This window comes from Hyperolius riggenbachi, chromosome 11 (assembly GCF_040937935.1).
Source record: "Hyperolius riggenbachi isolate aHypRig1 chromosome 11, aHypRig1.pri, whole genome shotgun sequence".
NCBI classification, from domain to species: Eukaryota; Metazoa; Chordata; class Amphibia; order Anura; family Hyperoliidae; genus Hyperolius; species Hyperolius riggenbachi.
This window is the reverse complement of record NC_090656.1, coordinates 105,634,727-105,778,905: the sequence shown is the minus strand read 5'-3', so window position 1 is coordinate 105,778,905 and position 144,179 is coordinate 105,634,727. Positions and strand designations below refer to the sequence as shown.

At 45.5% G+C, this 144,179-nt stretch overlaps 1 protein-coding gene across 4 annotated transcripts; it reads right to left on the bottom strand.

The window, feature by feature from the left end:
- Positions 1-30,977: 30,977 nt before the first annotated feature.
- Positions 30,978-114,464, bottom strand: LOC137538150 (PRKC apoptosis WT1 regulator protein-like). Of its 4 annotated transcripts, XM_068260174.1 has the most exons (8): positions 114,356-114,464; positions 98,100-98,150; positions 96,974-97,381; positions 88,629-88,700; positions 80,457-80,491; positions 67,589-67,667; positions 61,778-61,882; positions 30,978-32,431 (listed from the first exon to the last, which is right to left on the bottom strand). In XM_068260174.1, exons 3-8 carry the CDS (start codon positions 97,370-97,372, stop codon positions 32,345-32,347), a joined length of 777 nt encoding a protein of 258 aa, XP_068116275.1. In that variant the 5' UTR covers positions 97,373-97,381; positions 98,100-98,150; positions 114,356-114,464; the 3' UTR covers positions 30,978-32,344. The 4 variants fall into 4 exon arrangements, with proteins under 4 accessions (XP_068116275.1, XP_068116274.1, XP_068116277.1 ...); XM_068260173.1 differs by lacking the exon at positions 98,100-98,150; XM_068260176.1 differs by lacking the exon at positions 98,100-98,150 and having other exon boundaries at positions 96,974-97,424; positions 114,356-114,447.
- Positions 114,465-144,179: the final 29,715 nt, after the last annotated feature.

Here is a 144,179-nt window from a genome sequence, read left to right as displayed (position 1 = left end):
TCAATATGGGTGCAGAGCAAAACAATTTTTTCAAGTGAGAAAAAGCTGCCACAGCCTCAGGAGACCAGTGGTTGGTATCTGCCCCTTTTTTGTGAGACTGGTAAGAGGGGCAATTATCGTGGAGTATCCCTTTATGAACCTCCTATAGTAATTCGCAAAACCTAAAAATCTTTGCAAGGGCTTCAACCCCACTGGCTGTGGCCATTCCAGGACAGCTGTGACCTTGGCAGGATCCATTGACAGGCCTGAGGTGGAGATCACATACCCTAAAAATGTGACAGTGGTCACCTCGAAAATACATTTCTCCACCTTGGCATACAGCATATTTTGCCTCAATTTGTCCAACACAAATTTAACGTGGACCCTGTGCTCAGGGAGGTTGTTGGAATAGATTAGTATATCGTCAAGGTATACTAGTACAAATCTACCCAACACCTCCCTGAATACCTCGTTGATTAATTCTTGAAAGACGGCTGGCGCATTGCACAACCCGAAGGGCATCACTAAGTACTCGTAATGCCCGTCGGGAGTGTTGAAGGCCGTCTTCCATTCATCACCCTTTCTAATGCGGACCAGGTTGTATGCACCCCTCAGATCTAATTTTGAAAAGATCTTAGCGTTCGTGACTTGCGTAAATAAATCATCTATCAATGGTAACGGATAACGATTCTTCACCGTGATTTTATTCAGGCCACGGTAGTCGATGCATGGTCGCAGCCCTCCGTCTTTTTTCTTAACAAAAAAGAAACCGGCCCCTGCAGGCGACCGGGAGGGGCGAATGAACCCTTTGGCTAAATTGTCACGAATGTACTCCTGCATCGCTATTTTCTCTGGTCCAGACAAATTATACAAGTGACCCCTAGGGGGCATACAACCGGCACGGAGATCGATGGGGCAATCGAAAGGGCGATGAGGAGGTAACTTGTCAGCAGCCTTGGGACAGAATACATCCGAGAACTCGGAGTATTGCTCGGGAACCCCCTCCACATGCAACTTGGTCTGACCTAAAGTCACCTTCCCTAGACACTGTTGGGAACAGAAGTCTGACCAACTAGTTAATTGTCCTGTAGCCCAATTAATCTGTGGCGAATGGAGCTGCAGCCAGGGCATTCCTAAAACAATTGTGGAGGTGGTCATGTGTAATACAAAGAAACTTAGACTTTCATTATGCAGAACCCCAATAGTGACTTCCACCTCTGGTGTCTGAGACAGCGGACGGTCCCTTTGCAGCGGGGAGTCGTCCACAGCAGTAACCTGGATAGGTGGTTTTACTGAGGTGAGCGGAATGCCCAACTTTTCTGCAAACTCTGAACTCATAAAGTTAGCCGCGGAGCCTGAATCAACAAAGGCTTCTGTGGCTTCAGATTTGTCCCCCCATGTAATCATACAGGGAAGGAGCAAACGTTTTTCGTTTAAGGGTATGAGCCGGGCACCTAGGGTGCTACCCCCTACCACTCCTAAACGGTAGCATCTTCCCGGCTTGTTAGGGCAGTTTTGTACTATATGCCCCCCTTCAGCACAGTACAGACACAGCTGTTCGGTCATTCTCCGTCTTCGCTCTACCTGGGTCAATTTTGACCGAGCAATCTGTATTGGCTCGGATGGAGGCAAGACGGGAGAAGGTGCAATAGTAGGAGGTGGAGTCACTGGGACCGTAGTGTAAGATACCCCTCTGACACGGGAACTACCCCTGGTCTGTTTTTGGTAGCGCAGCCTGCGGTCGATTCGGATGGCCGCTGAGATGGCCTCATCGACTGTTCTGGGCTCGGGCTGGCTTAACATCAAATCAGAGACCTCATCGGACAGCCCTGACAAGAAACGATCTAATAGGGCATAAGTGTCCCACCTGGCCGTAACTGACCACCTCCTAAACTCGGCCGCGTAATCTTCGACCGGACCTTCGCCTTGACGCAAAAGCTTGAGCTTCCGCTCAGAAGTCGAAGCAAGGTCCGAATTGTCATAAATTACTGCCATAGCGTTAAAGAATTCCTCTACAGAGGTAAGAGCTTTGTCTCCGGCGGGCAGGCTATATGCCCAAGACTGGGAGTCGCCGGACAACAAAGTCTTTATAAACGTGACCCTCTGGGTCTCAGTACCCGAAGATTGGGGTCTCAACTCAAAATAGGACAATACTCTACTCCTAAAATTCCGGAAGTCAGATCTGTGGCCGGAAAAGCTTTCAGGTACAGGCATACGTATGTCAGAGCTAGGAGAGGATCGCACATGATCCACTGATGTCTGGAGGATTTGTACAGACCCTGATAGGGCATCAATAAGAGTCATGTGGGTGCCCAGTACTTGATTGATGTTGTCCACCGAAGTGGCAAGTACACCCAGACAATCAGTGTTTGCGTCCATTTTGTATTTGGTCTGGCGTTCTGTAACGATCGGTGGGCGCAGAGAGCATCTGATTACCGGTGATCTGCAGTATCACCGGAAATACAGATATATACCAGATTATAAGTGATCTGCAGTCTCACCGATAATCCGATATACAAACTAACCTCTGTTCACCTGAGTAGAGTGTAGTGTTTGGTGTAACTGTAACACTTAAGAGGACAAGGCCTCAATGCAGCAAGGAGTACTGCACAGATTCCTTCCGCAGACCTGAGCTCTCCAAGACGGGAGGAGTCAGACTGACAGTAGGAAGGTATATCTGAAAGTGACCCTCAGGAGGAAGGATCGCTAACAGAGCGAGGAACCGCCTCTAACGGTAAGGTCGGTTCTCGAGGTCGGACAAGCCAGGTCGTAAACACACAGACAGATAAAGTACAAGATCAGCAGACAAAGGCAGAGTCAAAGTACAGGCAGGGTTCGGCAACGGGGTATCAGATATATCGGGGTACAAAATCAGGAGGCAGAAACAGAGTCTAGGAGCGAGCCGGGGTTCGGCAACAGAGTATCAGAAATAACGAGGTACAAGATCAGAGTTCAGAAGGGTAGTCAAGGCAGGCAAAAGTCATAACAGATAATCACAATCAAACTAGTACTTTAGCTATCAACAGAAACTAGCTAAGTGTAGGATTACAGCTCCAGCTGGTCCCGGCACACTTGCGGATCTGACTACGGATCTGGGTGCTCCCACGTGTGTGATCGCACGCCAGACAAAGAGCAAGTGAACAACCAGCAGTATATATACTCTAGGACCTTTCCAGGACCTCCCTAATTGCTGGTCCAATGGGAGCAGTGGAATTTGTCAGCTGACCCAGCTGGTCAGCCGACTCCCTTCTAACAGCTATTTAAACTCTGCCTCTGTGCTCGCGCGCGTGTAAGTCTGAATCTTGGTGGACTATCAGTCCCAGCCACACCAGTACTGTCTTGCAATGTATCCAGTGAACTGAGTGCGGGAGCCGCCTCCAATGCGGATTCCGCCGCTCTGCCTAAGCGGCATGCGGCATTTTTTCCGCGTTGTGATGCCATGCTGGACGCGGAAACAGCCGCCTCGCCTTGAGAGACAGCGGCTTTTCCGCGTTTCATCACACTTAGATATTCAGAAAACTTTGGAAAACAACTGACCTTGAAGGCCAAATTTAAACAGCTTGAAAATAAACCAGTCAAATGCTGCTGCTGGTCACTTTTTAAGCTGTAAAAAATCTGCATAAAACTTTGCTTCAACTCAGAGATATTTACAGCTCATTGACCATCAAGAGAGCCTACACAGCCTCAAAGTATATTTGAATTGTATGCAGACTTATATACCTTGGAAATCAGATGCAGTAACTGCTGATGTTTCCAATTCCAAGCTTCATACATTTGCATATAATAAATATAAACTTTGCATCAACTGAAAATTATCAACATCACATTGACCATCTCTTATTAACAATATAGGGTTAAATCTGAACTGAAAATAAACTGATGAGATACAATTGTGTCAATCCTCCTACTTCAAAAAATGCCTTTTTAGAATTCCCCCAGTTTTACTTTTGTGTTTAAAAGAAAAAAGTAAGATTCATGTTTTATATCAGCTGAATAGCACAGTCTTTCTTGCAGTCTGACACAGTACAATGCCACAATCTATAAACAATTGACCTATATTATCTATGCAGGAGATTTAATTAGTTATCAGTGAGTATAGTCTGACTAGGTTCGACTAGAGCGAAAATGTCATTTGCCTACCTGAATGTTTAGCCCTTTATGTGAGGGAAAGAAAGGGAAAAAAAAAGAAAGAAAAAATGGCACTGTACTACACGTTTATATCATCATGTCCCGCCAGTTCAGGTAATCTTTCAATTATTAAGCGCAAACAGGCTAAAACTGCCTGTGCAGGCTCCAAAGTTGTGGTGTACCTAAAGGGAACCTGAACTGAGAGGAATAGAGAAGCTACCATCTTCATTTGCTAATAATTCTCTGGGTAGGGAGGGAGGCAGGGCCACATGCCAGAAGTTGGTTGATTTGAGGTCTTCGGGACGGAGCACTCTCTCCTTGGCCACGGCACTCCCGCCCCCCCCCCCCCCCCGCTCCCCCGCCTCCCTGCACGCTATGAGAGACACACAGTCTCTCAGTGCAGCGTCGTGACCTATAGGTCACGCAAGTGAAAGTGAGCCATTGCGGCCCACAGGAGCGGCACAGAGCGGCGGTTTTTGCGGCTAACTTATCCGCTCAGCCCTGCGGTTCAGGTAGCCTACTTTTTCTTTTATCCCACTTCAGGGTCTCTTTAAGATTGTAAGGAATACAATTAATAAAGATTATATATATATATATATTAAAAAAAAATATATAAATATATATATATATATATATATATATATATATCATTAGTGTTGTTTATTATGTAATGTGCTTCAGGAGACCTACATAGGCTATTGTGTCCAATACTACAGTATGTACTATTGTACTATGATTATTTTCTTATGGTTGTAACAAGGAATCTGACAGCGTGGTACAAGTGATGTATTTACAAGCCTGCCACTTTTATTCACTACTCAATTTGGAACTGACACAGGCAAACAAAAATATTGGAGAGCTTTCATGTTTTTCTGAATGATATGCGTCAGCCGGAGCACACAAGAGAACTTACCATTGCCAGTTACTTTATTTTCCAAGTCAAAGATTCACAGACATAGGGAGTGGTGGGGTTTGAGTTGGCACACCTAAGGTAAGCCAACTCAGTATGAGAACCATTTATAAAACACACAAAAGTATTGTGAGAACCAGTTACAGTATGTTCTTGCAATAAGGCCTCCTCTGCTGAATGAACCATTGTCAGAGAAGATTTGTAATCCAGACTCCCCTTTAGATTCAGCCATTACTTATAAGGTAATTCCTGCTAAGAGTCAGTATCAATATTTGGATGTCTCCAGTGGACTCTGACTCTCCACGCTGTCCTGAACCTGAGATCATGCAGTTTTAGGCTGACTCAATTGTGCATGCCCAATAAAAAGGTGCTAGGGAAATTTGGGCGTCAGGCAATTGCTGATAGTTAGAGATGCCCTGAACGGTTCGACCGTAAGCTTATTTGCGCGAACATCGCTGGTTCACATTCGCGTGGAAACGTGAACTTTTTGGTGAGTTCGACCTGTCCCTATACTACATCATTAGGCTCAACTTTGACCCTCTACATCACAGTCAGCAGACACATGGTAGCCAATCAGGCTACACTCCCTCCTGGAACCCCCCATTATATAAGGCAGCTGCGTCTGCCTTTTTCCTCACTCGGTGTGGCTGCAGTAATTAGAGAAGGGAGAGTTTGCTGCAGAGACATAGGGAAAGCTTAGTTAGTCTAAAGTTAGGCTTGTTAGCTTGCTCCATGCTGGTACTTATTGCTAAAAAGCACCCCAAAACAGCTCTTTTGAGAGCTAATGTTTTTCCTTCTTTTTTTATTTTTTTATGGCCCACTGACACTTGCATATACAGGGTTGTCAGTCAGTCGCAGCTGGCCCTTGGTAATTCCTATACTGTGCAAGGCCCAGCACATTCAGTGACTACCTTTTTACTGCACGTGTGTGACAGCTGCACATTTGTAATACCAGTCCGACCGTGCATACCTGTTCACGGGACATGTGTGTGTGGCAGGCAGCTGCATATTGTATTGATACCAGTCACTGCATACCTGTTCAGTGCACCTGCGTGACAGCACGCAGTGTTATATTATATAGCAGTCACTGCATACCTGTTCACGGTACCTGTGTGTGTGACAGCTGCACATTTGTAATATTAGTCACTGCATACCTGTTCACTGCACCTGTGTGATGGCACATATTAGTCAAGTCAGTGCATACTTTTTACTTCATCCCCCCAATATGGGCAAAACAGGCAGAGGCAGGCCACCCGGCAGGTCTGTTCGAGGTCATGCTGTCGTGATTTCGTGCGGCCCTGGACGAAAGTACAGTGTTCAGAAGGCACGTGCCATCAACCCGCAAGATTGTCAGGACGTAGTTGACTATTTAACACAGAACACCTCATCTTCCTCAGCTTCCGCACAGAACCGTGACATATCTTCCTCCTCCTGCTCTGATTCTGGCACCCCACTTAACACTCAGTCGGCCGCCACCACCAAAGTGCCATCATCCCAGGACTCATCGGTGTGGAATTTTTTGTGTGTGTCTGGCTCAGATGAGAGCAATGCCATCTGTACTCTCTGGCACCAAAAATTGAGTCGTGGAAAGACCAAGACCCGCGTAGGGACAACTTCCTTACTAAGGCACATGATGACAAAGCACAAACTGCAATGGGATGACCACCTGAGGAAAGTGGAAGATACCAGGCTGCAATTATTTCTCAAAAAAGATGATACCCAAACTGTACCGTGATGTTGAAAGGCAAGTGGTGTCATCTCTGGCACACAGGGTTGGGTCAAGGGTCCATCTGACCACGTGGTCTGCAAAGCCCGGTCAGGCCTGCCCGAAGACTAAGTCAGTCCCCACACACAGCATCTCTGCCTGCACGCCGTGTGACTGTCTGCCCCAAGTCGGTCCCCAGTCCCCACACAGCATCTCTGCCTGCAGGCCGCTTGACTGCCTTCTCAGCCATCACCAACAGGGTCCACCAGGACTCCAGGTGGATTCCTGAATTTTTAAGGCTGCTGCTAGCAGCGGCTGCTATAATAATTTTTCTGGTGTGTGTACATGCCTGCCTAATTTTTCTGGCTGCACTGCGGCTACAACAACAAAACAAAAGGCATGTACATGTGTCAATTCCCCTTCATGATCGTTACCTTGCTGCGGTGAAGGGGCAATGACCGCCGGCTATATGAAAGTGTTGAGGGGCACACCCAAGATAATAAGGTCGTTGCGTCATTGTGGACAGACCAAATTCGATCAGCTGGACAGTCACTGTTGTTCTATCATTGAGCTACCACAGCCCGGCGACCATATGGGCTTAAAAATCGCCATGGCCTGCACTCTCGCAATGGTGCGCACCAGAGTCCAGCACGGCCGTCACTACACAAACAGCTGTTTGCGGTGCGTTACACTGTGAATTTGGTGTGTCAGTGTGAAGCAGTACACTAATTACACTCCCTGATTGATGTATACACATGCAAGATGTTTTAAAGCACTTTAGGCCTTCAATTTAGCATTGCAATGTGATTTCTGCCCTTAAAACACTGCTGTGCGTCAAATGCAGATTTTTCCCCGGGACTTTTGGCATGTATCCCACTCATCCATGCCCCCCTCCAGGTGTTAGACCCCTTGAAACATCTTCTCCACCACTTTTGTGGCCAGCATAATTGTTTGTAGTTTTCAAAGTTCGCATCCCCATTGAAGTCTATTGCGGTTCGCGCAAACCCGAACTTTTGCGGAAGTTCACGTTCGAGGTTCGCAAACCTAAAATCGGAGGTTCGAGCCATCACTACTGACAGTAGAATATAGGTAACTTTTACAGATATTCTACTATTTAGGGGTTGATTCACTATAACAAATAGTGGGCCATATGCAATTCACCTTTTCTCCTGAGTTTTCTCCGAGGTGATATTTTTAAATGTTTCAACAAAATGCCTTTTAAACCACCAGCAAGCAAGAAAATACTTAAAATAATTTTGATAACACTTTTTCACAACTTTTTGGTACTTTTTCAGTTGCAAAGTGCTGAAAAAGTATTTTAAATAGAAGATGAAAAATTAGCTCCAAGGAGAAAACTCAGGAGTTAAAGTTAATTGCATATGGGCCAGTGTGCCTTATCAGAGTTAACATGCCTTATCAGCGTCGATGTGCCTTATCAGAGTTAACATGTCTTATCAGAGTTAACATGCCTTATCATCAGAGTAGCATGCTACTCTGATAAGGCATGTTAACCCTGATAAGACACATTAACACTGACAAGGTACGTTGTGAATCAACCCCAATATTCGTTAGTAAAATATTGGTAAATATTACCGATATTTCAACTACAGCTAAACCTAACACTTCTCTCACACAGCACCTACTGATATGAAGGAGGCACTCAAGCGGCGTTTTAAACTTGCATTTATCAATAAGTGATCAAATACTCAACATGTTTCAGGGTAACTCTGTTCTTCAGGTGTACCCTACTCCTTCTATTGCCTAATCCCTACCCCCTCACCCTCCCTTTCCCAGCACCTAAACTTAAACCCCCTTCCTAACACTTAACCTTCACCCCCATCCACGTACCCCTCCCATACGTGTACATATCAAAAAGGTGCCCGGTAAAAAGGGCGCGAGAGATATAGCCGCTAGTAGAATATCGGAAAAATTGCAATGTTCTACTACTTAGTTACAAAAGTAAATTATTGGTAATCTTTATTGATATTTTACTAACCTAACTTACCTCTCTCTACCGATGCATCACCTTAAGACCTCCTGGTGGTGCCTGACCTTAACCCCCTGGTGCCTAACCTTAAAGTGAACCTCCAGACTAAAAATCTACTCAACAGCACTGAAAAGGCTTGGTGTTTCTTTAACAGTTTCACAGCATCAGAACCTTGTTTTTCTTACCCAAGCCACATTTTTAGCTGCACAGAAGCTAAGCTCCGCCCCATCAAAGAAATCTGCCTGATGCTGTGCAAAGCATGATGGAATTTCTGATGTTGCTGTTCTGGTTGCTTAGCGCACGCAGCTGGGAGTGGTGAACAGGACACAGGACAGTTGGAACTGTGTCTCATGGAAGGCCTGAGCGACATAATGGAGCAAGGGCCTCTTGGGACTTTGTGGCCACACAAAATACAGGTTATGATATTGCTTGTGCATTTGCATTTGCATAGGCTCTTATACACTTGGTTTTCTGTGGTACTGCTCTTTCCCTCTTTTCTTTCAGGGGCCGGCTGGTGATATCTGAGGCTGCCAGGTATCTGGGCAAGAGCACCTAGAGATAATCCTGATTGGCAGCTGTCAGAAGGAGTGGGGTTATCGGCAGCCAATGATCTTTGAGCTCCTGTCACAGCTCAGTGTATGCTGTCATTCTCTCCTCAGTGTCTGTCAGGACAAGCTGCTATCCCCCTCCCACCCTCCCTCTTCTCGGATTTTGGACTGTCGTAGGCTATTGCCTTTATTGGCGGTAAAAGTTGCCCACGGTGGTGGGCGGGCTAAGTACTTTAGAAGTTGTTCGACTATGATGTGTGTTTGGATATGCTTAACTTTGGATTATTTATGGTTTTTTTCAGTTTTAATAAAGTTAAGGTTGAATTAATATTTAAAGTATTTCATTGAATAAAAGTATCGAACAACTTTAATTTGAAAACCGCAATAAACAACGCCTTGCGGCCAATTTTTATCCACTAAGGTTGTGTGTTTAGTTTTATATTTCATAATTTTTATTTTGGGTATGTGCCTCTTAAGTCCCATGCTCCCTGTCACCTCCTTACAACCAAAACATATCTGCCCCATGAAATCACAAATATTTGCCTGTTCTTTTAAAACAGGGTGGGTAAGAGATTATATTACCTATCTATTTTAATAATCATAACTAATGTAACTTAATGACAGTATGCTTGTTTAGGCTGAAGTTCCTTTTTTTAACCCCCCCCCCCCCCCCGGTGGTGCTTAACCCTAACTCCCTGGCATCTAACCTTAACCTCCCAATGGTGCGTGCCTAACCTTAGCCCCTAAGGATCCCCACACACACAGACACACACACACACACACACACTCCTAATACTAAAGACCTTTACTTCCTAGCCCTAACGATATTTGTGCCACCACAGGCGGCAAATGTTAGAAGCTATAAAGGGTAAATAGCAATAAATGGCTAAATAGCAGCTTATAGCCATGAATTGTAACTATGGCAGCGCCATTTTTAACCTGCCTCCGGCGTTCTTTCTACCTGCTTCGTCCTGCCCTGTCTTTACTGTTAGGTACCCCCTTATTTTCTCCATATACACTTTCTCAATTGGCAAGCTTATCTCCTCCCTGGGCTTCAAATACCACCTTTATGCCGATGACACTCAGATTTACCTCCATACCCCCGATCTCTCATCCACCACCATAAACAAGGTCTCCTCGTGTCTCTCAACAATTTCCTCCTGGATGTCTGCTAGGTTCCTGAAGCTTAACCTAGACAAAACTGAGCTCCTGATCTTTCCACCCCATGCTGCTACACCCCTCCCTGATTTCCACCTCACAATCAACAACACAACCATTCGCCCTACCTCCCAGGCCCATTGTCTGGGTGTCACCTTGGACTCTGACCTCTCCTTCATCTCACACATCCAAAACATCACCAGAGCCCAGTGGCGGCGCCAGGGGGGTGCTTGGGGGTGCTCAAGCACCCCCTAAATTTGTCCAAGCACCCCCATAGCACCCCCTGGCGTGAACTGACTTCAGGCGTCTAAGAGACGCCGAGTCAGTTCACAGCAGCAGCCCGGAGCAGCAGGCAGTGCTACGGTAAGATGGCCGCCCGAAGCCCTGCTCTGCAGACTTGGAGTTTCCCGTAGCCCTGCTCGCCGGATGCAGGCTGCTGCAGGAAGGAAAAGGATCGTGGGAGCTGAGCTACGCGCCACAAGGAGGTCGGAAGAGGGGGAGGTCGGAACAGGAGGTCTTCTGACTAGGTGAGTAAATGGGTTTTTTTTTTCTTTTTCAGGTGGTGCTGCTGATTGGGGTCAGATCTGATAAGGATTGTGCATATTGGGGTCATATCTGATAACAGTTGTGCATATTGGGGTCATATCTGATAACGGTTGTGCATATTGGGGTCATATCTGATAACGGTTGTGCATATTGGGGTCATATCTGATAACGGTTGTGCATATTGGGGTCATATCTGATAACGATTGTGCATATTGGGGTCATATCTGATAACGGTTGTGCATATTAAGGTCATATCTGATAATGGTTGTGCATATTGGGGTCATATCTGATAACGATCGTGCATATTGGGGTCATATCTGATAACGATTGTGCATATTGGGGTCATATCTGATAACGATTGTGCATATTGGGGTCATATCTGATAACGATTGTGCATATTGGGGTCATATCTGATAACGATTGTGCATATTGGGGTCATTGGACGTGTTTTTTGTTCAAATCTGCTCACATTATGTGTATTTTCTTGAGAAAACATGCACAATTATGTGAATTTTCTGGGGAAAGGGTCACCAAAACTTGGGCCCTCTGTCTTTACGTTGCACTTTTAAAGGGAACCCGAGGTGAGAATAATATTAAGACTGCCATATTTATCTCCTTTTAATTAATACCAGCTGCCTGGCTGCCGTGTTGGTCCTCTGCCTCCAATTCTTTCAACCATAGACCCTGAACAAGCATGCAGCAGGTCAGGGGTTTCTGACAATATTGTCAGAACTGACAAGATCAGCTGCATGCTTGTTTCTGGTGTAATTCAGTTCAATACTGCAGCCAATAGATCAGCAGGGCTGCCAAGCAACTAGAATTGTTTAAAAGGAAATAAATATGCCAGCCACCATATCACTCTCACCCTGGGTTCACTTTAAATTACAGTTAGCCCCGCCCTCATCCGGTCATGACCACACCCATTTTTTGCCGCGGCGCGCTCCCCCGGAAATTGGTCCAGCACCTGCATAGCACCCCCTAAAAAAAATTCCTGGAGCCGCCACTGCCAGAGCCTGCAAATTTCCACCTCCGTAATATCTCCAAGATCCGCCCCTTCTTAACCCCGGACACGACCAAACTGCTCATCCATGCCCTCATCATCAACCGCCTTGATTACTGTAACTCCCTCCTTTCTGGCCTCCCCTTGAAATGTACTGCCCCCCTGCAATCAGTGATGAACGCGGCTGCAAGACTCATCCATTCTTCGCACTGCTCCGCATCCACATCTCCCCTTTGTCAATCCCTGCACTGGCTCCCTATCCATTTCAGGATAACTTTCAAGATTCTATGCCTGGCGTATAAATCTGTGCACAAAACCTGCCCTACCTACATCTCGGAGCTTGTTCACAGGTATACACCAGGTCGCCCCCCCCCTCCGATCCTCCAACGACCTTCGCCTCACCACCCCACGCATCTCCCACTCCCATGCACGCCTGCAGGATTTCTCAAGAGCCGCCCCCACCCTCTGGAACGTCCTTCCACCACCCATCAGACTTGCTCCCTCTTCCTACACATTCAAGCAAGCCCTCAAAACCCACCTCTTTATGATGGCCTACCCACCTCCTACCACACAGTAACTCTCTACTGAATATTTCACAGCACCACCTAGTGTTTCAACCCCACCCTTTAGATTGTAAGCCTCTGGAAGAGTCCTCTATTCCCTAGTGTAATCTACAGGATCATGTGCTCCTGTCCTATGACAGCCTGTACTTGTATTACTGGGCCTACCTAACCAGCCCATATCGCATGATCATGTATTTTGTACAATTTGCATGTATAGCTTTGCTCTATGTTGTATAACCTTGTTATGTCTGTCATCCTTGTATCATTGTATATATTTATTGTCCAGCGCTGCGTAATATGTTGGCGCTTTATAAATACAATAAATAATAATAATAATACACGTCTTATAGACATAAGCAATCAATATGTACTTGATATCAATCATTTCCCACCTTGCCACATTGCCCCACTCGATATTTGCTCAGATCTCTGTAGAGATCTCATCTAATATCCCGCTCCCCCATTGCAGCTGCAAGCCTTATAGGCCACGCATACACTGTCCAATGTCTTTATTAGATTAGACATGAGATTCTATATAAATATCACATGTACTAGAAAGAGTATAATAACTTACCATTCCCATTAAACATTTTATTAAAACAATGATCGGATTGCCTGTTTTTTGTACTAGTTCTACTGGTCAGGTCATGGGGAGGGGGGAAGGGACATGGGTGGCTAAAGTATACAAACAATGCTGTAATTTGCACTGCATATTGTGTACCTCTTACCAGTTCACAATGGCAAAGGGGTTGACTCAAAAAAATAAATCTTGTCTTGAATGACCATATTGTGCTTACACATACTGACCCATTCATCACCAATTATCTGTGTTGAGCCACTTTTCACACCATTCACCAGTCACAGTGATTAATATTCTCATTCAGTTAAACAGTACAAAGACCAAAGCGCTTGGGGCCAGGCACAGTAATTAGAAACCATAGCAATCAGTTTCTTAACAGGAAGACTCACACTACGTTTTTCCTGTTCTGTACTTATTGTTTGAATAATGCCATGTGCCTCAGCTATGACTACATGGACGCAATGGCTTCAATTCACTAAGCATCACTGCATGAGGTAAAGCAGAAAACCGCTAATCAATTCACAAATATTACAGCATTGTAAGGATCGGTGTCAGCACACAGAGAGAATCTGATTATTGGTGATCTGCAGTATCACCAAGAATACAGATCTACAGTATACCTGATTATGGATGATCTGCAGAATCACCAATAATACAGATATAGCACTAACCTCTGGACACCTTTATAGTATGAGTGTTTGGTGTAACAGTATGACTTTGAGTAATCCACCTGATGAGCAGGTGGCCTTGGCAGTACAGGAGGTACTGCTATAGAGAGTACAGCAACCCCCCCAGCAGCCTGAGACTCTCCAAGGGGTGGAGTCAGGCTGAAGGTAGAAGGAGCCTGAGCGTGAGTGACACCTGAAAGGTGGATGTCACTAGCAGGTCTGGTCTTGGTGGGAGGTCCGTGGTCTCTACACCCTGTAACTAGTCTGATGTATAATACAATGATAACACAAGTTCCCTAGTCTGGGTGTGAAGTCCGTGGTCTCTACACTCTGGAACTAGTCTGATGTATAAAAGAATGATAACACAAGTTCCCTAGTCTGGGTGTGAGGTCCGTGGTCTCTACACCCTGGAACTAGTCTGATGTATAATAGAATGATAACACAAGTTCCCTAGTCTGGGTGTGAGGTCCGTGGTCTCTACGCTCTGGAACTAGTCTGATGTATAACAGAATGATAACACAAGTTCCCTAGTCTGGGTGTGAGGTCCGTGGTCTCTACACCCTGGAACTAGTCTGATGTATAACAGAATGATAACACAGATGATACACAGTATTCCTAGTCTGGGGTGTGAGGTCCGTGGTCTCTACACCCTGGAACTGGTCTAAGGAATAACACAGATGATACACAGTATTCCTAGTCTGGGGTGTGAGGTCCGTGGTCTCTACACCCTGGAACTGGTCTAAAGTATAACAGAATAATAATAACAGAGGTAATCTGGCTCAGTGTGAATTCCCAATTCCTTCTGGTTCTAACACACTGTTGGATCTGACTAAGGTCTGAGTGCTTCCACATAAGTGTTCGCAATGGCAGACAACCAGCAACTGGCAAGCAAGCTGAATATATATATATATAGTTGCAGGACTCTGCCGCCCCGCCCGAGCCACTCAGCCAATCAGGAGTCCAGCAGGAATCAGCTGATCGTCCTGACCAGCTGATACATCTCCTGCTAGTATAAAGGTCTGACTTCAGTCACGCGCGCGCGTAGCTCCTCAGCCTGTGTGAACTAACAGACTCAGCCAGACCAGATGCACGCTGCTGCGTGCAAACCGCCGCGCCTGACGCGGAACCAGCCGCCTTGCTGTCAGTACATGCGGCGGCTTTTCCGCGTTCTGCCAAGCTACCAGACGCACCCTTCCGCGTGCAGACCGCCGTGTTGGACACGGAATCAGCCGCCCTGCTGTCAGTACACGCGGCGGCTTTTCCGCGTTCTCTCACAAGCATACGGTAAAACCAAGTGAGAGGTTTGGCATTCATCTATAGCCTGGAGCTGTCGATAACTAACAAACACCCGTTGGGTAAAGTTATAAAAAGTACAGCTAAGTCCCCGGTCTCCGGCACCAGCAAGGATGGCTTAATGCCAGATCCATATGCTTACCGGCCGGAATAGCACAAAACCTCCTCCCCCCCCCCCCCCCCCCCCGAAATACTTACCGAGGCTCCAGCGATGGCTAGCAGTCTCCCTCTATCTCCCCGCGGGCTCGGAGCTGCTTTCCCAGTGCACGCAAGCCGGTCCGGAGTGTCAGCTGACCCGCATCAGGTCATGTCATACTAAGATGCCAGAAGCCGCTAGGAGCCCGCGGGGAGATTTGCTAGCCATCACTGGAGGCTCGGTGATTATTTCAAAGCCTGCCAGCACCCACAGAGAGCCCCCCAAAAGAGGTCTCAGTTATCCCTCGGCATGGCGGTTAGTTGAGACTTCCAGGTTGGCTAAATTCCAGATGAAGTGGACTTTGCTGTATTGTTATGTAGTAATGTGGCCGTGGCTGGATGGTGTAATGGTTAAAGGGAATTGAACTGAGTAAAATTATTTAAAATAAACACATGACGTAGCTGCAAATGAATATTACACATTTACCTCACCGTCAGATCCTCTCAGAAGCTCACCATCAGGGCCGGCCTTTGACCTGAGCGACCGGTGCGATCGCTCAGGGCGCCGGCTTCCAGGGGGCGCTTCTGTCCCCTGGCCGAATGTTTTAATGTGGATGCTCCCGCTCCGCCCCATGGTGCCGCTGCTGGGAGTGATGGGGGGGGCAAACATGTCCGCGCGCCGTGATGGAGGGGGGAGCCGCAGCGCGAGGAGGGCAGCCCGACCTCTCCCTCCCTTCCTCTCCGGGCCACCCTCTGTGCTCCCCCCTCCGATGCAGACTGCAGCAGAGATAACTCACCTCCCTGGTTCCGATCGCCGGCGCCTCTCACTTGCCGCTGGTATCTTCTACATAGTTACTGATGCACACTAAACTTCCTGCTTAACAGTAACTATGTAGAAGAGAGTAGAAGAGAGGCCGGCGCCTCTCACTTGCCGCTGGTATCTTCTACATAGTTACTGATGCACACTAAACTTCCTGCTTAACAGGAAGTTTAGTGTGTATCAGTAACTATGTAGAAGAGAGTAGACCAGCGGCTAGTGAGAGGCGCCGGCGATCGGAACCAGGGAGGTGAGTTATCTCTGCTGCAGTCTGCATCGGAGGGGGGAGCACAGAGGGTGGCCCGGAGAGGAAGGGAGGGAGAGGTCGGGCTGCCCTCCCCGCGGCTCCCCCCTCCACTATGAGGGGGGGGGGGAACCTACCTACCTACCTACCCTATACTGGGGCAGCTACCTATCTAGCCAATACTGGGGGCACCTACCTATCTAACCTATACTGGGGGGCAGCTACCTATCTAACCTATACTGGGGGTCGGCTACCTATCTAACCTATCCTGGGGGGCACCTACCTAATCTAACCTATACTGGGGGGCACCTACCTAATCTAACCTATACTGGGGGGCAGCTACCTATCTAACCTATCCTGGGGGGCACCTACCTAATCTAACCTATACTGGGGGGCACCTACCTAATCTAACCTATACTGGGGGGGAAGCTACCTATCTAACCTATCCTGGGGGACACCTACCTAATCTAACCTATAATGGGGGGCAGCTACCTATCTAACCTATACTGGGGGCGGCTACCTATCTAGCCAATACTGGGGCACCTACCTATACTAGGGGGCAGCTACCTATCTAACCTATACTGGGGGCGGCTACCTATCTAGCCAATACTGGGGGCACCTACCTATACTGGGTGGCAGCTACCTATCTAACCTATACTGGGGGCACCTACCTATCTAACCTATACTGGGGGCACCTACCTATCTAACCTATACTGGGGGCACCTACCTATCTAACCTATACTGGGGGCAGCTACCTATCTAACCTATACTGGGGGCAGCTACCTATCTAACCTATACTGGGGGGCAGCTACCTATCTAATCTATACTGGGGGGCTCCTACCTATCTAACCTATACTGGGGGCACCTACCTATCTAACCTTTACTGGGGGCAGCTACCTAACTAATCTATACTGGGGGCATCTACCTATCTAATCTATACTGAGGCAGCTACCTATCTAACCTATACTGGGGGCAGCTACCTATCTAACCTATACTGGGGGCAGCTACCTATCTAACCTATACTGGGGGGCAGCTACCTATCTAATCTATACTGGGGGGCTCCTACCTATCTAACCTATACTGGGGGCACCTACCTATCTAACCTATACTGGGGGCAGCTACCTAACTAATCTATACTGGGGGCAGCTACCTATCTAACCTATATTGCAGGTACCTACCTATCTAACCTGTACTGGGGGCACCTACCTATCTACCTACACACTACTAAGCCCCCCCCCCATTAGTGTATGTGTGTGGTGCACTCACACGCGAAGAGGATGAAGGGGGGGGGCACCAAAATCTGGTTACGCTCAGGGCGCTGTGAAACCTAAGGCCGGCCCTGCTCACCATTTTCTTCTTATAGTGATCCCTCCCAGGTCTGACAAGATTTTGTCAGAACTGAAATATACCAGTTGCTTTCAGTTATATGTCAGCAGCTGTCAGTTACAACTGAATGTGCAAGTTAATGTCCATGTTTCCCTATGGCTCAAGTGGGAGATATTACAGTTTAACGGTGTGCTGACCAGGAAGCTGTTATGGGGTAATGACCATTTTCAAAATGGAGGACAGAGAATTCCATTTATCACAGGGAACAAATAAGACGCAGGAGAGGAGAAGGAGATTGATGAGTAGACTACACAGGATGTAAATATGATGTGTTTATGTTTATTTTGACTTTTAATTTTCAGTGCAGGTTCTCTTTAAGGGCTCTGCCTCTGACACAGGAGACCAGGGTTCGAATCTCTGCTCTGCCTGTTCAGTAAGCCAGCACCTATTCAGTAGGAGACCTTAGACAAGTCTCCCTAACACTGCTACTGCCTATAGAGCGCGTCCTAGTGGCTGCAGCTCTGGCGCTTTGAGTCCGCCAGGAGAAAAGCGCAATATAAATGTTATTTGTCTTGTAATTAAAAATAGTTAATAAGATGCTAATACAAATTGTATGTTCATTTTTTGTACCTTGGAATTGCACCTTGCTTGTCAGGATAATAAAAAAAATTAGTTGTATCATACCTGGCTTCCACATTCCCTGCACTACTGAATAAAAATCCTGCATGAGTCCCTAAAACACCAAATGAAATACTGCATGAGGCTGGACTCCCACTTGTAATTGCAAAATTTCTCTCAAAACACTGAGATTGATTTTACAACTTCCAGAATGATTTAGAAGAAAGCCATTTTGGGCTTCACTGTCCTTTATTAAAGGGAACCTGAGGTGAGAGTGATATGGAGGCGGCCATATTTATTTCTTTGTAAACAAACAACACCAGTTGCCTGGCAATCCTACTGATCTTGTTTCTCTAATACTTTCAGTCATAGACCCTGAACAAGCATATGCAGATCAGGGACTCAGGTTTTACTAGTTTAGCCACATGCTTGTTCCAGGGTTTTGACCCAGGCACTGTACACCAGAAGATTAGCAGGACTCCCAGGCAACTGGCATTGTTTACAAGGAAATAAATATGGCATCTTCTATATCACTCTCACCTCAGGTTCCCTTTAAATCGCTCCAATAATCGCACAGGACCCGCAATTGCAAAGAAACCTCAGGTGTGTGTGCAAGGTTTTAGCAGGATAACATTAGCAGTTGAGTAGCCACTGGAAACAGGAACTATAAGTAAAAATGCAGAGGGACTCACAAAATCAAATAACCTTTAGTGATTCCTAAAAACACACACACACACACACACACACACACACACACACACACACACACACACACACACACACACACACACACACACACACACACACACACACACACACACACACATACACACATACATACACACACACATACATACACACACACACACACACACACACACACACACACACACACACACACACACACACACACACACACACACACACACATATTATGCAATGTTTATGTTGCCAACTAAGATAGCCTGGAATTGACTACTCTGGTTTGCAAAATAGGCCTTTCACATCCCTGCTAATACTGTATTTCGAGATTAGAAAGATGTACACTTTAAGACATGCCCCTGCCACACCCCCAACCACATCCCTCATCATGCATACAACAAAGAAATTATGCGCAAGGCCTTGTTCACATCAGGGATGTTTCTGTGCAATACTGTGCGCATTGCCCTGTGCATTCTGTAAGTTATTGATTTTCCCATGTAATTAAATGTGCCTGGTTCACATCTATGCGTTGGGCTGAGCAGCGTTACAAAAACATAGTGTTGCATGCATTTCTGTGTGTTAAACTGTAAAGCGTACATCAATACAAGTAAATGGGTGTTCTTTTTTAGCGCATGCAAGCGCGTAGAAGCACATGTGGTTTTTACCCCTAATTGGAAAAAAAAATACATTTACATATGAAAAGAAAGCTTTATTGACAACTGCTACTGCTACATTAAGAAAAACAAGCTTAAAGAAAGCGCAGCGCAACGCACTGAAGCACGCACTAAAGCGGGCACAAGTGCATGCATTTTTTTAACATGCGTTTTTACACGTTTCTTAGCGCACCTAGTGTGAACAAGGCCTAAAAGATGTAGTTTTACCATTTCAACCACACATTTTTTTTTATCATTAATAATTTTCCTTCATTTTAACATTTAAAAATATAAAAATATATCAATTTAAATGATGGGAATAAAGTTTAGAGTCAATTACACACATTTTTTTCGAGAGAGACAGGGCCGTAAGAAACAACTTTATTACATTACCTCACTGTTAACATTCCAATGCATCCCACTAACACACAAACTACACATTTTATGATTTTGTATTTCTCTTGAAAAGATTTATACATGTTAAAGAGTACCAAGGTTGCAAAACATAAAACATGTAGTGTTTTATTAATACAAATCATACCTCTTGTTCGCCCCTATTCTTTTCGATAGTAAGCAAGCACATAAGGGCAGTGCTCTCTCACCCCTTTGTGTCTTGAAATTTGTTATACATTTTATTCATCATGGTACTTTTGTCACTGTAACTACCAATTCTGTATTTGTACCAATTCTGTATTTTGTATATTGGTGAATACCATTGTCTGTATTATTATGTACCCCATGTTTCTTTCCTAATTTGTACAGGGCCACAGAATATGTCATTTTTCTGAAACACCTAAACGTCAATGTTCTTCCAATAGTGTGGTGCCCAAAACTCTAAACATCATTTCTAGATGTGGCCTCACAGGTGATGTACTGTATACAGAAGAAGAAGATTAGCACATCATGCCTTTATTTCCTGTATTACTATATGCATCTCAGAATGTTGTGTGCCTTAGCTGCTGCTGCTTGGCATTGAACAATGTTGCTTAGCTATCAATCAGTATGCCTTTCTCTAAAGGCCTGTTCCCACTATCTTAAAAAAAAAAACTTCAGTTGGCGGTACTAAACAAAACAGATCCCTTTACATCAATCCAGGGGCGTAGCAATAGCCATAGCTCCCATAGCAGCTGCTACGGGGCCATGCAGCTTAGGGGGCCCAAGTGGCATTTAACGTATATTCACCATGAACATTCTTGTGTTTCTCCACCCTCCAGCCCAAGAAAATTCCCAACATAAATTTGATCGTACTTTTTTCACCAACTTTTAGGTTATTTTTCTATTGTTAATTGCTGAAAATGTAGTTTACAGAGAAGATGGAAATTATCTCCTAGGAGATAACTCAGGTGAAAAACATAATTGCATATGAGCCTCTGACTTTTTGTCTCAGTGCCCATGAACCATGTGCAGTTTTGATTGCATGAGAATGTAAATTGCCCAATTAATTCATATCCATAGGGAAGGGGCAGGTGGCATTGCTTGAGAGTGCCTACATCTGAGAGCCCCATGAAGGTTTTACTATAGGGCCTGATGATCTCTAGCTACTCCACTGCATCAGTCTGATTGAAACAGATCCATTTGGTCTGTTCTGCCAAATGGACCGCAAATATAGGGATTCTGTGATAATTCCAGATTGACGCATCCATTGTATTAACCAAACGGTAAAGGGAACATGGATGAAAAAGTGTTGCCCAATGTAAAAGCTGATGGATCAGTCTTTGCTTGCATAAGTTTTTGATCCGTGCAGTGTGAACTGGCTCTTGGTCTGATGACCCCAGCCAGCTGTATCCCATGTAGTCTATATTTAGTCTATATGGTGCTACGTGTATGCCACTGGTTTGTTCAATATGCATAACCTTACATTTGTCAACATTAAATTCCATCTGGCATGTGTCTGTCCATATTACCATATTGTCAATATCATTCCTTAGTATGTTTCCATTCTGCTGAGTGTTGGTAATTGGACACAATTTTGTATTATCTGTAATTGTGCCATTACTTTGTGATCTATTAGATCATTAACAGATGCATTGAAAATAACTGGACTCATTACTGAGCCTTCCGGGACTCCACTGCTAACAGTATTCCATCTTAAGTATGATACAGTTGCTAATGCTCTGCTTTCTGTAACTTAGCCAGTTCTGTATGCATGTACCCACATTTCATCTAGTTCCTGCACCCTCAGCTTCTGCACCACGTTGTTGTGCTGAACTATGTCAAAGGACTTTCCAAAGTCCAAGGGCACTATGTCAAAGGACTTTCCAAAGTCCAAGGGCAGGGTCTTCTCGGACAAGTTGAGCCGAAGTCTCCAGTCCAACAACTCACGGGAGGTATGGAAAGGCCTGAGGGCAGCTACGAACCTTAAGCCCCCACCCCAGCAAGCAGCCCCCAGCACTAAACTGGCCGATGAACTCAACGAGTTTTATTGCAGGTTCGAAAAGCCACCCAAGCTGCCTGGCACGACAGCGACCAAGAACAATGGGGCGCACTCCCCTCTATCTGTCCCGGGAGTTGGCGGTGATGCTCCGACCGCAGTTAGTGTGGAGGATGTACTACGGCACCTACGCAAGCTTGACCCTAGGAAAGCTTCGGGCCCGGATGGGGTAACGTCAATCTGCCTGAGGACGTGTGCAAGCCAGTTGGCCCCTGTCCTCACCTCCATATACAACAGATCCCTTATGGAGGGCAAGGTCCCCTCCTGCTTCAAGAGGTCCACGATTATCCCAGTCCCCAAGAAGTCGGGTAACACAGACCTCAACAATTACAGACCAGGGGCCCTAACCCCCACCATCATGAAGATCTTTGAGCGGCTGGTCCTTGCCTCCCTGAACCACTCCACTAACGCCCTCTTTGACTCACATCAATTCGCATACAGGGCAAACCGGTCGGTAGAGGACGCCATCAACATCAGCCTGGAGTACATTACGGAGCACCTCGACAGGCCAAATGCCTATGCCAGGCTACTGTTCTTGGATTTCAGTTCTGCCTTCAATACCATCTGCCCTGAAATCCTGCTGGCCAACCTCGCACAGTTGGGAGTAGCCCTCCCCCCCCCCTCTGCAGGTGGATCGGGGACTTCCTGTCCAACAGAACGCAGAGGGTCAAGCTAGGCAATTGCTTCTCCAAGGTGAGAACTACCAACATAGGTGCTCCGCAAGGGCGTGTCCTGTCCCCGCTCCTGTTCTCCCTGTACACCAACAGCTGCATCTCAACTGACGACTCTGTTAAGGTCATCAAGTTTGCGGATGACACCACAATCATTGGTCTCATCAGCGGTAACAGTGAGGACGCCTACCGAGGCGAGATAGACAGGATCTGCAACTGGTGTACAGATAACAACTTAGTCCTCAATGCAGCAAAGACAGTGGAACTGGTCGTGGACTTCAGGAGACGCCCCCCCCCACTCCACCCAATTCTCATAAAGGATATCGAAGTCTCCAGGGTCCCCTGAGTTCGGTTCCTCGGCACAACCATCACTAAGGACCTAAAATGGGGGAAGAACAACACCATAACCCAGAAAAAGGCACAGCAGAGGTTATTCTTCCTGCGCCAACTGAAAAAATGTGGCATCCCACGCGAGTTGCTCAGGAGCTTTTACACTGCCACCGTGGAGTCCATTCCTTGCACCTCCCTCATCGTCTGGTACGCAGGGGCATCTGCTAGCGATAAGTACAAACTCCACAGAGTAATCAGTACTGCAGAAAAGATCATCGGACTACCATTGCCACCCCTCGATCTCCTCCACATGGCCAGGATGAGGACGAGGGCCACCAAGATCTCGACCGACCCCTCCCATTCGGGCAGTCGGTTCTTCAGGCTCCTTCCACTGGGCCGCCGCTACAGGGCTGTCCCCACCAGAACCACCAGACGCTGGAATACCTTCTTCCCCCAAGCGGTACTCCAACTGAACTCGAACCCCACATGACAACTTGTGCCTTTCCCCTTGCATATAACCCCGGTTTGACTGAATGCAGCCCACTATGTACATGTCTATGTTCATGTTCATGTTTATGTAGCCTACCCTACACCGTATGCACGTAGTTCTTATGTATGTTTGTATGTACAAATGCCATGCCATGTGCTCCAAAAACAATTCCGGGTATGTCTCTGGCATACTTGGCGAATAAAGCTGATTCTGATTCTGACTACTTTCCAAAGTTCTTCCAAAGTCCTTATCAAAGTTAACACGCCTTATCAGAGTAGCATAGCGAGCGCTACAAACTCGCATGGGCTCAGGGCAGGGCGAGTGGAGTTGCCAATTAGCAGGCATAAGTTCGTAGTGCTCGCTATACTACTCTGATAAGGCGTTATAACTTTGATAAGGCATGTTATCTCTGATAAGACATGCTATTTGCCTTAGTGAATCAAGCCCTAAGTCTGCTACGTCTAAAAGATTAGTATGTTGGTCAGATTGACACTTTTCATGAAGCACTTCTCCAGTGAGTGAAAGTGGATTGGGCCTTTCATAGAAATAATATTTGTGCTGCATACATTTTACATTTTCTTATCCAACAAATATGCAGAAGTTTAAAAACCACCTCTCTAACCAGCTGGACAACTCACCTACTTGAATGAGTCTGTACGTAACAATAGAACAGCTTTATTACAGCTTCAGTGACAATAGTGGTATCTTTAAACATACAGTAAAGGAAATCTAGAGTTAAAGCTAATGTGAAGTGAATATTAAAAAAAAAAGATACCTATGGAGAAGGAAGACTCTGGGTCCTATAGAGCCTTCCCGTTCCTCTCATGGCTCCGTTGTTCCAGTGGTGTCACCCCTCCAAGAGCTTTTTCGACCAATTGTGGGAATACAGCTCTGAGTATCCTCTGAAGGCTTTGGCAGCCCGAGTGCTCCCAAAGAGGGCCCGCTCTGTACTGCACATGCGTGGGTATGCTCTGGCATGAACTTGTGCATGTGCAGTATGGAGTTGCATGTCTTCCGGAGCGCTTTCCTAAGCCTACCATGGAGGCAGATCTTAATGAGGGCTACAGCGCTAGAAGCAGGGGACCATGATGAGAGGAACGGGAAGGCTCAATTAGATCCAGAGCTTCCCCTCTGAATAAGTATCTGTTTTTTTTATCTTAATCTCACTTTAAGTTTAACAATTGCTTTAAGCTGCTTATTATTGTTATAGGTTGTGTGGAATAATCCATTTAAAGTCCCTCCATGGTACTCAGCATATTCAGTAGCAACAATGCTGTTTTGGTCAATATTTTATAGAATATTTTAAGCAAGATAAAACTAGCATTTCAAGGATTCATTGGATCTTTTTATTGAAAAGGTCTTGTATTCCTCCTTCCATGGCTGACACTGAAAAAACCTGTTCTATACCACATTGAAGTGCATGTCTACATCACTTAACTGCTACTGAAAGGACAATAAACCAGCCTATTAGAAACAAAATACATTTTAGAAATTCTTCTTATGCTATCATTATTTTATGACATTTAACAAATACATTCTGGCATTGGATTACAGTGCCACCATGAGGCCAAGATTAGCACTGCCTCTGCAACACTGCTTGATTTACCGAATACTTTATCATTTTATTTTCAGGCAAACTTTGCTGCAGAGGGAATGTTCATAAAGTCAAGTACATACACTGGATAATAGCTGGTCATTGCAAAGCACAATCGACTATTATATAGAGTGTGCAAGTGATAGCAGTACAGCCATGCAATCTCTGTGTGTTCTGCCCTGTACAGAAGTGAAGAACTGAGACAATGCACTGCAAAGCAATACTGTATAGCAGTATTTGTGCTTGAAATATCCGCCTCCTGACTGACTACTATTCTATTGAGCTGAACGGAGAGACCTATACAGAAGCTGGCTAGAACATCACACGAAAACATTGTATCAGCAAGTAAACAGTGAAAACAGCAAACAAAACTGAATGAATGAAAACTAGAATTGTAAACTATTTAAGTCACTCGCCACCACTTCTTCCTCCACCTCCTCATCTATCCTTGCTCTACACCTATTTCTTGTGTCATAGCATCCCTAAAACTAGGGGCGGGACTGAGCCAAAACTGAAACAGATAGGTCACATGACCTCATATTAAAGAATATATATATATATATATATATATATATATATATATATATATATATATATATATATATACTGAGTGGCCAAAAAATTTGAGAACCCCTTATTTGAAAGTAAACCAGTCCAGCAGTGAAGCAGAGTGACTTAAAGGTAAGGTTCAGGCAGCAAAAAAATAAATATCCAAATCCACTTACCTGGAGCATCCTCCAGCCCGTGGCAGCCAGGCTGTGCCCTCGGCGCCGCTCCGCAGGCTCCCGGTGGTCTCCGGTGGCGAGCCTGACCTGGCCAGGGCGGCTGCCAGGTCGGGCTTCTTCTGCGCTCCACAATGCATGTCAGTGGTGTGCGCTGATGTCATCCGACGTCCTCCGGGCTGTACTGCGCAAGCCCAGTAGTTCTGTGCCTGAGCAGTACAGCCCAAAAGACGTTGGATGACGTCAACGCACACCAATGACACGCATTGTGGAGCGCAGAAGAAGCCCGGCCTGGCCAGGTCGGACTCGCCACCGGAGACCACCGGGAGCCTGCGAAGCGGTGCCGAGGGCACAGCCTGGCTGCCACGGGCTGGAGGAAGCCCCAGGTAGGTGGATTTGCATATTTATTTTTTTTAAGCGCTGCCTGAACCTTCCCTTTAATGCGGAATTGTTTATAAAGGGAACGTTCAGTTTTTGGATGACGTAGCTGCCATGAAAGTAAAAGTCCAAATGGGTAAGACAAAAGATTTAACCACTTACCCACCCCCGGGATGAGTAACTACGTCCCTGCAAGTGCCCATAACTTATTAACCCCTGACTTCCCACACTCCCCATAGTTAGTACTTTTTTTCTTTTTTTTTTTAATTCCCCCAAAAAATACATAGCAATAGTTACATTAGGGACTGAACTTTTTTAATATGCATGTCAAGAGGGTATATTACTATTACTTTATAAATTATGGGCTATGGGCTTGCAATTAGGGATGGACGCAAAATGGAAAAAAAAATGCACCTTTATTTTCAAATGAAATATTGGCGCCATACATTGTACTAGGGAAAAATTTTAAATATTGCAATAACCAGGATAAATGGGCAAATAAAATGTGTGGGTTTTAATTATGGAAGAATGTATTATTTGAAAACTATAATGGGCAAAAACAAATAATGAATTTTTCCATATTTTTCTTCTTTTTCCTGATAAAACACTTTAGGCTACTTTTCCACCAATATGTTGCGTTTTAGGGGACGTTATGGTCGCATAACGTGCCCCTAACGCGACGCATGGTGGTGTTGAAGTTGGACATCAGATTGAGCTGCGTTATGCAGCTCTCAAAGCAGCCGCTCCAGGTTAGTGATAGGAAGTCCGGATTAGGATCATTTGAATCAGCTCATTGAAAAGATCCGGATCTTTGAACCGAATCATTTGAATCATTTTACTAGGGGAGCAGACTGGGTGATATGACTAGCAGGACAGGACTTTCCCTGCACTGTACATTCTGTATGTTCCTGTTTCTTCCAGACAGACATCCACTGTGAACCGAATCTTTCATTGTGATGATCCGGATGATTCGACTTACAAAAAAGATCCGGATCAAATGAACGATTTGTTCATGATCCGGGCAACACTATAGTCCCACCATGAGTCACCACAGTGCAGTGAATATTAATTAGACATGTGGCTGGCCACGGAGGAGGAGGGGAGACCTCCTCCTCCAACATTACTGAGCATGTGCAGTCTAACGTGGCTTAGCCCAGTATAATGTACATCATGCAGCACTTTGTTTAAACGTGCTGCGTTACTATGTAACGCAACGTGTGCACTGTGAACAGCACATTGATTTTTCAGTGCTGTGAGTTAGGCTGTGTTACTGGCTGCTGTAATGTGGGACTTTAACGTCCCACTGTGAAACCAGCCTTAGATTAAAATAATTCTTAGCAAACAGTACTCCCCAAAGAAAGTCTAATTGGTGGCAAAAAAACAAGATATAGATTGTTTCATTGTGATAAGTAAAAATAAAGTTATAAGCAAATTAATGGAAGGAGCGCTGACAGGTGAAAATTGCTCGAGGTGAAGTGATTAAACAGAAACTTTACCTAAAAGGGGTAAAGTTGCCATGGCAACCATCGCTATAGCAACTAAGTGGTCACCATGGCAACCGTCACACAGCAACAAAGTGGTCGCCATGGCAACCAAGTGGTTGCTATGGCAACCTTTTCCTTAGCAACAAGTGGTCGCCATGGCAACCGGCGCCATAGCAACAAAGTGGTCATCATGGCAACTAAGTGGTCACCATGGCAACCGTTGTCATACCAACCAAGTAGTCGCCATGGCAACCTTTGCCTTAGCAACAAGTGGTCGCCATGGCAACCTGCGCCATAGCAACAAAGTGGTCATCATGGCAACTGTCGCCATGGCAACTAAGTGGTCGCCATGGCAACCGTTGTCATACCAACCAAGTGGTCACCATGGCAACCAAGTGGTCACCCTGGCAACCATTACCATAGCAACCAAGTAGTGCCCATGGCAACCAAGTGGTCATCATGGCAACCGTCACCACAGCAAGTGGGCACCATGGCAACCATCGCCATACTAAGTGGCTGTCATGTCAACTGTCACCATAGCAACCAAGTGGTCAGCATAGCAACTGTCACCATGGCAACCAAAGGTAACAGCATCTTGTTGAGTCCATGCCAAGAAGAATATCAACTGTAATCAGAGCTAAAGGTAGACCAACTCGATATTAGTGGGTGTCTCTAATTTTTAGATATTCCAAGGATAACTTTTAAAAACCTACTGAGAAGTTATTAGCCAAGATATTAACACCTATGTTAGACATGTACATGTACAGCAGGACAATACTGCTACACAGACAAAGTGCTGTATAGCCAAAAGTCCCTGGTGCTTAGATGTATCTTAAAGGGAATTAATGGTTTTATGTATATATACAGTGCACATGAAAAGTATTCGCAGCACATCACTTTTTCCACATTTTGTTATGTTACAGACAAAGCCTTATTCCAAAATGGATTAAATTCATGTTTTTTCATTCGAATTCTACACATATCACCCCCTAATGACAACGTGAAAAAGTTTACTTAAGGTTTTGTCAAATTTATTAAAAATAAAAAAAACGAGAAATCACATGTGCATAAGTATTCACTGCCTATGCTCAATACTTTGTTGATGCTCATTTGACATTAATTACAGCCTCGAGTCTTTTTGAACATGAAGCTACAAGCTTTGCACACCTATCCTTTGCCAGTTTCGCCCATTCTCTCGTTGCAGCACCTCTCAAGCTTCATCTGGTTGTATTGGAATGCATTGGTGCAAGGCCATTTTAAGATCTCTCCAGAGATGTTCAATTGGATTCAAGTCTAGGCTCTGGCTGGGCCACTCAAGGACATTCACATAGTTGTCCTGAAGCCACTCCTTTGATATCTTGGCTGTGTGATAATTGCTAAAGCGTTGGCATTTTTTGGCGCCCATTTTACCAGCCTCAACAACTGCCATGTTAGAATAACAGCTATATCCGATGCCCATTTCACAGATCGCTATTTTTACATGTACTAGTGGCTGCAGGTCATTGCTGCTGAACAAACAGTTACCAACACTCTGCAGTCACATAACAAGCGGTGCAGGTAAATATATATATATATATATATATATATATATATACATATACTGTATATATATATATATATATATATATATATATATATATATATATATATATATATATATATATATATATATATACACAGTGGGTAGCAAAAGTATTCGGCCCCCTTGAAGTTTTCCACATTTTGTCACATTACTGCCACAAACATTCATCAATTTTATTGGAATTCCACGTGAAAGACCAATACAAAATGGTGTACATGTGGGAAGTGGATCGAAAATCATACATAATTCCGAACATTTTTTACAAATAAATAACTGCAAAGTGGGGTGTGCGTAATTATTCGGTCCCCTGAGTTAATACTTTGTAGAACCACCTTTTGCTGCAATTACAGCTGCCAGTCTTTTAGGGTATGTCTCTACCAGCTTTACACATCTAGAGACTGAAATCTTTGCTCATTCTTCTTTGCAAAACAGCTCCAGCTCAGTCAGATTAGATGGACAGCGTTTGTGAACAGAAGTTTTCAGATCTTGCCACAGATTCTCAATTGGATTTAGATATGGACTTTGACTGGGCCATTCTAACACATAGATATGTTTTGTTTTAAACCATTCCATTGTTGCCCTGGCTTTATGTTTAGGGTCGTTGTCCTGCTGGAAGGTGAACCACCGCCCCAGTCTCAAGTCTTTTGCAGTCTCCAAGAGGTTTTCTTTCAAGTTTGCCCTGTATTTGGCTCCATCCATCTTCCCATCAACTCTGACCAGCTTCCCTGTCCTTGCTGAAGAGATGCACACCCTGAGCATGATGCTGCCACCACCATATTTGACAGTGGGGATGGTGTGTTCAGAGTGATGTGCAGTGTTAGTTTTCTGCCACACATAGCGTTTTGCATTTTTGCCAAAAAGTTCAATTTTGGTCTCATCTGACCAGAGCACCTTCTTCCACATGGTTGCTGTGTCCCCCATATGGCTTGTGGCAAACTGCAAACGGGACTTCTTATGCTTTCTGTTAACAATGCCTTTCTTCTTGCCACTCTTCCATAAAGGCCAACTTTGTACAGTGCATGACTAATAGTTGTCCTATGGACAGAGTCTCCCACCTGAGCTGTAGATCTCTGCAGATCGTCCAGAGTCACCATGGGCCTCTTGACTGCATTTCTGATCAGCGCTCTCCTTGTTCGGCCTGTGAGTTTAGGTGGACGGCCTTGTCTTGGTAGGTTTACAGTTGTGCCATACTCCTTCCATTTCTGAATGATCGCTTGAACAGTGCTCCGTGGGATGTTCAAGGCTTTGGAAATCTTTTTGTAGCCTAAGCCTGCTTTCAATTTCTCAATAAATTGATCCCTGACCTGTCTTGGACCTGTCTTGTGTGTTCTTTGGACTTCACTGTGTTGTTGCTCCCAATATTCTCTTAGACAACCTCTGAGGCCCTCACAGAGCAGCTGTATTTGTACTGACATTAGATTACACACAGGTGCACTCTATTTAGTCATTACCACTCATCAGGCAATGTCTATAGGCAACTGGCTGCACTCAGATCAAAGGGGGCCGAATAATTATGCACACACCACTTTGCAGTTATTTATTTGTAAAAAAATGTTTGGAATTATGTATGATTTTTGTTCTACTTCTCATGTGTACACCACTTTGTATTGGTCTTTCATGTGAAATTCCAATAAAATTGATTCATGTTTGTGGCATTAATATGACAAAATGTGGAAAACTTCAAGGGGGCCGAATACTTTTGCAACCCACTGTATATATATATATATATATATATATATATATATATATATATATATACAGTACACAGGTAGTCCCCGACTTACGAACGCCCGACTTACCAATAACCAGCAGATATGAACGGCATGGATTCTGTGTTTCCATGGGAACAAGAAAAAAAAAATTCAAATCGGACTTATAGTTTTTGAGGAAATCGATTTTAAAAGATTCAAAGAAAAAATGGCTTTTAAACTTGTATAAGCAGTTACAGAGGGCAGATGTGACACAGAGGGGGACACTGGAGGCACAGGGGGCACAGAGGAGGTACAGGGAACAGAGATAGCACATTGTTCCGACTTAACAACAGATTCAGGTTAAGAACGAACCTACAGTCCCTATCTCGTTCTGTAACCGAGGACTACCTGTATATACTTTTTTAAAATTAGAAACCTACACAATATTACAAATAGATATCTTAGTTATTTGTGTCAGTCCATGTGTATTGTGACCCTATTCTCACTTTGTGAGCCAACTTTATCTTTACAGCACAGCAGCAAAATAAGGGATTTCTAGTACTTCCAATGTTTGCCAGTCATACCAGCAGGTGGTGCTCTAAATAAATTTACTTTATTATGTTTAATATTTTCCTGATAAAAATAATTTGTTTTACCTTAATATCTACTTTTTTCGACTAAACCTAATAAATTATTCTCTATACATTCCCTTTAAAGTTCTTCATTCTGTTATGTCAAATACTATAAGCAGGTACAGATGTGAATGCGAGTTAATGTTCAAGTAGACATGTCAGTGAATTCCAAATACACAGTACATGCCTCTGTGTCACACTATAGAGCAGGTGCTGAAGCAGAAATATATAGACCATAGTCCCATCATTAAAATGGGAAGTCAGTCTGTGGTATTGCTGACAAAAGGGCTCCAAATGTAATGCTCTATATTGAATAGGGATGGTCAATGAGATGCAAATAATTATGAGTTGATGCAGGGTTATGCAAATTTTACCTCAGCAGGACTTGATTGGATCATGTTCAAGCTGCATACATTTGCACACAACATTTGCATAATTCTGCATCAACTGGAAATTATTTACATCTCATTGATCATCCCTAGTTCTCAAATGGGAGCTTTATAGCCCATGTTAGCAATTGCACCTTAATATAAAGAAGGTGGACTAAGCAGCGTTTTAGAAAATTCATCAGCTTTGTCTATCCTCCCAATTCTTCTCTGAACCTATTTAAGCCAGGAATCTCCTGGTCTGTCCAGTGCTTAGCTCATTTACCCTACAATCTGAATCACTTCTCATCACATACATCAGCTCATTACAGTCCTGTCCAGGTTGTCGTAAGGGTTGGATGAGCAGCTCTTTCTTTCTCTTCACCACCTAACTTGGAGGTCCAGAATGTAGTCTTAGCTGCTTAGCTGGCCCATCATCTTGAGCAGCCTTTGGTTCTCTTCCTTCAGCTTCTTGTTCTCATCCTCAGTTCTCTTAATTTTCTGTGATGAGAATAGTCAAAGCTTAGAAACTATAACAAACACAAGAATCACAAGAATCACATACTTTCCTCTACATACTGGAGCTGCCTTACTTTGGGAGGACCTAGCTAGCAACAAGGGGGCCGGGAGAGGAGCAGGAAGGATCTATAGGACCCAGAGCCTTCCCTCTCCTTAGGTAAGTGTCTGTTTTTATTTTTTATTTTTTATGACTTTGATGATGTGATCATCACAGTGTTTTTAGATGCCCTACACTCAGGGCCGGATTACCGACCAGGCAACAAAAGCAGTTGCTTGGGGCCCCATTCAGAGTCAAAGGGGCCCCATCAGCACATAAACCAGCCCTCGCCATCCTGTCAGCGGTGGCTGGATGGTATAATGGTTAAAGGGACTCCGAGCAGTGCTGTAACTATGGAAAGATGCATATCATTTTAAAGCTCTCTTTCTCCTCTTTCCAATGATATATAAATGGCCACCCTATGCCTTTTAGTTTTCGCTATTTTCGCGATCGAAATCGTGGCCACAGGACAACTTTTCTCCCAAGTCGGCAGCTCGATTTAGCACAATGCAATGAAATATAAGGAACCCAGGGGGATATAATTACAAACATCATGCTGGTAGGCGTGAGGATGTAATTAATTAGTTGTGGGTATGCTTAAAGGCATACCCACAGGCACTGCTCGGAGTTCTGCCTCTGACACAGGAGACCAGGGTTCAAATCTCGTCTCTGCCTGTTCAGTAAGCCAGCACCTATTCAGTAGGAGACCTTAGGCAAGTCTCTCTAACACTGATACTGCCTATAGGGCGCGTCCTAGTGGCTGCAGGCTGCTTTGAGTCCGCCAGGAGAAAAGCACGATATAAATGTTATTTGTCTTGTCTTGTCAAATGATGCCGTGCGCTGCTGATTGTCTTTAGAGCCAGGCTCTCCTCCTAGGTCCCCCTCCTGCTACTGTGCACTCTGCCGCTGCCCACTCCACCCTCCCTTCCCACAGAAAACCACAGCTGCAGCAAGAATGATAGCAGCAGATGGCAAACGCTCACTCACCTATCCATGATCCAAGGAGATCCCGTCATCTGAAACCCATCTGTCTCTTCTACAGTGCAGCCGCTCGCTCTGAACTTCCTGATTCTCAGATCAGATAGGAAGTAGTAATAGTAGTAGTAACAGAGCGGCAGCACTCTAGAGGAGACAGATGGGCTTCGGATGACGGGACCTCTATTGCTTGGATCGCAATAGGTGAAAGTGAGTCATCTGGTGCTGTCATTCTCCCCCGCTGCGGCTGCCTTCTCTGCTGGACTATCGTATTCACTGGGATGGAGGCTGCATGGTGACTGTCTAGTTTGGGAGGAAATCGGTTGTTTGGTGGCGGGGGTGGTTATGTAATTCTGTCTGGGGAACGGCTTCCGGTTTGGCGGTGTCTAGAGCTTTCTGCTATTGCCAGGCTGGAGATGCAGGGGGAAAGTGCTGCTGCTGTGATATCTGGAGCCCTCTTCACAGGGGTGCCCCAGCCCCTGAGTGCAAATGTCCCAGCCATTCATCTCTCACTCTGCATTTTGCCGCTGCTATTCCCTGCATTGTGGACCCACAGAGTAAAGCGGGCTGTTGCCCATAGCAACCAGTAGCTCGGCTGCCCCGGAGTGTGTGGCATGCTGCTGTGCAGCTGCATCTTCTGATTCTATTACGACATGATGGGGGGCCCAAATCAGTTACTTTGCTTAGGGCCCCATTTAGCCTTAATCCGGCTCTGCCTACACTTCATGCATGGTACTTATTTGGAACACAAAGGCAGATACCACCTCAAACCTATCAAAATAGGCCTTTCATTATTGTTTGCAAACTGATTATACTACAATAAATGAACCCTACATTGCATGGCAGCTGTCCAAAATATGAATTTGAGATGGTGATGATTGTATTTTGACCAAAATGATCCTAAAACGCTACAAAAATTTGATTTAGATTGAATTTCTGACTGTTGCATTGAAGTTTGGTCCAACTTCTATGCAAAGATCCCAAACATGCTATTCTAACTAATTTTGCTATAGACATTGATGGACATAAATGGAACATATTACAAAAAAAGTTTTTGAAAAAGTCATAGATAGCCATGTGCTCCCAGATATCAGAATTAAATAGCTGTGTGCTCATAGATACCTCATAGATACCTAAATCAGGTAGCCCCAGGTACCATAATTCGGTGGATGTATTCCCCAGATATCAGAATTAGGTACCCTGGTGTACCCCTTGATGCTAAAATATATAGTAGCCATGTTCCCCCAGATATCACAATTAAATAGCTGTGTGCTTTCAGATACCTGAATTAAAGTAAACCTGAAGTTAATCTAAACCAAGAGAAAATATACTTACCTAGGTAGAGGGAAGCCTCTGGAGCTTTTGAAGGCATCCTGTGTCCTCTTTGCCCCTACTGCCGCTGCTCAGAATGTTCTTGAAGATTGAGTCCGTGCTTCTCTTCATGCACAGGCTGGCTGTGCTGCACCGCACAAATATGGCCATTCCTGTGCAGGCACAGTACAGCCAGGCTTGTGCATTAGGAGGAGCAGGGGCAGTTCCTGGATTTTTTATTGAGGGTGTTATGTAGATACTGGATACTGATGAGCACGACTTTCGCATAGATGTAATTTCGCATTGAAATTTGTAATTAAGATGTGTAATTGTAATGCGTAATTTTGTGAAAAAGCATAATTTATTTTGTTTGTAATTATAATTATTTGTAATTTTGCGTAATTTGCACATAATTTTTTGCGGAATTCAGTGGTGAAAAGCAAAGCCCCAATACATGCTATTGTCACCAAAATTGCTACATATGCTAAGGAAAATAGTGGGTACAAGTTTGAGAAAATCGATTTTAAAAATGCAATGGAAAAATGTTTTAAAACAGTTTAAAAACCATTTTCCCTTTACATATTTAAAATCGATTTTTTCAAAAATTCAAGGTATTTTGAAAAAATATTTTTTTGAGTTGTACCCTCTATTCTCCTTACAGTGAACCTCCAGACTAAAAATCTACTCAGCACCACTGAAAAGGCTTGGTGTTTCTTTAACAGTTTCACAGCATCAGAACTTTGTTTTTCTCACCCAAGCCTCATTTTTAGCTGCACAGAAGCTAAGCTCCGCCCCATCAAAAAATCTGCCCAGGCATTTTTCCCTGATGCTGTGAAAAGCATGATGGGATTTCTGATGTTGCTGTTCTCCTGCTGTTTTGGCGCAAATTAGTGTTTTTACATTTTGAATTTGAGATTTGAAGCCTAGTGCGCGCAGCAGGAAGGGGTGATCAGGACAGTTGGAACTGTGTCTCATGCTCCCTGTCACCTCCTTACAGCCAAAAAGATGGCTGCCCCATGAAATCACAAACATTTGCCTATACTTTCTTTTAAACCAGGGTGGGTAAGGGATTATATTATCTATCTACTTTAATTAACATAACTAATGTAACTTCATGACAGTATGCTTGTTTAGGTGAAGTTCCTCTTTAACCACTTGAGGACCGCAGTGTTTTTTTTACAAATATGTATTTCTTTATTTTTTTAATAAATATGCCTGTTTTTTTTTTTAACCCTCCCTCCCCCCGTCAGCCTATCACAGCGATCGGCTGTGATAGGCTTCAGACTATCACAGTGGATCTCTTCTGTGTCCCCATGTATAGCATTTTGGTGACAATAGCATGTATGGGGGCTTTTCTATTCACCACTAAAGTGCACACAAAATTACATGAAAATTATGCAAAATTACAAATAATTACATGAAGTCAATTGAATTTACAAATCACAATTATGTATGGGTGTAATTGTGAAAATGTATGCACAATTTCATGTAATTGTAATTAGCTGATTACAATCATCATTAGTGCTGAATCCAGTTCTGGGGTAGCTGTCAACCTGCGGCACGCCGCAGCAAAAAATGTGCGTGTCTATGCACTGGAAAGTGGGCATGGTAATGATGGGTCATGGGCAAGCCAAATGTACATGAACTGAGCAGCAGCCTGTGTAATTCCCAGACAGCAGACATCAACTGCACTATGTAGCCACCCCACCCCCAGTATAGGTAGACAGATGTCCCATAAGTATAAGACTCTTCCCTAGGATTGGTGGCCAGATGTGCCCCCAGTATAGGTAGGTAGCGAGCTATAGGTGCCCCAGTATAGGTAGTCAGGTATAGGTGCCCCAGTATAGGTAGTCAGGTATAGGTGCCCCCATTATAGGTAGCCAGGTAGTGCATGTACTTACTTCCTGCTTCCTTGCTTTCCATCTTTAATAACAGCAACCCCGGGGGTTCGCTCACGGCAATAGTGGGGGCCAGGAGGACGTGGGAAGCCTCTGCAGGATTCAGAAGCTCCCTTCTTCTTAGTCAAGTATCATTTTTTATTTTATTTTTGCCTTGGCTACACTTTAATAAGCAGTGTGCCTCTCAGATATCAGAATTTTTAAGCCAATTGCCCCTAGATATTAGAACTAGAGATGGCTCGAACTGTTCGCCAGCGAACTTCCGGGGGTTCGCGATCGCGGAGAACCGCAAACTTTTGCGGAAGTTCGGTTCGCCCCTGTAGTGCATCATTAGGGTCAACTTTGACCCTCTACATTACAGTCAGCAGGCACATTGTAGCCAATCAGGCTACACTCCGTCCTGGAGCCCCACTCCCCTTATAAAAGGCAGGCAGCGTCAGGCATTGAACTCACTCGTGTGCCTGCAGTAATTAGAGAAGGGAGAGCTGCTGCAGAATCACATAGGGACAGCTTAGTTAGGCTCTTGTAGGCTTGTTAGCTTGCTCCTTGTTGATTCTTATTGCTAAAAAGCACACCTCATCTGCTCTTTTGAGAGCTAATGTTATACTTGTGATCTTTTTTTTTTTCTTTTTTTTTGTGGCCCACTTGCATTATATACAGCCCTGTCAGTCAGTCGCAGCTTGCCTTTGGCACCTTAATTCCTACTGTGCCATTGCCAGGCCCAGCACATTCAGTGACTACCTGTGTGTGTGTGACATGCAGCTGCACATTTGTAATCCCAATCACTGCACCTGTTCACTGTTTAGTGCACCTACCTACCTATACCTACGTGAGCGCACGCATTGTTAATACTACCAGTCATTGCACCTGTCATTGCAGTTTGTGTGTGTGTGTGACAGGCAGCTGCACATTTGTAATCCCAATCACTGCACCTTTTCACTGTTCAGTGAACCTACCTACCTATACCTACGTGAGCGCACACATTGTTAATACCACCAGTCATTGCACCTATTCAGGGTACCTGTGTGTGTGTGTGTGTGTGTGTGTGTGAGACAGGCAGCTGCACATTTGCAATACCAGTCACTGCAACCTGTTCACTGCACCTGTGTAACCGCACATTGTTGTACCAGTAGTCACTGCATACCTGTTCACTGCAACTGTGTAACCGTACATTGCATTAGTCAAGTCAGTGCATACCTTTCACTTCATCCTCCCCAATATGGACAAAACAAAAGGCAGAACCAGAGGCAGGCCACCTGACAGGTCTGTTCGAGGTCGCGCTGTTGTGATTTAGTGCGGCCTTTGACCAAAGTACAGTGTTCAGAAGAAGGCACGTGCCATCAACCCCCAATATTATCAGGACGTAGTTGACTATTTAACACAGAACACCTCATCTTTCTCAGCTTCCGCACGAAAGCGTGACATATCTTCCTCCTCCTGCTCTGATTCTGGCACCCCACTTAACACTCAGTTGGCCGCCTCCACCAAAGTGCCATCACCCCAGGGCTCAGCGTTGTGGACATTTTTTTGTGTGTCTGCCTCAGATGACAGCAATGCCATCTGTACTCTCTGCCACCAAAAATTGAGCCATGCAAAGACCAAGACCCGTGTAGGGACAACTACCTTACGAAGGCACATGATTACAAAGCACAAACTGCGATGGGATGACCACCTGAGGAGAAGCAGCACACAAAAGCAAAGCCACGCACCACAGTGGAAGATACCAGGCTGCAATTTTTTCTCAAAAAATATGATACCTAAACTGCACCGTGATGTTGAAAGGCAAGTGTTGAGTGGTGACATCCCTGGCACACAGCGTCGGGTCAAGGGTCCATCTGACCACGGATGCCTGGTCTGCAAAGCACGCTCAGGCCTGCCCGACCAGGACTAAGTCAGTCCCTACACACAGCATCTCTGCCTGCATGCCGTGTGACTGCCTGCCCCAAGACTAAGTCGCTCCCCACTCGGCATCTCTGCCTGCAGGCCACTTGACTGCATTCTCCGCCACCACCAACAGGGTCCACCAGGACTCCAGGCGGATTACTGATTTTTTAAGGACGCTGCTAGCAGCGGCCGCTATAATAATTTTTCTGGTGCGTGTACTTGCCTGCCTAATTTTTCTGGCTGCACTGCGGCTGCAACAACAAAACAAAAGGCATGTACATGTGTCAATTTCCCTTTGTAATCGTTACCTTGCCGCGGTGAAGGGGCTTGCATATCACAATGAAGCAATGACGGACGGCTAAATGAGTGTCTCAAGGAGTGGCACACCAAAGATAATAAGGTCGTTGCTTCATTGTGGACCGATCAAATTCGATCAGCTGGACGATCACTGTTGTTCTGTCATTGAGCTACCTCAGCCTGGCGACCATATGGGCTTGAAAATCGCTATCGCCTGCACTCTCGCCATGGTGCGCACCAGTCCAGCACGGCCATCACAACACAAACAGCTGTTTGCAGTGCGTTACACAGTGAGTTTGGTGTGTCAGTGTGAAGCAGTACTCTAATTACACTCCCTGATTGAAGTATACACATGCAAGATGTTTTGAAGCACTTTAGGTCTCCAATTTAGCATGCAATGTGATTTATGCCCTTAAAACGCTGCTTTGCGTCAAATCCAGATTTTTTTTCCTCGGGACTTTTGGCGTCTGTTATAATTTAAGTAGGCCTCAGTTATTTGGCCTGAATTTTAAGTAAAAGGCTTGTTCGCAGAGTATACCTTTAAATAGAGGTTTTCGTGATGCAGGCAAAAGCATCTCAGTGTCTGCTTGAAGCAGATGATACAAGCAGATACTGAGAACATGTTCCTGAAGGAAGGCCACAGGCCTACACTGCCCTAGACAAATGGACTACGGGAACAATCAACATGGGCCATATTTATAAAACAACATTCCTGCAACTAGGGCAAAATATCTTATGTAATATTAATCGAGTAGGTGGGTATTATGACACCACGAGGGGTCTAAGCCAATAGTCGGGTCTGGGGGATGGCTAAGATGAGGTCACATTTAACTCTTTCCTAGTCAGTATTAAAGGGCCGGATGGGCCGACGGAGCGCATTCTTATTCCTACTTTCATGCTCTCTATATGCTGACTGGAACCCCTAATTATTTCCTTTCTTTATGTAATCTGATATAATGTATGCTGTACATAGTTAGTCTAGATGTAACATAGGATAGACATAAGAAGACCTGATTATCTTCAGCAGGAAGGTAATTACGCAGCTGTAACGCAAGGCAAGAATCTGCTTGGCTAAGATATGACGAACTGTATCTGTATATCTGTTTTCTGAATAAATAACTTGTACATTGAAGAAGCCTGAGAACGGTCTATCTCCAATAATGCTTGCTGTGTGAGAGTCAAGTTATCTCACAGTCTGTGAGGTGCAACTCTACGAAGTTGCTGGTGTCGAAGCAAATAGGTGATTTATAACAGTGGTGCCGTTAAACCCTTCACTGTCTAGCAAAACAGGCAGACAGGGGCCAGGGGCCAAAGTTTTCACGACATTCCACAGCGAAACAAGTGGAGTAGACGTGGACTGGAAAGCTTATCAAGCTGATAAGTGGTGTGCGTGAGCCAGCACACGGGCTGCAGTTCGAGGAAATCAGAGGCGAAACTCTTGGACGTTAAAATTAAGCTGCAGGTGCACATGCAGTTAAAAGCCTAAACAGGATCGCAGGTGGCTTAGAGCGCTCTGAGGCCGGCTGGCAGCTGCCACGGGAGAAACTGATCCACTGAGGGGGGAGAAGGGGCCCCCTCAGCAGCTCCAGGTGTGTCCTATCAGAAGTTTTGTGGGGAATTTGCTACGGCTGATCGAATTGGCAAGCGAATAGAAGTCCGGAACAAGGCAAGTGTGGTTTACGTTGTTATATTGCATTATTTTTATTGTATTTGGAGTTGTACAAGATGTTGATAATGCATTCTGTGTTATGTGCAGCTGTTATGTTAGGTTGGAGGCTGCGTACTTCCTCCCCCTCTTGTGAGTGGTGGGAAGGGGGGGGGGGGGGTAAGGTGGGTTGCAGCTCCGGTGTAAAGCGTACATAGTGCTGTCTTCAGAGTTTATGTGCTTTAATGTGCAGGATTTCTTATGATTTAATGTTCCTGTGTTGCATGTTACGGCTTACATAGTGGATATATATATATATATGTTTGTCTGTTCATGGGCATGTCTCTTTTCGCTGGACAGATGTTAACTGTGTTATCTGCTGTTTTGTTTTTGTTTGTTTGTATTTCTCTCTCGTTTTAGTTTCTCAGAGAAGGTCTGCTACTGTCTGCGTAGGGTGTTAGGAGAGCTTGGAGTGATGCCAGTGGTGTTTCAGTCTACAAGTAGTGGATGGGGGAGTTAGAGAGAGAGAGAGAGGCTGGTAGAGAGAGCCTAGGGAAAAGCAAGCTGGTTCCAGTTAGTGCTAAATGTTAAATGTTTTTTTTTTTAATGTCTGCATAAGTTTATGTTGTTTTCAAGGATCGTGGAGTGTGTTCGGCCAGCTACGGCTGATGGAAGTTCGTCTCAGAATAGGTTTGTAACTGGGATGGTATCGGTTAAGGTGTTATTTAGAGTTATTATACAGCACGCTCTAGTAGTTCTGAATTATGTCTGAGATAAGCGGAATGCTGATTTTCTGCAATGTGTAATTATGCTATATGTAACTAGGCATAAAATGTTTGTTCTGTTTGATTTTTTTCTTCCTAATGTGTATAGGATTAAGAGGGTGCTATGGGAGATTGCATAGCAGCCATCTTAGCTGGCAGTCCAGGACTCAAAATGGTGGCATTGGGGAGGGCCAGCCCCCATGAGTCATGGCAGGGGGGGAGGAGGGGCTGGGGGATCCACATCACGTCAGGCTGTGCTCACGGCAACGGGCAGAGCAGCTGAGAGGAAGGGATGGTAGAGATAATGAGACACTCTACTGAGTATCTCGGATCCCGGAGTATTTCCCCACAGCCTGGATCCAGGGAAAGGAATGCCAGAATATGTGCACCAAGCAGGTGCTGTGAGACTAGCATGGTCACGGATAGGAACTGTTTCCCAGCTAGGGGCATGGAGACACGTAGAAGTCAGCTATTTCCCAGGGAGTGATTTGCAAGCGCAGCGCAGATCAGGGAAGTATCTGTACTGGGTTGCTTATAGGATTATTCCTTTAAGTGAGGCACCTTAACGGGTGGTGCAGCATGAGTTCCCAATAGAGTAAAAGGGGGGACAGTGCATCAGGGGGTGCCGGAGTTGGAAAAAAAGGGAGTTGACCAATCCAGGTATCCGTCGCTGCGGCTGCAGAGCGGTAACGTTTTTTCCGGTTTTTGTCGTGAACAGGGCCAGAGCTTGACGAAGAGGTCAATGCTGGGCTGGGGCTGTTTGTGCGTTTTCTCATCCACTGATTGGTCAAATAATTTTTTTTACCAACTCCTACCAAGTGTAGCACAAAGAACTGGCTGCAGTTCATGGGGCAATTATAAAGATGAAGGAATTGCCATTCACAGAGTGACAGTGTATCAGTACAGGTTTGCCATATGACTACCTACCAAGTGTGCATTCAGGGATCTGCATACAGGCATTTGACGCTGGAATGCTTAGCCCTGCACCCTGTGTAGTTTAAGTGCAAAGTGCTCCTTCCTACAGGGAGGCAGCCATTTTTTTGTAGTCTGGGGGTAGTAGCACGGCAAACAGTGCTCAGAGGGTACAACACACAGGACTTCTAGCAGAGCTGGTATCGCAATGAAGTTCTAGGTAAGTAAATGCGAAAATGAGCAAGAGCATTGCAGGCTCACCTGCAAAGCAGCAACAGGTGTGTGGCATCCGTACTCTGTGCATACGACGGCCGCGTATGTACAGAAGGAAATGCAGTTTAGTTAGGAGGGGGGCAGATGAGAGGGAATATCCTGCATGCTGGTGCCCCCTGCTGGCCATATAGCCATTGTCTATATGCAACTGAAACCCTCTCCAACGACTGGCTGAATTTGCTCAGCCTCTGCTTAATTGATTACTGCAGACTAGGTGTAATGTGTGTGTGCACTTCTTATTGGCTTATAAGCAGCCTGCAGGCTTTATATAAGCAGCAGAGAACTGTTTGGGAAGTGAGTATTTCCCTTTGTGTGTTTGGTAAGTTTCAGAGCAGTTGGGGACAGGCTCCTGGGGGTGGCAGCTCCAGGGCTTGGTTGCCCTCACATATGGTGTTGCATGCTGGTTCTGGGGCCCCGGGCAGTGAGAGTTCCTGGGGCCCCAGGCTCGCTTGTGCACCATTGTTTTTAATTTTAATGACACATTCAAGGTACATTTTCATAATTGTTCCGATAAGGTGGATCTTTCAAGGGGAACATATTGTGTGAGTGGAGATCCCATATGGATCGAGTCATCCAAGTTTGATGACGTTATTCCTCAAATTGTTAAGAGAACTCTAAAGTTCAAAGTTTCACGAGAAGTTCCCATCCTGAAAGATAACACGACATGGGACCAATGGGAACAGGTTTTGACCCAAGACGACCACACTTTGTTACAACGGTTAAACAAACAGGTCACTAAGTTAGAGGTAAGATTTCACCATGATACAGGTGATCTTAACGGGGTAGAACACAAATATAAGCAGGTGAGTTCCAGTTTGACCTGGTGGAAAAGGTTTCCGGCGATGTTCTAGGGACACTCGGACGGGGCCTCTGCAGTTCAAAATTTCTTCCTACACTCACTGGTCGTTGTGACGGGGATGACAACTTTGGGCATCATTATCCAGGTGAGGTTGGGTGTTAAATTACGCAAAACAAATTAACCTGGTCAAGAGATTGGTGCCTCATAAACAATCTCATGAACCAATATTTCCAAATTACGGGATATACAGGGTTACGGGTATAGGTGTAGCAGTACCTACGATGGGGCTGATTGTATAAAGGTGTTCTTTTAGAAGGCACCTGGCACTGCTCCATTGTGTAACAAACAAACGAGTTTCACTTTTCTGTGATCATGCAAGTTTGTGAGTGATACGCAAGTGACGCAAATGCTTAGAATGTGGTATAGAGGGACTTAGAAGTAGGACCTCCCCAGAGAGCCTAGTTACAGGAAGACCAAGAGGTCTTGCCCTCTCTCCCAGGGATAACCGCCTAGAGCAGAGAAGTTGTGTGAGCACGATCCACGAAAAGTGAAACATACAGAAAAGAAACCAGGTACTGCTGGATTCAGAAGCTGGGTTCAGAAGCTGGGATCTGCGGAGCAAGCCATTTTAGAGGGGATTGTTATAATTTAAGTAGGTCTGAGTTATTTGGCCTGAGTTTTAAGTAAAAGGCTTGTTCGCAGAGTATACCTTTAAATAGAGGTTTTCGTGATGCAGGCAAAAGCAACTCAGTGTCTGCTTGAAGCAGATGATACAAGCAGATACTGAGAACATGTTCCTGAATTAAGGCCACAGGCCTACACTGCCCCAGACAAATGGACTACGGGAACAATCAACATGGGCCATATTTATAAAACAACATTCCTGCAACTAGGGCAAAATATCTTATGTAATATTAATCGAGTAGGTGGGTATTATGACACCACGAGAGGTCTAAGCCAATAGTCGGGTCTGGGGAATGGCTAAGATGAGGTCACATTTAACTCTTTCCTAGTCAGTATTAAAGGGTCTGGATGGGCCGACGGAGCGCATTATTATTTCTACTTTCATGCTCTCTATATGCTGACTGGAACCCCTAATTATTTCCTTTCTTTATGTAATCTGATATAATGTATGCTGTACATAGTTAGTCTAGATGTAACGTAGGATAGACATAAGAAGACCTGATTATCTTCAGCAGGAAGGTAATCACGCAGCTGTAACGCAAGGCAAGAATCGGCTTGGCTAAGATATGATGAACTGTATCTGTATATCTGTTTCCTGAATAAATAACTTGTACATTGAAGAAGCCTGAGAACGGTCTATCTCCAATAATGCTTGCTGTGTGAGAGTCAAGTTATCTCACAGTCTGTGAGGTGCAACTCTACGAAGTTGCTGGTGTCGAAGCAAATAGGTGATTTATAACAGCGTCTATCCCACTCATCCATGCAAAAACTCAGATGTTAGACCCCTTGAAACATCTTTTCCATCACTTTTGTGGCCAGCATAAATGTTTCTAGTTTTCAAAGTTCGCCTCCCCATTGAAGTCTATTGGGGTTCGCAAAAGTTCGCAAGTTTAGAGATGGCCTGAACCTCTAAATTGGAGGTTCGGGCCATCTCAAATTAAAATTAGGAAAATAATGAGGGGCGTGGCCTGAACCTAATGGCGTGAGGACGTGCTGCGAGAGAGCTCCCGTCCGCTGGTATCCTGAATCCCACATCTACTGCAGCTAACTATCTCATCTCCACTCACCACACACTCAGCAAGCCTCCGTGTTATACCCGGGGATCAACATGGCTACTCCTCGCCCGTCAGAAGCACTCCAAAAGCTTCAAAAGTTCCGCCACGAGGATCAAGATGGCGCCGACTCGGCCTCGCAGCCGGCTTCGGATGACGACTCCGTCACCTCCGCCAGGCAAAAACGCCCAACACTAACTCAAGTGCTGAAAGCTATTACAGCCTGCCAATCAAGCCTTTCTCAAATTACCTCCACTCTCGATGAAGTAAAGACGGACGTCTCCTTCCTCCGGCAGGACCTCCGTAACCTAAAAAGTAAGGTATCGGATGCTGAAGCTAGAATCAGCTCTCTAGAGGACTCCGTCAGACCGCTTCATATAGAAATGGGCAAATCCCAGAAAGGCCTGAAAACAGTCATAGACCGGCAAGAGGACCAAGAAAACCGGCAACGCCGCTCGAACATACGTATTGTGGGCCCCCCCCCGAGAAGGCAGAGGGAAGCGACCCCGAGAAATTCACGGAAACTCTCCTAACATCCATCTTCGGCGTGGACACCTTTTCTAAAGCCTTCATCGTGGAGCGGGCCCACAGAATATCTCCTAAGACCCCTCCACCGGGGGCTCCTCCGCGCACATTCATATTTAAACTCTTGAACTACCGTGACAGGGATGCCGTCCTGAGAGCTGCCAGGGCCAAAGAGTCGATTGCCTACGAGAACACCGTGATATCTTTCTACCCGGACTTCTCCTTGGAAGTCCAGAAGCAACGCGCCAAGTTTGCCACGGCTAAAAGGAAGCTGAGAGACGTCCAACTTTCCTACGCCATGCTTTACCCTGCAAAACTCCGGATCGCGGATAATGGTAAAGTACACTTCTTTACCGAGCCTGAAGACATAATCCGCTGGCTTGAAAACCGCCCTAAGAACGCGGGTTCAGCTTCATTGGAATAACGAGGTACTGTAAACTTTTATTGGTTTTTACACCTGATCCCCACTTGGGAATAAGCTAGCCCATATCCCCCTTTTACACATCCAGACCCTGCGTACATATTCCCCATTGGTTTCCCCCGTCACAACAGGTAGCCATGTTTTCTTCTCTGCTGCGTCACTACCCTTTGCTACTTTCTGAAAATGGATTCTACAGACACCTGGAGGGTAACAACCCCTGCCCGGGGAACCCCCTGAACTTAACTACACATCATGTCGGGTACATGGGTCTCCGACTCGTACCAGCACCCAGTAACTGGAGGTTGTTTGAACTATCTCTACGTCTACACTATACCGTGAATTAATACATCGCCACTACAGGAGTCTGTCATCAGATTTGTATGCAGGACTGGAACCCATTATCCTCTCTCCATGCTTATGGGTAATTTTGATGCCGGAGACTCACTATTACATACTTAGACCCGGATACCCTTATATGGCTACCTCTAATCTGTACGCTACTGTCTTTAAATGATGCACGTAATCCGCCTACATCTCTACCTCTATAAAGTGTGTTAAAGAAGAAACCCTGTATCATAATGTGGTGTAACTTGTGCTAATACCCTCTGTTCTCTTATTTCGCTTTTATAAAAGTTACCCTGGCTGCAGTTACATAATTTGGTCGGGACTCACCTGCAGTGTTCCGCCACAACCCCGCATTATTAAGAATCCGTGCACCTTAGTGCTAACTATTTTGACCTAAGTGTAAATAAACGTGTCTGACTAGCCGTTAGGCTCCAGCTCGTTTATCCCATACCGTTGTACTGTTGGGTATAAGGTTCCACATGTCGGTTGCTGTGGAACAGGGTGTTTTGTTGGGAATGGCAGCCACGTTGGCAGCTTAGTTATGTTAAATGCATCAACCTCACTTGTGTTTACAATTTACAGTACTCCATACACTTGGTCTCATACATCCTTCCAACCTACCTATGTACTTCTTCTCTCTCTCTGAACTATAAATGGCGACCAACGATAGAAGTGTTAAAATAATATGCTGGAATACACGTGGTCTCAATGATCACATCAAACGTTCTTTGGTTATGAACTTCATGAGGAAACAGAGACCAGATATACTGGCACTCCTTGAAACCCACATTACAGGCAATAAGACTAAAGCCCTTGAGAGGGGATGGGTGGGTAAAGCTTTCCACTCATCATTTTCCCAATACTCTCGTGGAGTCTCCTTATTGATCAGCCGCACCCTCCCATTTCTTCCTCTGAAGGTAAGGACGGATCAGTACGGAAGATTTATCTTTGTCCATGGTCTCTTGGACAATAAACTTATAAACCTGTTGGCTTTCTACATCCCTCCTCCGTACTCATCTGTCTTGCTCAGGGAGGGAATACAGTTTATAGCTAAACTCCCTACATGTCCGAATATCTGGATGGGAGACTTTAACTCTTTATGTGACCCTGCCATAGATAAATTTCCTCCCGCCCCTTCAAAGAAAACCCCGTTTGCTAATTTGCTCTCTGAAATTGCACTGCATGACGTATGGAGATACTTTCACCCATCCGCTAGACAATTTACATGCTTCTCTGCCTCATATAACGTTTTATCCAGACTCGACTACTTTTTAGTTTCAGCTAATGTACTCCCTCTAGTGGGCTCCACGGGCACACTACCAAGAATCACCTCTGACCACTCTCCAATTTATATTCTCATCCAGTGGTATGATACCCCCAAATATTTCCTATGGAAATGTAACCCCTTTTGGTTGTCGTTGTTTACCTCGGAGGAATGGCTAATTGACAAACTACAAACTTTTTTTTTCATTCATAGAGACACTGAAAACTACTCCCTTACCTGGGACAGCTTCAAGGCTCACTTGAGAGGTCTCTTGATCAGTGCAGTTTCCCATCTTAAAAAAGAAACTAATGCAACTATATCCTTACTCCAAAGCCAAATCCCAATCCTTGAACAAAACTATCTGGCGGATTCCTCCGGGGTGAACTATGATGCATGGAAAGGAGCGCAAGCTCGGTTAACAGATATCCTCACAGAGAAAGTCCGGGCAAAAAATTTCTTCTATAAACAATCATTCTATGAACAGGGTGAAAAAACGGGTACAATACTTGCCAGGATGGCCCGGGATAGGAGCTCCTTGAGCTCTATCCCGACCATTAGGGATTCCGCTGGCATTCTCCTTACTGGTTCTTCTAAAATAAATAATAGATTTGCTGAATATTTCAAAGATTTATACTCCGCAAAATCCCTCTTCAACCAGAACGAAGCAGAGATTTTCTTGTCAGAAATCGACCTCCCCAGACTTACTCCAGAACACAGGGAAATGCTTGAGGGCCCTATTACACTTGAAGATATAGAAACCGCCATTCACTCACTCCCTAATGGCAAAGCCTCAGGACTAGACGGCCTCCCAGGCGAAATCTATAAAAGATTCGCCGAAATCATAGCTCCACGCCTACTCCAAACCTTTGAATATGCATTCAAAGAAGGTATACTCCCTACTTCCATGAGGACAGCTTTAATTATCTTACTAGCCAAACCAGGCAAAGATGCTACTCTTTGTGACTCATATAGACCCATCTCTCTGTTACCACAAGATGTTAAAATCTTAGCAAAAATCCTGGCTAACAGGTTAAATCAGGTAATACTTACCCTTATTCACAATGATCAGACAGGCTTTATGCCGGGGAAAAAGACCTCTTTAAATATCAGACGACTATTTGCAAACCTACAGGCATCCCACATAAACAAAGGTCAAAGAGTGGTGGTGTCCCTGGATGCCGCCAAGGCATTCGATGCTGTTGAATGGCCCTTTCTTCTTGCTACATTGGCACGTTTTGGCTTTGGGGACAACTTTATCAAATGGGTTCGTATTCTGTATAACCAGCCACTGGCCCAAGTCTGCTCTAACTCCACCTTCTCCGCTCCCTTCTTAATAAACAGAGGAACTAGACAGGGCTGTCCTCTATCCCCACTGTTATACGCCTTATCAGCCGAGCCACTGGCTTGCAAAATTAGAACTGACCCTAGAATCAAAGGCCTACGTATAGGCAGTATTGAGGAGAAAATAAGCCAGTATGCCGACGACACCATTCTCTTTCTAGCTGACCCTAATGAATCTCTGCAAACTGCGTTTGACCTAATAAGTGAGATGGGTTGTTATTCAGGGCTTTCCGTGAACTGGAGTAAGTCTGCTATCCTGGGCTTGGATAATCCTCAAGTTTCGGCTTCCCCCCTGCCCTGCCCGCTGCAAATTGTCACATCATTTACTTATCTAGGGGTGATTGTAACAGTAGACCCTCAATTATACTACCAAAACAATATTGCTCCTCTTCTGTCCCTGACCCAGTCTAAAATATCAGCCTGGACTAGACTCCCACTCTCGGTAGCTGGGCGTGTCAACCTAATAAAGATGGTCCTATTCCCCAAAATTCTGTACATAATTCACAATTCTCCAATTTATATCCTTATGTCTTTTTTTTTAAAAAACTTAGGTCACTGTTCCTCTCCCTGGTCTGGGGTAGGTCTAGAGCCAGGCTGAGATACAACATCCTGCATTGCCCGACCTCCTCTGGAGGTCTGGCACTTCCAGACCCATACCTCTATTACATTGCCTCCCACTTGGAACATATTGCTTATTGGTTTGTTTCTAACTCTCTACAACCTCCCGATCCATTAGGCTTTTCACCTACCTCCATCTCCAATAATTTACCCTTTGCCCTACTAAAAGATAACCTCACTGCTAACTCTCCCAATAATACAATACTTATTCAGGCTTCCAGGGTATGGCAGGCGGCGAATAAAATTATCCCCTCCCTCAATAGAGAATTCCATACCCCCCTCTGGCACAATCCTCAGTTACCTGAACTATACCATTTAGACAACACTAACCTCTGGTCTACCAAAGGTATCCAATACTTAGGTCAAATTCTCCACAACACCAATTTCATTCCTTATCAAACCCTCCAAGAACACTTTGATCTTCCCCCCATATGCAAATATATGTACATACAACTTCAACATGCCATCAAAGCGCAATTTCCTTCTGGCCTGCCCTCAACCAATATCTCCCTGATCATGGAAACTCTCAAAGATGGCCCTATGAAACACCATATAGGCATAGTATATTCCCTGTTATTGGAGTACCGCTCTGCCCACACAATAAAAGAAGCCTTGTCCAAGTGGACCCGAATCGGGGTTCAACTGGACGAGGAGGAATGGGAAGACTGCCTCTCTACTCCTAAACAGGTCTCTCCATGTGTTAATGAGCGTCTCACACAAATTTATACCCTACACCAAAGTTACCTAACTCCCTCCCAACTTATAAAATTCTCCCCCTCTGCATCAGCGTTCTGCCCTAAATGCCAAGCCTTAAACCCATTTTTCCTCCACCTTATCTGGCAATGCCCACCCATCGCAGACTTCTGGAAACAAGTTACGGATTTCCTGCACGATTTAATGGGGTCCCCAGTAGACCCAGACATCAAAACTTGTATACTTAATCTCCTACATGAAGATACACCGAAATTTGATAAAATTTTGATTATGGAATCCTTATTTGCGGCCAAACAATGTATCACCTTCAGGTGGCTATCCCCAACCCTCCCTACATTGGAAGCCTGGAAATCCAGAGTCCGCAAACACTTACCTTTTAAAAAATTGGTATACTCCCATAGAAAATGCCCCAATAAATTCCACCAAGTTTGGGACAAATGGTTGAACTCTTGACCTCACACCTCTATGTTTACACAAAACCTGTCGTGTCTTTAGGATATAGGTTACTCTAGGTAATGTTAGATGTAATGTTTTTCTTCTTTTTTTTTGAATTGGATTTGGTCTTTGTCGCCTTGACCTACTCTAACCCAATGTGAAGACCACCTACGTTGTACACTGTATAATATTTCTCTTTTTTGATTGCCAATACCTAAGCTGTATAAATTCTCCCTTTTCTGTACATTTGTATCTGAATTTTATATTGTACCAACTTTTTCTATCAATAAACATCTTTGGTTGATGAAAAAAAAATTAGGAAAATAATGGAGATAATGGTGACACCTTGAATAACAATTGAGTCGGTCTAGTAGAGCTTACTTGTAAAAACACCTTCTGGCTGGTCTTTGAATTCAGACTGTACAACACAAACTTTACAGGGCAAAAAACTAAAAAAAAAAATTAAGCAATGTTTCAATGTGAATTATGCCAAAGGAAAAAAGAGTTTTTAAAATGAATTGCAGTAACTGATATAACTTGAGTGATACTTTTATGAAATTCTTTGTGGAATTTTTCATTTAGGCTGGATTCCCACTCGACCAAAGCGTTGTGGTGCGATGCGCCGCCCCCATCGTATCGCACCGCAACACCCCAAAAAATACCATTAATATGACCCTATGGCAGAGTGTGCTGACAGGTTCATATGCATAACACCACCAACCAGCATGCTCCTACCATGCCTCCCGCAGGCCCTTCGCTGACCCTCCCTCAGTGACTTCCATGCAGGACAGGAAGAATGTCACTGGGATTCCTGTGTTCCCCTTTGTATTTGCGTATTTCGGCACATGTGCGCAGCTCTACCACTGCCGAAGTATTTCAAATTTCTTCATCTCCCATTGACTTTCATGCATTCTGCTGCATCGGCACGGAAGTCACATGGTAAGGTGCTGTTGACACATGGTAAGGTGCTGTTGACACATGGTAAGGTGCAGCACGTCGGGAACGTCCGTCGCAATGCAACGCAACGGGGTAATTGTACAAGGCTTTCATTAGGGCTCATAGATTCCTCCACAATTTAAAATCAGCTGCATAGGGCAGTCACATAGCTCAGTAAATCACAGATATGTGCTAGTTTGCCATCACACTGAGCAGTTTAGAAACAGTGACCTTGATTCCGAAGGTAAGCTGTGGAGTTTATTCTACAGCCAGCACCCAGGCAGCTCACTTCTATATATGGCATGGGCTGTTCAGGATGCCTGTTCTGGCATGGGGCCTGGGCGCTACTCTTGCCTAACAGGATATCCTTCACGTTGGCAGCAGGCCCAGAATTCCATCACCTCCTCACACTGTAGATAAGCCCTCTGATGTTGGGTTTACCTACTACGATAAACAATATTCAAATGAATCACTCATTTAAATTTAGCAACCTTGAACCAGTCCTGTTGTTGACATCATTTCAAACATCCTTTAGATGTGGTTTGAGAACTTGAGTGCCTGCTCTAAATTCCCAACATATACTGTATCAGATGATTATCAGTAGTCATTTCTCACATACATCATACTTTCCATGTCTACCTGACATCTAATGCCAGTAACTGGGTTTAGGTGGGTGTGAAGTAAGCCCTGCGTGGTTTAAGGTGTACTAGTCTGTTTATTCAAGTGTGACATCATCACACATAAACATGGACAGACTTCAAAGGCCTGAAACTTTATTTATAATGGGACTGTACGTTTAGAACCTTGTATGAAATAAGAACATTTGTTTAAAGCAAACCAGTACCAGCATTTAGCTTATTAAATGTATGTTCAGGTAATAAAGACCTGATGTCGTCTTTTCTGTGGCCTGTAGAATTTGTAGTTTTGATTGGTGTACATGAGCACAGGAAATGTGTCTCCTGCATTTAGCTTCCTTAAAGGACAACTGTAACAAGAGGCATATGGAGGCTGCCATATTTATTTCCTTTTAAGCAATACCCGTTGCCTGGCAGCCCTGCTGTTCCTCTACTTCTAATACTTTCAGCCATAGACCCTGAACAAGCATGCAGCAGATCAGGTGTTTCTGACATTATTGTCAGATCTGACTGGATTAGCTACATCCTTGTTTCTGGTGTGATTCAGACACTACTGCAGCCAACTAGATCAGCAGGACAGCCAGGCAACTGGTATTGTTTAGAAGGTAATAAATATGGCAGCCTCCATATCCCTCTTGTTACATTTGTCCTTTAAGTCTTAAAGCACACCTGAAGTGAGAGGGATATGGAGGCTGCCATATTTATTTCATTTTAAACAATGCCATACTGATGTATTTAGCGGCAGTAGAGTCTGAATAACAGCAGAAAAAAAGCATGCAGCTTATCTGGTTAGATCTGACAATAATGTCAGAAACACCTGATCTGCTACATGCTTGTTCAGGGACTATGGCTAAAAGTATAAGAGGCAGAGGATCAGCAGGATAGCCAGGCAACTGGTATTGTTTAACAGGAAATAAATATGGCAGCCTCCATATCCCTCTAGTTACAATTGTCCTTTAAACACACATGCAGTGTGTATTGCCGTGTGTACTATGACCTCATCCCGATCACTAAGGTGACATTGCTGTGCATAAACCATGTACAGACATGCTTCTCAAATATAGCCAATTTATTGTGCTGTTAAATGGAGCATGGGGGAGGGACAATGTGGTGTTGTAATATCACTCTCTGCTGCCCATTATATTTTCCTACTATGTCATCATGTTTTCGTACATCTGCTTGAAGAGAACCTGAACTGAAAATAAAAAGTCAAAATAACCATACACAGGTCATACTTACCTATTGTGTAGTCTACTCCTCAATCTCTTTCTCCTCTCCTGCGTCCCATTTGTCCACTGTGATCAATGGAATTCTCCATCATCAATTTTCAAAAATGGCCTTTACCTCTCAAGAGCTTCCTGGTCAGCACAGTGTTAAGCTGTAATATCACCCACTTGAGCCGTAGGGAAACATGGACATTACCTTACACATTCAGTTGTAACTGACAGCTGCTGATATATAACTGACAGCAACTAGTATATTTCAGTTCTGACAAAATATTGTCAGAACTGGAAGGGATCGCTGTAAGAAGAAAATGGTGAGCATGTGTTTATTTTAAAATAATTTTACTTGCTTCAGGTTCCCTTTAAAGCCAAAAGCAAAGACGTTTTGTCATCCCCCATCGACCTCCTCGGTTTCTGAACTGCGAATGCCTCATTCTGTGCTTTTTCTGTATCTCTGCACACACTAAATGGAATGTCCACTTACGACCTCATAGCCTCTATCTCCTCCTAGGTAATCCAAAGCAGAACAATCAGAATGCACCTAGAATACTCAGCCTGTTCTCTAATAAGCTCTTGCACTGCCTTATGTACCATATACTCACAGCAACAGAATGAAACTATGGGAGAGAGACTCCTCCAATCGGCATCTGCTACTCATGATTGATAAGAAGAAAAGATCAATTACAGCACAGGATGGAAAAATCCTGTCCAATTGGGAACAGAGTTACATTAGTGGCAGGCAAGTGCAATGTCATCTCTGCTGCCCAAGCTGCACATGCTCGGAGTCATTACAGACGACATTTCCAAGTGGCCCCCTGTCATAGCTCACTCCCTCTATTGCCCAGCATGTCACTCTCTGCACACGTCACATGTAGTCATCACTTGACGCAGGAAGAGATGCCGGCCACTAGAGGAAGCAAACTATGACAGGGGGAAGCCTTGCTGGAGCCCAGCCTGAGCAGGTGAGATAACTCAGCACTGCGGACACTGCACCCTTGTTCTGCATTGTATATACTGAGGCTTGGGGTGCACAGGACAGTGCTGGCCACTAGGACATGGGGAAGGGGGGCTGCCCAGCCAGCTCTGTACACATAGCACCTGTAGGCTCAAGGCTACAGTTAGAGATGTAGTGAACATCAGCTTTTGCTTACCGCAAATGTTCATGAACCGGCCTTTTCACAGCGGGCTCCAATGACTTAAATGGCAGGCGAATGGTCGCCGACTTTAGTGGCAAATAGCAAAGCCCCTGTACGTGAACTGGACAAGGGCTCCGGGGGTAGAGGGAGGCTTCACAGCCCCCCCATACCATGGATCATGCGGGCTGGAGTAGCCTGGTATAGCTCAAGGTGCAAATACCCACGTGGCCTTTGCTCTGCGTTCTGGCTATACCAGCCTGCATGAGGGACAGGGGGTTAAAGAGGCTGGTATAGCTCAAGGTGTAAATACCCACGTGGCCTTGGCTCTGTGTTCTGGCTATACTAGCCTGCATGGGGGCCAGCGGGTTAAAGAGGCTGGTATAGCTCAAGGTGCAAATACCCACGCGGCCAGGGCACACATACAGTGGCTTGCAAAAGTATTCGGCCCCCTTGAAGTTTTCCACATTTTGTCACATTACTGCCACAAACATGAATCAATTTTATTGGAATTCCATGTGCTAGAACAATAGAAAGTGGTGTACATGTTACGGCCAGAACCCGAAGTGTGGCCACTTCGCGTTCTGGCCAGCCACTTCGGGTTCTGGCCGGCCAATGTGCGAAGTGGCCGCAGCGCATATGTTTATGCCGTCTCGCTGCGGCCAAATTTATGACAACCTTGCTTAATTTAATTAAATATAGCCGGCGGCAATGTAATATATGAAGCCGCCGGTTTTCGCACTGCCTCTCTCCTCCCCCGCCTCTCTCCTCTCCCCACCTCCCATACAATAAGTAGCAGCCGGCGGGGACACGCGTGTCCCCGAGAGTCGTTCGTCGCGACAGGGGAATCCTGCCGTTCCTGCAGAGCAGGTGCTGGCAGAAGCAATGTCTGCAGCCTCCCCGCTCTGCTGCCCCTGCCGCGACGAACAACTCTCCGGCTGCATGTCCCCGCCGGCTGCTACTTATTGTATGGGAGGCGGGGAGAGGAGAGAGGCGGGGGGAGGAGAGAGGCAGTGCGACAGCCGGCGGCTTCATCTGTTACATTGCCGCCGGCTATATTTAATTAAATTAAGCAAGGCCAATGTTAGAAATGTTAAGTTTTACGCCGTCTCGCTGCGGCCAAATTTATGACAACCTTGCTTAATTTAATTAAATATAGCCGGCGGCAATGTAACAGATGAAGCCGCCGGCTATATTTAATTAAATTAAGCAAGGTTGTCATAAATTTGGCCGCAGCGAGACGGCGTAAAACTTAACATTTCTAACATTGGCCGCTGCGCTGCGGCCACTTCGCACATTGGCCGGCCAGAACCCAAAGTGGCTGGCCAGAACGCGAAGTGGCCACACTACAGGTTCTGGCCGTAACATACACATGAGAAGTGGAATGAAAATCATACATGATTCAAAACATTTTTTACAAATAAACAGGCCCGGCCCTAGACCATTTGCCGCCTGAGGCAAACTTTAAAGAAATTCCCCGTCCTCCGCTCCCCTCCAGCTTGTTACATAGTTACATAGTTATTTTGGTTGAAAAAAGACATACGTCCATCGAGTTCAACCAGTATAAAGTACAACACCAGCCTGCTCCCTCACATATCCCTGTTGATCCAGAGGAAGGCGAAAAAACCCTTACAAGGCATGGTCCAATTAGCCCCTAAAGGGAAAAATTCCTTCCCGACTCCAGATGGCAATCAGATAAAATCCCTGGATCAACATCATTAGGCATTACCTAGCAATTGTAGCCATGGATGTCTTTCAACGCAAGGAAAGCATCTAAGCCCCCTTTAAATGCAGATATAGAGTTTGCCATAACGACTTCCTGTGGCAATGCATTCCACATCTTAATCACTCTAACTGTAAAGAACCCTTTTCTAAATAAATGGCTAAAACGTTTTTCCTCCATGCGCAGATCATGTGCTCTAGTCCTTTGAGAAGGCCTAGGGACAAAAAGCTCATCCGCCAAGGTATTATATTGCCCTCTGATGTATTTATACATGTTAATTAGATCCCCTCTAAGGCGTCTTTTCTCTAGACTAAATAAACCCAGTTTATCTAACCTTTCTCGATAAGTGAGACCTTCCATCCCACGCATCAATTTTGTTGCTCGTCTCTGCACCTGCTCTAAAACTGCAATATCTTTTTTGTAATGTAGTGCCCAGAACTGAATTCCATATTCCAGATGTGGCCTTACTAGAGAGTTAAACAAGGGCAATATTATGCTAGCATCTCGAGTTTTTATTTCCCTTTTAATGCATCCCAAAATTTTGTTAGCTTTAGCTGCAGCTGCTTGGCATTGAGTACGATTATTTAACTTGTTGTCAATGAGTACTCCTAAGTCCTTCTCCAAGTTTGATGTCCCCAACTGTATCCCATTTATTTTGTATGGTGCTAGACCATTAGTACGTCCAAAATGCATGACCTTACATTTGTCAACATTGAATTTCATCTGCCATGTATGTGCCCATATAGCCATCCTATCCAGATCCTGTTGCAATATGACACTATCTTCCTGAGAGTTGATGATTCTGCACAATTTTGTATCATCTGCAAAAATAGCAACATTGCTCACTACTGCATCTACTAGGTCATTAATAAATAAATTGAAGAGCACTGGACCCAGAACAGACCCCTGTGGGACCCCACTGCTAACAGTCTCCCATTTTGAGTACGATCCATTGACCACAACTCTTTGTTTTCTGTCCATTAGCCAGTTCCCTATCCATGAACACAGACTCTTCCCCAGTCCTTGCATCCTCAACTTTTGCACCAGACTTTTGTGGGGAACAGTGTCGAAGGCCTTTGCAAAGTCCAAGTATATCACATCTACAGCATTCCCAATATCCATATTAGCATTCACTACCTCATAAAAGCTGAGCATGTTAGTCAAACAGGACCTGTCTTTAGTAAACCCATGTTGATGCTGAGAAATAAGATTATTTTCTACTATGAAGTCATGTATAGTATCTCTTAGTAACCCCTCAAATAGTTTGCATACAACTGATGTTAAACTTACAGGTCTATAATTTCCTGGATCAGATTTTTTGCCCTTCTTAAATAATGGGAAAACGTGGGCTGTACGCCAATCCACTGGGACTCTGCCAGTTGCAAGAGAGTCACAAAAGATAAGATAAAGGGGTTTATCTATAACTGAACTTAATTCCCTTAGGACCCGAGGATGCATGCCATTCGGGCCAGGTGCCTTGTCTATTTTTAATTTATTTAGTCTTGCCTTCACTTCTTCCTGCGTTAAGTATTTAATATTACAGTTAGAAGATTGAGACTCTTCCGCCTCTGTAGTTTGCAACAGTGCTGTTTCTTTTGTGAAGACAGAAGCAAAGAAAGCATTTAATAACTCTGCCTTACCTTGGTCATCCACCATTGAGTTCCCATCCTCATCCTTTAGGAGTCCTATACAGTCAACCTTTCTTTTTTTAGAGTTAATGTACTTGTAAAACTTTTTTGGGTTAGATTTGATATCCTTAGCGATTTGTTTTTCAGCTTCAATCTTTGCCTGCCTAATTTCTTTTTTACAATTTTTATTGCACTCCTTATAATTGCTTAGTGCAGCCTCGGTCCCCTCCTGTTTTAAGACCTTATAGGCATTCTTTTCCTCTTCATTTTATCTTTAACCTTTCTATTCATCCATAGAGGCCTTTTTTTATTCCTAGACATTTTGTTTCCATATGGGATATACATACTACAGTATTGATTGAGTATAAGTTTAAAAGCTTGCCATTTCCCTTCAGTGTCTTCCCCTTGTAGTACATTATCCCAGTTCACCAAACTTAGTGCCTGCCTAATTTGAGTGAACTTTGCTTTTCTAAAATTCATAGTTTTAGTGGTCCCGCTGCCCCGTGGCCTATCAGTCACCAGATCAAACGTTATCATGTTGTGATCACTATTTCCCAAATGTTCTTGAACCTGCACATTTGATACATTATCTGGTCTATTAGAAATGATCAGATCCAGTAACGCATTCCCCCTAGTTGGTTCAGTTACCATTTGAGTCAAGTAATTTTCCTGTAGTGCTGCCAGAAATCTGCTGCTTTTACCAGAATGGGTAGCCTCAATACTCCAGTCAATGTCTGGAAAGTTGAAGTCGCCCATAATTATGACCTCATTTTTACCTGCAGCTTTTTCAATCTGCTGTAGTAATCGCAGTTCTGCAGTTTCATTAATAAGAGGTGGCCTGTAGCATACCCCAATAAGCAATTGGCAACTTTTATTTCCACCATGAATATTTACCCAAACGGACTCCACGTCGCTGGCTGCAGCTATAAGAGGCAACAGGCGGGGATCACTCGCCTCTTCCTCGTTCCAGCATGCACTCCACTGATGTCACTTCCTGCTACGCCGCACGAAATGACGTCAGTGGAGCGCACGCTGGAACGAGGAAGAGGTGAGCAATCCCCGCCCGTTGCCTCTTATAGCTGCAGCCAGCGACGTAACAAGCTGGAGGGGAGCGGAGGACGGGGGACCCAGGCGAGGGAGGGGGAGGTCCGACCCCCCTCCCCGCCGCTAGGCCCAATACCCCCTTCCTGACCGCGGCCCTCCACACCCACGGACGGACGGGTGCCGCCCCCCCAGAAGTGCTGCCTGAGGCAAACGTTTCACCCTGCCTCATGGGCGGGCCGGCCCTGCTAATAAATAACTGCAAAGTTGGATGTGCGTAATTATTCAGCCCCCTGAGTCAATACTTTGTAGAACCACCTTTTGCTGCAAATACAGCTGCCAGTCTTTCAGGGTATGTCTCTACCAGCTTTGCACATCTAGAGACTGAAATCCTTGCCCATTCTTCTTTGCAAAACAGCTCCAGCTCAGTCAGATTAGATGGACAGCGTTTGGGAACAGCAGTTTTCAGATCTTGCCACAGATTTTCGATTGGATTTAGATCTGGACTTTGACTGGGCCATTCTAACACATGGATATGTTTTGTTTTAAACCATTCTATTGTTGCCATGGCTTTATGTTTAGGGTCGTTGTCCTGCTGGAAGGTGAACCTCTGCCCCAGTCTCAAGTCTTTTGCAGACTCCAAAAGGTTTTCTTCCAAGATTGCCCTGTATTTGGCTCCATCCATCTTCCCATCAACTCTGACCAGCTTCCCTGTCCCTGCTGAAGAGAAGCACCCCCAGAGCATGATGCTGCCACCACCATATTTGACAGTGGGGATGGTGTGTTCAGAGTGATGTGCAGTGTTAGTTTTCCACAACACATAGCATTTTGCATTTTGGCCAAAAAGTTTCGTTTTGGTCTCATCTGACCAGAGTACCTTCTTCCACATGTTTGCTGTGTCCCTCACATGGCTTGTGGCAAATTGCAAACGGGACTTCTTATGCTTTTCTGTTAAAAATGGCTATCTTCTTGCCACTGTTCCATAAAGGCCAATTTTGTGCAGTGCACGACTAATAGTTGTCCTATGGACAGATTCCCCCACCTGAGCTGTAGATCTCTGCAGTTCATCCAGGGTCACCATGGGCCTTTTGACTGCATTTCTGATCAGCGCTCTCCTTGTTCGTCCTGTGAGTTTAGGTGGGCGGCCCTGTCTTGGTAGGTTTACAGTTGTGCCATACTCCTTCCATTTCTGAGTGATCGCTTGAACAGTTCTCCGTGAGATGTTCAAGGCTTTGGAAATCTTTTTGTAGCCTAAGCCTGCTTTAAATTTCTCAATAACTTTATCCCTGACCTGGCTGGTGTGTTCTTTGGACTTCATGGTGTCGTTGCTCCCAATATTCTCTTAGACAACCTCTGAGGTCATCACAGAGCAGCTGTATTTGTACTGACATTAGATTACACACAGGTGCACTCAATTTAGTCATTAGCACTCATCAGGCAATGTCTATAAGTAACTGACTGCACTCAGACCAATGGGGGCTGAATAATTACGCACACACATCTTTGCAGTTAATGATTTTTAAAAAATGTTTGGAATCATATATGATTTTCGTTCCACTTCTCACGTGTACACCACTTTGTATTGGTCTTTCAGGTGGAATTCCAATAAAATTGATTCATGTTTGTGGCAGTAATGCGGCAAAATGTGGAAAACTTCAAGGGGGCTGAATACTTTTGCAAGCCACTGTATAAATATATATATATATATATATATATATATATATATATATAATACATTTATAGACATGTTAATGCATTATCTGTCATTTTACCACAGTAACTTTGCTCCTTTTTTCTCTAACTTTAAAGTGTACCTGAGAAGTGATGAAGAGCAACTCGGACAGTCTTTCGGGGACAATTGCGGGTGACAGGCGCCGCCCAGGGAGATGGGAGGGACAAGCAGCCTTAACGGGGCTTAAGGAAGCCGCAGGTAAGTATGGAACCTGAGACGCTTCTCGTCTCAGGTTCACTTTAACTTCAATTTTCCCAAAAACTATAAGGTCTTTTTGAAAATATTTTTCCTCTTGTTGCACTATCCTCCTTAAAGGACAAGTGCAAGGGAAAATAGAAATCGGGATATACTTACCCAGGGCTTCCTCCAGCCCGTCAGCCGATATGTCTCTTGCTGCAGCTTCGCGTCAACTTTTCTTTCCAAACTTAAAGGAGACTCTGTAACAAAAAAAAGTTTCCCTGGGGGGTACTCACCTTGGGAGGGGGAAGCCTCAGGTTCCAAATGAGGCTTCACACTCCCCTGTAGCTGCAGGCAGTCCAGTGCTGGCTCCCCGAAGTGTCCCGGAATCCTCCCTAGACAATGCTGACAAGAGCTAATTTATTTACTTTTTCTGGCTCCAGCGGGGGCGCTGCTATGGGAAACCGTACGTAGATAGGCGGAAATACCCGATCTCTGTCGGGTCCGTTGTACTACACAAGTGCAGGAGACTTGCACCTGCGCAGTAGAGCGGGCTGACAGCGATCGGGTATTTCCGCCTATCTCCGTGCGGAGAGCGGACACCGCACCTGCGCTGGAGCCGGGGAAGTAAATGTTTACATGCCCGCTGTCCGGAGGGGCACAGCGAAACAGCAGTGGGACACAGGAGGACAGGGGAAGCCTCGATCGGATCCGGAGGCTTCCCCCCTACCGAGGTGAGCACCCCCCAGGGGTGTAGTTTAGTAGTTACAGAGTTTCATTAAGATTTCCTTCAAGCTTGATTTGCATTTTAGAAAAATTTAGCGGTCAAATATGTGCCCTTTATGACTAGAAAACTAGATGTATTTCCACATTTATTATATCACGTTATGCTTATGCTATTCTCACCTGACTTAAGGAGTTCTTTTCTTTGTAAAGTTCGAGCAGAGATTCTTCTTTGTCGTTCAGCTGCATGGTCAATATAAGGTTTTCTTGCCTTTTCCCACTGACTGTCTAAAAAAGTACAAACATAGCTCACAGCACCAGTCAACGCATTTCCTCTGTTTCCATCATATAGAATTATAATAACATACGATGCAGAGTAAAAATTCAGCACATAAATGACAATGCTTTAGAGGACAACTGTAATGAAAGGGATATGGAGGCGGATCCATCTGAAAATGGCGCCTGCGAAAAATGGCGCACGGTGTTGCCGCTAATCCATTTGTCGCTTATCGCTATTTAACATTAAGGCCTTATCGTTATTTAGCTCTGTTTATTTTATTGAAAATTAGCGTTAGCATTGTATCGTTATTTATCGTTGTAAAAAGCGTTGATATAAAAGGTATACCTAGCCCTACTCTCACACAGAACCCTCTCTGTACCTATCCCTAACCCCTAGACCCCCCCTGGTGGTGCCTAACCCCAACCACTCCCCTGGTGGTGCCTAACCATAACCACCCCCCTGGTGGTGCCTAACCCTAAGACCCCTGGTGGTGCCTAACCCTAAGACCCCCCTGGTGGTGCCTAACCCTAACACCCCCCTGGTGGTGCCTAGCCCTAAATCTCCCCTGGTGGTGCCTAACCCTGAATCTCACCTGGTGGTGCATAACCCTAACCTTGACAGTGACCTAACCCTACTCTAACACAGAACCCTCTCTGTACCTATTCCTAACCCCTAGACCCCCTCTGGTGGTGCCTAACCCCAACCACCCCCCTGGTGGTGCCTAACCCTAAGAACCACATTTAACATCACACCAACTTAGCTGCTTCTTAAAACTTCAAACCTAGCTGTTAAAGACTTAAAGAGAATCTGTACTCTGAAATTCTTACAATAAAAAGCATACCATTCTATTCATTATGTGCTCCTGGTCCCCTCTGTGCTGTTTCTGCCATTCTCTGCTGCAAACCTGGCTTGTAATTGCCAGTTTTAGGCAGTGTTTACAAACAAACTAACCAGCTTCTAATAGGCTCAGCTAAGCAGAGTGTGTTAGTCACACAGAGCCTGCAGGGGGTGTGTACAGCTTCTAGCTAATCACAAGCAGCCCTGCACATTCCAGTCTGACTGCCTCAGCCTGACTGTGCCGACTATAGAGAGAAGATTAGATCATATAACAGAGATAACACAGCTACTGTGCAATTAGGAAAAGCTGCAGTAAGCCAGACCACATTAGAAAAGGCATAGGAACTTATAGCATAGAAGAAATAAAGATAAACAATTTGTTACAGAGTCTCTTTAAAAAGAAAATGAAAATACAGGGACTCCAGGAAAGTACTATTTAGGATTAGCTGAACAAATGCAGTTATTTATCATAAATTTATTTTCACTTCAGGCTTGCTTTAAAGGACTTATGAGGTGAAAAAATAAAGTTCAGTACCTGCTTCAAATTTGAATCCACGGAGGACGCCATCGGTGCCCTCCGTTTACTTCCGCCAGGTCCCCGCTGTTTAATCGCCCCCTGGGTCTGCTCCCCACCCCACAGCCCGGGTCGAGCTCTCATGCCTCAAGTAAAATGGCCACCCGAGCTTGCCCCGGCTGCGCAGTCCGCATAAACTCGAGTGCGGCTGCGCAGCTCTAGGGCCTCCCCCCGATCCACGCACAGAAGACAGCCTGTAGAGAGGATGCAGCGGGAGGAGCCCTAGAGCTGCGCAGCCGCACTCGCATCTATGCGGACTGCGCAGCCGCGGCAAGCTCCGGTGGCCATTTTACTTGAGGCATGACTGTGGGGTCAGGAGCCAGCCCGGGGGGGGGGGGGAATTAAACAGCGGAAAAGCGGGGAAGTAAACGGAGGGTGCGGAGGGCGTCCTCCGTGGATTCAAAATTGAAGCAGGTACTGAACTTTTTTTTTCATTTTCAGCTCATAAGTCCTTTAAGGTGGCGGCATAGTGTGTGTGTCCTGTAATTTTATCCCTCTGTAGGTTCCTGTGTGTTGTGCTAATATGTGCCAGACCACTGCCTTGCATGAAGACTCTAAAGTATAGAGGGAGAGAGAAGGAAAATTGTGGCAGTAGAAACTTTTTTTTACTTCTCCTTTGTTTGGCCAGAGAAGAGTAGACATTATTATTATTAACTTAAAGTGTCAACATCTTCCATGGCACAGTATAAATTCATTTTACAAACAAGCTACATTGACAATATAGGACCAGTGAATAATGCACAGTTCTACTGTATAACATGCCTTGTACAGGGTGGTGCTTTTAAAAACCATCTTGTCTGTCTGCCATGAGTGTGAGTATTCAGATGCCAGTTGCCCTTGTCCCTGTGTGCCTGTTACTTGTTACTTGTGTTGTGTGTGTGTGTGCTCAGGGCCGGGCCGAGGCATAGGCTGGAGAGGCTCCAGCCTCAGGGGGCAGTGTAGGAGGGGGCGCACAATTCATTCAGCTGTCATTCCTAATTGTGTATGAAGCAGAAAGAAATAAGAAAAGGGGATACATAGCAGTGACTGCAAGCCAGATAACTAGATATTAAGGGGTTGGGGAGGTTGTGGGCCCTGTGGCGCTCTTAGTTTAACAGCAATCAGTGAGTGACAGCTGGGGTGGGAGGGGTGGAGGGGCGCACTTTGGTGTCTCAGCCTTGGGTGCTGGAGGACCTAGTCCCTGCTCTGTGTGTGCTTTCCGGGCTTTGCCTGCATTAACTGTGGAATAACCATACGACAGTAAATATAGGCAATGGAGGCTTCAATAAAACTGGAAAGCATGAACACAGTACAGAGCAAGTAACAGGCACAAGTGGACGGGTCAGTCTGTATAGTTGCAGTCTTGGCAGGCAGACAGGCCGGTTTTTGGTGCACCGCGCTGTAGTACAGCCTTGTAAAGAGGCTTAATTATTTTCACATGAAACAACCATTAGTTATTACAGTAGGTGACTGTTTTAGGAACAACTTCTATACAGACACAGACTAGTGCTTAGCTATTGCCAAACAATCTGTTCTGTGGAGAGTGAAGGGGAAGTAGGAGCAGGGCCGGATTTGTACTTTCCAGCGCCCTAGGCCGGCTGTCACCAACCGCCCCCCCATTCTGTTTAACTCTGACTAGTTTGAACGGACCCCGTTCAACAAAGAAACAGTGCACGCTCTGTCCACACCATGTAATTTTGCTCTCCTGTCTGCATACACAGCAGGCGATAGTGTTCTGGGCTTGCATACTTCAGAAATGATGCTCATGTATGAACACTCAGCAGCACTTGTCAAGTACACATACCCATAACACTCCCTCGGCTCCTGTGCACATGCATACAGGAGTGCAAAATCACAAGGAGCCCCAGTGGAAAGCGCTGCTTCTTTGTCCTCTGTGCGACTTGCTGCCGTCAGAGCCACAAATAGGGGACAGTGTAGCACAATGCAGAGAAGCCCATCCAAACCAGAGAACAGGTAAGTAGAAGGATCCGACACTACACACACTGGCATAGATGTAGTGTAATGCTAGGTACACATGATGCAATTTTCTGACAGATTTACTGTCAGATCGGTTATTTCCATCATGTCTGATCTAATTTCAATTTTTCGATCAATTTGCTGTTCACTTCTATGAAAAATCATTTAGAAAATTGATTGGAAAGCAGATCGGACATGTTGGAAATAGTCAATCTGACAGTAAAGCTGTCAGAAAATTGCATTGTGTGTACCCAGCATAAGCTCAGGTGTACTTTACACAGTGACAATTTAGCACTTAAAGGAATACTTAAGTCACCTAAAAAAAATGACTTTTACTCACCCGGGGCTCCCCTCAGCCCCCTGCAGATGAACGGTGCCCTCGCCGTGTCCCTTCGATGCGCCTGGACTCGCCGGCGGGCACTTCCGGTTTGGCCGTCACCGGCCGACAGGCTGGGAATGCGGCTGATTATCCGCGTCCTCGGCCGCAATAGCATTATAGAGGGCGCTATTGCGGCCGGGGACGCGGATAATCAGCCGTGTTCCCAGCCGGAAGTGGCCGCGGGCGAGTCCAGGCGCATCGGAGGGACACGGCGAGGGCACCGTTCAGCTGCAGGAGGCTGAGGGGAGCCCCGGGTGAGTAAAAGTCATTTTTTTAGGTGACTTAAGTATTCCTTTAGGACAGATCTTAAAATCAGTCAGCAGGAAGTTTTGTAACAGAATAACACTTTTTATTGGCTAACCAAAAGAAAAACAGTGAGCCTTTGGTTAATGAGCCGTCTTCAGACTTTGTTACTGTATACAAGATTAGGCACACAGCTATATATACAGTCAGCAGGAGATGCATTGATTGTTTTGTAAATATAAATAAATGTAACACAGTTTCAAAACATCCTGCTTTCACTGATGGTCAACACAGTACTTTGCTGGTAAAAAAAAAAAAAAGCCAGGAAAGAGTTAAACTGTAGCACAAAGAATGTTGCTGTCATTCTCTAGGAGGAAAAAAAAGCCATACATTTTAACAGATCTGAGGTCTTTAACAGCACTGACCTACTAGTAATAAACTAACATCAGTCAGGGAGGGAGAGAGCTGCTAATTCCTGCCCGTGAATGTGTGCTGCATTAGAAAAACTAATCGGAACTCAAGAGTTCTGCTACTTGAGCCCATATATTTTTCTTCTCACAGCAGATTGTTTGTCCCCTCTCATCATACAGGTGACAGCAGATGCTGACTGTCATAACACACACTTTGCACAAGTAAGAGAGATGCAGGGATCTCTGGAATTCAGGCAGACCAGAGCAAAGCAGGAGAGGTGATTTACTTTGACATGTGACCTCTTTTCTCTCCAAGTCCTGCGCCCTGCTGATTTTTATCACCCTAGGCCATGGCCTCTGTGACCTTCCCAGAAATCCGGGTCTGAGTAGGAGGTGCTCTGCAGCAGGAACTACAAAAAAGTACACTTCTGGTTGCAGTTGGTTGGTTGGTTGCAATAGAAGGCAGCAAATCACTCAGAACATTGTCAATGATATCATGCTAGGTTTTTCACCTGAGCAAATCATAAGCATTCATCTCGGTTGTCAAAAGTGTATTATTTGTATTTGGCTAAGCATATATTGATGGGACAGCACAATAAAATGCAGGGTGCCCTGTAGGTGGCAATAGGAATGAGGGAGTCAGTAAGCTGTATATAACAAAAAACTATGTATGCTTTAGGGCTGGTTCACACAGACTCTTGCACATTGTTTACCACTGGCCACAGTACTCATCATATAGGTGCTGCCCATTTAAATTAATCACACCTGACACATGACACAAAAAACTGGACCCAGCTCAAAGCCGCACAGACAGCGAGTCAACAACCCCAATGACTGCTTCATCGACTAACACTGCATATTGGCAGCAGTGGTGCTGTTTGGACCAGGGGCCACACTGCACTGCACCGCCAAAAACACGCCTTTGGGAATTACTGCGTTAGTATACGGTAATCCCCATCTGACACGAAAAACTGTGACAGGTAGTTTTAAAACAAGGGCGTCACCATAGACTTACATGACATCCGGGTGCAGGTCGCCGCAGGAGCCACACGGTAAAGTAGGTATGTCCACACGTTAGACAGGGCACTTCCGGTGCAGCATACTGCAATGCGGGAAGTGTGGACTACCCCATAGACTTTCATTAGGCTGCAGAGGACCACACTGCCCCAGTATGAAAGGCCCCTAAGGCTACAAGCATAACATATTTCCCCCACTGATACCTTCAACAGAGTTTGGGTCTTGAAAAAAAAGGCATGTTGGCTTTCCACTCTTTGATATTGACCATATAGCTATTTACCAAACATCAAGCGCATACCTTCTGCAGTTCTTCCATCCATGACTGGCTATCTTGTATTCTGTTATCTGGAGCAGGGCTGACTGGATGCACATCTGTCCTGAAATGATAGCACAGATTAGGTACTTATTCTTCATACAGGTGAATAAGCCTAAAGGTGGCCACTTTCTAGTGAAAAATCATTTGAACCAGGGGCATAACTAGAAATCACTGGCCCCCCTGCAAAAATGTGGATGCCCCTCCCCTTTTTGGGGGGGCAGGAGGGGTTTCAGCATGAGGAGAGAGCGTGGCCACCTACATCGGCGGGGAGGGGGGACAGTCCTGTTCCTCCCTCACCTTGGGCTCTCCCCTCAGCGTGCTACCCTCCTGCAATTATCAGTGGCAGCGGGCAGTGGAAGGAACACATACCATCCACCGCGGAGGTCCGATCTCTAAGTGCCTCACCCTACTTCCTATTTAAACAGCGTCAGACACTTAGAGATCAGGCCTCCGGCGTGTGGAACACATGGAGGTATGTGTTCCTGCCCGTGGCCCGCTGCATTTTCTGGGCTTTTGGTGTCTTTTGCAGGAAAGGGCTGAGATTTGTGTCTGCAGGAAGCACTAATACGGACTGTTGTTTGTTTTCATTGGCTTTTAGTAGCTTTTGCTGGCATTCAAATGCAACTCCAGCAACAGCAAAGACTTCTAGAAGCTGCATGTTGCTTTTGAGACGAGACGCCGGGATCTACTTAAAGCTGACCCAAACCAATCATTTTTTTAATTCAAAATATTTAGTTGCAGCACTCTGACACATACAAATATAAATAAACACGCCTTCAAGCCTATGAGCATTTCAGTACATGCTTTTCACCCTCCTCTTTGCATAACTAGGGTTATACAGGTGGCAGCCATTAGCAATTCCTCCTTTGCTGGACACCATCTACTCCACCAGTTTGCCGGATTATTTGCCAGCAATATGAAAGGAAGGGAGGGGTTTCTCCAATAAATGTCAAATATTTTATATTTGTCATCATGCAGCTGAAAAAAGGCTGCTATTTATTATTATAATTTAGAAAATAGATGTTTTTTTTCTGAAATCTTGTATTTTTAGTTTGGGTCCACTTGAAAGGCTTTTGTGAAGTCCTGCAAAAGCTTGTACTAAATGCTCCCATTCGCTTGCATAGAGCGGCGCTCGATCCCTAAAAACGTCACTTTTAACCACTTAAGCCCAACTGGACGAGATTTCTCGTCCAGTTGGGCTGCGCGCACTCCCGCGGGTCGCGCGCGCGCCCGCGGGCCCCCCCCGTGCGCGCCCCCGCTGCTGGCCGCTAGCCCACCGATCAGTGAAAGGGATTATAAATCCCTTTCGCTGATCGGACCCCCCCGGAGAAAAGCCGACAGCATCTCTTCAGATGCTGCGGCTTTTCTGAGCTCTGGGCTCCTTTCTTCTGCCTGGGAGCGAGATCGATCGCTCCCAGGACTTTTTGATTCTGGCCATCTTGTGGCCAAATAGCAAATTACACCTGAAAAAAAAATAAATTTCAAATTAAACATATAAATATATTAAAAAAAACCCTGTTTACCTCCCACACCAAAAAATACCCACATACAAGTTTAAATAAAAAAAAAAAAAAAAAATTACAATAATAAAAAAAAAAAAAAAACATAAATAGTTACCTAAGGGTCTGAACTTTTTAAATATGCATGTCAAAGGAGTATATCAATATGATTTAATAAATTATGGGCTTCTAAACAGTGATGGACGCAAAACGGAAAAAATGCACCTTTATTTCCAAATAAAATATTGTCGCCATACACTGTGATAGGGACATAATTTTAACGGTGAAATACCCGGGGCATATGGGCAAATACAATACGTGAGTTTTAATTATGGAGGCATGTATTATTTTAAAACTATAATGGCTGAAAATTGAGAAATAATGAATTTTTTCCATTTTTTTCTTATTCTTCCTGTTAAAATGCATTTACAGTAAAGTGGCTCTTAGCAAAATATACCACCCACAGAAAGCCTAATTGGTGGCGGAAAAAACAAGATATAGATCAATTAATTGTGATGAGTAGTGATAAAGTTATTGGCAAATGAATGGGAGGTGAAAGTTGTTCGGATGTAAAAAAATTTCAACCCTTCGGGCTTAAGTGGTTAAAATGATGTTAAGCATCCGTGTGAAGCATGCCTAACTGTTAACTGCTAAGCTAGAAAAGGGAACGTTTCTGCATTTGTGCAATCCACACCTAATCAGGCTGTTGGAGCATTTGCTGCTCTACAAATGTGGCTTGAGGTAGACAACATTTTTAAGTTTGATGATGCTCCCCTGAAACTAATAGTAAAAAATTAAAAGGAGAGATCTGTGGAACTGATTGAGAATGGTTGGGTTCCATCATGTGTTTGCTAACAATCATACAATGTCATTTTACAGAATGCAATTAAGTATTCCCTATGCCAAATTGATTTCTGAAACTGAAATATTGCTTACTAGCAAAATTCCCCCTTTGGAATCAGGAAATTTGGGGGCCTGGGGCCAGGGGCGTATCTGAGTAAAATAGCGCCTATGGCAAACACTGAAGTTGCGCCCCCCCCCGTTGCATGCCCAGTAGATTAGCCCTGCTTGGGCTTGGCTTTTTTCATCTAGAAAGCCACTACTGCATCTGCACTGGAGCAGGGAAAGGTACATATTGCAGGCGCTACTACGCTTGCGCCACAACCGCCACAGGCTGTCGTTAGTGGTTTCAGGAGAGCCAGCGCTGGAACACAGGAGGACGGGGGGATCCTCATTAGGATCCAGAGGCTTCCCCCTCTGGAGGTAAGTATCCCCAGAGGGATTTTTTCAAGTTATAGTGTCTCTTTAAGATCTCTGACGACTCTGCAAAAGTACCACAAGCGCTTGACTTTGTAACGTTGCTTGTGTAACATTGCCCGCAGGAAGGTGGATCGGGGAATGCTTGTCATTGGGGGACATCGCTGGATACATCTTCCTATGTTGTGCTGGTGAGTATTCACCCTGAGACTTGGACTGAAGAGCAGTGAGTGAAGACAATGGCCCTGATTCACAAAGCGGTGATAACTCAGTTATCACGCCTAAAAGACTTTAGGCGTGATAAGCCGTGCAAAGCTGAGGTATCACCGATTTGTGCTGCTCTTCGCGCGAAGCTCCTGCGCGCAAAGTCCCATAGGGCTCAATGGACGCTGCGCGCGAAGCACGGTACACTGCGCGCGCAGCGCGGTGCGCTACGCGCGCAAAACTTTGCGCGCGGGAGATCGCGCGAGTTTCTTCTTATCACGCCTAAACTGAGTTTAGGCGTGATAAAGGGCTTTTCACAGGCGTGCAAACACTTTGCACCGCTTTGTGAATCAAGCCCTATGAGTTGACCTAATACTGGGTACACACGTTGCGATTTCCCACTCGATCCGTGGGATTGATCGATTATTTCCGACATGTTCGATTGGGTTTCAATCAATACAACAGTCGATTTTGCATGTTAAACATACAAAATCAACAGCTGTATCGATTGAAACCCGATTGAACATGTTGGAAATAGTCGATCGATCAGGAAATCGCAAGTGTGTATTCAGCATTAGAATGTTCAGTACCCTCCTCCTACGCCAGCATCTGTTTCCTTATCTAGTCATTGCTGGTCAATGCTCTTATCAGAATGATCTCCTGCAGCAGGGCTGATAAAAGGAAAGGACCTGTGAATCTTCTGACCTGCTGCTGTGTAGAGTGAGTCTGCTGTGAGCAATGTGGGCAGTGTAGACTAGACTGTAAATCTGACAATGCTGATATAGCAGCTCTCCTGAGGCTTACAGTACACAGATGCTGGTGAGAAAATTCACAGTTCCTTTGCTTTTATAAACCCGCTGCAGGAGATCATCCTAAGAGCACTGACCAGCGTGATGATCTCTCTCCCTGCCTACCATCCTCTGCAGTGTGTCCACTCATCCACTCACTCCATCCATTCTGCTCTGTGTAGTGTGTCACCTCGTGGCTGGCTGCTACACACACACATATTCCTCTCCTCTTCCAGCCCCATAAGCCCCAGTAGCACAGGCATGAGACCAATCAGGAGAGGGTTGTGAGCAGCGTTGCTGGGGCTAGGACAGTAGCTGGCAGGAGGGAGGAGGACGGGACAGAGTCCTCTCCCTCTTAGGAATGTACTATACGGCCACAGGTTTGGTTGGGAGGGAGGGGTGATTTGCTGATTGATGCGCCCCCTGGGAGGTGAGTCACAAGGGCGCCTATAGCAGGAGCCCCATCTGCACGGCTCCAGATACGCGTCTGCCTGGGGCTAATGGACTATTTGGGCACCCCATAGGCAGTAATGCAAAATATAGGCTATTGGGCAGCAAAGAAGAATTTAGGGCACCTGATATATTTTGTTTTGATCATCTGTAAATTATCGGTTTCATTTTTTTATACCAATTGTTTATTTTGATAATTAGTAAAATATTTTTTTAACTTTTTATAGCATTTAGAAATTTGTTTTGAGAGTTATAATTTCTTTAAATATTTTTTTTTCATCAATGTTATTTTCAGCTGAGAAAGGGGGTTTTAGGGTTAGGCATCAGAAAGGGGATTTTAGGGTTAGGTACCAGCAGGGAGGCTTTAGAGTTAGGCACCACCAGGAGCAGGGATGCCAAGCGTCCGTAAAAAGACGGACTGTCAGTAAAAAACCTCTGAAAAAACAGCTGTCCAGTACGCCCGTATTTCCTGCCTGCTCGTCCGTCCAAATGCCCATAAATTCTTCTAATCTCTTTTGCGCATGCACGCCATGCTAGCTTAGTTCCCCGATCCCAGATTTCCCCCACCCTGGCACTCCCTCAGCCTCCTTCCTCCTAGGCTCCTCCCCCAACCCGACCCGAGTCCCGTCCAATCACAGATCCTGCACATTGCCTTTTTAGCGCCGGTGCATCTGCTGCCCAACAAGAGAGAGAGGCAGCTAAGTGACACACGACACAGACGGACGGAGCGGAGGTCGCAGCAGCAAGCAGCCCAGACCCTAGAGCCCACTGACTTAAGCCTGGCACAGTAGCGGCCGCCGCCCGGAGCCAGGCGCTGCCAGCCAGGACACTGAGGACAGTCAGCAGGCAGCTGCCAAAGTCTGGAGAGAGGTGCAGCCTCCTCCAGCAAGTCCACCAGGTACCAGCCTCAGGCCCAGCTGCCCAGCGAGGGAAACAGTCGCTGGCCTGCCACCGCCATAGATCATCCATCCATCTGTCTGTGGGTGAGTTCTGTTCTGAATTATGAACTGTGAGGGAGGTCAGGGGACAATGAGTGCATTGCAGGAGAGGGAAGGGGGGGGGGATAATCTGGTAGTAGTGGCTCCGAGTGACACTGGGAGATTGTCCACAGTGTACTATTACTGATTTACTCTGCCCACAGTGTATATAAGGTGCCCATAGACCTAAAGATTGTGGGCAGAATCGAATCTGATTAGAGATAAATTTGTCTCTTGTCAATTCTGCCTATACACTACAGGACGATTCCCGTCCCGGCTGATTTCAGCATGAAATCTTCAGGGAATTTCCTGAGCTCGCCGTGTCCGCACTGCTGCTGCCCCCCAATGTATAAATGTGCCTCTCAGTGTGTGCATTTATACATTACCTGTCCTGTAGCAGCCTCCACGCTGTGTCCGTAACCTTTGGGTGGTTTTCCGTATGTGCTACTGGCGCATAGCGTCTAACGCCAGACGCTATTTGCCAGTAGCGTGTACTGCCCACAGTCTAATATGCCCACAGTGTGCGATTTACTTGTCAAATCTGCCCACAGTGTACGATTTACTGGTCAAATCTTGTACAACTTACTGGTCTAATCTGCCCACAGTGTACAATTTACTGGTCTAATATGCCCACAGTGTACAATTTACTGGTCTAATCTGCCCACAGTGTACAGTTTAGTGGTCTAATCTGCACACAGTGTACAATTTACTGGTCTAATCTGCCCACAGTGTACAGTTTACTGGTCTAATCTGCACACAGTGTACAATTTACTGGTCTAATCTGCACACAGTGTACAATTTACTGGTCTAATCTGCTCACAGTATACAATTTACTGGTCTAATCTGCCAACATTAAGTATATCAGTTCAGTATGACTGTTACACATGAGCCTTATCTTATGCGGTAATCAACTACTTCACCTCCTCCCGAAATTCACAAGAAGTTTCCTAAAAAGCCTGCTACTGACTCCGCCCCTGACTCCGCCCCCTGGCCGTTCAAAATTTGGTGTGTGTAACGATCGGTGTAACACAGAGAGAATCTGATTACCGGGGATCTGCAGTATCACCGAGAATACAGATATATACCCGATTATAGATGATCTGCAGTATCACCGATAATCAGATATATCTCTAACCTCTGGACACCTGAGAAATAACTTAAGTGTTTGGTGCAACAGTAATACTTTGAGGAGAGCACCCGTAAGAGGGGCGCAAGGCAGTAAAAGGTACTGCCTAAAGAACAGATTCCTTCCAATGGCCTGAGGCTCCCCAAGGGGCGGAGTCAGGCTGAGAGTGGAAAGGACCAGAGTGTGAGTAACACCAGAGGTGAAGTGTCACTGACAGATCTGTGAACTATCTCTCAACAGGAGAGATAGTTCTCGAGGTCGGACAGGCCAGGTCGTAACACACGGACAGATAAAGTACAGAGACAGGAGACAGATGCAGAATCCTAACACTAGCCGAGTTCAGTAACAGAGGATCAGAATGACAAAGGTACAAAATCAGAGATCAGAGGAATGGTAAGGAGAGCAGAAGGTCATAACAAATAATCAACAATTCCTAGACTAAGGTGTGAGTTCCTTGATCATCAACACCTTGGAAACTGGTCTAGATAATAACACAATGATAACAGAATTCCCTAGACTAAGGTGTGAGTTCCTTGGTCATCAACACCTTGGAAACTGGTCTAAAGTAACACAGATATTGACAAGGTCTGAGTGCTACCACGTAGTGATCGCAACGCCAGACACCAGAGAAATGACCAGCACCCAGTATATATACACAAGCGCTCTCCGGCGCCTCCCCTAAGTGCTGGACCAATAAGAACTGAAAGAATTGTCAGCTGACCGGCCTGGTCAGCTGACCCCTTCTGGCTGTCATAAATGCTCTGCCTCTCCGCGCGCGCACGCATCCTTCTGAACCTGTGTGGACTATCAGTCCCAGCCACACCAGACATGTGTTGTAATGCCTCTGATGTTTTGGATGCGGAATCCGCCGCACTGCTGTCTGAGCATGCGGCGTTTTCTCCGCGTTCAGCAGTACAGACAGAAGTAGGCCTATGCGTGCAAACCGCCGTGTCGGACGCGGAATCCGCCGCCCTGTTCTCTGGGCATGCGGCGGTTTCTCCGCATTCCATCAGGCCAGTGAATGCAGATCCCTGCGCGCAAGCTGCCATGTTGAACGCGGAATCAGCCGCCTTACTCTGAGTACTTGCGGCGGCTTTTCCGCGTTTTCTCACAGTGTGTCCAGATTTTTTGACCATTTTGACCAGGAAAAATAAGAAATCGGGTTGGCAACCCTGACCAGGAGGATCTTAGGGTTAGGCACCACCAGGGAAGTCTTAGGTTTAGGCACCACCAGGGAGGTGTTAGGGTTAGACACCACCAGGGGAGCACTAAAAGGTTTAAAGAGGCGCCCTGGTGGTTTTATAAAAATGTTTAAAGGACTTACGAGGCGAAGAAGGTAAAAAAAGTTAAATACGTATTCCGTTTTATGACCCTTAGGGGACGCCATCCACATCCGCCCTTTCATTCTGCCGCATTTGCTTTGCAATGCCCAGGCTCTAGGGGGTCCCAACCCAATCCCTCGGGTCGTCCGCAGCTTCCCCACTAAAGTTGACCGCCAGGTCCGGCTGCGGCTGCGCAGTTTTCACAACCGCAAGTACGGCTGCGTAGCCGTGAGTCCTCCTCCAGCTCCGACCTCCTTCCCGGCAGTCTCGCGCACATAAAGCATGCGAGACAGCCGGGAACGAGGTCAGAGCTGGAGGAGGACTCACATCTGCGAAGCCGCACTTGCGGCTTTGAAAACTGTGCAGCCGCGGCTGGACCTGGCGGCCATCTTTAGTGGGGCCTCTTTTTAACCATTTAGTGCTAACCTAACCCCCATACAGCACCCGTGTGAGGGGTGGAGGCAGAACATACATGGTTCACACCATGGTGGACATCTGCCCCCTTTCTTTTTCTAAGGAGAGCGAATGTATCCAGGTCCCCAGTGACCTCCCCGAGTGGAGTCGGGTTAATTGTCTCCACCTGCTTCCTGCGGTCGGTTGCCCCTCTGCAACCTACTCTTGTGAGTAGATTCTTATCTTCTACATTAATACCTTTGACTCAAAATGCTACACTCTTGGGCTCCCGTGTTTTTGTTTCCTGTGTCTTTTTCCCAGAAGGTGTCCTGACACCCACTACCAACCACCAGGGGAGGTTTAGGCATCATGAAGGGTGGGGTCTAAGGGTTAGGGATAGGTAGAGGGAGGGTCCTGTTTGAGGGTATCAGTTGAAAAGGGAGCCTGAGCCATCTGTGTAAAAAGGGTGCTTTAATAGACATCAATGTTATTTTCTGCAAATCTTGGCTACAAGGTGGTGAAAAGGGCACCGAGCTTTTAATTCGGCTACAAAAGGGCACCCTTTTATAGCCAAGATTTTTTTGGCTATGAAATAGTGCCCTTTTAGAGCCGAGAATAAACTTCAATGGGAAGGCGGTCTTTGAAAACTAGAAACACTTATGTTGGCCACAAAAGTGATGGAAAAGATGTTTCAAGGGGTCTAACATCTGAGTTTTTGCATGGATGAGTGGGATAGACACCAAAAGTCCCGGGGAAAAATCTGGATTTGACGCAAAGCAACGTTTTAAGGGCAGAAATCACATTGAATGCTAAATTGCAGGCCTAAAGTGCTTTAAAACATCTTGCATGTGTATACATCAATCAGTGAGTGTAATTAGAGTACTGCTTCACACTGACACACCAAACTCACTGTGTAACGCACCGCAAACAGCTGTTTGTGTTGTGACGGCCGTGCTGGACTGGTGCGCACCATGGCGAGATTGCTCTTCCTCAGTGATATCAGGTAATGTCTGACTGCCTTATAAACTTTCGATGGTTCTTTCTCTACCATTGTTCAAGCTAACATCTATTTTTTTTTAAAATTACATTTTCTGCTGGCTGTTCAGTACCTATAATGAGAATCTGTTATGGAGGGCAAGTCTGCCATTGTGAGTGACCACGGGTAATGGCCGGAGAATCAGGGTTCGATTCCGGTCTGGAGTGGGAGCCTGAGAACCGGCTAGTACCACCACCACACATCCAAGTAAGGACCCATTTGCTGTATAAGTAATGTACCTGTGCCCTGACCGTGCTTTGCAGACCAGGAATCTGTGGTCAGATGGACCCTTGACCCAGCGCTGTGTGCCAGAGATGACACCACTTGCCTTTAACGAGAATCTGTTATAGAGGACAAGTCTGCCATCCATTCAAGTGAAAGGTATGCACTGGCTTGACTAATACAATGTGCAGTCACACAGGTGCAGTTAACAGGTATGCACGGAGTGGTATATCCCACTGCGTGCGGTCATGTAGTTAGGTAAGTGCACTGAACACAACAGGTAGGTACTGTATATGCAGTGATGGGTATTATAATGTGCACCTGTCACACACAGACAGGTACCGGACAGGCACAGAGACACTGTGTGCGCTCACGTAGGTAGGTGCATGCGCTCACGTAGGTAGGTGGGTGCACTGTGAACAACAGGTAGGTATATGCAGTGATGGGTATTATAATGTGCACCTGTCACACACAGGCCCATATGCAATTCACTTTTTCACATGAGTTTTCTACTAGGAGATAATTTTACATCTTCCATTTAAAATAACTTTTCAACACTTTTCAATTTCAAAAAGTACGAAAAAGTAGGTAAAAAAGTACTATTAAATTTATTTTCAGTATGTTCTTGCTTTCTGGTGGCTTAAAAGGCATTTTATTGACAAGTTTAAAATTATCACCTAGGAGAAAACTCAGGTGAAAAAGTGAATTGCATATGGGCCACAGACAGGTACCGGACAGGCACAGTGACACTGCGTGCACTCACATAGGTAGGTGGGTGCACTGAAGTGAACAACAGGTAGGTATATGCAGTGATGGGTATTACAATGTGCACCTGTCACACACACAGGTAGTCACTGAATGTGCTGGGCCTGACAGTGGCACACACAGTAGGAATTACCAAGGCTGTCTATGCAACACAAGTGTCTGTGGGACACAGACACAAAAAAAAAAGATCACAAGAACAAGATTAGCTCTCAAAAGAGCTGTTAAGGGGTGCTTTTTTAGCAATAAGAATCAGCAAGGACCAAGCTAAGAAGCCTACAAGAGCCCTAACAAAGCTTTCCCTATAGGTCTAAGCACAACAGCTTTCGCTTCTCCCTTCTCTGATTACTGCAGGCACACGAGTGAGTGAAAAGCCTGATGCTGCCTGCTTTTTTTAAGGGGTGGGGGGTCTCCAGGAGGGAGTGTAGCCTGATTGGCTACAATGTGCCTGCTGACTGTGATGTAGAGGGTCAAAGTTGACCCTTATGATGCACTATGGGGGCAAACCGAACTACCGGAAAAGTTTGCTAACCACCGAAGTTCGCCAGGAACCGTTCGCCTGTGAACCGTTTGGGCCATCTCTAATAGGCACCACCAGGGGAGGGTTCTGTGTGAGAGTAGGGAGAAGTTAGGTCATAATAATCAATTTTCTCAGCTCTTTCACTTTTCTTGGCTACATTAATTTCTCGGCTATATGCAGCACCCTTTTTTAGTCCAACAAATTTAACCACCCTGGCGTTCTGATTAAATCGCCAGGGTGGCTGCGGGAGGGTTTTTTTTAAATAAAAAAAAAACTATTTCATGCAGCCAACTGAAAGTTGGCTGCATGAAAGCCCACTAGAGGGCGCTCCGGAGGCGATCTTCCGATCGCCTCCGGCGCCCAGAATAAACAAGGAAGGCCGCAATGAGCGGCCTTCCTTGTTTCGCTTATATCGTCGCCATAGCGACGAGCGGAGTGACGTCATCGACGTCAGCCGACGTCCTGACGTCAGCCGCCTCCGATCCAGCCCTTAGCGCTGGCCGGAACTTTTTGTTCCGGCTACGCTGGGCTCAGGCGGCTAGGGGGGCCCTCTTTCGCCGCTGCTCGCGGCGAATCGCCGCAGAGCGGCGGCGATCAGGCAGCACACGCGGCTGGCAAAGTGCCGGCTGCGTGTGCTGCTTTTTATTTCATCAAAATCGGCCCAGCAGGGCCTGAGCGGCAGCCGCTGGCGGTGTTGGACGAGCTGAGCTCGTCCAGACCGCTCAGCTGGTTAAGCTAAAACAGCATCCTTTTTTTATAAACTAAAACTAGCTTTTTCGGCTTCACCAGGTGCTATTTGTAGCCAATTTTGGCATCTCGGCTACACCATGTGCCTTTTATAGCCAGTGGCGTAGGTGCAAGAAGAGGATGGGGAGAAGTTTGTTGATGATTACCACTATTCAAAGTATCTACAGAAGTGATTATTATGAGCACAGGACCAATAAAGAGCTAATACTACAGTTGAAGGAGGGCCCCTCTGGCCAAAGGGCCCCAATGCGGTCGCTACCTCTGCACCCCCTATTGCTACGCCCCTGTTTGTGGCTGAATCTGGCTTTTTTCTTCATATCAGGCGCCCTTTTTTCTAGGTGCCCTTTTCAAATGTATGCCTGTGTGAGAGTAGGGCTAGCTTTAGTTGTAGTAAAATAGCGGTAATATTTGCCAATGTTTTACTATAGGTATTACAATTGTACATATATTTTCATTTTTATTGTTATAGACAATATTTTCAGATTTTATTACATGAAGAAATGATAAAAATATTTTTATAGACAATATCATAAAATCTCAGCAATACCCCACACCCTTTTTTCCTGGCACCCTTATTTGATGTATGCCCCCTAAGTTCCCATCGGTGTGACAACACCTACATTAACGTGAATTCGAGGTGAGAGTGATGTGAAGGCTGCCATGCTTGTTTCCTTTTAAGCAGTACAAGTTGCCTGGCAGCCCTGCTGGTCTATTTGACTGCTGTAGTGTCTGAAGTACACCAGAAACAAGCATACAGCTAATCTTGTCGGTTCTGACAATAATGTCAGGAACACCTGATCTGCTGCATGCTTGTTCAGAGTCTATAGCTGAAAGTGTAAGAGGCAAGCAATCAGCAGGATAGCCAGGCAACTGGTATTGCTTTATCGGAACTAAATATAGCAGCCTCCATAAAACTCTCACCTCAGATTCAACTTTAAAGTCAATGGGAATCTTTTTTTACAAAAACAAAAGTCAGATACTTACCTAAGGAGAGGGAAGGCTCTAGGTCTAATGAGCCTTCCGTCTCCTGATCCTCCGTTCAAATCCCCCGCCGTGGGGGACTTCGGCGGCTCCATACTGCGCATGCGCAATGACGTGGTAGAGGGCGATCATGCGTGCGCAGTACGGAGCGGCCCGTCTTCGGGAGCACTCGGGCTCCCGAAGACTTCCGAAGCCTCCCTTCGGCAGCGAAGATAGCAGCATTTGACCGAATTGGTCGAATGCTGCTATGGGGGATCCTGAGCTGGAACAGGCGCCAGGAGAGGAGATGGAAGGCTCTATAGGACCCAGAGCCTTCTCTCTCCTTAGGTAAGTATCTGACTTTTGTTTTGTTACAGGGATTCCCATTGACTTTAAGAAACTAATGCATAGGAAGGATGATATTTTTTTCTTGAATCTTTGGCAGATAACCAATCTCTCTTGATTAAAATGAAACCACCATAAAATGGCATACTGTTCGTTTGTTTGTAAGTGGGTAAACTTACAAGCTTAGCAGAGGACCAAACAATTATTTCTGCCACAGTCTCAGCGGAATGACTAAGATTTACCTGTTTATGCCAGTTCCTCCAGATATCCTCAGCTCCTGTAAAATAGCAAAATAATTTTAGGTTAAATGAATTCAAAGCAAATGCCATATTTACTCAAGTATAATCCGACGTGAGTATAGGCCGACCCCCCCAACTTTTACCCATAAAACTATGTAAAAATGAATGACTCGAGCATAAGCCGAGGGTAGGACATGCAGACGCTGCTGCTGAGTTTTTAAGCTGCATATACAGAAATATGAGCTGCGCGCTGACAGCCGCTTCACTTGCTCCATCTGCCAAGCGCAGAGTGCTCGGCATCTATATTCCAGCCATGTAAATTCCCCCTGGGCCCCCTGCCTCCACCCCCATTACCAGACTGGAATGTGTAGAACATGTGTACCGCAAAGTCCTCTCCCGAGTGCTCCACACAGAGCAGCAGCGCGTGGCCCCATCACTCACCCCATTCTGCGGTGCGATGGAATCCCTCAGCCCAGCAACATGTGCACCGCACAGACCTCCGTGTTCTCTCCCGAGTGCCCCACACAGATCGGCCTCCATCACCCGTTCTGCCCTGCACTGGAATGCCTCGGCCTGGCCTGTCTCATTGCCATGACTCCTGCAGTGCCGCTAGAGAGCGTCATAGCAACTAGACTACTATTGACAGGCCAAGCTGAGGGATCTGCAGCACAGAAAAATGTGAGTAATGGTTGCATGCACATCCCAACAGGGACACTCAGGAGAGAACACAGAAGTCTATACAGCACACACCGCCAAACCAAGGAATCCCAGCGCAGCACAGAACAAGGTGAGTGAAGGGAGCATGCACCACTGCTCTGCACAGGGACACCCAGAAGAGAACACAGAGAAGTCTACACGGTACACATACCACACACTCCGGTCTGGCAGTGCCAGCCGGAGGGGAGGATTTTACACAGCAACAGAACAGATACTGAGATACCGAGCACTCTGCACATGGCAGCGGGGAGGAGGGAGGCTGCCAGCATGCAGCTCATCCCTCTGTATAGGCAGCTGTTTTTTCTGTTGGGGCGTCACTAAAGATAATGACTCGAGTATAAGCCGAGAGACCACTTTTGAGCCACTTTTTTGCCATCAAAAACTAAGCTTATACTTGAGTATATATGGTATATTTCTATAATTAGTAATGAGCTCGAATTTTGCATATTAGTAATTTTTACGTTAAACTTGCAGTTACAATGTGAACTCGTAAGGCACAATTTTGAACTTTTGTAAAATAAAATAAACCTGAAGTGAGAGTAATACAGAGGCTGCCAGCTTCATTTCCTCATAAACAATGCCAGTTGCCTGGCTGTCATGCTGAGCTTTTGAGTTGTTTTTGAGTCACACACTTGCAACGAGCATGCAACCAACGGAGTCAGACCAGGGCCAGAGTATCTAATTTGCATGCTAATTCTGAGCCAGTGACTTATACTGTAGTATTAAAGGCAAACCATCAGAACAAAAGTCTGGCAACTGGCATTGTTTATTAGAGAATGAATATGACAGCCTCTGTATTTTTTTCAATTCAGGCCCCTTTCACACTGGCGCGGTGCGTTGGCATGTTTTACAAGTAGAAGCGTAGTGGACCAGCAGCCAATAGGGAGAAGACGTGTGCTAAGCAGAGTAGATTCCGTGATCCTGCTGAGTCAGCAGTATTTAAAGGAGTAGTCCGCAGCACCACATCTTGTATTAAAGTTCTTTTATTGGTACACCTGAATCCATAAAAATCACCTATCGGGGGAAAAACATGACACAATTACTTACCTTATTAGGATTTCCCTGACCATCATATTGGGTACTCCTGCTCCCCCACTCGTCTGTAACTACATATCTCAATTTCTGCACGGGCACAGTAATTGCACTGACCCTCTACTTACTTCCGGGTCAGCACCAACTTCTGTAATACATTTGTTACATCTGTTCTTTAGTGTAGAGCAGTGGACAGATGATTGCCACAAGAGGACGCACAAGCGCAATATTTGTACCGCTCCTACACTAGATGCTCTGCCTGCGGTCATGCTTTACAGCTCTCCTGCTGCATAGTGAGAGCTGCAAGACAGGGCAAGGACGAAGGAGAAGGTGGAGAGGAGATCATAGAGGCGGCTAAGGGGATATACTGCCGCTTCCTCTCCACCGCATCGACGTTCTGTCAGAAGTCGAAGATCATGGAACGGCAGAGCGGGGGCACCGGGGGGGGGGGGGGGAGGGGTCAAATGATGATGAGGTTTGTGCTGTGACTCAATCACAGCACTATCCCAGTACTATCTATGCAACACTGGACGGTGGACAGGTGGCGGGATTTCAAATGTCAAAACATATGGAAAGTTTCTCATATCTCTGTTTCCCTCTCACTCCCTATATAAGCTATAAATATAAAGGGATAGAGGGGTTTTGTTAATAGCTTTTAGAGGCTATTGTATGATTTGTTCATTATGAATATATTTGTTTGTTTTAGTTTATGACTTAAATCCTAATCAAGTGATTGTTAGTTATATCACCATGAGCATGCTGGGTAGAGCTTAATTTGCATATGCCCTGTGATTGGCCCATCTCTGTACAGTCCAATTAGACAAGTATTAGGGATAAAGCTTAAAATACATTGCTTTTGGTATTAACCTTGTTTTCAGAATTATAATGCGTCGATTATAGTTTTCAGATTTATTATCTTACTAATACTTTATATCACTTTTAATATCACCGCTATTTTAAGATTTTTAAATGCGTACGTGATTGTAAGGCTAATTATTCTATTACTAGTAGACTCAAGCCTGTTTAAAAACAGGCTCTAGGTCTGTTTTTTTTTTTTCAACTTCGCGCGTGTACCCATCTGCCCTCCCGGCTCACTGTCCCCATCCTCCGGTCCCAACTGCTGTCCGGGTCCGTGCTGCGCACATGCACAGTTGCAAAAAGCACGGACCCAGCTACACAGGGACAGCATGACGCAGGACCACAGGTTTTTTTTTATAGAGGATACATACATAACTTTTTCTATTTATAATATTTTTAATGTGTATGTGATTTTATTTAAAATATATAAATTATTCTACTCATGTTATTTGTAGTGAAGTATTTTAAGGATGAAATATATTATTGTTTATATGTGTGTAAGGGTGTTTGTGCAGTGGGGATGGTTAGGGTTAGGCACCACCAGGGGAATGGTTAGGTTTAGGCACCACCAGGTGGGTGGTTAGGGTTAGGGAGGGGAGCAGCGCAGAGAAGAGGGAGAGCTATGGGCACAGTGGGGAAGGGCGGACGTTTCCCTCCCTTCCCTCACCTTAGGGGGCTCTCCCTCGCTCGCTCTCCCCTCCAGAAGTAATGTCCGGGTGGCTGGCAGCGGCGGGCGGGACTTACCTCCGTCTCGCTCCAGCGCTGAAAGTTCGGGTGCCGCAGCCGCTGCTCTGGTCTGGACCAGACCAGAGTAGCGGCAAATCCATTCCGCGCTGTGACGAGACGCAGGTAAGTTCCGCCTGCCGCTGCCAGCCACCCGGACGTTACTTCTGGAGGGGAGAGCGAGCGAGGGAGAGCCCCCTAAGGTGAGGGAAGGGGGGGGAGATGGCCCCCCTTCCTCACCGCTGCTCACAGCTCTCTCTCCACTGCGCTGCTCCCCTGCTGGGACACACACCTGACTACCTATTCTGGGGACATATACCCCCTGACTACATATACTGGGCACATATACCCCCTGACTACAGATACTGGGCACATATACCCCCTGTGTACATATACTGGGCACATATACCCCTGGCTACATATACTGGGCACATGTACCCCTGGCTACATATATACTGGGCACATATACCCCCTGACTGCATATACTGGGCACATATACCCCCTGACTACATATACTGGGCACATATACCCCTGACTACATATACTGGGCACATATACCCCTGGCTACATATACTGGGCACATATACCCCTGGCTACATATATACTGGGCACATATACCCCCTAACTACATATACTGGGCACATATACCCCCTGACTACATATACTGGGCACATATACCCCAGGCTATATATACTGGGCACATATACCCCTGGCTACATATATACTGGGCACATATACCCCCTGACTACATATACTGGGCACATATACCCCCTGACTACATATACTGGGCACATATACCCCCTGACTACACATACTGGGCGCATATACCCCCTGACTACATATACTGGGCACATATACCCCCTGACTACATATACTGGGCACATATACCCCTTACTACATATACTGGGCACATATACCCCTGGCTACATATACTTGGCACATTTACCCCTGGCTACATATATCCTGGGCACATATACCCCTGACTACATATACTGGGCACATATTCCCCTGACTACATATACTGTGCACATATACCCCTGGCTACATATACTGGGCACATATACCCCTGGCTACATATATACTGGGCACATATACCCCCTAACTACATATACTGGGCACATATACCCCCTGACTACATATACTGGGCACATATACCCCAGGATACATATACTGGGCACATATACCCCTGGCTACATATATACTGGGCACATATACCCCCTGACTACATATACTGGGCACATATACCCCTGGCTACATATACTGGGCGCATATACCCCCTGACTACATATACTGGGCACATATACCCCCTGACTACATATACTGGGCACATATACCCCCTTACTACATATACTGGGCACATATACCCCTGGCTACATATACTCGGCACATTTACCCCTGGCTACATATATCCTGGGCACATATACCCCCTGACTACATATACTGGCCACATATACCCCCTGACTACATATACTGGGCACATATACCCCCTGACTACATATACTGGGCACATATACCCCTGGCTACATATACAGGGGACCCATATACCCCTGACTACCTATTCTGGGGACATATACCCCTGACTACATAGACTGGGGACATATACATTTGACTACATATACTGGGCACATGTACCCCTGCTTATATATACTGGAAACATATACCCCTGGCTACATATACTGGGCACATATACCCCTGGCTACATATACTGGGCACATATACCCCTGGCTATATATACTGGGCACATATACCCCTGCCTACATATACTTGGACATATACCCCTGCCTACATATACTGGGCACATATAACCCTGCCTACATTTACTGGGCACATATACCCCTGGCTACATATACTGTGCACATATACCCCTAGCTACATATACTGGGCACATATACCCCTGCCTACATATACTGGGCACATATACCACTGCCTACATATACTGGGACATATACCCCTGCCTACATATACTGGGGACATATAACCCTGCCTACATTTACTGGGCACATATACCCCTGGCTACATATACTGTGCACATATACCCCTGGCTACATATACTGGGCACATATAACCCTGACTACATATACTGGGCACATATACCCCTGGTTACATATACTGGGCACATATACCCCTGACTATATATACTGGGCACATATTATACCCCTGGCTACATATACTGGGCATATATACCCTGGCTACATATACTGGGCCCCTATACCCCTGGCTACATATACTGGGCACATATACCCCTGGCTACATATACTGGGCACATATACCTCTGGCTACATATACTGGGGACATATACCCCTCCCTACATATACTGGGCACATATACCCCTGGCTACCTGTTCTGTGGACATCTCTACCCCTGGCTACCTGTTCTGGGGACATCTATACCGCTGGCCACCTATTCTGGGGAAATCTATACTGCTGGCCACCTATTCTGGGGACACCTATAGACCTGGGGCTACCTATTTTTGGGGAACCACTGCTGTCAGATTGAGTGTATTTTGGGGAACTGCTGCCAGGTGAGAGGTGTCTACCATATTAACGGGGCATCTGCCTATTTATGTGAAATGCTGTCTATTTATGTGCCTCATGACTGCTGAATTTGTCTTGTTGGGGGCCTCATGGTTACTGAATTTGTCTTGTTGGGGGCCTTATGATTTGTCGGGGGCCTCAAGATCGCAGAATTTGTCTTGTTGGGGGCCTCATGATTGCTGAATTTGTCTTGTTGGGGGCCTCATGATTGCTAAATTTGTCTTGTTGGGGGCCTCATGATTGCTGAGTTGGTCATGTTGGGGCCCCATGATTGCTCATGATTGCTCAATTTGTCTTGATGGGGGGGGGGGGGGGGGGGGCTCATGATTGCTGAATTTGTCTTGGAACATGCTGGAAGGTACATACTGAGGGAGGGTGGGTGAGCGTGAGCCTGTTAACTTCCTGTACATTTGGCTCCACCCATAACCACGCCCACATTTAATGTGTGACCACGCCCCTTCTTGGCGCGGCATGCCGCACCCTTCACCTTAGGGGGCGCATTAATAGTCTTTGTCCCCGGGCGCTGAAAGCCCTAGCTACGCCTCTGGCACCACCAGGGGGGGTCTAGGGGTTAGGGATAGGTACACGGAGGGCTCTGTGTGAGATTAGGGTTAGGTAAAGTTACAGTACAATATTTGTAATATATACAATTTATTAAGTTATGTATATTTCCACAAAGGGGGGGTCTAGGGGTTACGGATTGGGATAGGGAGAGATCTGTGTGAGAGTACAATTAGGTATAGTTGCAGTAAAATACCTGTAATATCTACAATTGTATTACTATGCTTAATTAAAGTGTAATTATCAAATTTTCTTATAGACGGTATTTTGCAGTTTCATTTCCCATATCCTTTTTTTTTTGGGCTATAGACGGTATTTTGCAGTTTCATTTCTGTTTATTCAACATATTTAGCACTTGATTTTCATTTATAAGCTATAAACGGAAAATACTGTTTTAGATTAACACTTATAATTTCAGCTATATCCCGCACCCTTTTTTCTAGGTGCCCTTTTTGTATGTACGCCTCATTGATCATCCCTAATCCTATCATCTGGAAATGCGAAGTAGCCCTAGGAGGCGCAAAGGCAGATTGCCATTAGCCCAGTCCCTAGCTATATTAAGTGGGACACTGCTGTAGCCTGCATCTCAAGGTGAGACCTTTTCAGGGGAAAAAAACAACCCTTACTGTATTGCTTCCCTATGGATGTGGAGCTGCTCAGTTTATGCTGACAAGCCACGTGATTGCTGCTGATTTATTCTGCTCTCTATATAAGGTAAATATATCTCAGAAATAATGTACATGGATGATTGACTTCAGTTTGAAATCAGACTCGAGTCAACGTCAGTTTGGCCAACAGTTTGTCTTCTGTTGACCTCAGGTCAGCCCTATTGTCTTTTTCACTAGTATGCACAAAAAACACAAAGAGACCAGGAGACCAATCTGGCGCAATATTGTTAGGTTACCAGGAAAAAGGAAAGGATAGTGGTATGTACACTCACAAAGGTTGGTTGCTTTATGAGGAGAAATACCGTCACCACTCGGCTATGGTCAATACGTTGATGGTCGCTGCACAAAAAAAGGATTTACGGTACTGGGAGTCTTCCCAGGTACAACCCCCCCGCCCCCCTACATAGGGATATATGCAGTACTATATCTAACTGGAGGCGCCCGATGTAGAATAAATATGTATATGGTATATCCACTACAAAAACTTAGCAGGTATCCTACCTTGTGGATTCCACGATCTGGACAATGAGGATTGTGGAGAGCAGGATAAAATTCAAATTGTTTTTAATACTTGCAATCCTTGCAAATTTGCAATATTTGCAGCGCCCGAGGCTCATAGACACTCCTATTTGGAGGCACGGTTACTGACCTGCAGAAGCAGCTATCGCCGTAAATCACCCTGTCAAGTGCAAATATTAAAAATGATTCAAATTTTATCCCGATCTCCACAATCCTCTTTGACCAGATCGTAGCATCCACAAGGTAGGATACCTACAAAGTTTTTGAAGTGGATATACCATATACATATTTATTCTACATTGGGAACCTCCAGTTAGATATTGTATTTTCTCTAGTATAGCTGGGATCATTTGAGAGTAAATTCAGAGCTTTTACCAGATCTCTGTTATCCCCTCCTCCCCTTTTTAATTTTCATTTTTGATACCTGTTTTTAGACAGATGATGTTCAGGTGGTGTAACCATAGAGATGCATTGCTTTGACTTAAAACGGTGCTATGAAAACAGGAATCAGGCTCAGTAAGAAGGAATGAAGATACACTCAGAAATTTGTGCAAGTTTCTTACCTGATTATGGATGAACACTTCCTGATCTTTGTGTTCATCATTTTCTGTAACATCCTCATTCTCATCAGGATCCTACAGTTTAAGAAGAGGGTTTTTTGTTTTATTTTTGTGTTTTGTTTTCACTAGAGAAAGTATGTAAATATCCACATTATCTGTGTCTAGACTGTGATCATTCAGTTTATTACTAAATTTTCTACAACAGGAAATACTTTGCCCATTTCCCCTCCCAGCCCTCCCCATTTCCCCACATCTCTTCAACTTTGACACCAAAAATACATCTTCTCTGGTGGAGTCCTCTCGTTTCATCAAACATATAGATGAAATAGCTAATTGCTTCAAATGCCAATATATACACTAAGTAAAAACATACCTTACTGCCAAGATTAGTAAAAATCGTACTTGTTTGGGCCAAGGAATTCTATGAAAAGAATGAGCTGTAGGTCTAGAATTATTATGCTTAGTTAATGAAGAAGCAGAAATATTCTGATAAGCAAATTGGGGAGGGGGAGATAGACAAAGTTCATCAAGAGAAAGATAAACAAAATAAAAGGTATCTTTGGTGAGAGACAGTGGTTGTGTAGGGAAAACGTTAGCAAAGAAAAAGATTGGTGGTGAGAGAGGCTGAAGAGAAAGCGAGGCTGAGGGGTTTAGGAGAAAGAGTGGCTGAGGGCAGAGGAAAAAAATCAGTTGATGTGTAGAAATGTTGCCGGAAGAGAGAAAGAGGTTATGGGAGCGAGGTTGAGAGGAGAAAGAGAGGGATCAAGAAAAGAAAAGGTTAAAGATGGAGAAAGGTTAAGAGTAGAGAGAGGCTGTAGAGAGAGAAATGAGTGAGAGAGGCGAGAGACAGATGAAGAAAATGGCAAGGAGTATAAGGCTTGGCTAGGTTCACAAAATACTGGGTTCCCAACCTAGACGGCCAAAGCGGATCCAATGTACAATATACTGTGCCCATCCATACTTTTGTAGCGTTCGTTGTAAAATATATATATATATATATATATATATATATATATATATATATATATATATATATACAGTATATATATATATTTTATATATATATATATATATATATAATCCGTTCAAGTTTCTTCAGTGGACAAGTAGTCTAGTTTTTTGGACTTTATATGCAGTGTATCTTTTTTGCATGTACTATGTATGGCCAGATAACATGCTGAACTGAACTGATATATGAATCTCTTTGGATATATTTTTTTGGCTGTGCAGCTGCAACTAAGCAAATAAGTGGGGTCTTCTAGGAGGTCTTTTCACTTTTGGGTTTAAAGGGGGGGGGGGAGATCGGTGGTGGGGGGCAGGGAGCCTACCTGTGATTTTAAATATTATTTGATTTATAAAAGTTTTGTATTTTTTGCACTAATCATCTGAATCTGTGTTTGCTCAAGACATACCCCTACTCTCTTTATCTCACGTTTTTTATATAAAATAAATGTAGACAGGCACACATGAATAAGGACAGAATGATATCCCCACTGCATAGCTATGAAACTGCCGCCGGGAGATTTGGGTGCAGAGTACGGGCCCATTCACACTTAAAAGTAGTAAAACGTCCGTGCTTAGCGCTACCGTTTTGCACGGGTGATTTTAGCCGCTAATCGCCTAACTGAGAATGGGCCCTGAAGCCGTTAAAAGGCTTACCCTGCTCCTGTAAAAGTTAATTATTTTACCCCCTCCAGGCCGCCATGGATAGTGGGGGAAAGATGTAATTCGGCTTACAGCTATTGCTGGCGGCCAAATGACAGTGTTGTAATGATCTGTGCTCCATCTTCTGACGGCGCTCAAATCACTCACTGAGCACCGCTATAGCCGTAATTCCCACTACGGTCTATGGTGGTGCTGGCTGCGCCCAAATCTCCTGTGCGGTTTTTACAGCACTCGTCCCCACCTGTTACAGTGTTTGTCTAAGTCGACAAACAACGCTTTCTACTTTGTATCATTGTTTCTTCCTACTTACTCCACTTCACTAGTCCTTAGCTGTGGCTTTTTCTTTTATTTGAAGTCCTTTCCTGTTATTTCTCAGTGCTTTGGAAACAATACAGTAATTGTCCTTGGCATGGTTTTCAAACATGTGGAAAAGAATGTCAGTTACTAATATAAACAAAACTACTTTTTGTATGCAAGGTACACATTTGAATGTTGCCATATATTTCTTCTGCTTTTTCTAATGTGATACTGCAATTTGATTTGTTTTACACATTTATAACGCCATATTTAAGAAATAGCAATCCTTTTTATTATGGTGATCAGCACTTTCACCACCAATAAGCCTAAATTAGCAATACTCAGCTCACTTGAACAGAGAAATGGGTTGTCAGGCACAATGGCAGAGCAGTTTTTAGGCATAGGCAAACCAAGCAGGTTTATGGGATGAATCCTGCAGGGAGGGGAACCACAGAGCTATTTTGACACTTAAATTTGCATTGCCAATTAGCATAACAAAGGAGCCCTGAGTATCATAAAAATGATACGTGCTAATTAAGCTATCTTAGTTGATGTATTTATTTTTTAATCCATTCTTTTAGTTTTCAAACTCAGCATCAGAGAAAGAAAATTGCATCATGGTACAAAAAAAGAAAAATAGTGGAATGTGTTAAACAAAGGAAATGCTAAGATTTATTTTCATATACCTTATATACAAAAGTGTAACACATTAAATCGTACCCATTATTAGATTGGTATGGATTGATTGTTGTAACTCTTCTGTATTTTCAGGACAATGGCCTAAATTCACTAAGATCATGCTGGAGATAATAAGGCAAGAGAAAACTTACCTCCACACAGGGAGGCCTAGTGCACACCAGAGCGTTTTGGCTGCGGTTTGTGATCCGCTTGCGGGTGCGGATCCGCTAGGGTAATGTATTTCAATGGGCTGGTGCACACCAGAGCGGGAGGCGTTTTGCTGAAACGCATACTCCAGGGCTGCTGCAGATTTTGGATTGCGGATGCGTTTCTGCCTCAATGTTAAGTATAGGAAAAACGCGAACCGCTCTGAAAAACGGCACTTCAGAGCGGTTTGCCGGGCGGTTTTTGTTACAGTAACTGTTCAGTAACAGCTTTACTGTAACAATACATGAAATCTACTACACCAAAAACGCTTCACAAACCGCAAAATGCTAGCTGAAACGCTGCCGAAAAAGAAGAAAAAGCGTTTCAAAATCTGCTAGCATTTTGCGGATCTGCTAGCGGTTTTTGGTGTGCACCAGGCCTAAGGCCTGGTGCACACCAGAGGAGTTTTTCTGAGCGTTTTGAGTTTTTCAATCTGTTGCTAATGTTATCCTATGTGTCTGTGCACACTGGAGCAATGAGGTTTTGTAAAAAACTCCATAGCATTACATTGGGAAGAGCTTTTAGAGGTTTCAAAAGCTCTTCCCAATGTCATGCTATGGGGTTTTTTACAAAACCTCATTGCTCCAGTGTGCACAGACACATAGGATAACATTAGCAGCAGATTTAAAAACTCAAAACTCTCAGAAAAACTCCTCTGGTGTGCACCAGGCCTGAGAGAGTTATCTCATCTCTTCATTCCTTACGTTACCTCCTCTGTAGTTAATTTACCTCCTCTGTAGTTAATTTACCTCCTCTGTAGTTATTTTCACACACAATTAAAAGCCTGTCTTTAACACTGGAGTTATTTTAAGGATTGGAGAGTTAACTTAAAGACAGAAGAGTTAACTTTAGGTTTGCCTGAGGTAAAATGTTTCCTGAATACTACATGCCTTATCACCATGGTAACAACTCTAGAAACGTTATTAAAGACAGGAGATAAGCTTAGTGAATTGAGGCCATTGTTTTCACAGGACATGTAAAGACCCAGGCTGTATATAAACAGTATAATGTTTTTTTACAATGTGGCTACACACCATTCATAATTATACGAAGGATTTGCTAGGTGGGTATGCACAGGTGAGGTGCCCTGGTAAAAATAGATTTATTGGTGCCCGGTGTCTATAAAACCAGTCAAGGTAGACTACAATCTTACTGTTCACAAGAATTGGGGGAGAAAAAAAGGTGCCTTGTCTTGGCCACCAGAATTGCCAAAACAGCTTTGCACAATGGTCAGTCTTGGATTTTCATCACAGGAGCCTATAGGCACAGATGTTCTAGCACACTGCACTTCACCCTCACAAGCCTACAAACCCCTGCCATCTGCACCACAATTGTGCTGGCCGGCCCCATTGCCACTTCTCCCTGACTTCCCCTGTCCAGTGTAGGTAGCCACAGGTTTCCCTTAATACTGAGTGTACCTCTGTCCACCTAATACTAAGTAGCTAGCGGTGTCCCAGGTATTAGGTAGCTAGATGTGCCCCTAACTAAAGGGAGATTTCGTCAGTGGAATCCTGAGAGCTTGGTGATTAACCTCTCATTTATGCTCCACTTGGGTATCTGCATAGGGAGGAAGAGAGGCACTCGTGAAGGGGAGTGGGCCTCCTTTCCATTATCAGGCGCCTGTAGGCACGACCCTACAGTGCCTTTTGGTAAATGATTGAGCCTACCTACTTATGAAAAAAGTACAACTACACGGCCCATAAACTTTAATTGAAGCTGATGTAGCAAGCTGGTGAACAGGATGTTTGATTCATGATTTCAAATTAGTCTTGTCTAAAATGATTGTCCATATTGGCGGAACACCCATCTTGTTCTAGAGCAGGCATGGGCAAACTTGGCCCTCCAGCTGTTGAGGAACTAAAAGTCTCACAATGCATTGCAGGAGTCTGACAGCCACAGTCATGACTCATAAAGGCAAATGCATTGTGGGATTTGTAGTTCCTTAACAGCTGGAGGGCCAATTTTGCCCATGCCTGTTCTAGACTATATGCAGTATTGTTCATGTTCAAACACCTTTATTTAATTCTAGGACAGTTTGGACTAAAAGGAAAAAAAAAGTTTTGGGTTCTGAAGATACCGAATAGAAATTCCATTGAAATCAATGGTAACCATTTCTGGTGGCTTGTTGTGGCCTCCAAAGGGCAACTATAGCAGTGAAATGACATGAGATGTTAGTAAAAAGAATAATGTACATTGCACTAGGGATTATGTTGGTTAAAGTGCAATATGTAAATGGTAAATAGTAAGCAAATATAATTAGAGGTTCAGCCACTTGGATTTGTGCACTAAAAAGTACCTATTTACATGACAGGGGACTAATTTGAATGGCAAAGCATTGCAAAGCCTTCAGTAACAAAAAATGTGAGTATCAGCCCTTGGGTACATACAGTGGCTTGCAAAAGTATTCAGCCCCATTGAAGATTTCCACATTTTGTCATATTACTGCCACAAACATGAATCAATATTATTGGAATTCCAAATGAAAGACCAAATACAAAGTAGTGTACATGTGAGAAGTGGATCGAAAAAAATAACTGCAAAGTGGGGTGTGCGTAATAATTCAGCCCCCTGAGTCAATACTCTGTAGAACCACCTTTACAGCTGCCAGTCTTTTAGGGTATGTCTCTACCAGCTTTGCACATCTAGAGACTAAAATCCTTGCCCATTCTTCTTTGCAAAACAGCTCCAGCTCAGTCAGATTAGATGGACAGCATTTGTGAACAGCAGTTTTCAGATCTTGCCACAGATTCTTGATTGGATTTAGATCTGGACTTAGGCTGGGCCATTCTAACACATGGATATGTTTTGTTTTAAACCATTCTATTGTTGCCCTTGCATTATGCTTAGGGTCGTTGTCCTGCCGGACGGTGACCCTCCGCCACAGTCTCAAGTCTTTTGCAGACTCCAAGAGATTTTCTTCCAAGATTGCCCTGTATTTGGCGCCATCCATCTTCTCATCAACTCTGACCAGCTTCCCTGTCGAAGAGAAGCACCCCCAGAGCATGATGCAGCCACCACTATATTTGACAGTGGGGATGGTGTGTTCAGAGTGATGTGCAGTGTTCGTTTTCCGCCACACATAGCGTTTTGCATTTTGGCCAAAAAGTTCCATTTTGGTCTCATCTGACCAGAGCACCTTCTTCCACATGTTTGCTGTGTCCCCCACATGGCTTGTGGCAAACTGCAAACGGGACTTCTTATGCTTTTCTGTTAGCAATGGCTTTCTTCTTGCCACTCTTCCATAAAGGCCAACTTTGTGCAGTGCACAACTAATGGTTGTTCTATGGACAGATTCCCCCACCTGAGCTGTAGATCTCTGCAGCTCGTCCAGAGTCACCATGGGCCTCTTGACTGCATTTCTGATCAGCGCTCTCCTTGTTCAACATGTGAGTTCAGGTGGACGGCCTTGTCTTGGTAGGTTTACAGTTGTGCCATACTCCTTCCATTTCTGAATTATCGCTTGAACAGTGCTCTGTGGGATGTTCAAGGCTTTGGAAATCTTTTTGTAGCCTAAGCCTGCTTTAAATTTCTCAATAACTGTATCCCTGACCTGTCTTGTCTTCATGGTGTTGTTGCTCCCAATATTCTCTTAGACAACCTCTGAGGCACTCACAGAGCAGCTGTATTTGTACTGACATTAGATTACACACAGGTGCACTCTATTTAGACATTAGCACTCATCAGGCAATGTCTATGGGCAACTGACTGCACTCAGACCAAAGGGGGCTGAATAATTACGCACACCCCACTTTGCAGTTATTTATTTGTAAAAAATGTTTGGAATTATGTATGATTTTCGATCCACTTCTCACGTGTACACCACTTTGTGCTGGTCTTTCATGTGGAATTCCAATAAAATTGATTCATGTTTGTGGCAGTAATATGACAAAATGTGGACAACTTCAAGGGGGCCAAAAAATTTTGCAAACCACTGTAAGGGTGTGATAGACACATACACTGTGTAGCCTGTGGGGTGCAGAGCAACTGCCAACAGAGGCTGGTGAAAGTGTCTTTCTGCTTACATATGCATACTGTTGCATATTGCTTTTCCTGTGTATCCAGTACAGTCCAGGACCAGTTGGAGATTGTACAAAATAGTCTATCACATGTACACTTGCAAAAGAATAATCCCTTATCTGGTTCTTTTGATAGCATGACTGGAGGAAACATTTTCCAATGACAATTTACCCACATTTTCTTTACTGTTATTGTACCCATATGTTGGAGATGCCAGTAAATGAGTCTAGCCGAAAAAAAAAAAAAAAAAAAAAAAAACCTGCAGTGTTTCTGTGATTTTTTTTTAAAATTTGGAAAAATGTAATGGCAGAACTATGGTACAAATGTCCAAACTAAACTTTTTTCCCATTTCATTGCTCCAACCAAGAAGCCAAGAAGGGCTACTTGTTTATTAACTTGGTTGTGCTCAACAATGACAAAATATGTTGCGTGTGCACCAAAAGCTGGGTCAAGAAGGCAAGCAAGAAATAGAAAATGAAGTTCTAGAAAGTTTTAGCACAGATAGATGAAAAATGTTTTCAGATAAATTGGAGACTCAGTTAGAAATAATATATATATATTTTTTCAAAAACCTAATTTGTCAGGGCCCCTAAACGTTAACCTGCTTATACCTATTTATTCAAGTTGAAGTCCAATCCCAGTGTATTTCTTTCTCACTCTAAGGGCTGGTGCACACCAGAGCGGTTGTGAAGCGTTTTTTAAAACGCTTGCAAGGGGAAAACCGCTTGGCTAATGAAAGTGAGTGGGATGGTGCACAACAGAGCGGCTCGTTTTTTCCACAAACGCAAACTCGGGGGCTGCAGCATTTTTTAGATTTCTAAGGCGTTTCTGCCTCAATGTTATAGTATAGGAAATTGGAAAACCGCTCTGAAAAACGCTAGATCAGAGAGGTTTTCCAGGCATTTTTGTTACAGAAGCTGTTCAGTAACAGCTTTACTGTAACAATATTCGAACTCTGCTACACAAAAACACTGCAAAAAACGTTAGGCATGTTTAGAAAACGTCTCTAAACATGCCTAGAATCGATCTGAAATTTGCTTCAAAACCTCTAGCATTTTGCGGATCTACTAGAGGTTTTTGGTGTGCACTGGGCCTTAGATTGTTTTCAACTCTCTGGTTTGGGTTCTGGCTGTGCCCTTGGATTAAACACACACACAGGGATTAATAAACATACAGATGAAAGTTAGAAGTATGCTAGTAACCTCTACAAATCCTGATTTAGCAGATGCACTCAATCACATTTATGTGATCTGTCTACATGGTCCTTTTTGGATGTAGTGGCCTTATGCCTTCCTGTTATAAGAAAGTAAAAATACTTCATCTAAGTTTTATGTTTACTACTACACCTCTATATCTCATGACTTTAGCCAATGGTAGCAGTAGTTTGTTTGGGGTTTTACATTAATAAATGGTTCCATTCAAAATATTTAGATTTTGATTAAATCTATAAAAATGAGATTGTGTGAGCACAGTTTCTCACTTGCCTCAGATGGAAACATATTCACCACGCCAGTGGGACGTCTCTTCTCTCTGAGCTTCCTTTTCTCGATCTGAGTACGGTGCTTCTTCTGAGGGCTTCCTTTCTTCTCTTTGGTTTTCGAAATCACAGGCTCATGGGCTTCAACTTCTGCAGCCACCAGAGTTTGGACTTTGATGGATGCTGCATTTGCTTTAACTCCAGTATCTTTCTCATGTTCATGACTAAAATGTGATGTCCAGGAATGGGTGTGGCCGTCAACCTCTTGCTGTATCTGCATATCTATTGACTTGCCCCCTACAAAACTGGAGGAGGAAGAGCGCAACCGCATTCTTTCTCGTCGCGCCTTCCATTCTTCCATAAAAGGGGCCTGCTCTGTGCTGTTGCATTTAGGGTCTCTTGACATCTTCGGATCCTGTAAAAAGGTCCATTCATTGTAGTTACTAACGGTGGTACTCCTGTCAATCATATGACATCATAATGATAAGATCACTCAGTCAAAGTGTACTGGAATGATATAAAGATGGTGACAAACACAATTTAAAGTATTGTACAAGAAGAAAAAAGATACGGGCACCGGTCGTCCTTACCAAGTGGTTTATTGCATCTCCTTGAAAATCATATGTAGCAAACATCAAGATCAAACCTTGTCATCCATGTTCGTATGAACTGCAAGGGCAGCCGTGGTAATGGAGGTGGGGTGGCGGGCACTAAGGTGGGACAGGCAACTGCAGTTTTACTTCCTCCTGGACGCTATGGTCACGCTGTGTTCCAATGCAGCATGACCAAGTGTCCAGGAGGACACGAAACGGCCGTCGCCTGTCTCACCTTAGTGCCTGCCACCCCACCTCCACTCCCACAACTGCCCTTGCAGTTCATACGAACATGGATGACGAGGTTTGATCTTGATGTTTGCTACATATGATGTTAAAGGAGATGCAACAAACCACATGGTAATGAAGGCCGGTGCCCGTATCTTTTTTTCTTCTTGTACAAGATTGATGATTCACAGCAGTTTCTACGGAGCACATAGGAATAGGGGCGTGCCACACCATCTTTGCTCTTTATTTAAAATTTAAAGTGTACCTAGACATTAAATAAACATAGATACATAGTAATACATAGGTACATACATGTATACTAGGCACTTCTTATAAATTGTCTGAAGTTCCTCTCGTTTGTTCCTGCATTGCAAGTAGTAAAAATAAAACACTTGAGTTGTTATCTATGCAAATTAACTTGTTCAACAGATTACTGAAATGTAAACATAAGCCAAATTTTTTTTTTATCTGGCTGAGATAAGACTAATGATAGCATTTTAGTGCTTCACAGGGTAAATACTTCTTTTGGTTTTGCAGCTGTAAGGGCCCTTTTCCACTAGCAGTCGCTAGCGTTCAGCGTGAATGCTAGCGATTGCTGAATTGCAATTACCGGCGATTCCCCGACGTTTGCGGCCGCGATTTTGCTATGCTATGCACTGCATAGCAAAATCGCGGCAAATATCGCTCCGCCGCGCGTTCGCGTTCCCGTAAAAAAGGAATCGCGGTAGTGGAAATGACCTACCGCGATTCCTATGTTAAAAAGAAAACCGTAGCGATTGTAAAATCGCTAGCGGTTTGCGTCTTTGCAATTCAGCCAGCGCGCTGGTGGAAAAGGGCCCTAAGAAGCAAATTTTCCAAATGTTACATTAAGGGGCCCATACACTGGTCGATTTCAGCCATTGATCGATCAATCGATTCTAAACAGGGTAGGCCATTTATATGGATACATCTTAAAGAGACACTGAAGCGAAAAAAATTATGATATTATGATTTGTATGTGTAGCACAGCTAAGAAATAAAACATTAAGATCAGATACATCAGTGTAATTGTTTCCAGTACAGGAAGAGTTAAGAAACTCCAGTTGTTATCTCTATGCAAAAAAGCCATTAATCTCTACGACTTTCAAAGTCGTGGAGAGGGCTGCCTTCTGACTTTTATTATCTGAACTGTAAGTGAACAGTTTTCTTTTTATCTGCTAGAGGAGAGGTCATTAGTTCATAGACTGCTCTGAAAGAATCATTTTGAATGCAGAGTGTTGTGTAATCTGCACATATTAGAGAATGATGCAATGTAAGAAAACACTATATACCTGAAAATAAAAATATGAGAATATTTTCTTTGCTGCTAATCTTCTAGTAATTATTCATAGTACACAACCAATTCATTATATCATTTTTTTTTTCGCTTCAGTGTCTCATGGGAATGGTTGGTGATATTAACTTCCTGTTTGTGGCACATTAGTATATGTGAGGGGGGAAACTTTTCAAGATGGTGGTGACCATGGCAGCCATTTTGAAGTTGGCCATTTTGAATCCAACTTTTGTTTTTTCAATAGGAAGAGGGTCATGTGACACATCAAACGTATAGGGAATTTCACAAGAAGAACAATGGGGTGCTTGGTTTTAACATAACTTTATTTTTTCATGAGTTATTTACAAGTTTCTGACCACTTATAAAATGTGTTCAATGTGCTGCCCATTGTGTTGGATTGTCAATGCAACCCTCTTCTCCCACTCTTCACACACTGATAGCAACACCGCAGGAGAATTGCTAGCATGGGCTTCCAGTATCCATAGTTTTAGGTGCTGCACATCTCGTATCTTCACAGCATAGACAATTGCCTTCAGATGACCTCAAAGATAAAAGTCTAAGGAGGTCAGATCGGGAGGCCTTGGGGGCCATTCAACTGGCCCACGATGACCAATCCACTTTCCAGGAAACTGTTCATCTAGGAATGCTCAGACCTGACACCCATAATGTGGTGGTGCACCATCTTGCTGGAAAAACTCAGGGAACATGCCAACTTCAGTGCATAAAGAGTGAAATACATCATCATGTAGCAATTTCGCATATCCAGTGGCCTTGAGGTTTCCATTGATGAAGAATGGTCCCACTATCTTTGTACCCCATATACCACACCATACCATCAATTTTTTTGTTCCAAAAGTCTTGGAGGGATTTATCCAATGTGGGTTAGTGTCAGACCAATAGCAGTGGTTTTGTTTGTCAACTTCACCATTCACATAAAAGTTTGCCTCATCACTGAACAAAATCTTCTGCGTAAACTGAGGGTCCTGTTCCAATTTTTGTTTTACCCATTCTGCAAATTCAGTGCGCCGATCGGGGTCATCCTCGTTGAGATGCTGCAGTAGCTGGAGTTTGTAAGGTTGCCATTTGTGAGTAGCTAATATCTGCCGAAGGGATGTTCGACTAATGCCACTCTCCAGTGACATGCGGCGAGTGCTACGCTGTGGGCTATTGATGAATGAAGCTAGGACAGCCACTGATGTTTCTTCATTAGAGACAGATTTCATGCGTCCACATTTTGGCAAATCCAACACTGAACTAGTTTCACAAAACTTAGCAAGCAGTTTGATAACTGTAGCATGGGAGATTGGTGGTCTCGTAGGGTGTCTTGCATTGAAATCTGCTGCAATGACCCGATTACTGCGTTCACCAGACATCAACACAATTTCTATACGCTCCTCATGTGTTAATCTCGGCGACATGTCAATGGCTGTACACAAAGAGAAACTTGTAAATAACTCATGAAAGAACAAAGTTACGTTACAACCAAGCACACCATTGTTTTTCTTGTGAAATTCCCAAATTCCCAATAAGTTTGATGTGTCACATGACCCTCTTCCTATTGAAAAAACAAAAGTTGGATTCAAAATGGCTGACTTCAAAATGGCCGCCATGGTCTCCAACTATCTTGAAAAGTTTCCCCCCTCACATATACTAATGTGCCACAAACAGGAAGTTAATATCACCAACCATTCCTATTTCTTAAAGCGTAGCCATATAAATGGCCGCCCCTGCAGAATCGATCGATTATAAATCAATTCTTTCAAATCAGCCAATCGATTGATTTGCGATCGATTTTGATTGATTTCAATCAATTTGATCTATCTGACAGAATGGAAAATGTAGGTCGATCTGCTGCTGGCAACAGATCGATGGCCCATAGAGCTGCATTGGATCTAATCCTACCTCATAAAACCTAAATGTCGCTGCATCCAGCAGCTGTCCCTGTGTCCCAGGTTTTTTCGTGCAAACACGTGCAAAGTGCCACGTGCAAAGTGCAAAGTGCCATCTGCAAACACGTGCAAAGTGACATGTGCAAAGTGCCAAGGGCAAAGTGCCACGTGCAAACACATGCAAAGTGCAAAGTGCCACGTGCAAAGTGTCAAGTGCAAAGTTCAAAAGTGCCACGTGCAAACACGTGCAAAGTGCCAAGTGCAAAGTGCCACGTGCAAACACGTGCAAAGTGCAAAGTGCCAAGTGCAAAGAGCGACATGCAAACATGTGCAAAGTGCCACATGCAAAGTGCCAAGTGCCACGTGCAAACACTTGTAAAGTGCAATTTGCCACGTTCAAAGAGCCAAGTGCAAGGTGCGAAATGCCACGTGCAAACACATGCAAAGTGCAAAGCGTCACGTGCAAAGTGCCACATGCAAAGTGACAAGTGCCACGTGCAAAGTGCCACGTGCAAAAAAACATTCATTAGCTTGATTGATGCCATAGACTATAGTGTGACATTTAGAGTGTGTGCTGCAGTGCTGCTGCAGCTGCTATGTGTCGGTGTGTGTGTGTGCTGTGCACACAACTGGTCAGTTGCTGCCTGCCACGTGCAAACACGTGCAAAGTGCAAAGTGCCACATGCAAAGTGCCACGTGCAAACACGTGCAAACAGGTGCAAAGTGCCACGTGCAAACACGCACAAAGTGCCACGTGCAAAGTGCCAAGTGCAAAGTGCCACGTGCAAACACATGCAAAGTGCAAAGTGCCATGTGCAAAGTGCAAAGTGCCAAGTGCAAGGTGCGAAATGCCACGTGCAAACACATGCAAAGTGCAAAGCGTCACGTGCAAAGTGCCACATGCAAAGTGACAAGTGCCACGTGCAAAGTGCCACGTGCAAAAAAACATTCATTAGCTTGATTGATGCCATAGACTATAGTGTGACATTTAGAGTGTGTGCTGCAGTGCTGCTGCAGCTGCTATGTGTCGGTGTGTGTGTGTGCTGTGCACACAACTGGTCAGCTGCTGCCTGCCACGTGCAAACACGTGCAAAGTGCAAAGTGCCACATGCAAAGTGCCACGTGCAAACACGTGCAAACAGGTGCAAAGTGCCACGTGCAAACACGCACAAAGTGCCACGTGCAAAGTGCCAAGTGCAAAGTGCCACGTGCAAACACATGCAAAGTGCAAAGTGCCATGTGCAAAGTGCAAAGTGCCACGTGCAAACACATGCAAAGTGCAAAGTGGCAAGTGCCACATGCAAACACGTGCAAAGTGCAAAGTGCCACGTGCAAAGTGCCACGTGCAAACATGTGCAAAGTGCAAAGTGCCACATGAAAAAGTGCCACGTGCAAACACTTGTGAAGTGCAATTTGCCACGTTCAAAGAGCCAAGTGCAAGGTGCGAAATGCCACGTGCAAACACATGCAGAGTGCAAAGTGGCAAGTGCCACATGCAAACACGTGCAAAGTGCAAAGTGCCACGTGCAAAGTGCAAAGTGCCACGTGCAAACATGTGCAAAGTGCAAAGTGACACATGAAAAAGTGCCACGTGCAAACACTTGTAAAGTGCAATTTGCCACGTTCAAAGAGCCAAGTGCAAGGTGCGAAATGCCACGTGCAAACACATGCAAAGTGCAAAGCGTCACGTGCAAAGTGCCACATGCAAAGTGACAAGTGCCACGTGCAAAGTGCCACGTGCAAAAAAACATTCATTAGCTTGATTGATGCCATAGACTATAGTGTGACATTTAGAGTGTGTGCTGCAGTGCTGCTGCAGCTGCTATGTGTCGGTGTGTGTGTGTGCTGTGCACACAACTGGTCAGCTGCTGCCTGCCACGTGCAAACACGTGCAAACACGTGCAAACACGTGCAAAGTGCCAAGTGCAAAGTGCCACGTGCAAACACATGCAAAGTGCAAAGTGCTATGTGCAAAGTGCAAAGTGCCACGTGCAAACACGTGCAAAGTGCAAAGTGCCAAGTGCCACATGCAAACACGTGCAAAGTGCAAAGTGCCACGTGCAAAGTGCAAAGTGCCACATGCAAACATGTGCAAAGTGCAAAGTGCCACATAAAAAAGTGCAAAGTGCGAAGTGCCACGTGCAAACATTTGCAAAGTGCAAATTGCCACGTGCAAAGAGCCAAGTGCAAAGTGCGAAGTGCCACATGCAAACACGTGCAAAGTGCCATGTGCAAAGTGCCACGTGCAAAGTGGCATGTGCACTTCGCACTTTGCACTTCACACTTTGCACTTTGCACATGGTACTTTGCACTTTGCACATGGTACTTTGCACTTTGCACGTGGCACTTTGCACTTCGCACTTTGCTCGTGTTTGCACGTGGCACTTAGCACTTTGCACGTGGCACTTTGCACGTGTTTGCACATGGCACGTGGCACTTTGCACTTGGCACTTTGCACATGTTTGCACGTGGCACTTGGCACTTTGCACTTTACACTTTGCATTTTGGACTTTGGACACAATGTGGGCTGCACGACCGCTGTCTGGAACCTAGGCCTGATGTTAATTAACAGCCATTTTTCTTTTTTGGGGGGAGGGGGATTTTAAGTCCCCAGATCATTAATTAGTGTTCCCCTTTGCAAAATAATAATGATACATGCCTCATTGACCCTAAAAAACCTTTTTAAAGCAATTTAAAGGGCACTTCAGGTTTTTCTATCCAGATATCCGAATCCGGCCGGATACCCCGAATACTGGGGTCGGAAATTTTGATCCAGATATCTGACCCGGATCGAATATCTGGGTATCCGGATCCGAATTAGTTCCAGATAGTGAAAAATGGTATCCGAGCAGCACTGTTCCTGTCAGATTCGACTTGACAGGCATCTGACAGAAATCTATCTGATGGTCAAATATGCTGCAAATCTATAAGTGTATGGCCACCTTTAGACTACTGTCATGGCTGCATAGGAAAAAGAAAATGAGGCACTGTAATTGCTATGGTACCTTTTAATCATCGGTGCATACATACAGGGTGGTTAGCAGCAGTGGGGGTTCACGAGCCTGACAGATGTTTTGCGTGCAAACATTTCGTTAGAGGCTAATAAAGTGACCTGTGATAGTGTCATGGCTGCTCTTTTAGAATGCAGCCCTTTAATTCAAAATATAAATAAGAGTTCTAAGTTATTAATGTTCTATTTACCATTAGCACTACACATAAATTAATTTGCTTTTTTTTTAAACGATTATCAGACGACCTGTCGTTTATCGTTCTTTGCTGACGACCGCAGTGTAGCAGAGTCCTTAAAGGACTCACGAGGCCAAATACAAAAAAAAAGTTAAATACCTGCATGAAATTTTAATGCACGGAGGACACCATCCGCGCCCTCCGTGCCGTTCTGCCGGGTCCCCGCTGCTCATTAGGCTGTCTCCTGTAGCGTTGATCGGGGGGAGGCCCTAGAGCTGCACAGCCGCACTCGCGTCTGTGCGGACTGCGCAGCCGCGGCCAGCTCAAGCTGCCATTTTGGTGAAGGCAGGAGAGCCCGACCCGGTCTGTGGGGTCGGGAGCCGGCCCGGGGGGCTAATGAGCAGCGTGGACCCGGCGGAACGGTACTGAGGGCGCGAATGGTGTCCTCCGTGCATTAAAATTTCATGCAGGTATTTAACTTTTTTTTAGTATTTGGCCTCGTGAGTACTTTAAAGGGAATTTGAAGTGAAAATAAACTAATGAGATAATGATTTGCATGTGTAGTACAGCTAAGAAATAGAACATCAGTAGTACAGATATAAGTCTCATATTGTTTCCAGTACACGAAGAGTTAAGAAACTTCAGTTGTTATCTATGCAAAAGAGCTTATCTGAGTTCTCTGACCAAGCTTGGTTGGCTACAGTGCTGTTTTCTGAAGCACTTATCTCAACCTGTCTCTCACTGTTTGTTTGTTTAAGGTTTTACTGCAGCAGAGTTCAAAAGGTCATTAGCTCTGCTCTGTTTTTTTGTCATTACAGAGTGTAGTTGTAAACTGAAAGTATTAGATAATTAGGAGAGTGTAGAGGTATGCTTGCCTTTTTAAGAGCAGTGATTGCTGTGATTGGCTCATGGCAATCACAGCAATCCTGACCAATGCACAGAAGCTCTGCTGTCAGCGCGACAGCAGAGTGAGCACATTCAGCAACACGGACATTGGTGAGAACGGCGAATGGTGCATGTCATGGGAATGATTAAAATCTACACCCTGGCAGATATAACAGGACATAAACTGGACATAGATTTCAGTAATCAAGGTCTGGATCAGGTTAAGCAAAATTACAATCACAACTGTATTGTTGAGCCATATGTTGTGTGCAGGTCACAGGGCTGCCATTGGGGAAAGGGGAACAACTATCACTTCAGTGAGGGTTCCTGGGGCCCCCAGGGAACCCTAAAGAGCCTACCCCCCCCCCCTTCACCCCACAGCATGCATGGCTGGATTTCCGCAAAGCCGTCTGTGAGCGGCAGGAGAGCTGGGGTGGGTGTCGCACACTGGCAGCAGATTAGCTATTTTTCGGTAATCAGCTTCCTGCTGCCGTACTGTCCCCCAGTCTCCCTAGAGTGGGTCACAGCACAGAGAGAACAGGTCCCTCCTCTCCTCTCTGACACTAAGGGGAGGGGCTGAGAAGAAACGAGACAAGCCAAGATTTGAGCCCAGGTGGAAGAAGAAGTTAGAAGATGGGCAGCACTGTGAGGATCAAGGAGAGTGAATTATGTGCAGAATAGCAGGTATTTTGCACACACACTTGCAGCTCGCTGCCTGGTCCTGAGCTGCTGTAGATTGACCAGCTGTCTCCCTCTCCACCCCTTCTTCCTCTCCCCCAGCCCGGAGCCGCTGTGACATATGAAGCTGTTTGGCTCTACCCTCATGTCCTGTTAGCTAGCTCCTATCACTTGTCTTATCTCAGTTCAGCCCAGTCTCACATTTCAGTTTGTTAATCAGGCAGCATTCACCTTCTCCTCCTTCCACAGACCTTTCCCTTTTATTCCTAAAAGGTACCCATACATGTAGCAATGTATGGGCAGATTCGACCAAGAGACAAATCTCTCTCTAATCGAATCTGATAAGAGAGAGATCTGTCAACTGCCCATACACCACAGGCTGATTCCCGATCTATTTCATGCTAAAATCGATCTGGAATCAGCCTTGTGCACCGCCCCGCTGCCCGGACGCTGTGCCCCCCTAATGTAAATCCCCCCCCCACCCCCGGTTCCCTGTGTAAAGTATATATTACCTGTCCACAGCCTGTGCTTGTCCCTCGCTGCCTCCGTGATATATCCTCTCCATACACGCACCCCACGTGTTTTCCAAGTAATGGTGTGCGTGTGTGATGTCACACGCACGCGCCTTAGTAGGAAACCACATGGGGCGCGCGTATATGGAGAGGGGAATGCGCCAGGATTAGTGGAGGGACAAGCGCAGGACACGGACAGGTAATGTATACTTTACACGGGGCACGGGGGGACATTCTTAATTAGGGGGGACAGCGCCAGGGTTTTTGTCTCGATCATCAGGAAATAGCATGCCGTTCCTGCTGCGCCGCTGATCGAGTAAGTCGACCCAACATCTTGCAACATGCGCAATCGAGAATGTGACCAATTTTCTTCCCGAAATTGATCTCATTGTCATTCACCGATTTTCATCCAGTTTAATTCTAATAATCGAATCAGATGGTCGATCGGCCGCTAAGTCACCTGATGTATGGCCAACTTTATTCTTCTATTCACACATGGGGTTTTCTTTTTGTTATTCCTGCCATAGTCATAGTAATGTCCTACCATATTAGTATGTATTGCAGCACATTACAGAATACATAGTTGTGTCACTGACTGTCCTCAGAGGAGCTCACAATCTAATCCTACCATAGTCATAGTCTAATGTCCTACCATATTATTATTATTATGTATTTTTTGTATATAGCACTGACACTTCTGCAGCACTTTAACCACTTGAGGACCCACCCTTTACCCCCCCTTAAGGACCAGCGCAGTATTCTGTGATCTGTGCTGGGTGGGCTCTGCAGCCCCCAGCACAGATCAGGCAGCACGCAGAGCGATCAGATCGCCCCCCTTTTTTCCCCCCTATGGGGATGGTGTGCAGGGGGGGTCTGATCGCTCCTCTTGGCTGGCATGTTGCGGGGGGGGCACCTCAAAGCCCCCCTCCGCGGCGAAATTCCCCCCTCCCTCTCCTACCTGTCATCCCCGGTGATCGGGGCTGCACAGGACGCTATCCGTCCTGTGCAGCCAGTGACAGGACGTCCCCTGTCACATGGCGGCGATCCCCGGCCGCTGATTGGCCGGGGATCGCCGATCTGCCTTACGGCGCTGCTGCGCAGCAGCGCCGTACAATGTAAACAAAGCGGATTATTTCCGCTTGTGTTTACATTTAGCCTGCGAGCCGCCATCGGCGGCCCGCAGGCTATTCACGGAGCCCCCCGCCGTGAATTGACAGGAAGCAGCCGCTCGCGCGAGCGGCTGCTTCCTGATTAATTAGCCTGCAGCTGGCGACGCAATACTGCGTCGCTGGTCCTGCAGCTACCACTTTGCCGACGCGCGTTATGAGTGCGCGGTCGGCAAATGGTTAAAAAGTACATACGGTAGTCCTGTCACTGACTGTTCTCAGTCAAATTAATCACATTAATCTTCTGATCAGTAACCTTAACTTGATAATGTTATCCCTTTTCCCATAATCCTATTATCAAATTCCTAGTCTCCCCTTTTTGCCAAAATGCCTAGCCTTTAATCTCTCCTAACCACATTTTTTTTGTAAATACCTAATACAGTACCCTGATCTATCAGTATCTCTAACCTCCCTCCTTTTCCTGTGTCCGATAATCCAATCATAGTCACACTGTTTTCATGGGGCGACTGGAGGTACTGGGCCTTGGGTGGTAAAAAGTAGGAATTTGGCCCTGCCAACGTGCTGGCATTAACCCCCTTGGCGTTATGATTCTTTCCGGATTTTAGGTTCTAAAAGTGGTGCAATTTTTTTGTGAAGTTGGGGTAATATGCAGAGCGCTCAACAATATCTCATATCTACTTTAAACTCGGTTTACATATATGCATGCAATCCCTAGAATGTCCTTATAGGATCAATATTGAAAAAACAATAAAAGCCAGAAACAAATAAAATGTGAAAAGCATAAAAAAAGTCCTTCAGACTTCTTGACACTACAGTATGTTCAATTTTCCACTGGCATCATCCAGCTTAATAGTATTAGATTACGCTCACCAGATAAGATCGCTGATCAAATGAAAATCAGCAATAAACGCTTCTGGCCCAGCCAGTAGATTTAGGTTTCCACAATCCAGATATTCCAGGTTTATCACTCCCCACATGTAAAGGAAATGGAATGGTAATAGTGTGATACTGCTATAGCAGGGTATGATCACCAGCTTAAGTGCTCCCCGTTAACACAGCAAAGCACCCAGTGTGCCACCACCTTATAATAAATCAAGCCTCTCACCAGATTGTCTTGCTAACCAGGTCAGCAAACAGCGCTTTTGATTAGTATGGCATTCACTTGCTTCATATCACACTTTGCCTATGACTCAAAACAGGCTAGACATAGTGTAAATTCGTTTTTATTCAAAACTGTTAAAAGTAGTGCACTTACAATATAAAAACTTCTCATGCGCATATAAAATCCTCCTGAGCTCGTCCTGGCGTCTCCTCACTCTGCCTGGCACCGCCCTACTGGTTTCGTCCAATGACTCATCAGAAAACCAAAGTGTAGTAAGGTAATTAGTAAATTGATATTAGAACGAGGAGCACATTTGTGGGCAACCTTTTCCATTTAAAATGTACTACTAATTGGTGCAATTTTTTTGCACCCTTTCAGACCCTAAAACCTGGAAAAAATCATGCTGCCAGGGAGATCTGCAGCAGTTCCAGTAACCACTCACCTCCCTGGCTCCTGGGCTGCAGTTGTGTCTCCATCCTCCGGGTGGTGCTGCAACTCTAAAGTGAAATCTCACCACCAGGAAGCAGAGCACCAGAGCAGAGGAAGAAGAATGCCAGCCGGCGTCGGGATCCCCGGGAGGTATGTAGAAACGCTCCCACTGCGCGCATTGCTCTGCATACAGCCTCCGGCGGCTACCCCAAGCAGAGGTCAGGATTACCGCTTTTAGCTGCGGTTTTCCGCCCCGACCCTAGCTCGGGATAACAACCAAGGAGGTTAAAAAGGATACCTTAGTGGAAAATAAAATGAAAAAAGTGGGAGCAGACATGCTCATGGCCACCACAAAAAAGAAATGTAATCAATATTGAGTAGACCCTTCTTTTGCAGAAATTACAGCCTCTAAACGCTTCATGTAGGTTCTAATGAGTCTGGATTCTGGTTGAAGGTATTTTGGACCATTCCATTATACAAAACATCTCTAGTTCATTCAGGTTTGATGGCTTCTGAGCATGGACAGTTCTCTTTTTACTCACGCCACAGATTTTCAATTACCTGTATATTCAGGTCTGGGGAATGAGATGGCCATTTCAGAATGTTGTATTTGTTCCTCTGCATGAATGGCTTAGTGTATTTTGAGCAGTGTTTAGGGTAGTTGTCTTGTTGAAAGATCCAGCCCCGGTGCAGCTTCAGCTTTGTCACTGATTCCTGGACATTGGTCTCCAGAATCTGCTGATAGGCCTGGTGCCCACCAGAGGATTTTTTCTGAGCGTTTTGAGTTTTTAAATCTGCTGCTAATGTTATCCTATGTGTCTGTGCACACTGGAGCAATGAGGTTTTGTAAAAAAACCCATAGCATTACATTGAGAAGAGCTTTTGAAACCTCTAAAAGCTCTTCCCAATGTACTGCTATGGTTTTTTTTACAAAACCTCATTGCTCCAGTGTGCACAGACACATAGGATAACATTAGCAGCAGATTTAAAAACTTCAAACGCTCAGAAAAACTCCTCTGGTGTGCACCAGGCCATACTGAGTGGAATCCATGTGTCCTCAACTTTGACAAGATTCCCAGTCCTTGCACTGGCTACACAGTCCCACATATATTACTGTAGGTAGCAGGTGTTTTCCTTGGAATGCTGTGTTCTTTTTCCTCCATGCATATCGCCCCTTGTTATGACCAAATAACTAAATTTTAGTTTCATCAGTCCACAGCACCTTATTCCAAAATGAAGCTGGCCTGTCCAAATGTGCTTTAGCATACCTCAAGCGGCTCTGTTAGTGCTGTGGGCAGAGAAAAGGCTTCGTCTGCATCACTCTCACATACAGTATCTCCTTGTGTAAAGTGCACTGAATGGTTGAACGATGCACAGTGACTCCATCTGCAGCAAGATGATGTTGTAGGTCTTTGGTGCTGGTCTGTGGATTGACTCTGACTATTCTCACCATTCGCTGCTTCTGTTTATCCAAGGTTTTTCTTGGTTTGCCACTTCGAGCCTTAACTTGAACCGAGCCTGTGGTCTTCCATTTCCTCAATATGTTCCTAACTGTGGAAACAGACAGCTGAAATCTCTGTGACAGCTTTCTGTATCCTTCCCCTAAACTATGATGGTGAACAATCTTTGTCTTCGGGTCATTTGAGAGTTGTTTGGAGACCCCTTTGTTGCTATTTTTCAGATAAAATTAAAAGAGGAGGGAAACTTATAATTGACCACCTCTAATACTCTTTCTCATAATTGGATTCACCTGTGTATGTAGGTCAGGGGTCACTGAGCTTACCAAGCCAATTTGAGTTCCAATAATTAGTTCTAAAGGTTTTGAAATCAATAAAATGACAACAGCGCTGTTAACGTTGATCTTCAGGCGCTGTTGACCTTCCCACTGATGGAAGAGGCGTTACCCAGTAGTGGATCTAAGCGACCACGGGTCTTCGCCCACACCCCCTGGAGGGGAGTGCAGGATTTCGCTGCCTAGTGCCCAGCCAGGTCAATACTAGGATAACCTCAGCAAGTGGTCAGGAGAACAGCGACGCTAATGTGTGAGATGAGACAGACGTAGTCAGACAGTAGCCAGAGGTCCAGGGCAGGAGATAGCAGCGTAGTCGGGTCACAGGCCAGAGGTCGGGGCAGGCGGATATCCAGCAGAACGAGGGCACAATCCAAGAGTCAGGGCAGGCGGCAATCAACAGGAGTCGGGGTCACAAGCCAAGGGTCAAATCCAGAAGTCAATCAGAGAGATAGGCAATAGAGTTTCCACGGGGCTTAGGCCAAGCTGTCAGAACGAGCAGCACTGGAGTGATGGCCAGTGCTGCTTTTATACAGGATCTTTGGCGCCGAAATTAACGCCCTGCGCCTGCGCAGTGCATTCGCAGCCTATTGCGCATGCGCGCGCACGCGCGATGCCGCGCGTGCACGCGCATAACGTGCAGAACCCCGCGCATGCGCGCGCACAACAGTTTGCGCGCATGCGCGCACCGCGCAATGCCGCGGGCCGCCGACCAGGAAGTCCACACACCAGGCCATAGGATCCCCTGTGCGTGCGCACCCCGGAATGGCCACGAGACCGTTGTAGGGACCTGGAGCGGTGAGTGTGACAAGCGCCCAAATTTCTGCACCTGCCTAATTTTGTTTAAACAATTATTGCGCACTTTCTGTAAATCCAACTTCATTTCATTTCTCAAATATCACTGTGTTTGTCTCCTATATGATATATTTAACTGGCATTTTTTATCATAACAACCAACAGGAAAATCATGACGATTAACAAGGTTGCCCAAACTTACAGCGATATAAAAATAAAGACACAGGGATACAGGTACAGCGATATAATAATAAAGGCACAGGAATGCAGGTACAGCGATATCATAATAAAGGCACAGTGATGCAGGTACAGCAATATAATAAAAAAAAAGCCACAGGGGTGCAGGTATGGTAATATATTAATGTGCACAGGGATGTAAGTGCTGTGATATAATAATAAAGGCAAAGGGATCTAGGTATAGTGATATAATAATAATGGCACATGGATGCAGGTGCTGTGATATAATAATGAAGCCACAGGGATGCAGGCGCAGTGATATAATAAGAAAGGCATAGGAATGCAGGTGTTGTGATATAATAATTAAGGCACAGAGATGCAGGTGCTGTGATATAATAATGATGGTTCAGGAATGCAGGTGCTGTGGTATAATAATAAAGGCGCAGGGGCAGTGATTTAATAAGGAAGGCACAGGAATGCAAGTGCAGTGATATAATAATAAAGGCACAGGGATGCAGGTGCTGTGATATAATAATAAAGGCACAGGGGTGCAGGTGCTGTGATATATTAATAAAGGCACAGGGACGCAGGTGCTGTGATATAATAATAAAGGCACAGGGGTGCAGGTGCTGTGATATATTAATAAAGGCACAGGGACGCAGGTGCTGTGATATAATAATAAAGGCACAGGGACGCAGGTGCTGTGATATAATAATAAAGGCACAGGCATGCATGTGCTGTGATATAATAATAAAGGCACAGGGGTGCAGGTGCTGTGATATAATAATAAAGGCACAGGGACGCAGGTGCTGTGATATAATAATAAAGGCACAGGGATGCAGGTGCTGTGATATAATAATAAAGGCACAGGAATGGTGGTGCTGTGATATAATAATAAAGGCACAGGGATGCAGGTGCTGTGATATAATAATAAAGGCACAGGAATGGAGGTGCTGTGATATAAAAATAAAGGCACAGTGATGCAGGTGCTGTGATTTAATAAGGAATGCACAGGGATACTGATGCAGACATGCACACACATATACAGTCAGCACGCTTGTACAGTAATGTCAGTATGCAGGCATAGTTATGTCAGTATAAAATTATGTCAGTATATAGGCACACTGATGACAGGTTAGCGGTACATTGATGTCAGCACAAAACTATAGTGACACTAATATACAGGTACAGTGAAGTCATCACACAGGTTCATTGATGTCAGTATACCATTATATTGATGTCAGCTTATAGGTATGTCCGCACCCACAGCTACAGTTATGTCAGTATGCAGGTATAGTTATGACAGTAAAGAGGTGCTGATCTCAGCTCACATGTACATGTTTCTCTGCACACAGCTACAGAGTTTCAGTATACAGGTATAATATTGTCAACCCACAAGTACAGTGATATACAAGTATAGTTATAACAATACACAGGTATAGTGGCATCACGCAGGTACAGTGATATCAGTATACAAGTACAGTGGTGCTGGTGTACAAGTATAGTGAAGTCAGCACACAGGTATAGCAATGTCGGTATACAGGTATACAGATACAGTTATATCAACACACAGGTACAGAAATGTCAGCACACAGTTACAGTGATATCGACACACAGGTATAACAACGCCAGTATACAGGTATAGGAATGTCAGCACAAAGGTACAGCAAAGTAAATATACAGGTACAGTGATGTCAGTGTACAGGTACAGTGGTGAAGCAGTCAAGCATACACAGTGATACAAGCACACAGGTACAATTGTTTTACATACAGGCACAGTGATTTCAGTATACAAGTATAGTTATGACAGTATACAGATATGGTGACATAAGCACACAGGTACAGTGGTAACAGTTTACAGGTTTGATGCTAGTATGCAGGTACAGTGATGTCAGCATACAGGTACAGTGATATCAGTTTACAGGTACAGTGATGCTAGTATACAGATAAATTGATGTCAGCAAAGCAATGTCACAGGTATAGGGATGTCAGCACAAAGGTACAGCACAGTACATATACAGGTACAGTGATGTCAGTGTACACAGGTACAGTGGTGAAGCAGTCAAGCATGAACAGTGATGTAAGCACACAGGTACAGTTGTGTTACGTACAGGAACAGTGATGTCAGTACATAAGTACAGTATAGGTATGAAAGTATACAGATGTAGTGACATCAGCAAACAGGTATGGTGGTATCAGTATACAGGTACAGTGATGATAGTATACAGGTATAGGGTTGTCAGCACACAGGCACAACAATGTCAGTATATGGGTACAGTTGTATTATGTACAGGCACATGATGTCAGTATACAAGTATAGCTATAACAGTATACAGATATAGTGACATCAGCACACAGGTACAGTGGTATCAGTATGCAGGTACAATGATGCGAGTATACAGATATAGGTATGTCAGCACACAGGTACAGCAATATCAGTATAGAAGTACAGTGATGTCAAAGTACAAGCACAGTGGTGAAGCAGTCAAGCATGCACAGTGATGTAAGCACACAGGTACAGTTGTGTTATGTACAGGCTCAGTGACAAGCACAGCAAGTGAACACAGGATGTTACAAGCACTTAGATGGATGTTATAATGCTGCCCTGTATCTAATGCAGAGATAATGTTACTGATGTGGTATTCAGATAAGTCCAGTAATGGGGGAAATGACCCCATGTCTGATACCTCCTTGCTGGAGAAAGGATGCCTCTGCTTCCGCCTGCAGTGTGGGAACTCCCTGGGGGAGGAGTGAGACCCCCTGCCCGAAGCTGTGCAGATCAGACACTGCTTCCCAGAGGACCAGAAACCTCTGATCCTAACAGGAGGAGCCTCACAAGCCCTCTCCCCCTCCCTTTCACCCCAGACTCCTTATATAGCAAAGTGCCTGCAACTTGGCATACTTCGCTTCCAAACGCAGTGAATCATTTCCTTCATTTAACAAAAATGGGAGAAAGCTCCTTAGGATTGCTGTTTAAATTTAGATCAGATTTGTCTCTTTCAAAAAAGGAAAGAAAAAAAAAAGTTATAAAAATAAATTGTTGTGGTTCCAGAAGCCAGCAAGTGCTTGTAGGATGTGAATCCCCATCAGAGATGGAGAACAGACAGTGGAATACACAGTGTATGAGCTCCCCCCACTGGATAATAACTTTCTTTGCCATCAGCACTGTAAATGGGGCATACAAATGTATGTATGGTTATTACGTGTGAACAAGTCATCTTTCACAACGAAAAATGTAATCTATGACTTTTCAGAATGGAAACTATGCAACATGAAAGACAATAAAATAGTCCCAAGCTTCATCTACCAAACTAACAAAATGTAACCACTTCAGTTCCAGCATCCTAAAGCAAACCTGAAGTGATTTTGAAATAAAAAAAACTGATACTTACCTAAGGAGGGGGGAGGCTCCGGGTCCTATTGAACCTTCCCGTTCCTCTCACGGTCTCCTCATTCCAGCGTTGTCTCCCCCATTCAAATCTCCTGCCGCAGGAGGCGTCAGAAGTCTTCGGGAGCCCGTGCGCAAGCGTACTATTTAACCGCCCATCTTCGGGAGACCCGAAGACTTCGAAAGCTTCCCACGGCGGAAGAGAGCAATTTACAACCCATTGGTCGGAGCCTGCTAACGTCGGTGACAGGAACAGAAAGGCTCAATAAGACACAGGGCCTTCCCCCTCCTTAGGTAAGTATCGTTTTTTTTTTTTTCATTTTAAATTTGCTTCAGGCTCACTTTGAAGTACCCCTGAAACGGGAAAAAAAAATACTGAATGAAGCCCATGGTGAGCTAGATTACCTCCTCCTGAGACTCCATATGCTGCTTGTTGTCCTCCGTGTCCCTCCTGTTCCCTGTCTCCCCAGCCACCCAGCAGTCTAAGCAGTGCAGATTGATTCTGAACTGCGCATACGTGAATGTCAAACTGCAGTGAAAGAAAGTGCATGTGGACAAGTGCTTACCTTCGCTGTGCATGCACAATTCCGAACTTGCACCTATGCAGTTCTGAGCCCCGCAGTGGCGCTTGGGGGAACTTTCCTGGAAAAGTATTCAACAGAGGGATCCAGTCGAATACCTAAAGACGGGAGGGACCCCGAGGTCAATGAACAGCATCTGGACGCTCAGGAGCAAAGAAAAAAATTATATATATATATATATATATATATATATATATATATATATATATATATATATACACACACACATATATATATATATATATATATATTTACAGTGCTGCCCATAATTATCCATACCCCTGGCAAATTTTTACTTAAATTTACTTTTATTCAACCAGTAAGTAATTTTTTGATGGGAAATGACATGGGTGTCTCGCAAAAGATAATAAGACGATGTACAAGAGGCATTATTGTGGAAAAAAAATTCTCAGCTTTTATTTACATTCGAGCAAAAAGTGCACAGTCCAAAATTATTCATACCCTTCTCAATTATCAATAGAAATTTATTTTATTGGCTATTGCAGCAATCAACCGCTTACTATAATTGCAGACCAGCTTTTTGCATGTCTCCACAAGTATTTTTGCCCATTCATCTTTAGCAATGAGCACCAAATCTTTCAGGTTGGAGGGTCTTCTTGCCAGTTGCCATCACCCTGATCTTTAGCTCCCTCCACAGATTCTCAATTGAATTCAAGTCAGGACTCAGGCTGGACCACTCCAAAATGTTGGCTGAAGGTGTAATGGTTAAGGGCTCTGCCTCTGACACAGGAGACCAGGGTTTGAATCTCGGTTCAGTAAGCCAGCACTAATTCAGTAGGAGACCTTTGGCAAGTCTCCCTTACACTGCTACTGCCAATAGAGCACGCCCTAGTGGCTGCTGCTCTGCTCTGGCGCTTTGAGTCCGCAAGGAGAAAAGCGCAATATAAATGTTATTTGCAGGGGTCTAGTCCTGGAAAAAAAGGTGAGTGGACTCACCCTAAAAAGCCCTGCGCCGCGCATAGCGCGGCGTGCCAAAAACATGGGCGTAGTCAAACATAATGTGGGCGTGGTCATGGGTGGGGCCAAATATACATGACCTTAGCAGTGATTTAAAAGGTCTGCCAGGGAAGTTTGAGCTCTGCCATAGTGTATCCCCCAAAAATAGATGTAATCTGACAGCATTTCACCAAAAAAACACATCATCTGGTAGAAGTTCCTCCAAAATACAGATAATATGGCAGTGGTTCCTCCAAAATAGACAATGTCGCAGCAGCAGTTCCCCCAACATACACATAATTTGGAAGCAGTTCCCCAAAATACGCAAAACCTGGCAGTGAGTCACCCAAAATACAAGTAACACCCAAAATACATATAATCTGGCAGCAGTGCTCCCCCAAACATACACAATCTGGCAGCAGTTCCCCAAAATACATATAATCTGGCAGCAGTAGTCCCCCAAACATACACATAATCTGGCAGCTGTTCCCCAAAATACATAACAGCGGTTCCACAAAAATGCAGATAATCTGACAGCAGTTCCCCCAAAATAGGTACCCCCAGCATAGGTAGCCAGGTCTATAAGTGTCCCCAGTATAAGTAGCCATGAGTATAGTAGTCCCCGGTATATGTAGCCAGAGGTATAGTTGCCTAGTATATGTAGCCAGGGGTATATGTGCCCAGTATATGTAGTCAGGGGTATAAGTGCCAGTATATGTAGCTAGAGGTATATGTCCCCAGTATATTTGCCCAGGAGTATATGTCCCCAGTATATGTAGCCAGGAGTATATGTCCCCAGTATATGTAGACAGGTGTATGTATCCCCAGTATATGTAGCCAGGAGTATATGTCCCCAGTATATGTAGCCAGGAGTATATGTCCCCAGTATATGTAGCCAGGAGTATATGTCCCCAGTATATGTAGCCAGGAGTATATGTCCCCAGTATATGTAGCCAGGAGTATATGTCCCCAGTATATGTAGCCAGGAGTATATGTCCCCAGTATATGTAGCCAGGAGTATATGTCCCCAGTATATGTAGCCAGGAGTATATGTCCCCAGTATATGTGTAGACAGGTGTATATATCCCCAGTATATGTAGCCAGGAGTATATGTCCCCAGTATATGTAGACAGGTGTATATATCCCCAGTATATGTAGCCAGGAGTATATGTCCCCAGTATATGTAGACAGGTGTATATATCCCCAGTATATGTAGTCAGGCAGCACAGAGAGGAGGGATTGGTGGGCACCGCGGGGAATGTCTCCTCCCCCTCAGGGCTCCCCCTTCCTCCCTCTACCCCTCCAGAACTAAAATTTGTGGGAGCCTGACAGCAGCGTGACTTACCTCTTCCTTCCGGGTAAGCCGGGTAAGTAGTGATATCCGGTTCATTTGAGCCGGTTCTTTCCTGTGAGTTCAGTGATCCGGCTCATCATACTGAATCGAATCAGTTTAGTGGAGGAGACAGGAACTGCAGTATTCAGCTGCAGTTCCTGTCTCATCCACTGAACTGATTCAGTTCAGTGTGATGAGCCGGATCTTACAACTCACAGGAAAGAACCGGCTCAAATGAACCGGACATCACTACTTACTCAGCTTTTCGGACGAGAGTGAGGTAAGTTTCGACTCCCGCCCGCTGTCAGCTGCTCATTTGTTACTTTTGGAGGGGAGAGCGGGGGATGGAGAGCCCCAAGGTGAGGGAAGGAGGGGGGAAATGCCCCCCCCCCCCCCCCCTTCCCCACCGCTGCGCACAGCTCTCCTTCCACTGCGGTCTCTCCCTCCACAGATGCCAGGGTGGACGGAGTCCACTTTCTGAAAAAAGCAAGTGGACGTCGTCCACCTGCGTCCACGCCCTACTCGACCCCTGGTTATTTGTCTTGTCTTGCCTTGGACCACTCCAAAATGTTAATGTTGTTGTCTGTTAACCATTTCTTCACCACTTTTGCTGTGTGTTTTAGGTCATTGTCATGCTGAAATAACCACTGGTGCCCAAGGCCAAGTTTCTCTGCAGTTTGCTGTGATCAGGTTCCCTGGTCCATTGGCTGAAAAACACCCCCAAAGCATTAGGTTCCCACCACCATGTTTGACAGTGGGGATGGTGTTCTTTTGGTTGAAGGCTTCTCCTTTTTACACCAAATGAAGGAATGAAGGAAACATCATGGTGTCACATCCATGGAACCCAGCAGTGTGCAGTGTCTGTTGGATTGTCTGCCTTGATACATTGCTACCAGCAGAGCCCAGATTCACCAGGATGACCTTGTTATATATAGTGTTGGGCGAACAGTGTTCGCCACTGTTCGGGTTCTGCAGAACATCACCCTGTTCGGGTGATGTTCGCGTTCGGCCGAACACCTGGTGGTGTTCGGCCAAACTGTTCGGGTTCGCCCGAACGGCTCATTGCCTGGCCGAACAGGGCCCCTGTTCGGCACGAACAGGGCCCTGTTCGCCCGAATACTGGCCCCCTATGGGGTCACAGGCATAAGGGGGGAGCATGCCCCGATCGCGGGGGGGGTCGGAAATTCCCCCCACCCCCTCCGCTAGCGCTCCCCCCTCTGCCCGCTTCCCCATTCAAAAGTTAGGAAGTGAAACTGTACCTGTGCGGCCGGTAGTGGGTGACTGGCAGTGGGCGGCACTATGGAGAGACTGAGGAGGAGGAGGAGTCCGGAGAGTGACGCGTTGAGGGAGGCCGGGCAGTGGGCGGATCAGCAGTAGTACCGTACTACTGCTGATCCGCCCACTGCCCGGCCTCCCTCAACGCGTCACTCTCCGGACTCCTCCTCCTCCTCAGTCTCTCCATAGTGCCGCCCACTGCCAGTCACCCACTACCGGCCGCACAGGTACAGTTTCACTTCCTAACTTTTGAATGGGGAAGCGGGCAGAGGGGGGAGCGCTAGCGGAGGGGGTGGGTGGAATTTCCGACCCCCCCCGCGATCGGGGCATGCTCCCCCCTTATGCCTGCGACCCCATAGGGCCCCCAAAAGCGGGATGTTCGGGGAGTTCGGGGTTCGGCCCGAACATGCCGAACATTGCGGCCATGTTCGGCGAACTTTCCCGAACCCGAACATCCAGGTGTTCGCCCAACACTAGTTATATATAACAAAAGTCTTGTCCATACATGCTAGCTTTAAATAAGGGCTATTTCCAGTTGGCTGGCTGTCCTGTTGGTTTCTTTGGTTTAGTGGGGTGTGACTCACACGCATCCATCTGAAAATGGCGCCTGCGAATAATGGCGCACGGTGTTGCCGCTAATGCGTTTGCCGCTTATCGCTATTTAACGTTAAAGACTTATTGTTATTTACCGTTAACACACAGAACCCTCTCTGTACCTATCCCTAACCCCTAAACCCCCCTGGTGGTGCCTAACCCTAAGACCCCCCCCTGGTGGTGCCTAACCCTAAGACCTCCCTGGTGGTGCCTAACCCTAAGATGCCCCTGGTGGTGCCTAACCCTAAGACCCCCCTGGTTGGTGCCTAACCCTAAGACCCACCTGGTGGTGCCTAACCCTAAGATCCCCCTGGTGGTGCCTAATCCTAACCACCCCCCTGGTGGTGCCTAACACTAACCACCCCCCTGGTGGTGCCTAACCCTAAGACCCCCCTGGGGGTGCCTAACCCTAAGACCCCCCTGATGGTGCCTAACCCTAAGACCCCCCCCCCAGTGGTGCCTAACCCTAACCTTGACAGTGTTACATTAAATCCATTCCCCGTTTTGCAGTTAAATTACGTCTGCAGTTTGGCTTATGTAGGACGCTATTGATAAATAACGTTAGTGTGTGCCACTATTGATAAATAACGTTAGTGTGTGCCACTATTGATAAATAACGTTAGTGTGTGCCGTTTTTCTTCTTTTTTCCCTGTGCGCCATTATTATGCAGTACTAACGATAAATAGCGATAAGCGTATCTTTTTAATGCGGCGCCATTTTTATGCATAGGCGCTGTGCGCCATTATTCACTGATCCTGAATCACACGCCTACAAGAAATGCGGATAATGGAACAAAACAGAGGTGCCGGGAAGATTTGATACTCGATACATTAAAAACAGTTTAAAAATGGGAGGAAGTGGAGGACTTACCTCCTCAATGAAGACTCGATTTATCTATTCCAGGCAAAAACTGTATTGAATACGCCACAAAAATGTGACATGTTTTGCAAGTAAACCTAAGGAAGCGTGTGAAATACTATGAAACTCGTCATATTTTTGTAGCATATACAATAAAGTTTTTGCCTGAAATTGACAAATCGAGTCTTCATTGGGGAGGTAAGTCCACCACTACATCCCATTTTAAACTGTTTATAATGTATCTTAATCTTCCTGGTGACACTGTTCTGTTTCATTGTCTGCAAATTCATCCACCTTTGGTGGAGGGGTGTTATCCTCTATTTACATGGTACACCATTGTGGGCTTTTGATTTTCTTTTTGTTTCCCTAAAACAAATGTGGTTCGTATGGCCAGATGTTAGTTAGAGCACCAGATTTCCATACTTGTTCTGGAGTTATAGCTTTCCATATTGTCAACAGAAGATCAGCAGGATAGCCAGGAAATTTACATTTTTTAACCACTTCAGCCTTCTGTGTATTTTCACCTTATGCATCCGAGCAATTTTCACATTTCAGCGCTCCTCCCATTAATTCACTTATCACAACAAAATGATCTATATCTTTTTTTTTTCCACCACCAATTAGGCTTTCTTTGTGTGGTACATTATGCTAAGAATTATGTTTTCAAATTGCATTTTAATAGGAATATTAAGAAAAAAATTGAAAAAATTCAATATTTCTCAGTTTTTGACAATTATAGTTTTAAAATATTATATGCTACCATAATTGAAACCCACATATTTTATTTGCACATTTGTCCCAGTTATTACACTGTTTAAATTATGTCCCTATCACAATGTACGGTGCCAATATTTTATTTGTAAATAAAGGTGCATTTTTTCAGTTTTGCATCCATCACTATTTACAAGCCCATAATTTAAAAAATAATAGTAATATACCCTCTTGACATACATAATAAAAAAAGTTCAGTCCCTAAGGTAATTATTTATGGTTTGTTTGTTTTTTTAAATTGTATTTTTTTTCAAGCAAAAGTTTCATGTGGGTATTTATGGGAGAGTGTGGTAGGTAAGGGGTTAATTATAAATTATGTGTAGGTCTCTTTATTTAAATAAATGGATGTAGGTGTAATTTTACTATTTGGCCACAAAATGTCCTCACTCATTAGCTTCCTGTACGTGCTTTTAGGGTAATTTTAGGGTAAAGGGTAATTACAGTGTTTACAAATGACCACAAGCATCACATTGATGCTGCGATCATTGACACGGTGACCGTTCCCATTTATTGATCTCCAGGCTAATGGGTGGCGGTGATAACAAGCACAGGATCAAACACACGGGCGAGCAGGAGAGGGCAAAGCAGCGATTTTGACAGAGTATGTATATTTACTCCCCTGAGGCTTAGATGAAGTTTTTAGGGGAGTAGATATTCTGTACTAAAACCATTAAGTGGTTAATAAGAAATAAATGTGTTACCATCTATAGCGATCTCACTGTAGTGTATCTTAAAAGCTTAACTTAAGTTTTGTAACTAAATAGTTCTGCAAATATACTTCTTTCCATTCAGTTTCACAAAATGGTTCTGGATCGGCCGTAATTAAAACTATGCCACACTTGTGAGACAATCACAGTGATCAGGAAGTGAAAAAAGAAAAAAAAAGCCTCTGGTCCTTAAAGGTACCAGAGATTTTGGTCTGAAATTGGTTAATTTAATGATGGTATTATAAAAATTATTTACGTATGGTGCTTTCCCATTCCTGGAGCAGATCCATTACTACTAGTTTATTGACTCTGAACCTCTAAACCTAGATAACTCTCAGTTAACCCCCACATGACTCTCCTAGTATAGGAAGGACAGACAACAACTCTGTCAAGAAACAAGACAAGGTTTTGATATTTTATTGATAGTTATTTTATTGATAGTTCTTACATTTCCAATACCTTTCTAGCAGAGCTGATTGCCAGAAGAAAGGTAGACTTCATAACAGTATTGCATACTGAGTCTAGCTTAAAAGGATAATAAAGAGGGAGGAAGGATACATAGTTAATACTTCCAAAATACATACCCAAACCAAACTTCATAAAGATAAGAAGGGAATCTGGACTTTCATATGTGAGAAAGAAAAACCCTTATCCTGTTTAGTTCGTAGGAATTCTGGAATATGATACTTGGACAAGAGATCTTGAAAAGTTATTGATGATAAAATAGAAAAGTTTCCCAGATTTTATGCTTAATTTAGTTAGGTGAAGAGTCGTTTGACTGCATTTGAGTGGAGATCACTAGTAGAGCAGCCAGGATGTTGAAGTTTCTGCTTTTTACGATTTAGAAGATAGTGCTGGAAATGGTAGTATTACTTTCTTCCACCAGCAGAGGGAGGGCTCATTGTCTGTGTCAGACAAAATATCTTAGCATGAGCAACGCTGTTATTTTTCCAGTGGCCTAAAAACCCCACATGAAAGAGACCTAAGGTGCCAGTGTGCCTAATCCACCATGGAAATAGGGGAAAAGTGTCTAAAGGTTCCAAACACTACAGGGCTTTTGCGTCGGACTGAAATATGGCCATTATGACCTTATTTGTATCAACTATAATTTTGGTGATGAAAGACTAATGATGTAGGTGATCAGGAACATTTCTCCTAGAAATACCATTTTTTTCTGATGGCAATCACTGATTTTTAAGACTTTTTTCAAACTGTATCATCCAAACTTGTAGACCTTAAGTTTTTGAAGAAGCAAATAAATGTCTTGTCATTCAACATGGAATAGCTCCCTTTCATCATTCATGATATCTGTATATGGTCAGAATTAGAATAGACCTCTAGAAAGGAAGGTTGTCTAAATGCTGGTGGAGAAGAAAGGGGTCATCTAGGTAATAGAACAGATGTAAACCATTTTCTTGTAACAAAAAAATTAAAATTTTTAATTTACATCATTTCTGGTAAGTTTTTCCAGGCTTACACGAATGATTTCAATACAGAGGTAGGAAATCGCTAAATTCACAAACCTTGCCCAATCATTTTAATGTAAACTATTTTCTTGTAACAGAGAAACCCAATATAGTATAATTTTGATAAGCAAAATGGAAATGCGAGATATCCTGTAATTGCCTGCCACATGAACGCAAGTATTATTTGTTAGCAATAATGGGCCTGATGTTACCAATACCAACACCAGAGGACAAGCAGACAGTATACCATAACCACAACCCATGTTACTAGGGTAACACGTGTGTCGCTATGGTAACACCTGTGATTCCCTGTGTTACCATAGCAATGTGTACATTACCCTAGTAAAGTGGGTTGCGTGTGCGTGGCAGTTTTTCCAGACTTACATGAATCACAGCCAATGATTTGACTATGGAGGTAGGAATTTGCTAAATTCACAAACATCGCCCAATCATTTTAATGGACAGACATCATAAATTATGAAATGTAGCAATTCCATGTTAAATGACAAACCAGCTATTTGCTTGTTCAAAACCTTGAAGTGTACAAGTCACCTCCAGCTGCCTGGTTAAATGTTAATATAAAAACTGGAATAAAAAATAACTGATGCATTTTCTTCAAGGTAAAATGGCATTTTAGAGTTTCTGGGAATGCAATCGCGTAGGTGCATGGACTTTCACGGCACCGCACAAACTGCAACCCGGCCAGGTCAGAGATTTATGACAGCAGCACAATGGAGGGGACCTAGAGGATACCAGGCATGCTCAGATGTACCAAAATTCGGTTCGGGTACATTCGAATTCGGGTCCGCATGACATTCGAATTTGAATTCGCCTTCGACCACGAAATTCGGTTCGAAATTCATATTCGGTTCGGGGTTACGTCTCAAAATTCGTTAAAAATTCGTGTTCGCGAATTCGGGGTTTTTTTGTGTGTTTTTTAAAGGGAATTAACATTGAAATAGGTGTACTTAAAAAAACAAAACTAAAAACGTGACGTGTGGCACTGGCAGCAGGCAATGCATTGTGTGGACCCTGACAGCAGGAGGATAAATACAGCAGCAGGAGGATAAATACAGCAGCTGCAGGAGGAGGAGTGACGTGTGGCACTGGCAGCAGGCAATGTATTATGTTGACCCTGGCAGTGGGACCACTGACAGCAGGAGGATAAATACAACAGCAGCAGCAGGAGGAGGAGGAGGAGGAGTGATGTGTGTGTGGCACTGGCAGCAGGCAATGCATTGTGTGGACCCTGGCGGTGGGACCACTGACAGCAGGAGGATAAATACAGCAGCAGGAGGATAAATACAGCAGCAGTAGGAGGAGGAGTGACGTGTGGCACTTGCAGCAGGCAATGTATTGTGTTGACCCTGGCGGTGGGACCACTGACAGCAGGAGGATAAATACAACAACAGCAGCAGGAGGAGGAGGTGGAGTGACGTGTGGCACTGACAGCAGGCAATGCATAGTGTGGACTCTGGCGGTCGGACCACTGACAGCAGCAGGATAAATACAACAGCAGCAGGAGGAGGAGGTGGAGTGACGTGTGGCACTGACAGCAGGCAATGCATAGTGTGGACCCTGGCGGTGGGACCACTGACAGCAGCAGGATAAATACAACAGCAGCAGTAGGTGGAGGAGTGGTGTGTGGCACTGGCAGGAGGCAATGCATAGTGTGGACTCTGGCAGTGGGACCACTGACAGCAGCAGGATAAATACAACAGCAGCAGGAGGAGGAGGTGGAGTGACGTGTGGCACTGACAGCAGGCAATGCATAGTGTGGACCCTGGCGGTGGGACCACTGACAGCAGGAGGATAAATACAGCAGGAGGATAAATACAGCAGCAGCGCTCCTGGTAGCCTATAGTCTCCTTGATAATGTGAACTCTAGATTTTTAAGCTGTTATTTGTTGATGTTTATCTGAAGCTGTTATATTGTGTTGTATTAAGGCTGTGTACTCTAGGACGCACCCTGTTTGTGATCTATATAGGATAAACTTGAAATTATACCAACGGACGAGATGGATTATTGTTCCTGTAATGTTCTCTGTTATTGGTTACTCAATAAAAAAAAATTATTGAAAAAAAAAATACAGCAGCAGCAGGAGGAGGAGTGACGTGTGGCACTGGCAGAAGGCAATGCATAGTGTGGACTCTGGCGGTGGGACCACTGACAGCAGCAGGATAAATACAACAGCAGCAGGAGGAGGAGGAGTGACGTGTGGCACTGACAGCAGGCAATGCATAGTGTGGACACTGGCGGTGGGACCACTGAAAGAAGCAGGATAAATACAACAGCAGCAGTAGGAGGAGGTGGAGTGACGTGTGGCACTGACAGCAGGCAATGCATAGTGTGGACCCTGGCGGTGGGACCACTGACAGCAGCAGGATAAATACAACAGCAGCAGTAGGAGGAGGAGTGGCGTGTGACACTGGCAGAAGGCAATGCATAGTGTGGACTCTGGCAGTGGGACCATTGACAGCAGCAGGATAAATACAACAGCAGCAGGAGGAGGAGGAGTGACGTGTGGCACTGACAGCAGGCAATGCATAGTGTGGACACTGGCGGTGGGACCACTGACAGCAGCAGGATAAATACAACAGCAGCAGTAGGAGGAGGTGGAGTGACGTGTGGCACTGACAGCAGGCAATGCATAGTGTGGACCCTGGCGGTGGGACCACTGACAGCAGCAGGATAAATACAACAGCAGCAGTAGGAGGAGGAGTGGCGTGTGACACTGGCAGAAGGCAATGCATAGTGTGGACTCTGGCAGTGGGACCATTGACAGCAGCAGGATAAATACAACAGCAGCAGGAGGAGGAGGTGGAGTGACGTGTGGCACTGACAGCAGGCAATGCATAGTGTGGACCCTGGCGGTGGGACCACTGACAGCAGGAGGATAAATACAGCAGCAGGAGGATAAATACAGCAGCAGCAGGAGGAGGAGTGATGTGTGGCACTGGCAGAAGGCAATGCATAGTGTGGACTCTGGCGGTGGGACCACTGACAGCAGCAGAATAAATACAACAGCAGCAGGAGGAGGAGGAGTGACGTGTGGCACTGACAGCAGGCAATGCATAGTGTGGACTCTGGCGGTGGGACCACTGACAGCAGCAGGATAAATACAACAGCAGCAACAGGAGGAGGTGGAGTGACGTGTGGCACTGACAGCAGGCAATGCATAGTGTGGACCCTGGCGGTGGGACCACTGACAGCAGCAGGATAAATACAACAGCAGCAGTAGGAGGAGGAGTGGCGTGTGGCACTGGCAGTAGGCAATGCATAGTGTGGACTCTGGCGGTGGGACCACTGACAGCAGCAGGATAAATACAACAGCAGCAGGAGGTGGATGTGGAGTGACGTGTGGCACTGACAGCAGGCAATGCATAGTGTGGACCCTGGCAGTGGGACCACTGACAGCAGGAGGATAAATACAGCAGCAGGAGGATAAATACAACAGCAGCAGTAGGAGGAGGAGTGGCGTGTGACACTGGCAGAAGGCAATGCATAGTGTGGACTCTGGCAGTGGGACCATTGACAGCAGCAGGATAAATACAACAGCAGCAGGAGGAGGAGGTGGAGTGACGTGTGGCACTGACAGCAGGCCATGCATAGTGTGGACCCTGGCGGTGGGACCACTGACAGCAGCAGGATAAATACAACAGCAGCAGTAGGAGGAGGTGGAGTGACGTGTGGCACTGACAGCAGGCAATGCATAGTGTGGACCCTGGCGGTGGGACCACTGACAGCAGCAGGATAAATACAACAGCAGCAGTAGGAGGAGGAGTGGCGTGTGACACTGGCAGAAGGCAATGCATAGTGTGGACTCTGGCAGTGGGACCATTGACAGCAGCAGGATAAATACAACAGCAGCAGGAGGAGGAGGTGGAGTGACGTGTGGCACTGACAGCAGGCAATGCATAGTGTGGACCCTGGCGGTGGGACCACTGACAGCAGGAGGATAAATACAGCAGCAGGAGGATAAATACAGCAGCAGCAGGAGGAGGAGTGATGTGTGGCACTGGCAGAAGGCAATGCATAGTGTGGACTCTGGCGGTGGGACCACTGACAGCAGCAGAATAAATACAACAGCAGCAGGAGGAGGAGGAGTGACGTGTGGCACTGACAGCAGGCAATGCATAGTGTGGACTCTGGCGGTGGGACCACTGACAGCAGCAGGATAAATACAACAGCAGCAACAGGAGGAGGTGGAGTGACGTGTGGCACTGACAGCAGGCAATGCATAGTGTGGACCCTGGCGGTGGGACCACTGACAGCAGCAGGATAAATACAACAGCAGCAGTAGGAGGAGGAGTGGCGTGTGGCACTGGCAGTAGGCAATGCATAGTGTGGACTCTGGCGGTGGGACCACTGACAGCAGCAGGATAAATACAACAGCAGCAGGAGGTGGATGTGGAGTGACGTGTGGCACTGACAGCAGGCAATGCATAGTGTGGACCCTGGCAGTGGGACCACTGACAGCAGGAGGATAAATACAGCAGCAGGAGGATAAATACAACAGCAGCAGGAGGAGGAGTGACGTGTGGCACTGGCAGAAGGCAATGCATAGTGTGGACCCTGGCGGTGGGACCACTGACAGCAGGAGGATAAATACAACAGCAGCAGGAGGAGGAGGTGGAGTGACGTGTGGCACTGACAGCAGGCCATGCATAGTGTGGACCCTGGCGGTGGGACCACTGACAGCAGCAGGATAAATACAACAGCAGCAGGAGGAGGATGTGGAGTGACGTGTGGCACTGACAGCAGGCAATGCATAGTGTGGACCCTGGCGGTGGGACCACTGACAGCAGGAGGATAAATACAGCAGCAGGAGGATAAATACAGCAGCAGCAGGAGGAGGAGTGACGTGTGGCACTGGCATAAGGCAATGCATAGTGTGGACTCTGGCGGTGGGACCACTGACAGCAGGAGGATAAATACAACAGCAGCAGGAGGAGGAGGTGGAGTGACGTGTGGCACTGACAGCAGGCAATGCATAGTGTGGACTCTGGCGGTCGGACCACTGACAGCAGCAGGATAAATACAACTGCAGCAACAGGAGGAGGTGGAGTGACGTGTGGCACTGACAGCAGGCAATGCATAGTGTGGACCCTGGCGGTGGGACCACTGACAGCAGCAGGATAAATACAACAGCAGCAGTAGGAGGAGGAGTGGCGTGTGGCACTGGCAGTAGGCAATGCATAGTGTGGACTCTGGCGGTGGGACCACTGACAGCAGCAGGATAAATACAACAGCAGCAGGAGGAGGATGTGGAGTGACGTGTGGCACTGACAGCAGGCAATGCATAGTGTGGACCCTGGCAGTGGGACCACTGACAGCAGGAGGATAAATACAGCAGCAGGAGGATAAATACAGCAGCAGCAGGAGGAGGAGTGACGTGTGGCACTGGCAGAAGGCAATGCATAGTGTGGACTCTGGCGGTGGGACCACTGACAGCAGGAGGATAAATACAACAGCAGCAGGAGGAGGAGGTGGAGTGACGTGTGGCACTGACAGCAGGCAATGCATAGTGTGGACTCTGGCGGTGGGACCACTGACAGCAGCAGGATAAATACAACAGCAGCAGGAGGAGGAGGTGGAGTGACGTGTGGCACTGACAGCAGGCAATGCATAGTGTGGACCCTGGCGGTGGGACCACTGACAGCAGCAGGATAAATACAACAGCAGCAGGATGAGGATGTGGTGTGACGTGTGGCACTGACAGCAGGCAATGCAAAGTGTGGACCCTGGCGGTGGGACCACTGACAGCAGGAGGATAAATACAGCAGCAGGAGGATAAATACAGCAGCAGCAGGAGGAGGAGTGACGTGTAGCACTGGCAGAAGGCAATGCATAGTGTGGACTCTGGCGGTGGGACCACTGACAGCAGGAGGATAAATACAACAGCAGCAGGAGGAGGAGGTGGAGTGACGTGTGGCACTGACAGCAGGCAATGCATAGTGTGGACTCTGGCGGTGGGACCACTGACAGCAGCAGGATGAAAATTAGCGCGGTGTAATATGTTGCCGCTTTATAAATACAATAAATACATAAATAAATTCATAGGTAAATCAATGCAGCAGGCCAGCAGCAGCAGGAGGAGTCCGGTAGAAATACAATAAATACATAAATAAATTCATAAGTAAATCAATGCAGCAGGCCAGCAGCAGCAGGAGGAGTCTGGTAGAAATACAATAAATACATAAATAAATTCATAGGTAAATCAATGCAGCAGGCCAGAAGCAGCAGGGGGAGTAAGGTAGAAATACAATAAATACATAAATAAATTCATAGGTAAATCAATGCAGCAGGCCAGCAGCAGCAGGAGGAGTAAGGTAGAAATACAATAAATACATAAATAAATTCATAGGTAAATCAATGCAGCAGGCCAACAGCAGCAGGAGGAGTCTGGTAGAAATACAATAAATACATAAATAAATTCATAGGTAAATCAATGCAGCAGGCCAGCAGCAGCAGGAGGAGTCCGGTAGAAATACAATAAATACATAAATAAATTCATAGGTAAATCAATGCAGCAGGCCAGCAGCAGCAGGAGGAGTAAGGTAGAAATACAATAAATACATAAATAAATTCATAGGTAAATCAATGCAGCAGGCCAGCAGGAGGAGGAGGAGGAGTCGTCACGTATGGCAGGCAGCAGGCAATGTATTGTAATTCCCAGACAGGCACCTCATGTCCTCCTTTCGTCGACAACAGGTGCCAGGAACGTGCCTTCTATCCAGGCCTGGTTAATCTTCAAAAATGTCAGTCTGTCCACGCCCTCTGTGGACAGACGAGTGCGATTCTCGGTGACCACGCCACCGGCCGCACTGAAGCACCTCTCAGACAGCACGCTGGCAAGACAATACCTCCAGGGTGTACTGCGCAAGCTCCCTCCAGATGTGCAAGCACTCCACCCAGTACTCCAAGGGGTCCACAGGCTCTTCACTGCCGGTGTCAAGCCCACTGAAGGACCCCGTGTAGTTGGCCACCATCCGGATCATGCGCTGGCTGTGACTCTCACCGAAGGTGGCTGATGCCCGCACCTCCTCTCTCGGCTGCTGTACCTTCATGTAGAATGCCTGCGTCAATGACAGCAAGTCTCCTGGGCGCCTGACGCTGCTGCTGGCCGCAGGCACCTGCTGCTGTGCTGCTGGCTGCTGGACAGGGACAGAGGGAGTGGAAGGCGGGGGGAAGGTTTCCTCCAGTCGCCGAACAAGGATCTCCTGCAACTCCCTTGCTCGCTGCTCACGGTCTCTGGCAGGCAGAAACTGATCCCACCTCCCCCTCAGCCGTGGGTCCAGGATCATGCTGATGCAGGCTTCCTCCCTTGCTTGCATCCACTTGACCCTGGGGTCTGTGCGCAGGCAGCGCAGCATGTGCGCTGCCATGGGGAACAGGGTGGACCGTCTAACAGAGACATCAGGGTCAGCGTCCTCCTCCTCCTCTTGCCCCTGAGACTTTCCTCCTCTCTCCACCCTTGCACCACTGCTGCTGCGCTCCGATGTTCCCCCCCCCAGCAGCAACGTCCAGCACCTCCAACTCCTCCTCCTCCTTCTCCTCCAGGGACTCAAATACCTGCGGAGCAGTGGACTGTTCCAGCTGCTTCAGGGCCTTCTCTCCCAAATCCACCAAATTGTCCAGCAGACAAACAAAGAGCACCCACTGGCAGAGGGATGCCCGTTGTTACTCACCAGGTTGGTTCCCTGCAGGAAGGGAGCCAACACCAAGCAGACCTGCTGCATCTGCCCCCATTGCGCGTTGGTGAGGAGCTGGAGTGTGGTGCTGCTTCTGCTGCTGGCGACAGTGGCATCATAGATGTACCGGTTGACAGCCCTCCTCTGCTCAACCAGCCGCTCCAACATCGCCAGGGTGGAGTTCCAGCGAGTTGGCACATCTATGATGAGGCGGTGTCGTGGCAGGCCCGCCTGCTGCTGGATGTCTGCCAGTTTTGCTGCGGCAGCTGCTGAGCGGCGAAAAGTGCGCACAATTTTCCGCGCCGCTTCTAACAGCTCCTCCATCCCCAGGTAGGTGCGCATGAACTTTTGCACCACCAGATTCAGGATGTGGGCCAAGCAAGGGACGTGGAGCAAGTCTCCACTGCTGATGGCAGACAGCAGGTTGGCGGCATTGTCGGACACCACCAATCCCACAGTGAGGCCTCTGGGGGTCAGCCACGTCCTCTCCTGCTCCCTGAGGTACCGGAGCATGTTGGATGCCATCAAGGAGTTCTTCCCCAGGCTTTTCATCTCCAGCAGCGCTTGGCAGTGGCGGGCCTTCACGCTGCTGGAGAGACGGGATCGCTTGGCGGTGGGAGCTGCTGCTTCTCCCCTGACCCCGCGCGGTGGCACCACGTAGTGGGCGACTGGTGCTGCTGCGCCCGAGGATGGACCTGCTGCTTCCTCGCTTGGGCTTTCCAACAGGCAGACCCAGTGCGCCGTAAAGGACAGATAGCACTCTGTCCCAAACCGGCTGCTCCAGGAATCCATGGTTATGTGGATCCGCGCACTGACAGCATGATCCAGCGCACGGCTCACGTTCTCCTTGGCAGAGCGGTGCAGTGCTGGGATCGCCCTGCGGGAGAAATAGTGACGGCTGGGGACTTGCCACTCCGGGATCCCAACCTGCAGCAGCGCTCTGATGTCACTCCCCTCCTGCACAAAGGAATATGGCAGGAGCTGGGAGCACATGGTCCGGGCAAGCAACCCGTTCAGCAACCGGATGCGCCTGTGGGCGGGAGGCAGCACCTTGGTCACACCGGGGAATGCTTCGCTGAGCAGGGTCTGGCGGCATTTGCCTGCACGGGAGGATGAGGAGGCCACTTTGGAGGGAGCTGATGAGGCCGTTGAGGACTGGCTGCCCGGGGGGGGGGGGGGGTGGGAGTGAGTTGCTGCTGTGCTCCTGCTGCTGCTGCTGGATGGGCAGGAGGGGATGCTGCTGCTGCTGGATAGGCAGGAGGGTCGGCTGCTGCTGCTGAAATCTGTGCAGTGGCTGTCTGGCTCTGACCACTGCCTGCACCACTTTGCATAAGCTTCTCCAACTCATTAAAGTCCTCAAAATTTCTGCTCTGTAAGTGGGTCTGCAGGCACGAGGTACTCAATTTGTGGATATCGCGACCTCTGCTGAGACTGAGATTGCAACTGTTGCAAATTGCACGGGTCGGGTCCACTGGGCACTTGGTGAAGTACCGCCAGACTGGGGACTTCAACCTGCTCTTTGAGCTTGAGGGCTGGGGTTTTTGGGTGCCCTTGGAGGATTGTACCTTTTTGGTTGTAGTTAGAGGTTTGCTGCGGGTGGTGGTAGCGACTCAAGCAGCAGGCTGTGGCTCCTGCCTTCCACGCCCTGCGCTGGCCACCTTGCTGCTGCCGCGCCTCTGCGCCAGAGACGCCTCCTCCTCCGATGACGAGCTGCCTTCAACCAACTGTACTGGTGGTACTGGTGGCACATAGGGAGGATCTATCAAGTCATCATCATCAAACCCAAACAAATCCTGTGAGCCCAACTCAACCAACTCCTCTACCCCAACATCCCCTGCATCACGCCCCTCCTCCTCAGTGCCAACAACAAACTTCTGCACCTTAAACTCCTCCTCCTCCTCCTTGGATGACCCCATCATCTCCAACTCATACTTCTCCAAAACATCCCTGTACATGGTCATAGTCTCAGGGGAGAAGAGCGTGCTCATTGAGGGCAGGCTGGTCGATGGGGTCACCGTGACCATGGCCTCAAGCACTGGTGGAGGCCTGCTGCGGACAGGAGTGCTGGTGCTGGTGGCACTAGTCTCGCTGGTGCTGGAGGCCTGGCTGGAAAAGGTTGCTTCCTGCCCCGCCATCATTTCCACCACAGCCTGCACCTGACTCTCCCCAATGGGCCGTGGGCGACGACCCGTCTCAAAGATGGGCGCAACACGCTGCTGTTGCACCTCTGCTCTCTCCTCCCTGTGGTCAGTGGCTGGCGGCGGACCAGTCCCAGACCTGCTGCTGCTGGCAGTGGCTTCTGCAATGGCGCTTCCTCTCTTGGTGGTGCCTCGCCCTCTACCTCTACCTCTGCCAGTCATTGTGCACTAAATAAAGCAGAGGGACACCAAGAGCCCCAATAGTGTAATTCGTCTTGGGGACAACAAAATAAATGAGAAGTTAAAATTATACTTACAAACCAGGGTTACCAATAGGCAACCACTGTATAGGCAGGTGGGGAGAACAATCCTGACCCCACTCAGGAATAAAAAGTCGCTCTCTGTAGACAGGAAAATAGGGTAACAACCCTCCACCCAGGGTGGACTCAATGTAGTGTACAAGATACAGAGGCGCCAAAAGAATAAAAGGTAATTAAATGAACTTAAAAAACCAACTGGTTAAACAGAGGAGGCAGCGGTGGTCTTACCCCCTCCAAACAGACACAGGCAAGGACTGCGATTCAGACAGTCAACAATTTATTCGGAACTCCAAAAAACAATGCAACGCGTTTCACGGGCCATACATCCCGCTTCCTCAGGCAAAATACAGTAGGAGTCACAGCTGCAGAAAATACACAAACAGACAACCAAAGGCATAAAATCGTCAAAGTGCTGATATGAATACCTAAATTTACATTTTGCATTACATTTTAGTGACAAGTTGTGCGTGGGTTATAAATATTAGTTTCAAACTGATAGTAGTCTCAAAGGTATGCTTGACAGCTATAGAATGGGTAGGGGGAATGTTAAAGGTGCATTGTGCTAAACAGAGTAAGACCAATGATAAATACAAACAAATATGCAAATACATAAAGTAAAAATTGGCTGGGTTTGCTGCCGGTTGTTGCGGACATCATACAGAACAACAGTGAATAGTGGGTGAAATTGGGAGAAAGGGTTGACGTGGTCTAGAGGAGGAGGAGGAACGGAGGGTGTTGGAATGGCTAAAAAACAGGTGGGGTGTTTTTGGCAGCAAGTAAACAAGGGTATAAGGAGAAGGCAGACTTACCATCTGTATTATATGAGCGAGCTCGGCGCCTCTGTAATGCCAGAGGACACCTGAGTTCATTAAAGAGAGTCTGAAGCGAGAATAGATCTCGCTTCAGACCTCATATATAGCAGGGGCACGTGTGCCCCTGCTAAAACGCCGCTATCCCGCAGCTTAACGGGGGTCCCTGTCCCCCCAAACCCCCTCCGTAATGCGGGGGAGCGCTTCCTGGTTGGGGCAGGGCTAACCGCCGCAGCCCTGCCCCACGCGCGTCTGTCAGCGTGAGTCTTCCTTCACTGAGAGGGGTGGGGGAGAGGCGGCGATGCGCGTCTGATAGACGCGACTGGAGGCAGAGCTGCAGCCGTTAGCCCTGCCTCCAGGAAGAATATTACCAGCGACCATTTTCCGACCAACTTTTGCGGGGGGTGGGTTGGGGGTGAAGGGACCCCCGTTTAGCCGCGGGATAGCGGCGTTTTAGCAGGGGCACACGTGCCCCTGCTATATATGAGAGCTGAAGCGAGATTTAGTCTCGCTTCAGTGTCTCTTTAAGTAGCATGGATCAGTATGAGGAATGTGAGAGTACTTCCGGGCGGAAGTGTGTCATAGAGGGGCGGGGCCATCATGTGTGTATACTTTGTAAATTTTGTAAATAAAGTTGAAGAAGGAAAAAAAAAAAAAAAAAAAAGGAACGGCTAGAAAAATTAGTTTCGAACTGATGGAAGTCTCAAAGGTATGCTTGACCACTTTAGAATGGATAAGGGGGGATGTAAAAAGTTGCATTGTACTGAACAGAGTAAGACCAATGATAAATACAAACAAATATACAAGTATTCAACATAAAAATGGTAGAAAGACATGTAAAATGCATAAAATGTATAAAAATCTAAATAAAAGTTGTATATCATAAAATTAGAATAAACATATACATTATTAGAAGGATAAAAGAGAGGACTATTAAAAGACTGAACGGATTAGGTAAAGTGCTTAATGTATTTTTTCTAGTACTTCATTAAGACCCTCAGGAACCAAAGTCCTGAGGGTCTGTATCCAATACATCTCCAGTTTTTTAAGGGTAATAGAGGCCGCCGGGGCACTGTCGTTGATCTGATCAATGAGAGTGATGGTGAAGGTGTCAGGGGTGCCGTCGTGTGCGTGGTGAAAGTGACGTGAGACACTGTGCAAAGGGAAGTGTTTGAGGATATTCCTTTTGTGTTGTCCTGTCCTACTACGGGCTTCTTGTGTGGTTCTGCCAATATACTGGAGACGGCAAGAACAGGAAATGAGATAGATGATAAATTTGGAATGGCATGAGATATGTTTTTTTATTTGGTATTGAGTACCTGTGGTAAGACCACCGCTGCCTCCTCTGTTTAACCAGTTGGTTTTTTAAGTTCATTTAATTACCTTTTATTCTTTTGGCGCCTCTGTATCTTGTACACTACATTGAGTCCACCCTGGGTGGAGGGTTGTTACCCTATTTTCCTGTCTACAGAGAGCGACTTTTTATTCCTGAGTGGGGTCAGGATTGTTCTCCCCACCTGCCTATACAGTGGTTGCCTATTGGTAACCCTGGTTTGTAAGTATAATTTTAACTTCTCATTTATTTTGTTGTCCCCAAGACGAATTACACTATTGGGGCTCTTGGTGTCCCTCTGCTTTATTTTTTTTCAAGTTCGCTTGGCCCATCTTCGGAATCGGGCACTGACACCAATTGGAGACCCTGATCATGGATTTCATCACTGACCGTTCAACACACAGAACTGATCTCCTCGCACAGTTTAAACGTAACCCTGATGTCAAGGAGTCCCAGCCCACCAACTCAGATGAGAACAAACCCCCACAAGTAACTGTTGATTTAAAACCATCCTTTGTCCAGCTGGAGAATGCACTGAAAGACGAATTCTTTCACTTAGCTGATATTTCGATGCAGCAAACATACATTATTGAAAAAATCTCACCAGATGGCATCAGGGTGAAAACCCTTTCTGCATTCCCTAATGACCCTATATATTGTACAGAATGGTACGAATATTTAGAGACTTGTGGCGAAGGGATGATGTCAAGGATCATTGCAAAACGTACCTCACTAGTGGAAGACCTTCAGCCCGTTATTAACAATTGTAAAGACTTCTTGGCTCTGCACCATGATAATCCACAATATCTACCATTGATGTCCAACTTAAAATCGAGGGTTATGAAGTTTGAACGCGACACCATTGACAATAAAAGAAAAAAATTAAACAGAGACCGCCTGGCCTATGCGGAGCATCGTGGACGTGAACGAAAACCCAGACCACCTCCCAATTTCCCATCACATCCCCCTCGACACCCACCACCCAAACAATTACCTTTACCCACTCCACGCCCACTCATGAGCCTCTCCATACCCCCACCCCTCACCTTCAAATATCCTCCCTTTCCTCCCCCACCCCTCCCCTTCCCACCTCCCCCCCACCCCTCACGCCCCACGGCCAACCTTATTCCACTCCCCACCACACCCACCCCCATCACCACCACTACCCCAACCCCCCCTCCCCCTCCCTCCCTTCTCCCTCTGGGACCCATCAGTGCACTACTCCCACTCCCCATCAAAGTTACTCATTCCACACCCAGACCCAATTCAGCTTCCCCACCAGCCCGTACAAACCCCCAAAAAATACCATTTGACGAAATAAGCAGTCCAGAAGGTTCGGCCGATGTACTCGAGACGGCAGAGCAGCCCCCCCCCAAAAAAAAAACACTCCCCCCCTGACCCAAAACAAAAAAACAGCCAAATAACCTTCCTTAGATCACACTATCACTAACCCCACGGCCCTTTCCTTAAATATCATCAACAAGCATACCCTTGACATTTCCTCCCCCTCCGAATTCAGGATCTCACAGATTAGTCTGTGTGACACTGAACCCTCCTCACCAAAACTTGCTTTCCCCACCAACCCTCGGCCGCTAAAAACTCCAAAAATTCCGATCCCCAATACTATCCAAACCTCTATGAGGTCTTTCCTAAAACCCATTAATGTCCTATCCCATCCAGCCCCCTCTTTACAAGAAGAACCCAATATATCTGAGCTGTCTTTTTTAGACCTTCCTACATCCCTAGCGAAGGAGACGAACAGTCCACCTACCCACATGACATCCAGTCAGATCCCGCACCATCCCATAGTTCAGCCGCATCCAGACAATTCCCAGAACATGATCCACCACCCACACTAACCATAGACCAACCCATTACCTCCACCCGGAGGAAAAAAAAGGGGGCTCCAGAGGTAAAGGCCAAAATAAAAAACATAACAAACATAACACTAATTCCCTCACTCCCACCAGCAAATGCATATTCAATCTCTTTGAGCACATACTCACCCAACATGAAATAAGTCTTCTGGACAAAGGCCTATCATTCTGTCCAACCAATTCAGTCAATATGTTCGAATTATTTTCAGATCTTAACTCATATATCAGAAAACTCACTCTCAAACGCCACTTTGCGATTAAGAGAAATCAGACACTTCTCTCCTCTGTACCCCTCATCATTACTGCCAACGACTCAATTGCCATCACTATATCCGATCCCAATGAGATACATTTGGAAACATTCATCACCACCCAACTGAAAGGACAGTCCCGATTCTATCCTACAGCCTCTAAGGGCCATTACATTGAAACGTTTTATTCCCTCGGTATGGATGATCTGCGTACCCTGCAAACACAAACTCACACCACAAAACCAAACCTTACCCCCAACGAACATACAGCTCTTAAAACACTACTCCGAAACCCCAATCTGGTCATCAAACCTGCGGACAAGAGCGGTGGTATAGTTATTCTCAATAAATCTGATTATCTTGACGAATCCCTCAGACTTCTTAATGATCGCAACCACTACAACCGACTCACTTCCGACCCCACAACAGCCCTTAACAATATTCTCAAACAGTTCATCAATCAGGCCTTCTTCCAGAACATCATTACAAAAAACTACGCAATTTCATCATTAACCAACACCCCGCTACCCCCTTTTTCTATCATCTACCTAAAATCCACAAACAGCTACATAAACCGCCCGGAAGACCCATCATTTCCGGTATTAATTCCATGACCAGTAATCTCTCCCGGTTTATTGATAAACATCTACAGCCACTTGTCATCAACCTCCCATCCTATTTAAAAGACTCTTACCACCTCACACAACTATTATCCCAGATCACCTGGTCCTCTGAATACAGTTGGTTAACCTGTGACATTACATCCTTATATACAAATATTCCACATCAATTTGGCCTTTCTGCTATTAAATATTATCTCACCACTATTCCCAAAATGCCCCCCTTACAACAACAGTTCCTTCTGCAGTGCATTGAGTTCATTTTGAACAACAACATTTTCACATTTAATGACTGTATTTATCATCAGGTTAGCGGTACAGCTATGGGGAGCTCCTTTGCACCCTCGTACGCTAACCTGACCATGGGATTGATTGAAACAACATTACTTAACAATGATCACCCGTTCAAAAACAATATAATCCTATATAAACGCTATATTGATGATCTATTTTTCATTTGGAAGGGTTATACCACCCTCATTCCTGATGTCATATTATTCCTCAACAGTAACAAAGCCCGACTCAATTTTACTGCCCAACACCACCCTACCACAATCAACTACCTCGACCTTACTATTTCCATAGTTAACAACTCCATACAAACCAAAACATACTTCAAAACAGTAGACTCCAACAATTTCATTCATTTCAGCAGTTTTCACCACCGCCCTTGGACCCAGAATACCCCATATAGCCAGTTTAAAAGGATTTTTAGAAACTGTTCCGATATCAATGACTACAATACTCAATCCGATATTCTTGCAAAAAAATTCTCTGAGAGAAAATACCCCAAGAAGCTGATCCGCGATGCACGGCATAAGGCCAAGATCCAACCATCCACTACAAAAACCACCTCCAATCCTACCACTGACAATAACCCTCAATCTAGATTCATCACAAAATACTGCAAAGAACACTCAATCATTAGATCTATTTTACATAATCGCTAGGAAATCCTGCTCCAGGACCGCTACCTTAAACCCTTATTACCTACCCGACCACAAATCACCTATAGGAGAGCACCCAACCTCCGTGGCCTGTTAGCTCCCAGTAAACTTCGCAACCATCCTCCCGCCGCCTCTTCCAGTACACTTCCCCCCGGCTCCTGGGCCTGTAACCACACCCGCTGTTTAGCCTGTCCTTTCATTACCAACACCGTCAGCTTCAGTTCTCACACCACAGGTACTCAATACCAAATACAAAAACATATCTCATGCCATTCCAAATTTATCATCTATCTCATTTCCTGTTCTTGCCGTCTCCAGTATATTGGCAGAACCACACAAGAAGCCCGTAGTAGGACAGGACAACACAAAAGGAATATCCTCAAACACTTCCCTTTGCACAGTGACTCACGTCACTTTCACCACGCACACGACGGCACCCCTGACACCTTCACCATCACTCTCATTGATCAGATCAACGACAGTGCCCCGGCGGCCTCTGTTACCCTAAAAAGATTGGAGATGTATTGGATACAGACCCTCAGGACTTTGGTTCCTGAGGGTCTTAATGAAGTACTAGAAAAAATACATTAAGCACTTTACCTAATCCGTTCAGTCTTTTAATAGTCCTCTCTTTTATCCATCTAATAGTGTATATGTTTATTCTAATTTTATGATATACAACTTTTATTTAGATTTTTATACATTTTATGCATTTTACATGTCTTTCTACCATTTTTATGTTGAATACTTGTATATTTGTTTGTATTTATCATTGGTCTTACTCTGTTCAGTACAATGCAACTTTTTACATCCCCCCTTATCCATTCTAAAGTGGTCAAGCATACCTTTGAGACTTCCATCAGTTCGAAACTAATTTTTCTAGCCGTTCCTTTTTTTTTTTTTTTTTTTTTTTTACCTTCTTCAACTTTATTTACAAAATTTACAAAGTATACACACATGATGGCCCCACCCCTCTATGACACACTTCCGCCCGGAAGTACTCTTACATTCCTCATACTGATCCATGCTACTTAATGAACTCAGGTGTCCTCTGGCATTACAGAGGCGCCGAGCTCGCTGATATAATACAGATGGTAAGTCTGCCTTCTCCTTATACCCTTGTTTACTTGCTGCCAAAAACACCCCACCTGTTTTTTAGCCATTCCAACACCCTCCGTTCCTCCTCCTCCTCTAGACCACGTCAATCCTTTCTCCCAGTTTCACCCACTATTCACTGTTGTTCTGTATGATGTCCGCAACAACCGGCAGCAAACCCAGCCAATTTTTACTTTATGTATTTGCATATTTGTTTGTATTTATCATTGGTCTTACTCTGTTTAGCACAATGCACCTTTAACATTCCCCCTACCCATTCTATAGCTGTCCAGCATACCTTTGAGACTACTATCAGTTTGAAACTAATATTTATAACCCGCGCACAACTTGTCACTAAAATGTAATGCAAAATGTAAATTTAGGTATTCATATCAGCACTTTGACAATTTTATGCCTCTGGTTGTCTGTTTGTGTATTTTCTGCAGCTGTGACTCCTACTGTATTTTGCCTGAGGAAGCGGGATGTATGGCCCGTGAAACGCGTTGCATTGTTTTTTGGAGTTCCAAATAAATTGTTGACTGTCTGAATCGCAGTCCTTGCCTGTGTCTGTTTGGAGGGGGTAAGACCACCGCTGCCTCCTCTGTTTAACCAGTTGGTTTTTTAAGTTCATTTAATTACCTTTTATTCTAAGTCATTGTGCACTATACAAATACAGTAAAAAAAAATAAGTAGAAGAGGGCGGGAAAGGGTGCAAACTTTAATAAAGTCTGTGTTGGTGGTGACTTGGTGGTGACTAGTAGTAGTAGTAGGCAGTAGTAGTATGCACGCAGGTAGCTAAGAAACACCTAGCGTACTACGCTACAAGTAAGTCGTGCGGCAGACAGTCGGTGACAATTACAAACGGTCACACACGGTCAGACGCAATCAATCAATAGGCTCGGGCAGGCGACAGACAGTCACAGGTCACTCACAACGGATGCTGGTGGTGGCCTGTATGTGTTGTAACTCTTATTTATCACACACACTACGGATGATAATAAAATCACACAGTAAAAGTGAAAAAAAAATACAAGTGAACGGGTACTAGTAGACTAGTAGTATAGTAGTAGACGCTAGTAGTATGCACGCACGCAGGTAACTAAGAAACACCTAGCGTACTACGATACAAGTAAGTCGTGCGGCAGACAGTCGGTGACAATTACAAACGGTCACACACGGTCAGACGCAATCAATCAATAAGCTCGGGCAGGCGACAGACAGACACAGGTCACTCACAACGGATGCTGGTGGTGGCCTGTTTGTGTTGTAACTCTTATTTATTACACACACTACGGATGATAATAAAATCACACAGTAAAAGTGGAAAAAAAAATAAGTGAACGGGTACTAGTAGACTAGTAGTATAGTAGTAGACACTAGTAGTATGCACGCACGCAGGTAACTAAGAAACACCTAGCGTACTACGATACAAGTAAGTCGTGCGGCAGACAGTCGGTGACAATTACAACAATCGGCCACACACGGTCAGACGCAATCAATCAATAGGCTCGGGCAGGTCACAGACAGTCACAGGTCAGGTCACTCACAACGGATGCTGGTGGTGACCTGTCACAGTCAGTAACTAACTAACACAGTACTGAAACTAATAAAGTAACAGACTACAGCAGTAATAATTAACTAAACTAGTACTACTAGTACACAACTAACTAGAATCCCTAACCTACCTAAGCTAAAGCTAGTAGTAGGCTAAGGCTACCTAGGCTAGCAGGCCTAGCCTGCTCACAGACTAACACTAGCCTAGCACAGTATACACTATACACTAGCTGACTAAAAACAATCAAAATACTAGCTAACTATATAAGACAACAATAAATGTGTTTAGGAGGTGTTTAGGAAGCAAAACGCTAGGTTTAGCAGTGAAAAGCACTTGCTCAGACACAGCACAGCACTGGAGAATCTCTCAGTACCAGCAGCAGTCACACAAGTGCGTGGCTCCGCAACATGGCCGCCGCCTTATATAGAGGAGGGGAGGGCCAGGCTCCCCTCCTCTGATTGGTTGCTAGGGTTGCTAGGTCCTCGGCAGGAGGACTTCTGATTGGCTCAATCACGTCATCTCCGAATCCCGAAGCCGAAACCGAACCCACAGCTCCATCCGGCCGGCTCGGATCGCAACATTCGGGTTCGCATGCGGCAAACCCAAAAAATACCCGAATTTTTCGGGGGAACTTCGCATTCGGGGTCCTGCTGAGCAACCCTGGAGGATACAAAGGGGCTTCAAAGACTACGGGGGGGGGGGGGGAGGGGAGGGGGGTGTAAGAAGTCCTAAGTAAGTAAAAGTCAACTATTCTGATCTAGCACACCACTTGAAAGTGAACCTCCAGACTACAAATCTACTCAGCAGCACTGAAAAGGCTTGGTGTTTTTTCAACAGTTCCACAGCATCAGAACTTTGTTTTTCTTACCCAAGCCTCATTTTTAGCTGCACAGAAGAAAACTGCCTGGGCATTTTTCCCCTGATGCTGTGCAAAGCATGATGGGATTTCTGATGTTGTTGCTCTCCTTCTGCTGTTTTAGTACAATTTTTTTTTAACTTTGAATTTGAGATTTGAAGCCTAGCGTGCACAGCTGGGAGCGCATGGAGCTGGGATCAGGACACAGAACAGTTGGAACTGTGTCTCATGCTCGCTGTCACATCCTTTCAACTAAAAGATGGCTGCCCACATGAAAAAGATGGCTGCCCCCATCAAATCACAAACATCTGTCTGTTCTTTTAAAACAGGGTGGGTAAGAGATTATATTGCCTATCTATTTTAATTAACATAGCCAATGTATCTTAATGACAGTATGTTTGTTTAGGCTGAAGTTCCCCTTTAAGTTTAATGTTAGCATGAGGGTTGGTGTTAAAATGTATGTTACCTTTTATACTGTTTAGTTATTTACAGTATTGAAAATGTTCCACTAAGAACTATGGCTATGATAACAGAAATGCTTAAAGGGTGTCTTAACTACTTCCCGACCGCCGTATAGACAAATGGCGGCCGGGAAGCAGACGCCGCAAGGACCGCCGTATTGACAAAATGCGGCGGTCCTTGTTTGGGCATGGGCGGAGCGATCGCGTCATCCGTGACGCGATCCTCCGCCTCCGCCTGTCGCCGCTCACTCGCCGCAACATCCCGCCGGCCATACGGAAGCGCCGGCGGGATGTTAACCCGACGATCGCCGCATACAAAGTGTATAATACACTTTGTAATGTTTACAAAGTGTATTATACAGGCTGCCTCCTGCCCTGGTGGTCCCAGTGTCCGAGGGACCACCAGGGCAGGCTGCAGCCACCCTAGTCTGCACCAAGCACACTGATTTTCTCCCCCCCCCCGCCCCAGATCGCCCACAGCACCCATCAGACCCCCCCCTGCCCACCCCCCAGACCCCTGTTTGCACCCAATCACCCCCCTAATCACCCATCAATCACTCCCTGTCACTATCTGTCAACGCTATTTTTTTTTAATACCCCCCCCCCCCTGCCCCCTGCTCCCTC

Bases quoted from the DNA above. Each gene is read 5' to 3' on its own strand.
- LOC137538150 (XM_068260174.1), bottom strand. From the start codon at position 97,372: ATGTCAAGAGACCCTAAATGCAACAGCACAGAGCAGGCCCCTTTTATG. The intron at 88,701-96,973 runs GCAAGTGAGAAA...CTTAAACTGTAG, and splicing joins TGAATATGTTTCCATCTGAG to GATCCTGATGAGAATGAGGA. The intron at 61,883-67,588 runs GTATGCGCTTGA...GTACTTTTTTAG, and splicing joins GGATGGAAGAACTGCAGAAG to ACAGTCAGTGGGAAAAGGCA.